The sequence below is a fragment of the Chelonia mydas genome, chromosome 6 (assembly GCF_015237465.2).
Source record: "Chelonia mydas isolate rCheMyd1 chromosome 6, rCheMyd1.pri.v2, whole genome shotgun sequence".
Taxonomy (NCBI): Eukaryota; Metazoa; Chordata; order Testudines; family Cheloniidae; genus Chelonia; species Chelonia mydas.
This window is the reverse complement of record NC_051246.2, coordinates 18,230,805-18,343,331: the sequence shown is the minus strand read 5'-3', so window position 1 is coordinate 18,343,331 and position 112,527 is coordinate 18,230,805. Positions and strand designations below refer to the sequence as shown.

Below are 112,527 nucleotides of genomic sequence, written 5' to 3'. Positions count from 1 at the left end.
GTCACGAGTGTAGACTGAGTGTCTATGGAGCACCAGGGAAAGGTCCCACAATAAGGGGCTGGGCTCCCATTGGAGAGGAGCAGGGCAGAACACAGCCCAGGGCTGAATAAACCTAGGGGCAGAATCCCCCTCCTACTCTAGGAGATGGGGACTCCCTCCCAGGTCAGGGACTGGAGTCCCACTGGGGTGATCAGTGTAGGAGCCCTGAGCCCCCAAGACTGAATCACCATGGAGATTGAATTCCTCTCAGAACTGAGGGCTAGTGGTGAGATCCCACTGAGCAGGGAATTCAGGGGGTGACCCTGATATGGGGGTGAGGAAGGGGCTGTGGGTGCCAGGGGAGACTAAAGATTTAGAAGTGCCAGATCCCCAGCTGGCGTAAATCAGCTATAGCTCCATTGGAGTCAAAGGGCCAGATCCCCATTGGGTGTAAATCAGTGTCTCTCTATCGGAGTCAGTAAGCCAGCTCCTCAGCTGGTGTAAATCAGCATTGCGCTATCAGAGTCAAAGGGGCCAGCTGGTGTAAATCAATGTCACCCTATTGGAGTCTATGCTCCACATCTTGCAAGGTGTAAATTGGCATCACCTCTGCTAAGGATCTGGCCCTTATTGTCAGTGGCAGAGCCATTGCTGAGGAGATACTGATGTGGTTGTTACGTAACGCCCAGCCCCGACAGAAATAACCTGATCCATTTCAATAATAACCTCCCCTTGTCCCTGAGGCAGTGTGTTTTTTTCTCCCTGCTATATTTATTCTCTTATCTCCGCCTGCGGTCGTCGTTTGAGGTGAGAAAGTTTTCTGCTCAGTGGCAGGAAATTTGCAGCCAAACGCGCAGTGCAGCAAAAGCCCCAGAGCGGGGCGTGAACGGCACCCCCACTGCTCAGCGCCGGCTCGCTGTTGTCTGCACAGCGGAGACACTCGGTGGGGACAGGACCCTGAAGGCACACGCATGAAAACCAGCACCGTTATCTGCACAGGGCCACTGCAGCAACCGACATACGGTGGCAGTTTAGCTTCATCTTGATGATTGCGCACCAGTCCCCTCCCCTGTGCACCGCCAAAGGTCACTGAGGCATTGCTCGCCTGCGCCGCCTCGACTGGCGCCAGGAACTGGCTTTCAAATGGCAGTTACTGAGAAACGGGCGCGCCAGAATTCCTGCCCTGCGTTAAACGAGAAGGTGAACCCCAGCCGGGCAAGTTGGGCAGTTACTGGAGACGCCTGAGACTCACACAGAATCCGGTTCATGTGCCCATGATTTCTATAGCCTGGGGCTAAACACAGGGGCCAGGTCCTCGCTGGTGTAAATCAGTATTGGCACAAATTGAGCAATGTTGATTTACACGAGCTGAGGCTCTGGCCGTGGACTCCAGTGGAGCTATGGTTGATTTACCCCATTGCAGGGAGCTGGGCCATTGACTCCAATGGAGCTGTGGCTGATTTACCCCAGCTGGGGATCTGGCCCATTGACTCCAATGGGGCTATGGCTGATTTACACCAGCTGGGATCTGGCCCATTGACACCAATGAGGCTATGGCTGATTTACACCAGCTGGCACCTGCTCTGCAGAGCCCAGGACTGAGATGGGAGCTCAGTCTCCACGGCCTGTTCAGCCCTCGGCTTCTCTGAGGAGGTTGCCAACAACTGGCTTTGGGCTTGATCAAAACTCACTGGGGCCAGTGGGATTCTGTCCATTGTCTCTGGCCCGTCCGGCCCGCCATGGACCTGTCCTGAGTCTCCTGGTTAATTTTGCATGGGGTCATTGGGAGAATGCACCCTGCAGGTACAAACCTCGGTCTCCCATTCACACTGTGATCCCAGGGGCAGCTGTTCTGACCCGAGGTGTGACGGGGCAGCTGGACCGATCCATTCTCCCCCAGACTCCCCATGGCACAGCTCACCCCAGAGACACCCCCCTGAACTCCCAGAAGGGCATAGCCTGCTATTGCCTGTAAGGGAGTGGTGGAGGGGTGGGGAAGGGCGATCAATCATCCCCTAATTAATTTTCTGGAATTCAGTTGAAGTATGTTAATAAAGGAGGTCATTTCCCATCGACCGGCCAGCACTTCCACCGCGGGGAGAATTGCCCATCTACTCCTGGGTGCTAAGGCCCCTGGGGTGTGTTCCAGGCTCTCAGACGGCGTCCCTCATTGACTGGCATGGGCACTGCGTGCTGGCTGGAGAGAGCAGGATTTGACCCCAGCATTGTCTGTTTTAATTGTCTACTCTTCCAGCTCCCTTTGCCTTCACACCCCGTCCCGCTTTTCTCCGCCCTGATCCTGCTTCCAGTGGAGTCAGCAGGAGCTTGGCCACTGGCTCCAATTCCTTCTCCCCCATGATACAGGGATCTAGACATGCTGAGCAGGGCTGAAGTCAGTGCCATTACCCCAGGGAAGGAGAGGGCCCGATAGGCCTGATTCTGATCTCTTGTGCACAGATGGGGCCTGATTCTGCTCGCATCGCAGCTTTTCTCATGTGCAGGGGGCTGGATTTTCACTGGTAAACATGGGATTAAGAATCAAGCATATGGGACCTGATCCTCATCTGGTATAAATGGGCATAACCCCCCCCCCCGCCAAGCTTCCATGGAGCAACACTGATTTACACCAGCCGCAGATCTGGCCTGTTGAGGGACACAGGGGTGTACCCACATCCCCCCACCCCGTGACATCCTGGTGGCAGTGCAGCAATACGTGTCCCTGGTGCCCTGCTCTCACCACATGCTCCATCCCTTTCGGGCATTTCCTGCACTCACAACTATTGACAGGCTAAAGATTTTCCATGACACAAGAGGAAATTTGCTTGCACGGGCTGGGTGTGTGGTACTTGCCTGTCAGCTGGCAAGGTCACGAGCTGGGGTTTGGAGGAGGGGGACAGAGAGAGCTTGGTATGGAGCTGCAGGCTACACAGCCCTGCTCAGTGCCTCCGGCTCCTGGGGCCAGAGCGGATGGGAAGTGGCATCTTGGAGAGGTTCCAACGAGGTAAATAACATTTTGAGCTTATGCCGCGGTGCTCCTTTCGCTTCTCTCCCCCACCCAGAGCTCATCAGCAAAGAAGAGCCAGTCCCTGCCACCCCACGGCCTGGGCAAAACTTGCAGGGGTGGGGACAAGGAGGAGATTGTCCGCCCAGCCTGGCAGCTGTGTAGGCCCAGAAACATCATGTTCCCAGGAATGGTAGGGAGTGCTGACCAGGCTCTCCAGCCCCCAGGTGTCAGAAGCGCCATGGGGGAAATCCCTCCTGGCTCGATTCTTGGGCCATCTGCATAGAGGGCAGGGATACCAGCACTGAGGGGCTGCCCCTGTCTAGCACTCCCCCTACCCTAGTCCCAGGTAGAATGGCTGCGGAGCACCTAAGCCGGATGTTGCTGACTACCTCTGCTGCTTCATGACTGCGAGTCAATTCCGGTCTCTCCACCCCACACGTCCTGCGGCTGGGTTGCTCCACTCCAGCATGGGAGGTGTGGCAGAGGTGCAGCTGTGCTCGGGCTATTCCCAGGGTTAGCAATGGCTCTGGGAGCTGTGGGCAGCTGGGCATACATTAAAGCAGCCACACTGAGGTGCCTGGCCAGCCACAGGGTCTACAAAAGGCTGAAATATAAAATCCGAGGGGTAATTTCACACATGGTGGAAGATCACAGAGAAAGGCCTGTTGCCTTTGTGTCTAGCTCTACACAGAAAGTAACTGTGCTCAGGTTGACATGGATGCTCCGAGTTTAGTCTGGGGAGCTAAAAAGTGTCACCGCTATGTGGATGGGAAGTGATTTCCTTTGGTCACGGACCTTCAGCCTCCAGTTTCAATGAGCAGCCCGCAGAGTGCAGCTGGACGGTTACAGGCAGGGACGGGGTTCTCGAGTGTTCACTGGTAGGAGATCAAGTCTGAAAGCACCAGCCGCCAGCCCAGCAGTCTGCTGCTGGAGCTAGCAGACAGGGGGCAGCTTTTCCAAGTGATTTAGGCCCCTAAAGATGCAGCTGGGTGCCCAGCGGGATTGCCAAAAGCCCCGAAGCAGGGTAGGCGCCTAAGTCCCAGTAAAACCCTTTGTGGGGTTCACCAGTCGTGTACTTTAAATCCACCTTTGGCCCCCAGGCTGGGCCTGGGCCGAGGGCAGCTGGGCCAGAGCAGAGAGTCTGGGCCTTATTGCCGTGCTACAGAAGCACGAGGCAGAAGGGCGAAGGTTAACGGTGCAGCCTGACCGTGCTCTGACTGCAGTTGTTATTGCTGCATGGGACGGCCTTTAAAAAAGAAACGAGATAAAAAGCAGGAGCTTCCTTCCCTAGGGCTCTGCAGACCGGGCCATCGCACGGGGCAATTCTACAGCCTAGACACGACGACCTGTGCCCATCCACCTTAGCAGGACCCCTCCCTCCTCCAAGCCTTAGGAGCTGCAGAGCTTCCTCCCTCCCTCGCTCCCTCCCGTGAAACCTCCTGGGTATATTGGGAGCAATCCCCGTCCCTTTCCGACCCTCCGTCAGCCTGCCCGTCTCGTCTGCGCACGGCTCGCACTGCATGGGCGTGTGCGACCTGGGCCTCTGGCGCTACCCACGCTGAGTGAAAACGCACTGGGTACGAGCAGCATGGAGAGAGAGGGGAGCAGTCGGGAGGTCTGATCCCAGGCTGGGAGCCAGGGGCTCCCTGCAGTATGAATGACGGGACAAGACAGATCTACCCCTGCTGCCCTCGGACAAGTCAGTTAGGGCTGGCGGTTAGCAGCTAACCCCCTGTCTAGGCAGAGGTTAAAGCGGACTGGAGCGGGAGGGAGAGCTTCTGCCCCACCAGCCCAAGGAGGAGGTGTTCCCCGTTAAGGATCTAAATAAGTGGCCACGTGGTCAGAGGTGCTGCAGCCCCAACCGCCCCCACCGGCTTCTGTAACTGATTGCGTTTGTTCCAGTTCATCCCTGCCAGAATAAAAGCCCACAGGCCACGGGCATGTGAGATGGGGTGAGGCAGACCCCCAGCACTTCGTGGTCTCCCCTCAGACCCAGTTGAGATTGTGTGTGAGGGCGCAGAGCTTCCGCGCCAAGGAAACAGACAAAAGTGCAACTGAAAGCAGGGAGGGGGCTGCTCGGCCTTGCCCCCACATGGGAGAGGCTTTCCCTGGGGCACTCTCTCCCAGCCCTTCAGCACCAGGGAGCCCCTGGACTGGGGGGTGGGGCAGATTGCGAGGTGATACTATGTCAGAGGGGGTGAATCTAAGTGGGATAGGACCAAATCCATCCCTCAGGGTAACTTCCCTGAAATGAGTGGAGTTACCCTGGGGAGGGTTTTGTCTCAGGGAGTCTAATAACAGGATTAGCGATTGTTATTGTTTCCTGTAGTGCCAAACACCCCATGAGAAATCCGGGGCCTGTTGTGCTAGGTGCTGTGCACACACACTAAGAGACGGTCCCTGCCCTGAAGCGCCGACTCTCTAACTGGACAAGACAAAGGGATCATTGTTATCCCCACATGGGAAATGGAGGCCTGGAGAGACTAAGTGATTTGCCCAGGGTCACACAGAGCCAGGAATTGAACCCCAAGTCTGAGGGGAAGGTGTGCATGTCATCCACTGTCGCACCTTCTCGGCTGACCTGAGACTTTCTTCAAATTTGCTCTGCTTTCAGCCCAGCGTCTGTATTTCAACGTGTGCTGAAATGGGACAGATCCTGCTCTCACTGCCGTGTGAACACAGAGTAAATCCAGATTAACTGCACTGACGTCAATGGGGTTACTCCTGGTTTACACTAGGGCAACCAAGAATATGATCCATTCCCTCCCGCTTCTGTGTCTAGCTCCCTGGGGCTCAGGGCCTTGTTTGAAGTTAAGAGAAAGTCTCAAAACACGTCTAACTCTGTGGAGTCCTACTAAGGTTTGTCTACACTAGAAGTGCTATGGCGGCACCGCTGTACTTGGAGACACTTGCTTGGAAGGGGATTTTCCATTGTTGTAGTAAATCCAGCCCCCTTGAGAGGCAGTAGCTAGACTGACAGAAGAATTCTTCCGTCAACCTCCCAGTGTCTACACAGGGACTACATCCGATGAAGTGAGCTGTAGCTCACGAAAGCTTATGCTCAAATAAATTGGTTAGTCTCTAAGATGCCACAAGTACTCCTTTTCTTTTTACGGGGACTTAGGTCGGCTTAACTACGTTGCTCAAAGTGTGAATTTTTCAGATCCCTGCGCAAAGTAGCTAGGTCGCCCTAAGTTTTAGGTGTAGTCCAGGCCCTAGAGATGGGAACAATCTGTTAGCTTCTCTGCCATTCAATCCCTTGGGGTCTGGTGGAGGCTTGTCTCCCACACTGCGCCAGATCCTTGGCGTCAATGGGTGAAGCTCCATGAAGCCACTGTAATGGGTCGTGGAGACCCAACTCCCCTCTGGCTCCTTATCTCTGGCCCTCCAGAATAGGGCTGAGACCTGCGCCTTACTCCCCGGGTGGCCTTGGACAATCATTTCACCTCCCTGCCTGTCTGTTTCCCATCATCGTATATGAAGACACAGGCCCTGCCCCTAAGAGTGTACATGCTAAATAGCCAGCAACAAATGAGGGGTGAGAGGAAGGGGATGTACCGTACAAGCAAAGTGTTCATGGTCTTGTGAAATCGAGCTATCTGTGTTTGTACGTATGCCCATCCATCACCATCATAGCTGTCTGGCAGATGTTATAATCCATCTTTCTTTCTTCCCTCCTAAGGGACAACACACACCAGAGTGGAAGAATGGTAAAACAATGACACAGCACCCACGGGCCAAACTCAGATCGGGTGGAAGCAGCTTCGGTGGGGTTTGCATGTAAAGGACAGCAGAATTTGCCTCTGTGAGACAGATACTGAGCTAGTGTAAATCAGTGTCACTCTACCGACGTCAGACAATTTGGATCAACTGGGGATCTGGCCCACTGACCCCAGCGGAGCTGCGGCCAATTTAAACCATTTGGGGATCCATCCATGTACAGTTAGTGCCACGTTCCAATGAGATGCAGCATTAGATCCTTAGAGGGAAGGCAGAGGCTGTTTTCTGCCTTAATGTTCTCACTGCATTGCTCCTATCTCTATCTGATCTGTTGCTGAATTGCCTTTTATGAAGAAATAGAAAACTGTCACAATTGGGCTCAAACCCTTTGATCTCTGCACTGCATGAAGCACCTTAGCCTGCCTGCTGTGTCATTCTCGTCCTTCTCACACACCCCTTTTCCTAATAAATGAAATAGTTAATGACAGCCACTGAAATCTCCAAACAAATCTTTCACTCCCACTTCTTTGGCTGGGTCTAAATTTAGCAGCAGCTGCAGCAGCTCTCATGAAATCCAGTGGGGTTGCTGGGGTGACGGCTGCTCATAAATCATCCTACCAACAAATCAAATCAGCAAAAATCCAAGACAGCAAAACACAGGGCTCGGTGCCACAGCCTGAAGCCCACTGACTTCAGTGGGAAAGGCTGCAGGATTGGGACTTTTACTCAGCTCTTCTGAAGTTGGGATCTGGCAGTTTCTACACAACCACAGCTCCAAATTTGGCCCTTAGACCTCTGCCTGGCTGCAAGGAGACTGGGGAGCACAGCTAAAACATGGGCTGGTCCCACTGGATGCACATCACGTTGTTAATTGTTGCCAGATCCCGTCACACGGTGGAAATGACCTTGTTAGGCTGGGCTTTAGCCTCAGTAAATGGGGTGGAGGTGAAAGTTCTAGCTCTGGGGAATATGAATGGGTTAATTATTCCATGGGGATAATTCCATGGGACATTAGTCCCTGAAAATCAGGGCCGAAGGAAACTCAAAGAGCTGATGCTAAAAACTGATCCCCAGCAGACATAGAGGAGATGCTTTTTTATTTGGGTCATAGAATCATGGAAGATTAGGGTTGGAAGACACCTCAGGAGGTCATCTAGTCCAAACCCCTGCTCAAAGCAGGACCAACACCAACTAAATCATCACAGCCAAGGCTTTGTCAAGCTGGGTTTTAAAAACCTCTAAGGAAGGAGATTCCGCCACCTCCCTAGGTAACGCATTCCAGTGCTCCACCACCCTCCTAGTGAAATAGGTTTTCCTAATATCCAACCTAGACGTCCCCCACTGCAACGTGAGACCATTGCTTCTTGGTCTGTCATCTGCCACCACTGAGAACAGCTGAGCTCCATCCTGACTTGTTTTTCATGTGATCAGTAGAGACAGATTCATGGGGCAGATCCCCAACTGGTGTAAATCAACACTGAAGTCAAGGGTTTGTACGCCAGACTGACCCATTAAAAGCGAAATGAGAGAAAAGCTCCCACCTTCGTAGCTGGATCATATAGAACACTGCGCTGAAGTTAGGGCCCGATCCTGAGAGAGTCAGACTTCCTTGACTTTAAAGGCAGGTGCCGGCGATTGACACATGTCGGGATCAGGCCCTTAGAGCATTAAACAGAGAGGGGTTGTTCTTGCACAGCTCTGGCTGCACAGTCATGCCTAAGCTATTCACCTAATGACTGATGGGTGTTAGTAACACCACTGACCCCAAAGGATTTTGCAGCAGCCGTGTGCATCAGGGATGCTGCTGTTTTTGCACGCCTGGGGGGTGGGCGTGCGGGTATTGATTCTTTGCAGCAACAACTGCTCTGCCGCAGGAAGTGGCTCATGACAAACCCAAGCTGCAAGAGGTTTTTAACAATGCAAAGCCTGCAGAATTGGGGACAGATTTCCCCCCACCCACGCTTGCTCCCCTTTCCCCTCAGCTCTTTCTTCAAGCACGGCTGAGTGACAGAGTCATGGAACTTAGAGAGACAGAGAATAGATCCTCTGGGGTGATTTGTCTACCCACCAGAGTCAACTGGTTTGTTGCCGCACTCGTCCAGTGCTTTGGCGGTTCTAGAGTCAAATTGCTCTGAAGGGGAAAGTATTTGCTGGAGAAAGAAAAAAAAATTAGATCCTCAGGAGGTGTAAACTGACACATCTCTGTGGAAATCCATAGGTGTTACGGGGTAGATGTATATACGGCCAGGCTGGTTTGATACTGTGTTACTTCAGTTGTACACCTGGTAACGCCACCGAAACCAGTAGAGCTGCACCCATTTATGCCAGCCAGGGATCTGGCCCACTGACTCCAATGGACTTATGACAATTTGCACCAGCCGAGGATCTGGCCCTAAATCTATCAAGGCTTTTGTAAGAAGGCAGTTTAGTTCCAAAAATGCTGATGTATCCAAGTGCTTCTCAGAGCCTGATCCAATAACAAAATGGACAGGCACCTAATCACAATGGCCCTAATTCTCCTCTTGCCTATTTTGGTGTAAAATGGGAGTAACTGGTGTAAATCCAGAGTAATTTGCACCAATGAGACGCTGGTGCAAGTGAGTGAACGTCGAGGGCCTGATTTTGCCCTGTGTTCCACCACTTTTACACTGGGGTAACACCATGGGATCCAGTGTAAAACTGGAGTCATACAATAGTGAGCCAGATTCACAATGTATCTAGCTGCTCTCTGAGAGGCTCAGCTGGCAGTCCTTACTCATGCGAGCAGGCTCAATAAGTTGGATTCTGCTCTCACTTATACCAGTGCAGGTCAGGAGGGCCTGATTCTGAGCTTAGTTGGTGTAAAGCCAGATTGGCGTGACTGGGTCAACTCCCCAGCTGGTGTAAAATGGCAGAGCCCCATTTAAGTCAACAGAGTGACATGCGACATACACCAGCTGGGGATCTGTCCCACTGATGCCAACAGCCTTACTCTAGATTTATACCAGTGTAACTGAGCTCACACATTGGACCCATTGACTTCAATTGGACTGAGTCAAGAATAAGGGTCCTTATTCTTATTTTGATAGCATTATTTCCTCCCCTCCCCCCATATGATTTTCAGGTGTGCTGGTCTGAGCTGCTAACAGGCTGCATGGGTGGTTGATTCACAAATGCTGTTCTCTGAATTTTTACTAGGTTTAGTAAAAGCCTAATCTCAAGCTTGGAAGCTTAAATTCATAATTTTGCTGGACACTAGAAATCACAGACACAATCAAGTTTCAGAGTAGCAGCCGTGTTAGTCTGTATTCGCAAAAAGAAAAGGAGTACTTGTGGCACCTTAGAGACTAACCAATTTATTTGAGCATAAGAAAGCTTATGCTCAAATAAATTGGTTAGTCTCTAAGGTGCCACAAGTACTCCTTTTCTTTTTGCAGACACAATCAAGACACTGGATTTATGGCTCATTATAACAATCTGTAACCCGCTAGCCCTGCTTTGTCCTAAAACTGCAGAGGTGTTAACTGCCCACTTCACCTTGAATGGTCTCTTACAAGGTGTTAACTACTTGTGCTAAACAATCTGTCCCACCTGGTATTTAGCTGTGACACTCTGAGTACCTTTCCCAGCCCTGAAGAAGAGCTCAGCATAAGCTCAAAAGTGTGTCTTTTTCACCAGTAAAATATATGAGCTCACTCTCCTTGTCTCTGTACTATGTTTAGATCATTTGATCATTTTATTCTGATAGAGCTGTTACCCTCAGAATTTTGTACTGATTTGCAGCCCATCAAAGCCAGTGGGAGTTTTGCCTGAGTAAGGACTACACAACTATGTCTTGTTTAAAATTCCTTTGCTTAGTTATGCATTAAGGCTATTGGTCCAGAATTGGATAAATAATTTGTAACAAATTCTTCAATGATTTTTGCCTATTTTCCTGTTCACAATTTTTCTGCAGATAAATGGTGAAATTCTCAGATGTGCTTGTTGGCTGGAATCTCATTCACAAGTGTATTCAGCAAACAAGTCTCAACCTGCAGATTGCAGATGAAATGTGCATTGTAAAGATTCAAAAGGCGTTTAATTTACGCCCCCCCCCCCCAAAGTGTAGGCATCACCTATGTGAGGGAAAATTAACCCTTTAGCACAAGGCTTATACATCGATGTCCCTCTTCAGCCTTGCATAAAGGTGAATTTCACACATTAGATGCTTACATAAACACCTGATCAAAAATTTTCAGCTGAATTTCTCCCTCTTCCCCCATCAGAAAATATGGTTATGTTGAAATTAATGTCTTCCATGGGAAGATGTCAGTTCAGATGTGATTTTTTTATTTTCTGATAGGGAAAATCAAAATGAAAGAATTCATTTGAATCATCCAAGATTAAATGAATTTTTCATTTTGATATGTTGATTCAAACTGAAAAAAAATTCATTTTGAAAGGCTGATTTGACTCAAATTTAGCTTCAACTTAATATGTAGTTTTGCTTCAGTTTTTGGAAACAGAAAATTTTGGGGGAGGGTTATTCTCAATTTGGGGGTTTTCAGGGTTATTCCCCCATTTGTCCCTCTATTTTATCCCAACCTCATTTCCACCACCACCCCCAACTATAATAAGGAGTAAAGGGTAAGAATGTGTGTGAAAATGGGGGAAAGTTAATTTTTCACACCTTTTCTTTTTTACTATTTTCCACCTGGAAAAAATTGGAAAACACTAAGAAAGTAGTTTTCCTGCTACTTTTCACGCTCTTACTATTTTCAAATTTTTCCAATGGAAAAAAGGATTAAAAATAAAAAAGGAAAAGAAAGCAGGAAAATATACCCCCAAATCCCCAAATTTGAAATGGAAATAAAAATCTTTCTATTTCCATAAACAGCAGTTTAAGTCAAAATTAAATGGAAATTTTCATTTTGATTCTAAATGTAAATTCCTGTGGAAAACCCAAAATGTTTTTATTTTAAATTTGAAATGTTTTTATTTTAAATAAATTTTAAATAAATTTGAAACTGTTTAGTTTTCTAGTTACATAGTCAAACCATGTTTATCCTTTCTGATCCCTTATTGGTTAGCTCAGGGTACATTATTAATGACAAAATCCTAAGTAATTCACAATTTGCTCTGTTATTGGATAGTTATATACACTTGGGGTGAATACTTGAAAATTCAAGTGAAATGCTCATTTTGTAACTATTGGAGCTAGCAAAGTTTTAACATTTTAATGTTTGATCATACTTCATAATAAGGGGACATTCATAAATAGTTTATAAAATTAAATAATTAATAGATCCCATAAGCATATTAGAGACATGAGTAGCATGTGTTAGAGATGGTTATAAGTACATCAGGTTTCAGAGAAACAGCCATGTTAGTCTGTATTCGCAAAAAGAAAAGGAGTACTTGTGGCACCCACAAGTACTCCTTTTCTTTATAAGTACATCAGTCACTCTTTATATTATAAGCAATCTACTGAGCTAGAGTGAGCAAATGTTTGTATTAAAAGGTGAAATCAAAATGTTCTTTCAAAGTCATAAATAATTTTCAGTGCTAGTCACGTGGAGCATGTCCAGACCAAAAGAATTGCTTGCTTTTTTTCTTGTGGTCCACTCTGCGTCAGTGATGCCTGCGTTATTGGTTTGCCCTAATTATCATCTAGAAATGCTGGAAACACACATTTTCGGTATTTATACCCTGTAGCTATGGCACTGCCTTTTTATGGACCGTCTGAAAGCTGGATCTGTTACAGTTTTCAAGTCAACACTGAAAAGGTTCGTGTTCAGTTGTGCAGTTCGAGTAGTTTAAGACCAAAATTCAGCTTTGGTTCAAAAGAAGTGTTTTGCAAACCCCTGTATTAATAGCCATGTTCTCACGAGGCAAAAAGAACCCAAAACAAACCACTTCATTGAAAACAGGATATTTTTGCCTTAACTTTCCCTGGCAGTGTTTGCAACCAACCTAAACAGTGTGGTGCTAGCTATGCCAAACGCACAGTGAAATCGATGAAAAACTGAGGTCCTCTTTTCGTTATACAAAAGAGTGAAAAGCAAAAATTAAACCAACAGACTAAAAGGTGAATAATGAACTGAATATTTTAAATTTCTGTAGTTAGAGTAATGCAAGATCCTAGTAAGGAAATGGGCCAGATATTCAGATGGTGTAACAATCCAGCTCCATTGATTTCCATAGAGTTATGTCAGTTTACACCAGCTGGGGCTCTGGCCCCAGAAGTATTTAAACAACTCATTCTGTAAATGTCTGAGGAGACCTCTGAAACCTGGAATATTTGGAGTTCTACAAACCACTGGAAGTTAGGAGCTTAAATACCTTTGTGGATTTGGGCCCAGGTGAACAAAATTCACTTTTGATATGAATTTCAGAATTGGAGAGTTAATACAAATGTTAGGTGCTCTGAAATCCAGTTAACCAGGGTTTGGATAAGGTTTTACTTTATATGCGTTTGAATGTTACAGTGTCCCTTTCAATTGGGTTTGAAATGCAGATCAGCTTGGCCTTTTATTTCTTCAGGTGAATGGTGTATTTATGCATTATGTGATATTATTATTATTATATCTTTATTGAGGCTGATTCTCATTTACACTAAGGCAACTTTACACTGCTCTTGCCGCATAAAGGGGCCTTAAAGTGAGTGAAGAGCAACCTTAGTGTAAATAGGAATGAGGCCCATTAGTTGTGATCACTACATTTCTTCTGGTGTCTGGGAGCAACTGTAAAAGAGACTGTTGTCTTGATGTCTCTCTTTCAGAACCTGAAACCAACATGGGCTTGAAGAGCTACCTAGACTGAGGGCGCTGGCAAGCTGATGCCAGTCACACCGGAATTTGGATTCCGTCTGCAAAAAGCAGTCTGAGACCAGATCCTCAGCCGGTATAAATTAGCACAGTTCTATTAAAGTCAATGGAGATATATGAGTTTACCCCAGCTGGGGATCTGGCCTGAGATTTAGGTTTGATGATGCTTTCAGTGCTTCTCTGAAATGGGGATGTAATAGATGTTGGTGCTAAAAGATGTGTGTGCAGTTTCTATGCTTGGAAGAATTTGATTTTTACTGGTAAATGTCAGTAAACATTGATTTCACCGAACACACACACACACCCACAAACACACACACATCCCGATGAAAAAATATTTTAATTGATAATAACAAACGGGCAGATAAGCAAAGTAAGAAAAATGCTGCTTGAAAACTTATTAAGGGCATATTTCATTTGTACATGGTGACAGAAAGACAAGGTGAGGAAGGTAATATTTTTTATTAGACCAACTTCTGTTGGTGAAAGAGACAAATATTTGCACTGTAAAAAAAGAAGAAATAGTATTTTTCAACTCACCTCATACAAGTACTGTAGTGCAATCTCCATTGTGAAAGTGCTACTTACAAATGTAGAATTATTTTTTGTTACATAACTGCACTCAAAAACAAAACAATGTAAAACTTCAGCGCCTACAAGTCCACTCAGTCCTACTTCTTGTTCAGCCAATCACTAAGAGAAACAAGTTTGTTTACATTTACAGGAGATAATGCTGCCCACTTCTTATTTACAATGTCACCTGAAAGTGAGAACAGGCATTCGCATGGCACTGTTGTAAAATAAATTCAGAAGTGTACACTTTGTATTCTGTGTTGTAATTGAACTCAATATATTTGAAAATGTAGAAAAACATTCAAAAATATTTATAATAAATTTGAATTGGTATTCTATTATTGTTTAACAGTGCAATTAATTGCGACTATTTTTTTAAGCTAGTTAATTTGTTTTGCATTAATCATGTGAGTTAACTGTGATTAATTGACAACCCTATTATAAACCGTTAGCTTTTTGAATCTCAGTATCTACTGTCATAAATAATTATTGTGTGACCCCACCATTATCTGACTGCCCCATCATTTTCTGCAAGTGTGAAAATGTTTAATTGACGTCAGAAAAAATGCTTAGAAATGAACATCGATGTTCTCTGTCAAAACTATAAACAAAAAATGGAATTCTGCCACAACTAAATATTGTGTGTTGTGAGTATTTTTTATTATTTGTAATATCCATCTGATTCAGCATTTAACTCCTGATTTACACCACTGCGAATGAGAGAAGAATCAGCCCCATGATCAAAGTTAGGATTGGGGTTAAGGTTAGGATTACAGTTAGATGACTGTTATGCAGATAGCAAGACAAATGTTACCTGACTGTGTCGATGTCTGTGTGGGATCAACAACGATTAAATCATCATCCAATAAAATGTACTTACAGGTACAGGTCAGAGCATGGCCCAGGGAGGGAGAGTTTGCCTCCTATGTTACCAATAAGGTCTCAGCCTCTTTCCTCCAAGCACCTGACAGACTGGGATCTTTCTAAATCTTTGCCACAAATAAGCGCCACAATTTCAAGGGTTTGGGAAAATTTTTGCCAACCATCCATCCTACCTCATCCACCCATCCCACCCCATCTCATCTATCCCATTTAATGAGACAAGGTGAGGGAGGTAGCTCTTCTTGTAAGCTCAAAAGCTTGTCTCTCTCAACTAGAAGTTGGTCCAATGAAAAGTATTACCTCACCCACCTTGGCTCTCTAATATCTTGGGACCAACATGGCTACAGCATCACTGCATATCCCATTTAATCTCATCCATCCTTCCACCCACCCTCAGCCTATCCAGCAATTCATCCACCCATTCATCCATTCCACCCCATTTCATTTCATCCACCCATCCCTTCCCAGTCCAGCTGATCATTCCATTTTATCTCATCTGTCCATCCATCCATCCTACCTATTCACCCCATCCACCCTTTCTTTCTTTCTTTCTTTCTTTCTTTCTTTCTTTCTTTCTTTCTTTCTTTCTTTCTTCACTGTTGGCTGCTTCGGCTTTGTTGCTATTCTGGTGCTTCCTCTAGCTTTGCGGTGTAGGGCAAAATCTCCTTTGTTCTGGGGCTGCCAGACCCTCTCCGAGTTGGTAAACAGCTGAAGGATGTGGCAGAGAGTGAATTTTCCACTAAGGCTGGTTTGAACTAGTCCCGTCAAGGTAGGTCTCCCTCACCCCCCCACCCCAACACCACGTCACCTCTCCCCTCCCCCCTCTCGCAGCCTGCAAAGCAACCCCAGTGAGTGTCAGTGCTTCAAAACAGCTTGACGGGGAGAAGGGTCTAAGCAAGAGGAAATGAACTCCTCCCCCAGCACACACAACAGGGGACTGGTACCACCAGGGCGGGAAATGGAAACCCACAGATGGAGCTGATAAAATTGCTGAGGGCATGGAGGGGGGAGATCCATATCAGGGCTTAGGTTTCCAGTGGAAACAGTTCCCCTGGCCTACTGCACTGTGATGTATTCTGCTGGGTGTGTAGTGTCATGTGCTCAGGTGCCATGGTGATGGGGCTGGTGGAGACTCGTGGACAGAGAGCGAGCTGGTCATTGATCCTAATGCGCTGCGTGGTGCTTTGCTGTATTGCACTTTAGCTGCAGTGCATGCACCGCCTCAAGGTGAATGCATGTTGCTATCACGGGGCATTGCGTGCCACCTGCCGTAGTTAAGGCTGCACAACAATTTCCGTTCTAACCCCTAATTGATCCTAACTACTCCTGTACAGTAGATGGCTTCACTGAGGGCCCCACTGGTGTCAAGGGGCGTTAGCTTATATGCTTATAAAGGGAGCAGCAAGTGACGCCCGTCCCCTTAACAGAAGGGCAGCAGAGAAAGGTAGGCCTTGAGCCAATGTCTGGAAGCCGAAGCTAGACAAATTCAGACTGCGATTAAGGAATACATTTTGAAGTGGGAGTAGTTAGCCACCGGAACAATTCGCCAAGGGTCGGGGTGGATTCTCCATCACTGACCATTTCTAAATGAAAATCGGATGTTTGTCTGAAAGATCTGCTCTAGGGATTATTTTGGGGAAGGTCTGTGTTATACGGGAAGTCAGACTAGATGATCACAACAGTCCCTTCTGGCCTTAGAATCTACGCAACTCCGCAGCTGTCTAGTGTCAGCTGCGTGGAACTTGATGGGAGAAGCACAAGTTGCGGGAGGGAAGAATTTTGGAGGAGACACCAGGAAGTTGTGTCTGTGTGCACATGGTTGGAATGCTCCCTGCAGTTGCAATGTTTCTGGAAATAGTTCTCTTAATAAAGAATCTCTTTAGTTTTAGAAACAATGAGTCCTCTCCTGTTATAATCCATTATACATGAAACACCTGGGATGGCTTTGCTCAGGAGATCACAGACCTGGGTTGGTGATCTTTCTCCATTCTTCCTCATAAGACCTAGTGCTGGGGTTCTGGGGATCGAGACCATCCCACTAGGGTTGTCAACTTTCTAGTCACACAAAACTGAACATCCTAGCCCTGCCCCTTCCCCCGAGGTTCTGCTGCTTCCCTGAGACACGGCCCCCGCTCACTACATTACCCCTCTCTCGGTGGCTTGCTCTCCCCCATCCTCATTCACTTTCACTGGGCTGGGGTAGAGGATGGGGTGTGGGAGGACGTGAAGGCTCTAACTGGGGCTTTGGGGTGGGGCCAGAAATGAGGGGTTAAGGGTGCTGGAGGGGGCTGTGGGCTGGGGCAGGGAGTTGGGGTGTGGGAGGGGCTGAGGGCTCTGGCTGAGTGCGCGGACGCTGGGGCGGGGCTGGGGATGAGGGATTTGGGGTGCAGGATGGGGCTACAGGCTGTGGGATGGAGCTGAGGGATTTGGAGTGCGGGCGGGGCTGTGGGTTGAGGCAGGAGGTTGGGGTGTGAGACGAGGTGAGGGCTCTGGGCTGGGGGTGCTGGCTCTGGGGTGGGGCTGGGGATGTGGGGTTTGGGGTGCAAGAGGGTGCTCCAGGTTTGGGGGGGGTCAGGGCTGGGGTAGGGGTTGGGATTCAGGGTTGGGGCATGAGCTTTCCTCAGGAGGCTCCCGGTCAGCAGTGCAGCATGGGGGATAAGGCGAGGCTGCCCGCCTGCCCTGGCACCGCACTGTGCGCACCCCGGAAGCAGCCAGCAGGTCCGGGTCCTAGGTGGAGGGGCCAGGAGGCTCCACATGCCGCTCTTGCCCGCGGGCACCCTAACAACACAAAATGTGAGAAATAATCTGTGATCCTGGAATACAGACCATGCTCTAATGTGGCAGATGCACGGGGAGCGGTCAGAGTTAAGGTTACGCACTCGACCTTAATGTTGGCATAGCTTTGCCATGTAATGCAGTTTTCTGTACTGGATGCTGTATTACAGGGCACTGTCTTGTAGATCAGTGCGTTTGATGGTGTATCTGAGAAAACATATACACCATCTGCCCTGGATTAGAACACTAGAATGCGGTGCAATAGAACACATTCCTGTGCAACGTATCTTTTCAGTGCATTGGCTTGCACTATGCTGCAGTGTATTGTGATGCTTTTGATCATAATCCATTATAATGCAGTACACTGGGTGGTGTTAACGTGTATTGTGGCAGGCACAATGCAGTATTGTGCACTGCATTGTATTGCAATTCTGCTTTCTTCCCCTGCTAGTAAAGGAATGAGATTAGGTTGCTACAGCAGGGCTGGAAGGATTTTAAACAACATAGCTACAAGCAGAGGGCTGAGGCTGTACTGGCATATTTCTTACAGCCTCCGCAAGTATCAGGTCAACTGCTGGTCTTTTTACCGCCATGTCCTTCAACCCTGCTTGCGAGAGAGACACCATGGGGTTAAAGCACCGACGGATGGGGGAGGGGGAACTGAGCTCATACCTAGCAGAGCAGCAGTAATAGGAGGTTAAGGTTATAATGCCAATCCAGGCTCAGCCTAGTGTGTGAAAGCATAAGAGGGATGTTGCTTTTTCTTAGCTTGGCCTGTAGATGGCAGGAATGGCCGAGGGAATTTCTGACTGTCATGCTTCTTCTGAGAGGCCTTGATCCTAATCCCTTTGAAGTTGATTGGACAGACTCCCATTGAGTTCAATGGGCTTTGGATCAGCCCCTAAATTGCTAACTCCAGGAATGTGCAGCAGGGTCACCTAGGAGCTGGGGAGGAGGGGACCCCTTCAGGGCAGGGTTAGTTCTTTAGAGTCATGGTAGAGCCAGAGCAATGCCAACCAGGGGGTTAACCCTTTGAAGCGCTGAGTGCCCTCAATTCCCACGGATCCCAGGGAGAGAAGAGAGGGCTCAGCAGCCCATGCACCATGTTAGTCTGGACCCTGGAGGTGCTAAGATGATCCATCCACTGGTCAACATGAGAGTCTGGGTCTCCTTATTGCCTCTAGTCGGGCACAGAATCGACCAAGCTTCTGCATGGCACAGCACAGCGCAGCTATTACACACGCTGGCCGGCGGGCAACAGTGAAAGGGGAAACCGCATCCTGTGACGGTTACACAATGACTGGGGAGAGAGGGGGGGCTTTGTGTGTTTATGTGGAGGGGGGTAGAGACAAGGTAAAAACCAGCAGTGCACATTTCATCGTCTCCTAAATTTTCAATGCATCGCTGGTAAAGGTGACTCTGCTGTCCGATGGCCTATGTTTTCACCTGTAATACCGCACCTATGCATTGCATTTAATCAAGGAAAAGGCTAGAAATGGATCTGTGTGTTGGCAATGAGTCCTTGTTTGTTGAATGGGACCCATCTTCTGGTTCCTTGCCATTTTACACTCATTTTGGTATTTCATTTCCGTGGGATGGGGGGATGGAATTTGAGGAAAAAGAAAACCATGGCTAAATGCTTGGGAACAACCTGAGTGCTACCAAATCAATTTAGCAACAGTCCACCCTGAACAGAGTCCTTCTGTCCTTAACCAGGGTATCCTTAACTCAGGCAACCTTTGCTGTGCACATCCTAGGCCAGCTCTCTGGTGATGGCTGAGCTATGCACAGCACTACTGGGTGGGGGGATGAGAAAAGGTGGCTCTAAGCCATCTTTCTGCTCCAGTGATCCTGGGATCAGCTGCTCATGGTGGGGGGTTGTTTAAGCCCCTTGTGTAGCTTGGAGCAGCCTAAGGGCTATTCTAAATGACACGAGTAAGCAGGGCTGTCCCTACGGGGGTGCGGGGCTGAGGACATAGGTGCTGAGTTTCTATCTGCTGGGGGGTGCTTTGAATTTAATATAATTTGTTGCGTTAGGCACTAGTTGCATTTCATCCTTATTCATCTTTATTTTTCTTTATTTTTCATTTTTATATTTCTGACTTTTATGCCTCATTACTTGTATTCACTTAAAATCTCTCTTTGTAGTTAATAAACTTGTTTTATCATTTTATCTAATCCAGTGTGTTTAAATTGAAGTGTTTGGGAAACTCCATTTGGTGTAAGGAGATGTGTGCATATTATTTCTATTAAAGCAATAATGAACCTTATCTAAACTTGTATTGTCCAGGAGAGGGTTGAGAAGTACAGGACATATAACTGGGGGGAAATCTAAGACTGGGAATGAGTTGGGGGTCGCCCTGCAGTATAACCCAGGCTGGTAAGAGCCAAGGTGTGACTGGCTGGCTGCAGCACACACACAGCCATAGCTGGAAGTGACTTGCATGAGGGAGGCTGTTTGTGAGCAGTCCAAGATGGGGGCTACTGTGGCAAAGCATTGTAAAGGGCACCCCAGGCTAGAGGGCAAGGGTGACACCACTACTTATTAGTCTGGATTGTATCCTGGTATGTCACACTGGTCAAAAGATCTAATGCGCTGGTTTTCTTGCTGCGCTCAGGTTGGCGTATGCTCAGTGGTCTTAACTATTGGCTGCGCATGTCACGGCTGGGGGCACGCCATGGCCCAGCCAGCACCTGGGTCTCACTCTGTGTGTGCGCAGCATGCCAGGTCTCTCGGCATTGGGGACTGGTTGGGAAATGGGACCCAGAGGGCGAGGCTCTCCCTGCTGGCGGAGAGGGTTATAGAACACAGGGACTCCTCAGAAGGGATGGTAGGGGGGCTTCCTCAAGGACTGAGGCTCTTGGGCGGGGTGGGTGGAGGGGTTCATGGGCCAGAAGGGTCAGACTGCTGGGGGGCAGAGCCTAAGAGGTCAGGCTGGGGAAGTGGGACAGAGCCAATGGCCAGTTTTTCTGTGCCTCAGAGGAGGCAACCCTGCCTTCCAAACACTACTTTCTCTCTATCACTATCTCCTAGGTGCTTGTCTATCTTAGACCTCCCAAAATCTTAAAGGGCCACTCCCTGTCATGGGAGTGGAGCAACCCCTAGTCCCCACTACCCATATCACAAGATGTTTGTCAGCCTTTTTGCATTTTATTTTTTTAAACGGGCTGGCTTTACACAGGAAATGCTGTTTCAACACAAAAAGAGTGAAACAAAACATTTCAACTCATTCAAAACAAAATTTCCGCAGTCGAAACTCTCCATTGAATTTGAAGAATAGTTTTGGACCCTGAAAAATACATGTTTTGGCAGAAAAAAACTATAAAAAACCCCCACCCCCAATGCTAGTTGTGTGGCTCATTTTTGCACACACATTGCTGTAGTTCATTCTGAACAGGAGAGAGTCAAGACCCTGCCCACACATCAGCTGAACATACTCAACTGGTGGATAGCCCCTTCGCTGACACTCAGCGTAAGTCCTACAAGCGAGAGACGTACTGTACAATATCAGTCTGCAGGGCCGTCCCAAGCTATTCTGGGGCCCTACACAGCCCCCCCATGGGGGGGCAGGCATCTGCGGAGGGGCGGGGCTGGCTTGGGAGGGTAGGGGGGCACCACCCCCCAGCACTCACTGGTGGTGGGAAGTGCAGCGACCCGGCCCCAGCCGCGCCGCCGGTGAGTGCAGGCTCGGCCCTGCTGCAGTCATCAGGGGAGTGGGGTTGGAGAAGGGGCGGGAAGGGGTGGGGTGGGGGCGGAGCAGGATGGGGGCTTTGGGGAAGGGGTGGAGTGGGAGCAGGGCTGGGGTGGAGCAGGGGTGGGAAGAGGCAGGGCTGGGGCTGGAGGAGCACGCAGCTGCGCAGGGCACCAAGAAATTTGGTGCCAAATTTCCTGGTGCCCTATGCAGCTGCATAATTTGCGTATGGGTAGGGACGGCCCTGTCAGTCTGGCCCCACGTGCGCACTCCGCTGGAGCCTGGGCTTTTTCTGATAGGTGACTTGACATGCAGTTCTGTTGAGAAGCGATGATGTATTGTCGAGATCTACACCCCATGTGGCAGTGTGACATTATTGACATAAACTGTGACCGTATAGATCATTGTTGCAACCAGGGTCCTGTGGTTGCACCAGTTCTTGTAGAGAGGAGGCCAAGTGGGGTGTCTATGGAAAAGTTGTAGTTTGCTGGTTATGATTATGCTGTCTGTATCATTTTTGAATTTGAAGTTATGAATATTGGCTATGTATTTGTTTGATTCTAAGTAGCCTCAGCGAAGCATTTGGTCAGCTTCTTGAGAAAGGACTGTTCTCAGTAAGTGCCCAATCAAGAAACACTTAACTGACAATGACAACTGACAATGGACTTTGGGAGACGCCAATCCACATCTGAGCTTTCCTCAGAACGTTCAAACTAACATGTAAACAATGGTGATGTGTCTTCTTACATTTATTTTGCAAAAAGAAAAGGAGTACTTGTGGCACCTTAGAGACTAACAAATTTATCTGAGCATAAGCTTTTGTGAGCTACAGCTCACTTCATCGGATGCATTTATTTGTTAGTCTCTAAGGTGCCACTAGTACTCCTTTTCTTTTTGCGAATACAGACTTAACATGGCTGCTACTCTGAAACCATTTATTTTGCAGAGACTCAACACTGAGAGGAAGGAAGACGGGAGTGAGCTCAGCAAACTGGGTTTGTATCTTGCTTGCAAACTTTCCCTGTTCTAGCAGATCTCCAAAGCTGCACATCCGGTAGTCTGGATATTGCCTGTGAAGGGATCATTCTTCCCTGAGGATGCTAAAGCAGTAGATCAAATCAGAGAACTTAGGAAAGGACTTGAGCATTTGGGCACCCAGGAGGAGTTCAACTGCTGTAGCTCAAACCACTGGGGAGAAATTAACAAGGCTCTTACTTAGAGGTGGACAGATGCCAGCTCAGGTAATTGCAGCTCAGCCTTGTCTGGAGCTAACCCCAAGTGAAGAACCCCCCATTGCATCACCAGCCTCCCATGGTGCTATTAACACAGCCTGCGCCCCGTTTAGCTGGCGAGAGCTGGCAGCCGTTCCCCCGTGGATATCTCTACAACGTGTATAATGATGAGCAGGACTATTTAATCCTTAACTTTGATAGGCTGAGATCTCCCTCTGGCAGAGATAGCATGGCCAACCCCAAGAGTTCAGCACATCATGAGGCAGGCTCCAAAAATAATCACAGCATTGGCTTAAAAATCATGAGATCTGAAAAGAAAATCTATGAAATGTTGGCTTCTTTTTCTTGGCCTTCTGCTTTCTGAGCCTTTGGGATTCCTCTAAGGTTTTCCCCACACCCATGAGGGCCAGAGACCTACTTTTATTTGTAAAGAAAAGCTGAGACGCTCCCCAAAATCACATGAGACCAGGAGCTTGAAGGAAAACCCCACATATTGTGAGACTGAGGCTGAAGTCCTGAGAGTTGGCGACACTAGTGGGACCGCCCTGGCCTCCATTAGCAGAGAGAAGCTGTGGGCTCTGGTGTTTATTCTAAGCTCAGTATTAACGGATGCACTTCAGAATTACCTTGTTGGTATCAGTCACTGCTGGATTCGCTGTCAGGCAGGGGGTGATAAGGGAATTGGTGCTTGGGTGAGCTGAGGAGCCTCTTTCAGGGTCTCTTTCAGGATAACAGTCCCTCCTTTCTGTTACTGCCTAAAAGCTATTTTTACGGATCAAGCCCTGTTCCCAATGGGAAGTGGGTTAGCCTGGATGGCAAACAAGAGCATCTTCCCTGAGGCAGAGCTTACCCGGGCCCAGCCCTCCTGAGCCACTGCGCAGCTCAGGAATGAGGGTTACATTCTGCGACCCCGATCCCTGGTGTAATGATCTGACAGCCCAACGCAAAGTGACACAGGCCTGGGGTTTGACCCAGAGTGAATCTGGGAGGAGCTCCAGGGCCTGGTGCTCGGTGAGGCTCCTGGGGTATCACAGGCTCACAGGCAGCCTGGCTACAAATTAGGCTTCTCTCTCTCACAAACACACTAAAGGCCAGATCCTCTGCTGGTGGCAACTAGCACTGCCCATGTGGGGATCTGGCCCCATTGATTCCAATGGGGAGACACCGGTTTACACCAGCTTGGATCTGGCCTGGAATTTTACTCTGCCCCAAAGCCACCATTCTTAAAAGTTTAAATAAAGAGATTCTCCTTCCAGCCCCTCTAGTTAAAGCCTTTTAATCTCACAACACGCCTTGCAATGGTGCTGCCACACGGGAGAGTGAGGGAGCAGCCGTATGCGGCAGCCACATGCTGCTCCACTATTTACACAGTGCTTGTGCTCCCAGATCCTGGAAGATACATTCATTATTGCCATCCTTCCATGCAGCTCTCCTCTCCCCCCACCCCCACCCCTACCCCTGCTCCAAGACTGGAGGGGAAGGTTTCAATTCAGGGTCCCAGGTCCATGTTGCAGGGAATTTTTAGCTAAATAAAATGCCCCCGGAGCAAACCACAGAGGAGTGTCCCGGGGGGTGGATGAACAAGCATAGGGCTAGGAGCTGCAACTGACTCGGTAGGTGGCCTTGATCAAGTCATTTCATCGAGCCGTGCCTCATTTTCCCCCCCATGTAGAATGGAGATCGGAATCCTCAGCCACCTGGCAGGGCCGTGGGGAGGATCAGTGAGTGACTGCAGGGAAACTTTACAGTTCCGGATGCTCGGGGTTCCCCAGTGAAAGCAGCCCAGAGCGTCTCATTCTCACTCTTACAGCTGCTCAGAAGTCTCCTGTCAACATGGTTCTTTTGGTGCAAAAAGGGCTTTCCCCCAGCAGAGGCCGGTTCTGTTGAAAGGTTTTGGGGTTTCGTGGGGGAAAGATAAAGATTCTGTTCAATGAAAACCCAGGAAGATCTCAGGGAAAAATGTCGATGAAATAATTTTTTTTCTATTTTCATCTACACTTGCCAAGGGAAAAAAATCCCTAAAAGCCTTAGCCCTCCATAGAAGGTTGGAGCCAGCCTCTTCTCTCCAGTGTCAGCTTTGGAGGCGGGTACACCATGGGCAGCAGCTGTGAATCCCCTGGCACTGCCAGCAGCCCCTTGCTTGGGGGAGAGGGAAGAACCATCCTCCATGGCCTCATTCATCACCCACAGTTCTTCAGAGGATATTTTGCCCATTGACAGCACCTTCTGTCTCAGGATCTAGCCAGAGACAGGGGGAGCTACCCCCTGTGCATTGAATCTGAGCACCCCAGTTCCTGTCTGCGGGCTAATCACTGGGGACTGGTTATTGCTGCAGGGAATCTACATACAGAGGATTGAACCCAGCCCCCTAAGTCACTGTCCCAAAGGGAGCCAAGCAGTCTGGCTGCTCCCCTAGGACATCTGACCTCCAGCTTATCATCCCTAGGGCTCCAGCTAGGTCTCTGTGCTGCGCCCATCACCGTGTGTCCAAGCACCTTTCCCGGCGGGGAATAGAGCCTCCGGCCCTGGCAGTCATCCTGGAGAGCTTGGCCTGTGTCCTGAGCACTGAGGATGGAGTCCCGGACACCCCGCAGACACCAGGGGTTCACTTATGGGCCTGAGTGGTCAGGGCTAGCTGGGCGTCAGCAGAGAATGTGGGCTGGGAAGGGGATGTTCTTGGGAAGGTCTCCGTGGATTTCTCAGGGTCAGAGCTGCCAGTGGGTAGAGGAGTGCAGCTCCTTCCAGACCCATGGGGGCTGCACTGGAAAATGCTGATCCATTCAGGGCTGGTTCTGGGACCTGCACAGAAACCTTCCCCCCATGGCTGAACTTGTGCTAATCAAACACACTCAGTGCAGGGATGTGAGGTTCAATTATCACCCACTGATTTGCTGTCCTCTGTGTTGAAGGCAGGAGGGAGGTCTGGAGGCACAGACTTGCAGTGACACCCCTGCTCTAGTACGCCAGGCCTTGGACATCATCGTAATCGCTGCCCTCTGAGTTGTCGCTCACAGGCTCACAGCTCCCCAATGGCTGGGAGACAGCCGGCCAGCCTGAAACAACGGATCCCATCAACTCCCTGCCTCCTTCCATCCCCACAGCCACCTCTCCTCCCTGCCTCCCTCCTTCCATCCCCACAGCCACCTCTCCTCCCTGCCTCCCTCCTTCCATCCCCACAGCCACCTCTCCTCCCTGCCTCCCTCCTTCCATCCCCACAGCCACCTCTCCTCCCTGCCTCCCTCCATCCCCACAGCCACCTCTCCTCCCTGCCTCCCTCCATCCCCACAGCCACCTCTCATCGCTCCCTCCCTCCATCCCCACAGCCACCTCTCATCCCTGCCTCCCTCCATTCATCCCCATGCTCACCTCTCCTCTCTCCCTCCCTCCCTTCCTCCCCAAAGCCACCTTTCCTCCCTGCCTCCCTCCATCCGCACAACCACCTCTCAAACCTCCCTCCATCCCCACAGCCACCTCTCATCCCTGCCTCCCTCCATTCATCCCCATGCTCACCTCTCCTCTCTCCCTCCCTCCCTTCCTCCCCAAAGCCACCTTTCCTCCCTGCCTCCCTCCATCCGCACAACCACCTCTCAAACCTCCCTCCATCCCCACAGTCATCTGTCTGTCCCTCCCTTGGTTACTCACTCTCTCTCTTTCTCCACCCCCTCCTTGCTGTTGATCTCTATCCATTTCCTTTCCTATTCCCCTTTTGCATTCTCTTTTTCTGTCTTTGTGAGTGGACTGTAACCTGATCTGAATCATGTTATCTCACATGAGCCCCCGGAATTAGGCTCAGCGCTGTTGGGAACACAGGGCCCCTGCCTGCTCCCCACTCAGTAGGTCTGCAATTCCCTCCCCATGCTCCCTCCATCCTCTGCTTTCCTCACCTGATGTGTTCCCTGGCTGGGCTCCCTGGTGCGCTGTGCTGTGGAAGTTTTCATACCATTCTCCGGACGAGGTGCTGGAGCTGTCGGCTCCGGAGGGCCCTGCTGGAGACAACCCCGGACATGCTCACCCTTCTGGTGCAGAGGGTGAGGAGCATTTCCAGGCTCCTGGTAGGGTAGTGAGAGTGACTATCCAGCAGGGAATCCAGCAGGAGTGACTATCCTGCTGGAAATCCAGCAGGAGGGGGACATCAGCTGTCTCAGTCCAGACCACGTCATCAGCCCTGATGTCCCCAGAAAAGAGATTCCCCGCACCGCAGGTCAGGGCATTGTCAGAGACTTAATGGCCCATGGGTGACCTTTCCCTGTCCCACCGATGCACAGAGAAGAGTCTGGAGGCTCTGTGGAGGCCTTTCTCCTGGAGATTGTGAGGGATGGCCGGGGCCCAGCACACACGGAGGCCCTGCTGGGCAGGTTGGGGCAGAATCATTGCTCCTGGGATGATTTTCTCTTCTACAAACAGAAGGGGTTGGATTTTCCAGTCTTGGATCTCGGGCCCAGCCCAGACTTCCCTCCCTTCCCCTTTCCTCTCCTGGGGCAGGAGAGGATGTGCTGGGATGTTGCTCCTCAAGGGCCAACGCTCAGAGGTGGTCCCACCGGCCGTCAGAGCCAGCGGGTGCTGGCCCATCTTGCTAACCTTGGAAGGAGAGCTGGGAGCCACTGTTGCCCTGGGCAGGAGGCACTGGCGTTAAGAGGTTGCCGGTGGGAGGAGGGGCTGGGTTGCCCCACTGTTGCTGCCTGGTGGTGCCGTTATTGTAGTAGTTGTCCTCAGAGGATGAGCTGGACTCAGCGGGGAGCTCTGCAAGAGAAGTGGCCTCTCCATCAGCCTTCCCACTGGCCAATGCCGGCAGTGCCCGAGCCTGCTCCACCCGGGGGGCTGCAGAGAGCCCCTTGGAGCTAGATGGAGGGTTTGCAGCACTGCCCTGCCCACCTAGCCCCAGTGCCCGGGATGTGGGGAGAGCTGGGAAATGGCCCACCCTTGCTCTGCCCCAGCAATGGCCCATCAGCCAAAACTCCACTCCACCCCATGTGCTGGCATAAGCCAGACAGATGGGGACTGAGGACAGACAGAGAGGCGAACACCAGGGGAGCTGATGCCCCAGCTCTAGCATTGCCCCTGCCCACCCCAGCTGGGGCTTTGGGGCCCCTTTCCTGGTACTGTGCTTCTCATCCTTATCACCCATCCAGTCAGCAGCACCAGCTCTTACCCTCGCAGGGCCTTTGCTCTGGCTGGCCCCAGGGCTCCGGGCCCTCATTCAGCACCTCCTGGCCAGGTGCCGGGGGGAAGCCGCTCGCAGGGAGGGTCTCGTCCGCTGCTCGGTGCCGAAGCGAATCTGCAACCAGAGGCAAAGGGTTCCAGCAAACCGCGTCTGGCCCAGCATCATAGCGGGGTGAGCCGGGAGATCACCACTAACAGTACTCCCTGACCTGACCCGCTCCCAGCTCCCCTTGACCCCAGCCAACCCCATACCCCCTGATCTCTGGATCCCCTCTGACCCCAACCAACCCCTGTGGCCCTACCCCCACCCCCGATCCCTCTGACCCCACCCCCATATATCCCTGTCCCCAATCCCTGTTGGTCAGGATTGAGGGGCACTGGGGGAGCTGTGGGGTGGAGAGCCCAGGGCTAAGATAGCAGTGGCTATGGGTTGGGATGGGGGGGCATTGGGGGAGCTGTGGGATGGGAAGCCCAGGGCTGGAGCAGCAGTGGCTGTGGGTCGGGATGGGGGGGCACTGGCAGAGCTGTGGGGTGGGGATCCCAGGGCTAGGATAGCAGTGGCTGTAGGTTGGAATGGGGGGGCATTGAGGGAGCTGTGGGGTGGGGATCCCAGGGCTAGGATAGCAGTGGCTGCAGCTCGGGATGGGGGGGCACTGGCAGAGCTGTGGGGTGGGGATCCCAGGGCTAGGATAGCAGTGGCTGTGGGTAGGGATGGGGGGGCATTGGGGGAACTGTGGGGTGGGGAGCCCAGGGCTGGAGCAGCAGTGGCTGTGGGTCAGGATGGGGAGGCACTGGCAGAGCTGTGTGTGTGGGGGCAGCCTAGTCTGGCACAGGACAGTGTGAGGGAAGGCAGGGCCCCATGGGGAGGCAGAAGCCCCAGGCTGCGAAGAGCCTGCATGGTGCAGGTGGGGGGTCGCTCACTGTAGAAGGTGGAGAGCGCCACGGGCGGCTTGCTGCTGAAATCATAGTGTTCGTAGTCGGAATCGGAGTCCTCGGAGCCAGGAGCGGGCACGGCCAGCGGCTCTGCTGGGGGGGCATGAAGGGAGCGGTTACCGGGGGACCTGCCTGGACCATGCCTTGCCAAGTGTGGGGCAGTGCCTGCCTGACCTCCCAGAACCCCCCAGGCTCCCAGCCATGGCTCCCAGCCCGGGGCCATCAGTACCTTCGGGTGAAATGGAGCAGCTGGGAACAGTGCTGGGGTGGGGCCGGTGCCATGTAAGCAGCTGGATCTCCTAGCCTACCAGCAGGCGCCCCATGGACCAAGGACCGGGGAGCCTCTGGACCGGATACTCAGCCAGGACGGGAGACGGCGACCAAGAAGTAGGGTGACCAAATGTCCGGTTTTTGACCAGGTGACCCTGGCGGCTCCGGTCAGCACCGCCAGCTGGGCCGGTAGAAGCCCGGTTGGCGCTGCTAAGGCGGGCTCGTCCCTACCTGTCCTGGGGCACTGCGCTGCGCCCCGGAAGCAGCCAGCAGGTCCGGCTGCTAAGCCCGGGGGCCACGGGGCTCCACACGCTGCCCGAGCACCGGCTCCACACTCCCATTGGCTGGGAACCAGCCAATAGGCGCTGGCATGTGGTGCCTGAGGGCAAGAGCAGCGTGTGCCGCAGAGCCTCCTGCCCTGCCCAGACCTGCTGGCTGCTCCCGGGGCTCAGCGCAGTGCCCCAGGACAGGTAGGGACGAGCCTGCTGGAGCCCCACTGTGCCGCTGATCAGGAGCCGCCCGAGGTAAGCCCGTGCCCCAACCCTGAGCCCCTCCCAAACTCGGAGCCCCCTTCTGCACCCCTAAGCCTGCACCCCCAGCCCAGAGCCTTCACCCCCCCTGACCCCCAACCCTCTGCCCCCGTGCAGAGCCCCCTCCCTCTCCCACACCCTGAACCCCTCATCCCTAGACCCACCCCAGAGCCCTCACCCCCTCCTGCACCACAACCCCCGCCTCAGCCCGCAGTCCCCTCCCACAGTCTGAATCCCTGGGCCCCACCCCCAGCCTGGACCCCCATCCTGCACCCCAAACCCCTCATCCCCTGCCCCACCTCGGAACCAGCACCCCCAGCCCTGAGCCCTCACCCCTTCCACACTCCAACTCTCTGCCGCAGCCCAGAGCCCCCTCCCGCACCCTGAATCCCTCATTTCTGGCCCCAGAGCCCACACCCCCATTTAGAGCCCTCACCCCCTCCTGCACCTCAACCCCTTGCCCGAGCCCAGTGAAAGTGAGCGAGGGTGGGGGAGATTGAGCCACAGAGGCAGGGGGAATGTAGTGGGGGGGGTGGGGCCTCGGGGAAGGGGCGGGGCTAGGGTGTTCAGTTTTGTGCGCTTAGAAAGTTGACAACCCTACCAGGAAGGGCTGAGAGGCAGGGAGCAGGGAGAGGTGTGGTGAAGGGGAGGGGCAGAGACAGGTTGAAAGGCAGCTTGTGGGGAAGAGTCAGGATGTGGGGCAGGCAGGGAGAGGTGTTGGGGGGAGGAGCAGGGAGTGTGGGAGGGGAAGGGGAGGCAGGCAGAGAAGAGGAGGGGGAGGGGCAAAGTTTATGGGAGGGGCTGCGAGGAGAGGGGAAGGTGGGGTGGGGACAGAGAGGTAGGGTATGGGGGAGGGGAAGGTGAGGTGGGGGCAAAGAGCTTGGGTGTGAGGGGGCAGAGTGTGGGAGGCTATGCGGGAGGAGCAGGTTGGTTGGTCAGAGAGGTGGGGTGTGGGGAAGGGGCAGTGGGGGCAGGCCGAGCAACAGCTGCTACCTTCTGCTTTGGGGGTCACTTTCCTGTAGTCATTGGCACCCCCTGCAGGCATCTCCGTGCCCTGCGCGCTATGATTCACCAGGACCGGGGCGGCTAATGAGGAAGAGGACACGGTGTGGGCTGCAAACAGAGAGGGCGAGAAAGGAGATGGGTTGCTCTGTGAGGCCGTACAGGGCCTGGCACAGCCAGGGCAGGGCTCCCCCCACCCCCATGCTGGGAGGGGGTCTGCACTAGCCCAGCATGCCCCACAGGTCCCATCTAGCCCTATGCTCTGGTGCTGGGCTGGCTCCCCCTTTCATGCTGCAGGCTGCCATTGCTCTGGGGAACTGCTCTGCTGAGCATGAGCGACACCCTGTGCGCTGCCTGGACGTTCGGGGACAGGACAGCAGCCACGGCGAAGCAATCCTGAGCCCCTGAGCGGGTAACCAGGGCCAGATCCTGGTGTAGATCAGAGCAGCTCCACTGAGATCGGGCCCATGGACTCCAATGGAGCTAAGGCCGATTGACACCAGCAGGGGATCTGGCCCCGTTCCATGTCACCCCATGGCTGGGTGCTGCCAATGGCCTCACCCTGGACCAGTGCTTTGGCCTGGTGCAGCCCCCATGATGTCACTCCCCCGTGCAGAAGGGCGTGTCTGACGGCTCTTCATGGCGGGCCATGGCTCTGCCTGGCCCTGCAAGTGCCCAATCTCACTCTGGCAAAGCCCCAGACAGCAAAGCTACCGTGTTTTCTCCTCATCCTCAGAAGGGCGGCGGTGAAGGCCAGCACGGTGACCAAGAAGAGAAGGCTCAGGACGGCACAGAGGAGGAGAGTCCAGTTCGAGAGGGCCTTGGCTTCCCAGCATAGTGGCTCAGCTGTGCCTGGCAATGGGGTGGGGGGAGAGAGGGAGGGGACAGACAGATGGACAGACAGACAGACAGCAAGTCAGAGAGGCACACTACACAGGGGAACTGTCACTAGGGCCTGGCACAGGGCCCCATCCCTGCTGATGTCAGGGGAGTTCCCAGCACCGTGCAGGACCCCAGCTCAGGAGCTCTCTGGGACAGGCTGTGGGCTGACCCTTGAGCCTCTTCCTGGCCCCCCAAACTTGGCATGGGGGAGGTCGCAGGAGGGGTGGCAGGGCCGACTCCCTGGTGCTCTCTGGGCTGTGCCGTAGCAGGGGGAAGCCTGGGAGTGCACGCAGTGTAGGGCTCTGCCAGGGGTGGGGGCACTGGGTACGGGCAGAACTCCTGGTGCGCTGACAGCAGGTACGCAGGAGGAACTCAAAGCCAAGTCCCCGGCTCTCGGGGGATCCTGCTGAGGGGAGGGGGGCCTCTTTGGCTGCCCACTCTGTGGAATGGGTGCTGCCAGAGGAGAGTTGCCCACGGTGCAGTCACCCCGGAGAGGTTTGCCCTACAGCAGGGCTGGCAAATTTCCCCTCCCGCTCCAGTGGAGGAGGGCTCGTCTGGGATCTGGAGAGAGGAACTGCAGGAGGGCAGGGAGGGTCTGCCCCCCAGACACTCACTTCTCCCGGTGTCTGGAGTCATCACCTCCAGGGGGGGCACGGCAGACGTGTTCAGCAAGCCCAGCGAGCCTGGGGGCACCACAGACAGAGGGAGAAGAACAGTCAGCGGGGCTGGAGGGACAGACCCATTCAGAGGTGGAGACCCTCCCCTCTCTCACTGCCCCCCCCATCCCCTGGATTGCCCCCCCCATCCGCTTCCTTCCCTCCCCTCTCCTGCCACCCTGCCCATGTCCCCTGGATCACCCCCCACATCCGCCTCTTTTGCCCCGTCCCACCTCCCCATCCATTCCCTCTGTCATCCCTCATGTTTGCCTTCTCCCCCCCGGTCCCTGGCACCGCTGGCATATGTATGGCCATGTCTCCCTCTTGGTCTCAAAGATTACAATGCGATGTTGCTGCCTTGTCCCTAGCTCAAGCCTTAGCAACGCGTGTTCTTTCTCCTGAGAGTGGCAGGAGTTCTTTCTCCTGCTCGGGTCTGTCGGGGGGGGGGGGGGGGGGGTTCAGTATGGGAGGAGGCAGCGTTACCGTTGCAGATCACGCCGGCAGCCTGGGACTGGTGGCACAGGTTCAAGTTGTTGTAGTGCCATTGGCACCAGGACAGCGAGGCCTCAGTCCCGGAGCACAGGTAGCTCATCCTGCCCTCCTGTGTGTGGTTGAAGTTCAGCTTCTGGACAGAGGGGCCACAACCCAGCCACTGGCACAGCACGTCCATCTCCTCCTTGTACCAGGTCCCGTCGCACACCATGTTCCACACGCCCTGGTAATAAGCTTCTACGCGGCCAGCGCAGGCGTCCCTGCCCCCCAACAGGCGCCACTCCTGGTGCTCTGTGCGGAAATCGGGGGGCAACAGGTCAGCAAAGAGGGAACAGCCTAGGGGTCCCCACTCTGATGCAACACAGACATTAAGGAGCTGCCCACGATGGAAGTTTAGACCCCTCTGCACCTGGAGCTAGCTGGAGGCAGGAGGGATTTACCCCTGCCCCAAGCTGCCAGAGTCTCATTTCACTGCCCATCCCAGAAAGACAGACAGAGACAGGAACAATCCATCAGACAGATGGACATGCAGGAGTGCTCTAGTGGACAGACAGAGAGGAGCTCTCCACTGGATGGACAGACACACAGGAGTACTCTGACAGACGGACAGGAGCTCTCCAATGGATGGACAGACAGACAGGAGCACTCCTTCAGATGGACAAGTGGACAGACAGATGCTCTCCGTCAGACAGCCAGGAATCCTCCACTGGACAGAGATGGACAGTAATGTTCCACCAGACAGACAGGTGGGGGGTGTTCCACCAGACAGAAGGACAAGTGCACTCTTCTGGATAGAGGAACAGACCTGAGCACACCACACCGGCATCTTCCTTATGGCCGCAGTCATGGCTCCTCTCAGCTGGACAGTCCCACAGGTAGGATTCGTTCCCAGCACAGCTCACCTCATCCAGGTGGATGGGGCCTGTCCCTTTACGGAAGAAGGAGGCCACTGGAGCCTGGATGGCCCAGCCGCACCTCAGCTGCTGACATACCACCCCAGCGTCATCCAGGTCCCAGGCGTCGTCGCACACTGTGCCCCAGACACCGTCCGCCTCAACCTCCACGCGGCCCTCACAGCAACTGCCCCCACCAACCAGGCGCACAGATTGGGAACCTGGCAGAGAGGGCAAAGGGGGAGTGAGCACGGCTCAGAGAGGGGCTCTGGGAATGGCAGAGAGAGAGATAGGCACAGGGAGGGAGAGAAAGGATGGATGAAGAGGTATGTATGGGGGATGGATCTGCTCTCAATGGATGGTAGGTTATGTATGGGGATGGATGGATCTAGTCTCAGTGGATAGATGGATGGATGATGGGTTATGTATGGGGATGGATGGATGGATGGATGGAGCTGGTATCAATGGATGGATAGGTGGATGGATGGATCCATGGAGCTGGTTTCAGTGGATGGGTGGATGGATCTGGTCTCAGCTCCATCAGTCATTTAATTATTTATCAGGAGCGTAGCATGCAGGGGCACTCACCTGGGATGCTGCAATGGAGTTCACAGGCAGAATGACCTGCTGGCCCTCTCAATTTTCTAACCTGCAAGGTGCGGAGGGGCAAGACTGCCTCATGGGCCAGAAACAGGCAGCTGGGAGGGCTGGGCTTTAGCCAATGGGCAGGGGCAGAGCTGGACTGGCCTCACCATGGAGTATGGATGGATGATGGGGATAGAGAAGCAGCAGCAAGAGGAGAGCTGCCAGCGTGCATGGATGGTTTCCCATTGGAAGCTGCTGATGGCTAACCCGGGCTCTACAAGACATGGGATGGATCTGTTTCTTACCTGTGCAGGTAACGCTGGCCGGCTTCTCACCACAGCACAGCTCTGACACATTGCACTGCTTCCATGTGCTCTCCAGACCCACGCAGTGGATGTGCAGGGAAGGGCAGAGGCTCTGAGAGGACAGGGTGGCTTTCTTTGTGGGTGTTGACCTGGGCGGGCACACAGGGCTGGGGATGGGTCTAGCTGCTGTCTCCTTTGCCTCCCCACAGTGCAGCTGTCTGCAGACCACATGGGAGGCCTCCTTGTCCCACATTTTCTGGCAGACTGGCATCCACTGCCCATGATGATGGACCTCCACGGCACCACTGCAGCGGCTGCTGCCATTCACCAAACGGATGGATCCCTCTCCTGAGAGGCCTGCAGGGCAGCACACATTATTTCAGAGATAATCCATGAGATGGGTCAGAGCCATATGGGATCCTGCGTAGCGGGGTGGCTGCCCATAAGGGGTGGGGCAGAGGGGTGGCTGCCCATAAAGGCATGGGGCAGGGCTCAGGTGGGCATAAAGCCTGAGCATGGGGCAGCATGGGGCGGGGGGGAGCCCATAAGGGCCTGGTGTGGGGCAGCGCTGTGGAAGCTGGTGCAGAAATCCCCAGCTCCGGCTAGTGGGAGCAAAGGGCGTTGGCTGGGCTCAGCCGCTTGACTAAGCCCACGCCCTTTGCAAGTGATGCTGAATTCTTTACAGGTGGGATAGGTGCACCACACGCTGCCGCCCACGCTGCTTCCTTCCTCTTCAACCCAAATGTCACAGACGAGCGCGTGAGCACCCCATGGTGACCTCAAAAAAACAGCTCTGAGCTACAGCTACAGGCTAGCTGGTCTCAGCAGTGAGGAGTCCCGCCGAGGCACAAGGAATGCTGGGCAGCTGTCATGCATAACCTGAGCACCCCCATCTCCCCACTCTCCTTAGTATTGGGGGTCACTGTGCTACTGCACGTCCTAACCTGGGCACCCCTCTGGGTACCCCCATCTCCCAGTGCTGCTGGAGCAGCTCACCCATCACAGCCTTTGCTCCATCTCCTCACTATGATGAAGTCAGCAATCCCTCCCTTGGCAGACCCAGCCTCAGTGCTAGAGATCCAGGAGGCTACAGAGTCTTTGTGTCCACCACCTTGAGTAATGACCCCCCCCCTTGGTGTCTGCTGCCCCAAGTCCTGTCCTTTCCATAGGGAGAGGGTCACACTGAGCACCAGGGGGCTTCCCCCAGCCTCCCCGCTGTGTCCTCACCTGGCTCTGCAGACGTGTTCCCGTGTCCACCATGTGTGATGTTCCAGGGGATGGCAGGGGACGTTGTATTTGCCTGGACTGGAACAAACATGGAAACTGTTAGAATGGGATGAGATCTCTGTCACCGGGGTGACTACTTAGATCCAGAAGAGGAAACCACCCTGAGCAAATGTCTAGGCCTGGGCTGAATGGCTCCATTCTGGAGAAGCATCCACAGACTCTGGAAGCTGATCTGAACCTGGGGCCAGTTATCCAGGTTACTCAGTGAGGCTGGCGATCTCAGGAGAACAGACAGTCTAGCTGAGAGATCTCGGGGACCTCTGGCCAATGTAAGATTCCTAGCCATGAAAATTGCTGAGGGATCTCTGGGCCATGAGCCATGCTAGAGCAATGAGTGAGGTACAAATGCCTGGATAGATGGCTGGACAGACAGAATCAAGTGCGATAGAGTAGATTGCTGCAAATGTGGAGCCAGTCGGAGGGTACACACCACCATAATGCTTTAGCGTAAACACTCACTATGCCGATGGGAGGGGTTCGCCTGTCGCTGTAGTTAATCCACCTACTGGAGAGGTGGTAGCTGAGTCAATGGGAGGAGGGATAGCTCAGTGGTTTGAGTATTGGCCTGCTAAACCCAGCATTGTGAGTTCAATCCTTGAGGGGGCCATTTAGGGATCTGGGGCAAAAATTGGGGATTGGTCCTGCTTTGAGCAGGGGGTTGGACTAGATGACATCCTGAGGTCCCTTCCAACCCTGATATTCTATGATTCTATTCTATGATGGAAGAATTCTTCCATCAATCTAGCACTGTCTTAGCTATGTTAATGTATGTTTTCAGAGGCGGGTCATTTCTTTCGTGTTCTGTGGGAAGGTCTCACGCAACCAAAATGCATCAAGATCCAATAATATTGTGGGGGAACCCATCAGTCTGATGAGCCCCACTTAGCTGAAGGTCTTGGAGGACATCTGAAGCCGTCAGATGATCAAGGGGATCAGATCACCTGAAGAGCTCCTAAACACCACAGAACTACAGACAAGCTCCCAAGCTCCACCAGAGCAGAGTGCTCTGAAGCTAATGAAGCCTAGGGTGACCAGATGTCCCGATTATACAGGGACAGCCCGATTTTTGGGTCTTTTTCTAATATAGGCTCCTATTACCCCCCACTCCCTGTCCTGATTTTTCACACTTGCTGTCTGGTCACCCTAATAAAGCCAGCCCTGGTAACAGGAGTTTGCTTGGTTAGGGCTCACCTCTGTGCATGTGTTATAGGGAGCTGGTGAAAAAAACAGCAAAGCCCAACTGGGGCTCTGAGCTGCTGGAAAAGTCATGGCAGTCGAATGGCATAGGCTGGGGTACAGGGGAAGTGACATGGCAACCAGTTCCCGGAAAAGACTCACCCAGGCAATGTCTGTCGATGTGGCTTCCCTGATCAATGCTACAGCGAGCCCTGTGCTGACACAGCCTGCACATCTACACCCCTGCCCTTGCGTTTCGACAGCACCACACTGAGTTCTGCTGGTGTAAATCAACGTAGTGCCATTGACTTCACTAGAGCAATGATGATTCATACCAGCTGAGGACTTGGCCTGGCATCCTTTTCCCCCTTTAGCTCCCTCCAGCTGGGACAGCCTCCTCCTCTCCAATGCAACCAGCAGCCGGGCTCTCCTTCAAATCCCACTTCCCAGTCCTCTCCCTTTGGCCCCATCCCCCACTCACCTCACTCCCCTCATCACCCTTCGACTGAGCTCCCAGTGCGATCTCACCATAAACAAGCCTGTTCATGTGAATGGAAAATGGGATTCCTCCCTATACCAACTCTAACAAGCCTCCTGCCAACCCCCACCACTTGGACCAGGCTGTGGTACCCTTTATTCCCACTGAGCCATACCTTGGATGGCCCACTGACAACGTGTAGAACCAAGAGTGACCCAGTGGGAGTAAGGGCATCAGGACCCAACCCTTTGCTTTGATATCCCATCCCTTCATTCCCCCATCCACTCCAACCATTTGAATTTTTTCCATTTCAGTTGTAAGCTTTCTGGAGACGGGATCATGCTGTGTCTGCAAAGGGCCTTGCACAGCAAGAGAGCAACGTGAGGAATAACAGCAACTGTCAACGTCTCATCATCATAACAGCCCATTTTACAACGACGCAATGACAGACAAGCTGGTAGAGTCTTTCCTTTTCAGACTATTTCCTGATCTGCAGAGCGTCTCCTTGTATCTGTTTTTGCTGCCCCGCCTCTAACAGTGTTCACCCGGCTCCTGTTCGTACTGTACCTACCACAATGGGCACCTGGTCTATGATAAGGGCCCCTGTGTGCTAGGGTAACATAAATAATAATCAAAATAATAATTATGGCATGGAGGGAGGGGCCTTCCTAACCAGATCTGGGCAAATAATGGATTTTTTTATTTGCTGGAAATTCTGAGTAATTGGTCCCCGGAGTGGGGGAGTGGGGGTGGAGGCAGGAAGGGATTTGATTCAGTTTGAACCAAAAATAAAAAAAATCTGCAAATCAAAATGTTCACACAGAACTATTTTTCATAGATTCCAAGGCCAGAGGAGACCACTATGATTATCTAGTCTGACCTCCTGTGTAACACAGGCGAGAGAACTGCCCCAAAATCATTCCTAGAGCTTTTTTTTTTTTTTTTTTAAACATCCAATCTTGATTTACACATTGCCAGTTTGGGGTAGAATGAAGTGTCTGGATCATTTAAAAATGGTTTTGATGTTTTTTTTAAAACATAAAATTAAAGGAAAGTTGGAAGAAAAGTCATTTTGAACCAAAAAATTGGAACATTTCAATTTTCTCTGAATTTTTAAAGTATATTTTTTTCCTGACTGAAAACAATTTGGTGAAAATAACATGAACTTATGAAAGGTTTTGGAGTTATCGAATTTTCGTTGTATGCCATAAAAAGTTGCCGATGAATAATTTCACCCAGTTGTGCTCCTGACCCCTGTTGGGTCACCAGTGTATGCCCTGGAGCATGAGAATGGAGATCCATTCCTCAGATCATTTCATCCTAGCAAGCAGTACGGCAGATGCTGTTCTGACGCAGACAGTGCTTCTGACAAACTGGGGTTAGACTTTAAAGGATGCAAAAGTACCTGGCAGAGACCAGGGAGATGAAGTAGTGGGTGAGCTCTGGGGTTTATGGGAAATAACCCATCTTCGCATTGACTGGAAATCCAATCCATGCCTTCCTGTTTGGCATCTATTGCTATGACCCTCAATCTCCTGTGAAGGACTTCTCCCTGATTTCTAGCATTTTAATTCTGTTCCTCGACCCCTTTCTCCCATCCCAATGCTCTGGCACCCTGTTTGTTTAAAGATTGGGGCCAAAGTTATCTTTCTTATTTCTAAATTGTATCCACATTGTGTAGCTCGATTTCCCTGCTTGTTCTCTCTGTTCCGGATGCCTCACTTTCTTTCCCACAATCTCAGAGTGAGAGCCTTCTCCTTTGCATCTGCTGCCAGCTTTCCTGTAACTCTCCACTGCATCATCTCTTAGCTGAAAGCGCTTCCTTCCCCCACCATACTAATGATAAAGGCTCTGGGAAACCAGCACTCAGGACACTGAAAACCATTCTATGAAACACTGTTATTCGAGAAGAAAGGATGGAATACAGGGATAAGAACCTTCCTTTCTCCATCTAGTCTGTCAGTTCTTCTGGGCAGGAAGTGTCTCTCACTATGGGTTTGTGCAGCACCTAGCACAATGGGGATACAGAACACAAATACTAACAATGTATCACACACCTTCCTGGCATCACATAGTGAGTTTCCTGGCAGCAAGGCATGAACCGCATGCAGTCAACAGCCCTGTATAGAACAAGAATCGTTCCTGCACAAATGCAGCCTGAGCCACCCAGGTGGAAATGATCATCTCTGAATCTTTGAGATTCCTGACCTCTCTGAGTTGACTCTGCAGCACGGAACAGAATCTGCTCCTGCAGCCACGGAAACACGCTGCATTCAACAGGGGGTTGCGTGCACACACGGTAAGGTAGCGTGAGCACGAATACACCTTTGAGGATTAAAACAAAGTCAGGGCTCTCCCAGAGCCTTGCCGCTTTGCCTCGCGGGGAAAGGAGGACAAAGACAGCAGTGACTCGGGAAATTGTTCTGATTCTGCTGATGAGGAACTGAGACCGCGCATTGACTTAGCCTATCTGTGTCCCTTTGGGCAGAATTTGGAAATAGAGCGCACAACTATTCCTGGCCTCATTTTCCTCCGCACGCCAGGCCTGATGATTTGCTAGTCAGACTTCATTGCACACACAAGAATTTCCTGAATCCTCATTGCTGGGAATGACTGATCTCTCTTTTCAGCTCCACTTAGCTTATTCTGGGGGTACTGTGTCTTTCATTTTCTTTCCCTCCTTGTTATTCCCACTCGTTACAAGACTTTCCCTTGCTAGGACTTTCGTCACCCAAAGATCTTTAAGAACACAAATGGATAAAGTCCTCCCACACGCTAGGATGAGTGTCATTATCCACAGGCAGGAGGCCAGGCACAAGAACATAAACTCACCAATTAATTAACTAATTAATAATTAAGAGGAGCCATGACTGAGTGGTTAAGGTGCTTGATTACAACCCTGAAGGACGTGGGTTCGAGTCTCGCTTGATCTCACAGTGAAAGGCCACCTCCAGTTCACTGAGCTGCAGAATGGGTAGCTGGCCCATTGGGTTAAGGCAGCCAAAGGCAATTGGATGTGATCACTCCTTTGTGCATGAAATTAACATGATTTAACTGCATCAGCCCAATGAGCCATTGGCTCAGGGGAACTTTGATTGTGCTGTGAAGACAAGCCTGGAGAGGTTAAAGGCCTGTTCCAAAGCTCTCTACAGTCAGTGGGAGCCTTTCCATTGACTCCAGCGAGCATTGGATCATCTCAGGTATTTTGCCCAAGACCTAACAGCAAGCGAGCTCCTGACTCCCAAGCCTGGGCTTTCATTCAGCCTCTTCAGACCATTCTGCTTCTCCTTCTGCTGAATGATATCCCGGTGGGCTCAGCAGAGTCCGAGGACTGAAGGGGAATTTGCACCAGCTGGGGATCTGGCCCATTGACTCCCATGGAGTGACACAGCTTTACATCAGCTGGGGATCTGGCCCACTGGGCTTACATGGGACTGCAGAAAGATGCTACTCAGCATGAGTAAGTCTTTGAGACGCTAACTGTTTTCTGTAGCTTAGCAGCATGGCCCAGAGTGGATCCTATTTCCTGCTGACTTCCCTGCCCTCCCCCATATCACCTCAGTTCTCCAAAGCCTTAGTCTCTTTGCACCTGCATCTCTGCATAACGGCCCCTCGAGCTCTGTGTGTCAGATCAGCTAGGCGCAGACAGAGGCTCCTTTTTGAGAGGAATCTAGAGGAGTTGGAGCAGGGCCAGGCTTAGAAAAACCACAGCTTGGCTTTGACCCATGATCAGAAGTGGGAGGCAGGATGTGGACTAAACCAAGGTCCATGGAATGGAAAAAAAGGGACCTTAATTCAGGAATGTTCATGATGTGCTTGGATATGATGAGTGCCAGAGAAAAGCCAGTGAAATATACACACACAGAGGAACATTCGCAGGGAGGATGTGTTTACGGCATATGCACCATGGAGATAATAGATCATTATCATCATTATCCGCACTTCTATAACCCTTTTCACTTAAGGCTGTTGTATTGCTTTAAGTTTTTTGTATTATTATCATGATTATTAATTATTATTATTGTTGACGATTGAAAAATTTCCACCAAAATGTTTTTCCAACGGAAAACTGGGTTTCTGACTGATTAATTTGTGAGTGTGTGTAAAGTCTCTGCTTTCCTTTTTTATCTTTTTTTTAAATATTTTTTCCTCAGAAAACTGAACATTTTTGGCTGAAACCCATTTTTTTCATTTTTGACAAAAATCAAAGTTTTCCATGGGAAAAGTTCATAGATTCGTAGACTCCAAGGCCAGAAGGGACCACTATGATGGCCTAGTCTGACCTCCTGTATAACACAGGCCATAGAACTTCCCCAAAATCATTCCTAGAGCTGAGTTTTTAGCAAAACAACCAACCTTGACTAAAAGAAAAGGAGTACTTGTGGCACCTTAGAGACTAACCAATTTATTTGAGCATAAGCTTTCGTGAGCTACAGCAATTGTCAGTGCTGGAGAACCACCACGACCCTTGGTAAATTGTTCCAGTGGTTAATTTCTCTCACTGTTAAAAATTTACACCTTAGTTCCAATCTCAATTTGCCTACCTTCAACTTTCAGCCATTGGACCATGTTCTACCATTCTCTGCTAGACTTAAGAGCCCGTTATTAAATATTTGTTCGTTATAGACTGTGATCAAGTCACCTGTTAACCTTCTCTTTGTTAAGCTAAATAGATTGAGTTCCTTGAATGTATCACTATAAGGCATGTTTTCTAATCCTTAAATCATTCTCATAGCTCTTCTCTGAACCCTCTCCAATTTATCAACATCCTTCTTGAATTGCGGATACATGAACTGGGCACAGCATTCCAGCGGTGGTCACACCAGTGCTAAATACAGAGGTGAAATAAACTCTCCACTCCTCCTCATGATTTTTGGCTTATGGTGGCATGATCATCTCAAGCAGTTTGAAATGCTGTGAGCCAGATCCCTGGCCTTTTCTCTGAGCTCTTCAGACAAGGCAAAGAAGCCAGAACTTGCCCTAAAGGAGAAGCTAGGAGATTTATCTAGTGTGCAGGAACCCCCAGGTGGCAAAGAACCACCGGCTTCCCAAATCAGGGGCAAATAGGGGTCTTGCTTAGGGTGGGAGGGAGTAGGGACAGAAGGGTCTATAGAAGTTGACTCTTGTTGGTGGGCACACAGAGGTTCAGAGATTAAATGACTTGCTCCAGGACTCATAGAGAATTAGTGGCAGAGCTCAGAATCAAGAACTCTGGATATCCAGTCCCTGTTCTATATGCCAGACCAGCAACTCTCAACTAATTTGGGGGGAGCGGGGGGGCGGGTCTGTGACCCACCAAACAGCTGAAAATTCATCCCATCACCAACTGTGTTTCAAAAGCGACTGTGACTTAGATTTTAACCAAACCATAGGTGCAGCATGGCCAATCCAAGTCTTCAAAAAATAACCACCACGCCCCATATAATGAAATTGGCTTAAAAATCATGAGATTCTTTTTTTTAAAAAATCCATTTTAGGTTCTTTAGATTTCCTTTCTCATTTATGAACTTTTTGGTCGCATTTTCAAGCTTTTCTCCTCAACTGTGAGCGTTAGCAACTTACTTTGCAATGAAAGCTGAGATTCTCCCCAAATAACATGACTCCAGGAGCTTGGAGTTGAAGAAAAACAACTACTTTTGCAAGACTGGCAATCAAATCATGAGAATTGACAACACTCACTAGAACCATAGAGTTTAAGGCCAGAAGGGACCACCAGGTTATCTGGTCTGGCCTCCTGCAGATCACAGGCCACCATCACCCCTTACCACCTGCACATTAAACCCAGCAATCGGAATTGGACCAAAGTCTTACAGCCCACAGGATACTAGACTGTTATGTGCCACAGGCAGAGAATAGGAAGGACCGAGGTGCCCCAGTCCCCAAGGCCCCTGCAGTGGCAGGGAAATGATTAAGTGAGATACACCCAGAAAATCCTGGCAAGTGACCCCACCCGCGTGCTGCAGAGGAAATTGAAATCCCCACGGTCACTGCCAATCTGACCTGGAGGAAGACTCCTTCCCATCCCCACAGGTGGTGAGCAGTCAGAGCCTGAGCACATGAACAAGCACGAGTCAGCCAAGCACCTGAGAGAGAGAATGGTAGGCACCACACCTCATAGCCCTCTGAACCCACTGTCCCACTTCCAGTCATGGCCATCCTTGATGCCTCAGAGGAAGGAGATACAAAACCTCCCAGAACACACTGCGGTGGGATCTCTTCCTGACCCCTGCAGGTGGCTCGCTGAAACCCTGAAGCATGAGTTTTAGGAGCAGAAGATGTAAACCGAAGTGAGACCCAAAGCTCTGGAGCCCAGCCCCCCACCACCACAGGCAACCCTGTCATACAATCACACTCATACATTAGGCCAGCTCTCTCTCAAAATAAATTAAGAGGTTTGCCCCCACAACTTCTATGGGGAGGCTGTTCCAGAACAACACCCCTCTGATATTTAGAAACCTTCTAATTTCTGGCCTGAATTTATTCATGTTGATGAGGCACATTGGGTCAGATCCTCTGCTGTGGTGTTGAACTGCATAACTCTGTTGAAGCTGGTGAAAACCAGCTGAGGATCTGACCTCGTATGTATTCACTAGGTTGTCAATTCCTTTCACTTAAACTCCACTAGAGATGTTGGAGAAGGGGGAATCCATGGATGACTTTCTTCTGTTTTTCATTGAAATGTTGCAATTTTCCAAGCAGGGACAGTGCTGGTAGGAAAATGGAAACATTTACCCATCTTTTGTCAAAATCAACATCAGAATTTTCCACCCAGTTCTAGCCACAAACCAGTTAGGATGGGTCATGACCCACTTCTGGAGGGTGTCTCACAGGCTGAGAACCTAGGCATCTGGTGGTAAGCTACTCCCTGGCATGCAGATAGCTACTCTTGGACCATCACTATATAGACTAGGTTTGGTGGGGTTCCTTGCATTTTCTTGGCTCTGCTGCCCTATGTAATCAAAGTGACCAAATAATTGACACGCCACAGGCCCTGATCCCACAAACACCTAGGTATGGGCTTCACATTAACCATGGGACAACTCACAAGCTTAAAGTTAAGCAGGTGCCTAAGTGTTTGCAGAATCGGCACCTGGTTCGTTGTGACTGAATTGTCCTTCATGTTCAGAGTGTGTTTGGCAGGGGGAGGACAAATAAAACAGATATTTAGGTTCCTAATTCCCATCAACCTAACTCCCAAGGTATTTGGGGGCCTGATCCTCAGCTGGTGTGAATCATCATTTTTTTGTTTACACCAGCTGCAGCTCTGACCCACGCAGGCAAAGCCACATGGAAGGGCTCCAATAACCCAGCATGTGGACTGCCTGGATTGTATCCACACAAGGCAATCTGTGCACCAGGCTGCAGACACGCTCTGGAACCGCACTGGAGCCGCTGCTGGGAAATGAAGTGAGACTCTCCAGTGTGTTCAGTTAAGTCCTCCTCCTCGGGGAATCACAAGCGCTAACCCAGTTAGTCACTCATCAGGGAGAGTGGCTACAATAACCCAGTGACACAAACATGTCAGCAAGTGGCGCAGACTCCTCGTGCCACTGCAGCCAGAGCTCAAGAGTGAACTGGGCAGCCAGGCACCCGTCATTTAAAGCGCCCTTGGGTGACAGTCCTGTGTAGCCTGGGCCCCCTGTTGAGGGACACTGTCATGTGTTAGATACGGGGTGATGACCTGATAAGAGTCTGGAAGGATGGACAAGGGATCCCATGGATGGCAGATGAGGGAGTGGGAGAGATTGCTTCCAGAAGTCAGCTGTGCTGAGACAAAGAGTTACGGCCTGCCACTGAGAAAGGAGACATTGCAGCTACAGATATAAAAGCAAACCTTAGAACGGTGAGGTCAGCTGGGCAGTGGAACTAACCAGCTGCCCAAGCCCGGCTGAGGTTATCCCAGTGGCCCATGCCAGTCAGAGACTGCCTAGGTTATCCACTCCCTCCTCCGACTCCTACCCAGCATCAGGCGCAAACACCCGGCTCTGTCTGCTGACGGGTTTCCAGGAGGAGAGGCATTTTGGAGGTGGATCCATGGGGGTATAAGCAGTGTCACATTCGCCCGTCACATAATGGACCAGAACTTGTGGCCGCAACCTCTGTGCCCTGCAGCAATATTAATGTAGTCGATCACCATGGACACCCGTGGTTCCCATTCCCAGCCCCCAGACAGACAGACCTACACTTCTGGCTGCCCCTCTCACTGACTACTCCTGGACTCTGGATCCCTGACCCCCTACTGCTTGGCTCCATGGATCCCTTCCTGTCACCCAGTTAACTCTCCCTTGTTGGAAGAGCTGCCGAGCAACAGGCAGCTGCTGGCAGGTCCCAGCTGGTCAGGGAGCCAGAAAACAAAATGCCGGGCGCGTGGCTGCAACAAAATGGCCGACTGCACAGCGGAAATGCTGAACTCCAGAATCCCTCAAGGCCTGGCTGAAGAGGATGGGGCAGTTCACACCTATTTTTTCAGGCTCTCGGCACACTCAGGTAAAGCCTTCACGTGCCGTTTCTTTTCTCCAGAGCCATCCAGTCTTTTGGGGTTTAGTTCTGATTATAAGCTGATTTAAGCTGTTGCCAGTAGCCTCAGGCGACAGAGCAGTGGGGGATCAATCATCAGCCATAGAGAATCCCACTGAGATACTGCCAAGCAAGGAAACTGACTGGCAAAAGCAGACTGACTAAAAGAACAAAAAAGATACCAGGTCATAATGTCCATCTCTGCAGTAACTGTAGTGAGTACGTCACACTGCAAAAAACCCACAGCAGCCGCAAGTCTCAGAGCTTGGGTCAACTCAGTTGGGCTCAAGCTAGGGGGCTAAAAATAGCAGCGTAGATGTTCCCCCTCAGGCTGCATCCCAGGCTTTGAGACGCTCCCTCCTCTCTGGGTTTCAGAGCCCGGATTCCAGCCTGAGCAGGAATGTCCACACACCTATTTTTAGCCTTAAAGCACAATTCCAAATCAATTGACCCTGTAGTGTTGAGCCCTGCGAGCCTGAGTCAGCTGCCTCAGGTCTTTTTTTGCAGTGTAGACGTACCCTCAGGCAGGAATTTCTGCACTGGTGATGCTTGGTTCCCATCGCTGGTATTATCCTCACGACCTGAAGGGTTAGAAACACTCTTCTTTTTAAATGACAGCCGTGACTCTGGAGCAATGGGGTGAATGCCGGGACAGCGGAACCCTGGGATGCAAGCAGGGGCTTTGGTTGTAACCAGGTGAGATGGGACCAAACACAGCAAAGCAAAAGCTAGGCTAGACAGCAGGAAATTGCCTGCTGCAGGAGAGAGCTGTACGACTTTGCAGTTACCTCTCAAGCAAAAGTTCAGTTCACACCAGCTGAGGATCTGGTCCATAGACACAAATTTTCAAAAGCAGCCACTGACACTGAGTGCCCAGTGTGAGGCTGCTACAGGGCCCCAGGTCTTAGCCACCACAGCTCCAACGGGCTGTGTCCAGTTGTGCGCCCAAAAACGGAGTACGTAGCGGCAACTTTTGCAGCTGTCAGAATCAGAGATGGAAGAGCCCGTGCGCGCCTCATTATTAAATCCACCGATGCCAACAGACTGTGCCCTTAGAAAATGGCAGGTGGATGCCCAGCTGCCTTTTGATTTGCAGGCAGCTGCTCTAATTCGTGCCCGCGCCTGATGGTGCGTGAAAAAAATGACAGCATCACCAGCAAGGCTGGTTTTAAAAAATCAGGTCACTTCATCCACTTCCAGACAGCACAGGTCTAGCCCCTGCTTCCCTGAGTGCTCTGTTCCTTCCAATTATTCCAAGCAACAGGACTTCCCCTGGGAGGCAATTCCATAGCTTAATAAATCTCATTGTTAACATTGCTTTATTTTAGGCTAAACACTCTTATCTCATTCCCTCTGGGTAAGCTATGCCCCTAGGGCCTTGTATCATTTTAGTTTTGTCTCCTTCACTCTAACCTTGCTGGCTTTCCCAGGATCTTTGTTGATATAACATATACCAACAAACCATTTTATGGAGGGTTTTTAGCAGGGAGTAGACAGTTTGGCTGAGCTAGAGACTCTCCGGCTGTGAATGCTTTGATGTTTATCACTAGAAATGCTATGCTGTCTGAATTAATTATTCTACTTCCTCACTGCAGGGGATGTAGGCTGATGGCTAAAGTCAGGGTATTTCCACTGCGATGGGAAGAAATGGTTTTCTTTGGCCGGGGAAAGGACACAACACAGAAAAATCGCTGGCCGGCGCCCGGTGTCTTAAAACGGACTGCACACAGCAAATCTGATCTGATCCTTATCCCCTTATTACCACCCCATGTTATCCACATCAGGATGGCCCAGTGCTTAGGCTACTAGCCTGTGACTCAGGAAACCCTGGTTCAATTTCTTATTCTGCCACAAGCTCCCTCAATGACCTGGAATAGGTCACTTTGACTCTCCATTCCCCCTCTGCAGAATGGGTACAATAGCACATCCCTACCTCCTGAGGTGTCTGTGGGGATAAATATATTAATGACTGTGAAGTATCCAGATGCTATGGTGATGGGGGCCGTATATACATATTTAATCCACCTTCGCGGTAACTGTCAGCCAGAGGAAGATATTCAGCATTTGGCACCTTCTGTACAATATGATGACATATTTCTGCTCTTGTGCTAAGATGGCGCCAATGGACAGATCAGAGTGAAGGTTTTCTTAACGCAATTGTAAAGAACAGCAAACTATTGTCTGTAAAGGTCAAAGGAAAAATGGATCCCCGGTATAACTGTTGACTTCAAGGGGTTTCTGTAACCTGCTGTTAATTTGAGAGATTGTGCAGAAAATGCGTTATGTACTTGCTATATTCCAGAATGCAAGATCCTTTCCATATGGACCAATATATATTGAAATATAGATACATAATATTGTTTTATAATATATTTATTATTCATTGTCTCTAAGCATATTGAAGAGGCTATAATAAGGCTAAGACCCATGGGAGTTAGGTGCTTAAACACCTTAAAAACCTAGCCCTACGTGTTACCATGAAAGCTATGTTATGTTGTTAGGGATATAAAATGCATTTAAAAGATAGAATTAATCCTTTTCTTGCCAAATATAATACCTAACTCAACAACACCAATTATACAGAAACAGGGGAGGGTAGGTGATTTTTCTACAAATGACTAAAATGGACATCACACCTGGCATTAATCTCACAGTGTGATGTTTAGTTTAATAATGATTTGAGGAAAGAGAGCAAGTATTATTGTTGTTAATCATTTCCACAGCGCTGGAGTTTTATACAACAGATTCCTGCCCCCAAAGCGCATATTAATCTGATTGTTGATGTATTGATTTTGTTAAATGAGTGATGCCATGTTTATATCGGGATACCTTCATCGAGTGCGCCAAAGTCAATAGGACAGACACGGCCAGTAGTTTCTTACTCTGAGATGATTTCATGGAAACGGATGATCAGAAGAAAATGTCGAGGAAAGCATTGCCAGAATTGAATCCTATTATTATTTCTTAAATATCCGATCGTGGCTTTGCTGATGCAGTATAATGAGCCTGATCCTTAGCAGGTGTAAATCAACACACTCAATGTAGCTAGATCAGTTTTACCATAAAAGGATTTGGTCCCTTGAGACTTCACTGCATCAATAAAGCCATTGCAGGATAGTTAAGAAATAACAATAGGACTGGATTCTAGCAACAATTGTTTTCTTCTGAATGGTCTCCAGTGATTAAGAATAAAGGACAGAACTCAACAGACACATGGTGATCTGGGGCAGGGGGGCGGGGGTTAAAGTCGGGCTATTAATAATAATTAATTCGTTGTGAATTTAGTGCTGGGAAAAGGCTCTAAATTTACAGCCCTGGAGACTGAATTCGTCTAGTTATGCAGGTTCAGTAAGGGACCAGCAATAGGGCTCAATGCTGATCTTTAGGGCTATGGAAGTGCAGGCTTCTTTCCATCTACTGAGCGAGGGGGACAACCAGCAGCAATTGTGATGGGGCAGGGGGGAAGAAGAGGTTGTGACATGGAAACTGTCTCACTGGGAAGTGGGATGAGACTCTCCCTCTCCCCCCGTCCAACAAAAATAATAAATTCATTTCCCATAAAATCCTCATCAGCATTCATTTCCCAGGGCCACGCCCGCAGATCACTTTAAGAGAAGACTGCTTTAAGAAAAGGTGCCATGCCCCCAGTTACACAGGGCTGCAGCGAGCAGCAAATAACCTGATTAAGAAATAAAACAGGCCGTGGCAGTTGGCACAGTTACACAGGAAACAAACAATACCACAATAATAGGTCAATCAATAGTAACAGTCTGAACAAGAGGATTTATATGCTGGCTGGGGCGGAGATCTGTTTTGTATAAATTGCCACACGCATTTCTGGGGCTGGGTGAATAATAAATAATGATGCTGATGCTATATGGTGCTTTGATTAATTTAATTAGGGGCCAGATCCCCGGCTAGTGTAAATGGCCATAGCGCCAGCTCTTGGGTAGCGCTATGCTGATTTACACCAGCTGTGCGCCTGGCCCTTCATCTGGAAAACGCTTGGTCCTCTCAGCCTGAAGGATGCCCAAAGGGACTGCGATGTGTGGGGAGCAGGAAGGGCCTCCCTGAAGCAATCAGTTCTGCACTGGGGACCCCGACAGAAATTGCTCGGGTGCCTTGTCCTCACTAGATCGCGCTACATGGGGCCCGGCTGTTCTACGCTTAGGTGGTATCCGGAGAAGAAAGGGCGATGGCTGCTCCTGGGGGTGCTCTGATATTGATAGCAAGACCCCCACAGCAGAGCATAACAGTAATGTAACACCTCTGCACCTCGCCCGCGTCCTCTGGAACATGCCCCTCTGTGTGAGAATGCCCATTTCTAGAGCCACATCTCTCTGGCAAGCCCACTGCGAGCCTGTCCCTCTGCCCGAGTAACCATCCCCTGGCCTCGCTGATACGGCTCCACCTTCAGTCTCACCTCCCTCTGTGCCAGACGGAGCCCCCCAGTTCCACCTCAGGACCCCATGGCCACCCTTCCCTATCCCAGCTCTGTCTCCAGGAGTGAGGGGGACAGGAGCTTATCTAGACTGGCTGCCGCACAAGGGTCAGGGTTAGGTGCCACGCTAAGCTGGACTGGACAGCATTTCTGCAGGCAGGAAAGAACAGGATATCCCCAGCCAGGTCTCTTCCCTCCCACCAGCCCTTGCTGGGGTATTTGCTGGGAAGGGATGAGGGGGCTGGCTCTGTGGGGTGCCATGTGTCCTGGGAGGGGGCGGAGGGAATGAGGAAGTGGGTGAAGAAGAGGGGATGGGGCCTCACATCTCGCCCACCTGACGGCAGCTTAGAGACCTTCCCCCCGCTGTGCCTATGATGTGGGAGAAGGGAAGACTTCAGTCCCCAGACCTACCCCAGCTGAGGGCCTGGCCCAGAGTGTGTGCAATGCAGAAGGCTGAGAGGAAGGGGCAGATCCTACAACAGTGCTTTGGCCGGAGAGCTCGGCCAAGAGGCTCAACCCATGGGGATCCTGGTCCAGAGAGAAGGTAACGAAGGGGGGGGTGGAGAGAGGGCTGGGTACCTTGTCTGGGCGCCATCAGGAAAAGAGCCACCAGAGATACCCACAGCACGTCCATCACTGTCACTGGCACAGGCTGCAGGGTGATCGCATTATAGGCTGGGAAGGGAGGGCCAAAACCAGGTTCTTTCGTTCGTTCTCTGTCTGGTGTGTGGCTCCCACACAAGACTCTCTCGCTCTTGTTTTCTGGCTTGTGGTTGCAGTCTCCAGGAAGCCAACTCAGCATCTCAGGGGTGGGGAGGGAGCCCCCAGCACGGTGCTGAAAGGCAGCAGGGGCGGCCGCCACCTCTGCAAAGTGCAGCAAGCCTGAAAGCAATTGGGCCGGGCGAAAGCAAAACTAGGTAATGGAAATGGGTTGCAGGCCACATGTCAGGAGCCGACCCCAAGATTCGCAGGGACCCCAGGCCCAGACCACATGTCAGGATTCATCCGGATCCCCAGGGATCCTCCACACAGGCCGTGTGTCAGGATTGCACCAGCATCCCCAAAGACCCATGCCCAGACTATACCTCAGAATTTGAACTAGGATCTCCAAGGACCCTGCACCCAGATTATGTGTCTGGATTGACCCCGGGATGCCCAGGGACCCCCTTACAGGCTGCATGTCAGGATTCACCCCCGGATGCCCAAGGACCCCGCATCCAGACCGCACCTCCAGATTAGTCTCGGGATGCCCAGGGACCCCGTGCTCAGGCCTCATGTCCAGATTCACCCCAGGATGCCCAGGGTCTCCATTCCCAGACCATGCATTAGGATTCACTCAAGGATCCCCAAGGACCCCACTTGCAGGCTGCGTGCCAGGATTCACCTCGGGATCCCTCGGAATCCTACGCCCAGGTTGTGCATCAGGATGGGCCCCACAATTCCCAGGGACCCCATGCACAGACCATGTGTCAGGAATTGCACCTGGATCCCCAGGGACCCCGCGACCAGACTGCATGTCCGGATTCACACTAGGATCCCCAGGGACAATGACTTTCTGGTCACATGCCCCATCTTGTCTCAAAGCAGTTCCTTCTGCCATGACCCATTCAGCCTCTAGGGGGATCCTTCCCCGGCACTTGTGTTTGCTGCTCCTGGTATTTCACCACATGAGTGGCTGGGTGGGCATATCGCTCATGCCGGCGGGGTTCTGGGCATCCCTCAAGAAGCAGAGCCAGTGCCCTCCTAGGATTGCTGGTCCTGTGGGACTGACAGGAAGGGGCGCTTCTGATGGCACTTTGGTGTGGACGGCACAGCAGTGAGCCTGTCAGGAGCCCTGTTTGAAACCTGACATTCTCCCACTGGCATTCCCGGCATAGCACTCCTCCTGTTCTAGCTTCGGGCATTCAGCACCATTATAGCCACTTCTCGGTCTTCCACCCACTAAGCCGGGTAGACATAGGCTCTAGGGCTTCTTCTGCCCTTCTGAGCCAACCATCCCAGTGGAGCATTGCTAGGTGCACTGTGCTATTTTGACGATGCTAAGCACGGCTCCTTCCACTCCCCCGGGGCTTTCTGCTATCGAGTTTGTTGCTATTCGCTCTGACGTTCCTGCTCACCCATCTGACTGTGGCTAGTCAGGGCTTGATGTGGGGCACGCGAAGCATCTGTCAAAGGGAACTGCTGAAATGTCACACGCAGGACACCTCGGGCATCGGCGCCCCCCTCCCCCGCCGTGCCTCAGATGGCATCAAAACACATGCTCCGTTGAGCTTTACCAGGCTGCCCTCTTGAGGAGGCTCACTGACATGGCATAGAGATGCCAGGGCGCCGGGGCTGCCATGCACAGCTGGGAGAGGCGTGGTGCTGGGGCCGGGGGTTCCCCCGTGGGCTATTTACCACCGCCCTGTGAAAGAAGGAACCGCACTGCAGAAGAGCGACTCACCAGCTGTCATGCCCCCGTGTGGCTGGGCACAGCCTAGCAGGCTCTCTTCCTCTGCCACCCTTTATCCACAGCTCTGCGGTGGTCTGCTTCTTGGGACTCGGCCCTGCAGCCAGAGCATGTATAATCCCACCCCTTCTGGGGTAACAGAGGGTCCAAGAAAACCATCGCCTGGCGGCCTCACGCCAGGTCTTCCACTCTAGGCTGGCCGGTGCTCCTGCCCCTTGTGTCAGGGGGTTTCACCCCAGCTTCACCGTAGCCAGTGGGAGAACCCAGGCCCTTCTTCTACTCCAGGTGCCAGCCCAGGGGCCCTAAAGCAAGCAGCTCATGTCTGCTCCCTCAGACCTGCTGCTTCCTCCCTGGGCTACTTCCTAGCTGAGTCTGTCTCAAGGTCTTTCCCAACTCTACTCCTCTGCACCCTCTTCCCAGGCTCTGCAACAGTCTCACCTGCTCTTGTAGTGAACGACACCTCCCGGGACTTTCTCCCTGGCGGCCCAGCTCCTGTCTGCCTCTCCCCAGGCTTGCTGTGCATCCATGTCTCTCTCCCCCACTGCCTTGGGCCTCTTTGCCTGCAATCAGCCACCCAGCTCCTCCCCAGCTGGACCTGAGAACAGAATTACCCCACCTTCCCTCCAGGTGCAGACAGGTTGGCTATCTGAGTACCCATGCTCCCATTAACCCTCTCTCTGCATGGAAGAGGGCGTACACCCCATCAAACCCACAAACTCAGCCCCTGCGCCAAAGCCCGGGGAAGTAACAGGAATCTGTCCGTTGAGCTCTGTGGACTTTGGATCCAGCCCTGAAAACCTAAAGGATGTGGGTTGCCATTGTGACAGCTGCCCTCCTGGCTGGCACACCAGGAATTGAACTGGGGAACCTCTAGAGCATTTGCAGTAGGAGCTAAAAAGCAAAGGCTCCCTAGCTGGGGCTGTAACAGACACACAGCGGCTATGGCTCAGGCACCGTGGGGGGGTGGGGGTGGGGGGTGGGGAGGGAGGAACATGTAAACCACACTCACCCGCGGGTTACATCATGTTTGGCTGAAAGTGACACTGTGTGAGTGGAGATGGGGATGGCTCCCACAGATGGGTGACATATTCCATCTAGTAAAGCTGCATTAAGCCCCTGATCCTGCTCCCATTGAGGTCAGCTGCTAAACTCCTACGACTCCAGTGACGAAGGATTTGGCCCTGAGAGAACGTTCAGGCTGAGCGCTCGAAAGGGAACACGGTACACATCTATCGAACAATGACTGGTCTAGAGAAGGGAGATCAGGCACTTCTGCTCTCCTTGCCTCCTTAACATAAGAACGAGGGGACACTAGATGAAAGGGGGAAAATTCAAAGCCAGTGAAAGGAAATACTTTCCACACAACATGCCATGAGCCTGTGTAACTCACTGCCACTAGAAGTTGTTGAGGTTCAGAATTGAACAAGCTTCCAAAGGGAATTGGATGTTTATATGGAGATCAAGAACTTCCAGCGTTACCATAATTAGTGATAACAAAAACATTGGCAGGGATATGTTTCAAGGTTTAAGCCAATCTCTATTAAAGACCAGGATGAACTCTGCTTGGGGGCAAATTATCCCACCTCTGCCTCCTGCAGGGTTCTTTCACCTTCCTCTGAAGGGACAGGACAGTGGATTAGATGGACCGTGGCTCTGATCCAGTCTGGCAATTCCTCTGTTCCTAGCTGTGGCAAGCTGCAGGAGAGTTTGCTGTCTGCCTTCATCTCTATAACTAGCATCAGTTCTTGCTGTTCCGTGGGCACCAAGCACTGGTTTTGGGACTGAGATCCCTGACAGAGGGGCTTGCCTGCATGTTGTTTGTGGCCACCTCTCTTCAGGGACTGGGGTATACAAGCTGTACTAATAGCCTGCACTCTGCCTCATTCGAATGAGCGGCTGAGCTGCAAGGCCCTGAAACCTAGGACTGCTCAGCAGAGGGACAACAAAATCTTTTTCACAGGGCATTCAATACTGGGCCCTCCTTGAAGCAAATTAGAGGAGACATCACAGGACAGATACTAAATAATTCCATGCTCCGTAAGAGGCAGCATCAAAAGGAGAAATCACAACATATATCAAACGGTAATAGAAACTCTGGGGGTGTATTTTTTATAGCAGCTGCTGCTGAAATACCAGTGCGAGAGATGACAGCTCCGAGGAAGAGCTGTCTGCCAGATGTCAATCCACATGACCATGTGGCCATACAAACCAACTGGGATTAATTTGCGGAGTTAACTTTACTGAGGCACACTGTCAAAAGGGAATGGATAACTTTGCTGGCGTTTTGCTGGCGAGAGGGGGCTCTGGCTGCACTAGTTACCCATGGCGGGAGGGGGAAATCAGGCAGGATGGGAGAGGTTAGAGTCTGAAGGACTTTAAAAAAATCACAAGGGCCTGATCCTCAACTGTTATCAATCAATGTTGCAGCACTGATTTCAGTGGAGCCATGCTGATGTGCAGCCATGGAAGGTCTGTTCCTAGGCTTGCTGCTTCAGGGCATAAACCAACCTCTAATGGGGGCTGGGAAGATGGTGATCCTACAACTATCAGCAGTCAGGGTCTTGGACCTTCTGAAACACTAGCCGGAGGCAGCACAGATGGCTCCCTGCCCTCATCCAGCGTGGCGATTCCGGTCCTCCTAGGGAGTCTCCTGTCCATTGGCAGGGGAGTTTGGAACGGTGGAGTGCACTGGACTTCCCTGAGAGGAAGGAGGTAGGAAAGGCCCTTCTGAAGAGCCAAAGCTAGGGGCACTGGAGAGAGAGACACAATCTGCAAACCCCATACGGGAAGAAAGGAGGAAAAGGCTTTTGGGGGAGTTGGAAGGCCATGCTACGCACAGCAAGGCTTTGGGTAATGACACCTATTGTGTGTTCTGACACCAGGATGGTGCTGTGCAGCATTCAGGGCAGAAGCCCCATGGCAAAAGGCTCATCTGCAGCTCCATCACCACCTAGGTGTGATGGAGCTGAGGATGGAGCTGAAGGTCCAGTCTGGGCTGAAAATCTATGGATCAGCTTGTCACCTATTTTCTGGCCCCTCCCGCAGGGCTCTCCAGAACGCCTCCGAGACAACTGGGAGTGACTCAGGGTGGTTATTAGTTAAATCCCTCTTGTTGGGAGCCCATTGTTTGCACCCATTCCCGTTTGGCTAGAACTGCTCTTGGGCAAGAGCTACTAGAATGAACTATTGCTTCCCGTTTGCCTCCATTTCCTTTGCTACAGGACGGTTTGTTTGGTGTTTTGTAATATCTCTGCCGCGCTGAGCTATTCATTTCATGTTTGGGATGGGAGATCCTGTCCTATGACAGTCTCCCACCAATGCTTCCGCCCCTCTTGGCTTTAAGCAGGCCAGCTGCTCTTGGGGGCAGTGGGGCCTAGTGGAAAGAGCACTGGACTGAGACTCATGAGAGATGGGGTTTATTCCCAGCTCTGCCACTGGCCTGCAGGGTGACCGTGGGCAAGTCACTTTGCCCCTCTGTGCCTCAGTTTCCCTGTCTGGTGCTAATGATAGTGAGTGCCTTTGTAAAGAATGTTGAGATCCCCTGATAAAAGGTGCTAGGTATGATTATTAGGCAGAGGGAATCATCTTGGGAGAAGACTGGAGCAGGGGAAAGGAGAGTAAAGGGAAAGTTTGGGGAAGGGCTGGAAAAGCATGAAGAAGGGTGTCACGCAGGGGGAAAGGGCACAGCAGCGATCCCCTGAGAAAGGGGAACCCATGGGATGGAAGTTTCATTTCTGGGAAGGGAGGTGTCACATGATGTCTCCGCTCAGCAGAGAAATGGGGAAGTGGGAGCTGGCCTGAGAGAGCGGAGAAAACACGCCCAGGAAGGGTGAGACAGAGCATCTGCGAGAGCAAGAGACAGAGCAGGGAAGGCAGAGGCAGCCAGAGCTACAGGCGGCCAGAGACTGAGAGGGGAGGACGGCCAGACAGAGCGTGGGAAGGGAAGGCTCAGGACAGGCAGAGCAGCGAGGGCAGACAGAGCACAGGCTGAGAAGGCCAGGGGGAGCAGGAAGACCCGTGCGGTGCCCAGGCAGGGCGGTACATGGCCCGGGATGGTGCCAGAGGGGAGCGCCGGCCCCTGCTGGGGCAGGAAGAGGCCCCGGCCGGGGGTTTATGGGACGCCTTCGAGGGCCGGAAGGCGGCCTGTGCGGCCGTGCTGCTGGTGGAAATCCTGGAGCGGGCAGCTTTCTTCGGCATCGTCTCCAATCTTGTCCTCTACCTCAATAGCAGCAACTTCAATTGGGGAGGGTCACAGGCCTCGCGGGCCTCCCTGCTCTTCCTGGGCGCCTCCTACCTGCTCTCGCCCGTCGGGGGCTGGCTGGCTGACGTCTACCTGGGCCGCTACTGGACCATCACGCTAAGCTTCCTGCTCTACCTGGTGTCGGCCTGCCTGCTGCCCGCCACGGCCTCATCGGACGGGCGACTCTTTCTGTGCGGGGACATGCCGGCCTACTCGCTGCAGAATACCTGTCATTACCAGAGTGGGGAGTGCCAGCAGTCGGCACCCAGCCACTACTGCGCCCCTCTGATGTACACCGGCCTGCTGCTGCTGGCACTGGGCATCAGCTCCGTCAAGGCCAACCTCACCCCCTTTGGCGCCGACCAGGTAACAGGCACGCCCTTCCCCTCCATCCCCCCAGGGTAAGCAACCTGGAGAGCAATACGTCCAGCACACAAAGGGCTACACACACACACACACACACACACGCCCTCCCAAAGAGATTCCCCTGGGCAGGACCCTCACCCCGGCTAGTGCCAAAGGGTTAACGTTGCACACACACACGAGCGTGCATGTGCGTAGACACAGGCAACGCATACAATGCATGCGCACAAACACACCCATAGGCAATGCATGCAATGCGCACGCACACACACCCAGAGGCAGAGACAATGCATGCAGCACGTGTGTGTGCGCGCACGCACACACACACACAGGCAATGCATGCAAACATAGACACACACAAGTTTGCACACATGAATATCCATGCGCAGGGGCACACACATGCAAATACATCTGGCACACCCCTGCGCAAAAGCACATCCACGCAAGCAGCCATGCAGACAATGGCACACGTTGATCCCCTCCCCCTGCAAACTTGCACACATGTGAGAACACGTTTACATGAACATTCACAAGCGCGCATGTGCTTACACACGCAGGCATCCAAAAGCACACACACACACACACACACACGGAAATACAGGCACACACAAGTCCACCTGTGTGCATCCACAGATTAATGCACATGGGGGGTGCAGGGGCTTTCCCTGTCAGGCTATGGGGTAGGGGGCTGTTTCTCTTCCCCCCCCTCCCCAGCAGATGATGGGTAAAGTCTCCTCTCTACCACCCCAGAAACAAGCCAGAGTTCCCAGGCGTGGCTGGGGGCAGGGAGAATGTCCCTCGAGATGATCTCCCCTCCCAGAGCGCAAGGAGTTAATCCTCTCTGTCTCCCCCGGGTGTGAGGGAGTTCTCCCCCACCAATCAGGGGAGGTAAGGGGTCTAACTGGGGGAAGGGGATTGTTTCTCTGGTTCATAGGAAATGGGGGTGGGGAGTTAACCTCTTACGGGCTGTAGGGGGAGGATGTCTAGACCCCTTTAGGGGGTTGCCTCCCGTCTCTCCTTCCCTTTGGGGAGCCAGGCAGAGCCTCGGCCAGGCAGGGGGGCCATCACCCGCCACACCCTCAGGGGGTGCTGTTGCAATGGGGAACCCTGATTGGGTGGGTAGGTGAGAGGATGGGAAGGGCTGGGGGACGGAGGGAGCAGGGGGCCGGGAAAGCGGGAAGAGAACAGGAAGGAGGGAGGCTGGGTCTAGGTTAAGGATGAGCCCCCAGCCTGTGTTTTTGGCTCAGTTTTGGCCATGCGCTCCCTGCAGGTGGAAGTCCCTGGGGTGGAGCGGTGGTGAAAGTCCCCGTGCCAGGCCTAGTATCTGCTGGGCTCCCCAAAGGGCGGGAGAGATGGGAGGCAGCCCCCGCCAGAGATCTAGAAATTCTCTCTCCACAGCCCATAAAGGGTTAATCCCCCCCCCCATTTCCTTTGGGACCCCCCCTTCCCACAGTGGGGACGGGGACGAGGTCCTCACTGGAAGAAGCAGAGCACAGCCTGGCTCACGCCGTCCTGCCTTGCGCTCCCTGCAGGTGACGGACCGTGGCCGCAACGCCACACGGCGCTTCTTCAACTGGTTCTACTGGAGCATTAACATCGGGGCCGTGATCTCGCTGCTCGTGGTGGCCTTCATCCAGCAGAATGTCAACTTCCTCATCGGCTACACCATCCCCGCGGCCTGCGTGGCCCTGGCCCTCCTCGTCTTCCTCCTGGCCGCCCCCACCTTCATCACCAAGCCCCCTGCGGGCAGCCAGGTCTCTGCCATGCTCAGGCTGGCCTTCCGGGGCAGCTGTGGCAGCCGAGCGCGCCGTATCAGGTAGGATGGGCGCTGGTGGCCCAGCTGCCCCCATCCCCTCTAGGGCCATGCCCATGCTGGCCTTCTCACGCCGTCTGTGCTCTCCCCTTTCTCTGCAGGCCAAGCTCTCTCCAATCAGAAGCCCAGGGCGCGGATCCTCTCCTTGACGGCAAATCGCAGCCCCGGGCTCCTTCATCCGAGGAGGATCTTGCCAACTTCCAGGTGATGGCCAAGATCCTGCCGGTGCTACTGACCTTCATTCCGTACTGGATGGTCTACTTCCAGGTAGGTAGCCAGCGGAGTGGCAGCACCAGGTGTGCTGATGCAGAGAGGGGGTTGGCAGCGGGGTTGGCATCGAGCCATCCTCACGGAGCTTGGAGTTGAGGATCAATACCATCAGTGCTTGTGAGACCCTCAGATCCTCGGGTAGTGGAGGCTTCAAACGGGGTGCTGCCTCCAGAGCGCCCCCTCGTGGCCAGGGGCAGCTCTTGCTCAATGTCCCTGAAATAATCCACAAAGGCTTCCTCCAAGCTTTTACCTCCACCCCTCCCCCAAGCCTGGTTTCATCACATGACCAGCACAGAACAATCCATCAAGTCCATCTCCACAAGAGCTCCTCAGCTCTGGCATCTGCTACCGATCCCATTGGTCTGAGTCTTCAGCCAGCAGCCGTTCCCACCCCTCCCTAGCCAGAGGCTGCCCTTCCCCCCAGAATCGGCACCAGGACTTTCCCTGAGTTGTCCTCTCTCGAGTTCCAAGAGGCCAGCAGCTCATTCCCCTATCTCAGGAGTGGGCAAACTATGGCCCGGGGGCCGCATCCAGCCCTTCAGATGTTTTAATCTGGTCCTCGAGCTCCCGCTGGGGAGCAGGGTCTGGGGCTCGCACCACTCTGGTGCTCCAGCCAGGGAGCAGGGTCAGGGGCTTGCCCTGCTCTGTGCATGCCGTGACTCCACACGGCTTCTGGAAGCAGCAGCATACCCGCCCTCCAGCTCCTACACATAGGGTCAGCCAGGGGGCTATGCATGCTGCCCCGCCTCAAGCGATGCCCCCACAGCTCCCATTGATTGGGAGCCAAGGCCAATAGGAGCTGCAGGGACGGTGCCTGCAGACAGGGCAGCATGCAGAGCCACTTGGCCGTGCCTCTGCATAGGAGCCGGGGGGGGGGAGGACACAGGGACATGCTGCTGCTTCCAGGAGCTGCTTGAGGTAAGTACTGCTCAGAGCCTGCACCCCTGACCCCCTCCCATGCCCCAACCACCTGCCCCAGCCCTGATCCACCTCCCACCCTCCGAACCCCTCGGTCCCAGCCCGGAGCACCCACCTGCATCCCCAACCCCTCATACTCAACCCCACCCCAGAGCCCACACCCCCAGCTGGAACCCACACTCTCTCCCACACCCCAACCCAACCCCCTGCCTCAGCCTTGAGCCCCCTCCTGCAGCCTAAACTCCTCATTTCTGGCCCCACCCCAGAGCCCAGACCCCCAGATGGAGCCCTCATCCCCTCCTGCACCCCAACCCCCAATTTCATGAGCATTCATGGCCCACCATACAATTTCCATACCCAGATATGGCCCTTGGGCCAAAAAGTTTGCCTGCCTGCCTGCCTGCCTCTCTCTCTGCCTCTCTCTCTCTCTTCTGCTCTCCTGGCCCACCCGTTAGCCCAGCAGCCTTCTCCCTCCCCAGCCCTCTGCCTTGTGACTCTCAGACGAGTCACATGGCCTAGCTTCACTCTCCGCACCTGGAGCAGGGAGTGAACCATGTCCCAGGTAGGGCTGAGACTCATTTTTCCTTAAAGGGCCAGCCACCTGGGACAGGGACCATGTCCATTCCTTCGAAAGATTTCCAACTCATTTCCTTCCTCTTTGGTTTGCCACCTCGGGGCAATGCTAAAGAACAATAGTCACTGGCTGCTGGTAGGACCCATTAACCCTCTCCGGGGGGCCACCCACACACTGCTCCCCTAGTCCTGGCTTGGCAGAGTTTCCTGGGGTAGGGTCGGGGTGGGGGGGTGTCAGCCCATGCCCTCCTGCTGGGTGTCTCTGCCCTACCTTAGTGGGGTAGGAGAGGGGTTCAGTTCCCATGAGGGCCAGGGCATGCAGTGGGGATGGCAGGCAATGACCCCAACTCAAGGGGGAAGAGGAGGCACAATGCCCCTGGCAGCAGGGGTAGGGGGAGGGCGCTAAGTGACATCACTGGGGATGATGAAGTCCCAAGAGGTGTGATGGGGGGAGGGATGTTCCATGAATCTGAGCCCCACAGTGACCTCCCTGTTACATTCCAGATGCAGTCGACTTACTATCTGCAAGGCCTGCACCTCTTCATCCCCAACATCTTCCAGCACAACAGGACAGGCAGCAGCGCGGGCAGCAGCTATGCGGTGAGGGGCTGGGGCAGGCAGTGGCGTCAGCTCAGGGGCTGAGTGATATCGCTGGGGCTGAGGATGACACCCCAAGAAGGGGTGACGGGGAGAGGGCTGGCTCCAGGCCAAGGGAAGAGACTACCTTGAGCCGCATGGGTGAATCCTGCTGCCCATTCGAGTCAGGTGACATGCCCAGCCTGGGCAGGGAGGCAGTCCAGGATATCACTTGCCCCTGGCAGCACAATCCCTCCTTTGTGAGAGGCCCAGCGTGAGCGGCATGTGATGCTGGTTGTGGTCACCGGCCGGGCTGGAGACAGAACAGAAACCATCCCAGTTGCTTCCGCTTCTCCTCAGGCCCCGGGCAGCTGGAGAGGAGCAGGGGACCAGGAACAATTTGTATAGCAGGGGTGCTGAAAGCCATTGAACCAAACTGTAAACCCTGTATCCGATGGACACCACTTCCAGCCAGAGGGTGCGGCAGCACCCCTAGTTCCAGCACCTATGGGCGGGAGGGGATGAGGAAGCAGGGGGAGTCAGGGCTGGGAGAGGTAGGAGATTCAGAATAAGGGTTTTCAGTTGCTGTAGAGTCATTTCTCAAGGAGATGCCTGGTTCTGTTAGCCCAGGTGCTGGTTGTGACCCAGTTCTCTCTCCTTAGATTGGGGTGGGCAAACTTTTTGGCCAGAGGGCCACATCGGGGTGCGAAACTGTGTGGAGGGCCAGGTAGGGAAGGCTGTGCCTCCCCAAACAGCCTGGCCCCCGCCCCCTATTTTCCCCCTCCCACTTCCCGCCCCCTGACTGTCCCCCTCAGAACCCCCGATCCCATGCTCCTTGTCCCCTGACTGCCCCCTCCTGGGACCCCCCGCCCTAAACCACCCCCCCCCATCCCCAGGATCCCACCCCCTATCCAACCCTCCCTGTGCCCTGACTTCCCCGACCTATTCACACCCCTGCCCCCTGACAGGCCCCCTGGGACTTCCATGCCCTATCCAACCCCCGCCCTGTTCCCCGACCCCTGACCACCCCAGAACCTCCTCCCCATCCAACCGCGCCCTGTCCCCTGACTGCCCCCCGGGACTCCCTACCCAACCCCCTTACCACCACGCGTGCGCCGCCACTGCCCCCTTACCATGCCGCTCAGAGCAAAAGGAGCTCGCAGCCCCGCTGCCCGCGCAGCGGCGTGGCTGCGTGGGAGGGGGAACAGCGGGGGAGGGGTTGGGGGTAGCCTCCCCGGCCAGGAGCTGAGGGGCTGGGCAGGACAGTCCCACGAGCCATAGTTTGCCCACCTTTGCCTTAGATCCCCAATGCCTGGTTCTGTTAGCCCAGGTGCTGGTTCTGACCCAGTTCTCTCTCCCTAGTTCCCTGATGCCTGGCTCCTGTTAGCCAATGTGGTGGTCCTGCTGATTCTGGTCCCGCTGAAGGATCGAGTCATTGACCCGTTCCTGGTGAGGCGGAAGCTGCTGCCCTCGGTGCTGAAGAGGATGGCCCTGGGCATGTTCTTTGGCCTCACCTCTATCATTGTGGCAGGTAATGCCTGGTGCCCGTGGCTAGGGAGGCCATGGCTGGTGGGTGGGAGGCTACTGCCCAATGCCAGGGCTGGAGCTGACCAGCATTGTTGGGGGATCCCAGAGGATGGCTGATAGACTCTCCCTGCCCTGAAATCAGGGGCCCATGGGGCCTTGCTCAGATGGGGCTGACCCCTTCTGAGCGTGTGTGGGGGAATGCCACATTGATCCATCCTGCCCCTCCTCGGCAGGCACCCTGGAGACCAAGAGGCTGCAGTATGTGAAGAACAACCAGACCATCTCACAGCGCATTGGAGAGGACATGTACACTGCCGCCACGCTGCCCATCTGGTGGCAGATTCCCCAGTACCTGCTCATCGGCATCAGCGAAATCTTCGCCAGCATTCCAGGTAACTGTGCTGGGTTTGTGCAGCGCCTAGCGTGATGGGGTCCAGTAACAATAAGGCAGCACGGGTGAGGTGTGAAGCGCCAGGTGCTGGGGCTGGACTGAGCATGTGCAACGGGTCTGACTAACAGCCCCTTGCAACGTGCTCTGGGGGGGGTGGGGGGGGCAGAGAGCTCTACTACAGCTGTATCTTGGCAGGAGGTGATGGCCTCTGATTTCATGAAGCTAAGCAATGCGAGGCTTGGTCTGTAGCTGGATGGGTGACTGATACATTCAAGGCTAGTGCTTGGGTTGGGGCTGCCAGCTCATCAATCAGCTGACATGGTAACAAACAGCCTGTTTGATCCCATCCCCTGGTGGCTAGAAGCAGTGTCCATTTGCCCTAGTATTACTGAGGTCCCTCAGAGCTCTCTGCTCTCCCCCAGGGCTGGAATTTGCCTACTCTGAGGCCCCCAAGTCCATGCAGGGAGCCATCATGGGGCTCTTTTTCTTCATTTCCGGCGTGGGCTCGCTCCTGGGCTCTGGGCTGTTGACTCTCCTCTCAATGTCGGAGCATGGCTGGATGGACTGCCCCAAGGACTACGGTGAGTGTAGGGTCCAGGGGCGAATACAGAGCCGAAGGGAGAGAGGCAGCCCCTCAGCAGAGTGGGGGGTGGGAAATGCATCCCTGGGGCCAACAGGGGGTGCTCGAGGCAGGTTGGGAGATAGGTCTGTTCTCCAGTCTCAGGCCTCATCATCCCACTGCCAGCAGGGGGAGCTCTCCATGGAGAGGGTTCTGCTGACAGTGCCAGGGGAGACGGGTCCCTGGGGCTGGGAATGTGGCAGAAGATGGTGTCTACTTGGTGCCAGGTTGCACTGACCGTGTAGGGAGAAATGTACCCTGGGCTAGGGGTGCTGCAGGGGCTAGAGGTGGAGGGGACTGTCTGGTACCAGGAGGGGGTGTTCTGACGTCTCGCCCCTTGTTTCCCCAGGGAACATTAACAATTGCCACATGGACTATTACTTCTTCCTCCTGGCTGGGATCCAGACTGTGACCTGCATGCTCTTCTTCTGGATCTCTGGCCGCTACGAGAGGCAACAGCAGCCCAACTGCCACTCCTGCGTTGGCCACGAAGGGAACTGAGGGGACCCTGCCCCCCTCCAGCTGCCCCTTTCTGCTCAGTGACTTGCCCGGCTTGGGCTGGTGGATGGAACTGCTCCCAAGCAGTGCAGCTGGGTCAGCAAACCTCCCTGGGGAAGGGGGAGGAGGGATGCCCCTAGTAGGACACCAGGGACTCTCACCCATAAGGCACCCACGGGAGGCAGGGACAGCCCCAAGGGGGAGGGGGATGCCCTAAAGGGCAGAGCCCCCTCATGGCTCACTTGGGGGCTTGCTCTTTCTCCTTGTCGGAGACCCTTGGGAAACGTTGTCCTGCCTCCTTGGCTACCCCCAGGCCCAGAATTCCTAAGGATTCCCTCTCTTGCCTGGGTTTTGCCATCCAGCAGGGTCCTGACATGGCCGATCTCCTGGGACGGGCACCAGTAAGGGGTTAAATCAACAGGCAGAAGGAACTTGAATTGCCCAGGAGAGGGTGGAAGATTTGCCCCATCCTACACAAGGGAAAAATCTCCTTCTCAGCCCGTACTAATATCAGGGCTCAACTGGGCAAAGGCTGGATACAATCTCATAGAGTGGCAAACCTGCTGGCACCATTGGTGGATAGGACCTCAGAACTGCCATGATCCGTGTTACTCTGTGTAATGCTAAATGGGCTCTAATGGGGAGAGGGCAGCGGTGGTGGGTTGTGCCTGGCTGTTCTCTGGGGGTTGGTCCAAGTGGAGGTGTTTGTAAAGATGGAATTTTAGAGCGTGGGGGCTTTAATTTATTCTGGGGGGAGAGGGAGTTAGATAAAGGTGCTCCAAGCCACCAGCACCCGGTGGAAAAGACAGAGGGGTGAATGCAATGGCCCTTAAGTGCCCAGCCAGCATCTATTTACGATTTTATGACGCGTGAAAATAATGCAGGGAAAAGCACAGCAGAATTCAAAGCAAAAAAGTGTTCCTGTAAAAAAACAACACTCCACTGGAAAGAGATTTCTGTAAACGAACAAGACTTGCCCCTGGAGCCTTTGCAACCCAAACACTGCGGGAGATTCTGAAACGGAATGCACTGTTATCAAGGATGGGGATTGCAGTTCATGGCAAGGATCCACTTCCGAACAGTCTATAAGGGGTTGATACGTGATGGCTGGCTGTTCTAAGCAGCTTAAAAATATGACCAGTGTGTGCCAGAGCTGCTCATGAGCACATCAGCAGAAGGTACTAGAGCTGGTTAAGTGGCTAGTCAGATTATTATGAGTATTGCCGTGTGCCGTTGCAGATGCAGAACAAGGTGCTGGTCCCTCCTCACCTCACCTAAGTCAAAGACAACAGACAGCTGGAGGAGCACCAGGAAACAATGAGGCAATATTGCTCAGTGGTCTCAGTGCACCAGTTGGCAAGTTTGTGGTAGGCATCCCGGCAGAGCAGAGTTTGAAAGGAGGATAATGCAGATAGTTATGATGAGTAGCAGCCTGGGAGAGAGCACAAAGGTGCTTGTTTGAAAATTGACCAAGTGGGCAATTGCTGCTGGCACCACTGGCAGAGCGGCATGGGACAGAATGGACTAATGATCTATAACAAATTAATAGGGCTGTCAATTAATTGCAGTTAACTCAAGCAATTAACTCAAAACAATTAACTCAATTTAAAAAATGTGATTCATCACAATTTTAATCACACTGTTAATTGAATACCCGTTGAAATTATATTTTTGCATGTTCTTCTACATTTTCAAATCTATTGATTTCAATTACAACACAGAATACAAAGTGTACAGTGCTCTCTTTAGATTATTTTTGATTATCTTTTTTACAGTGCAAATATTTTTAAACAATAAGTAATATTTTTCAATTCACCTCATACAAGTACTGTCGTGCAATCTCTTCATGGTGAAAGTGCAGTTTTCAAATATAGATTTTTTGTTACATAACTGCACTCAAAACAGCTTAAAACTTTAGCGCCTGCAAGTCCACTCAGTCCTACTTCTTGTTCAGCCAATCGCTAAGACAAACAAGTTTGTTTACATTTATGGGCAATAATGCTGCCCACTTCTTATTTACAATTAAAATGAGAACAGATGTTTGCATGGCATTTTTGTAGCCGGCATTGCAAGGTATTTATGTGCCAGATGTGCAAAACCAGTGGTTGGCAACCTATGGCACATGTGCCAAAGGCGGCATGCAAGCTGATTTTCAGTGGCACTCACACTGCTCGGGTCCTAACCACCGGTCCGGGGGGCTTTGCATTTTAATTTAATTTTAAATGAAGCTTTTTAAACATTTTAAAAACCTTATTTACTTTACATAAAATAATAGTTTAATTATATATTATAGACTTATAGAAAGAGACCTTCTAAAAACGTTAAAATGTATTCCTGGCATACGAAACCTTAAATTAGAGTGAATAAATGAAGACTCAGCACACCACTTCTGAAAGGTTGCCGACCCCTGTGCTAAACATTTGTATGCCCCTTTGTGCTTTAGCCACCATTCCAGAGGACATGCTTCCAAGACTGATTGGACTTGTAGGCTCTAAAGTGTTACATTTTTTTATTTTTGAGTGCAGTTATGTAAAAAAAATAAATAACTCTACATTTGTAAGTTGCACTTGCAAAGAGATGGCACTACAGTACTTGTATGAGGTGAATTGAAATACAATTTCTTTTCTTTTTACTATGCAGATATATGTAACCAAAAATAATAATCTAAAGTGAACATTGTACACTTTGTATTCTGTGTCTGGTGGCACCTTAAAGACTAACAGATTTATTTCAGCATAAGCTTTCGTGGGTAAAAAACCCACTTCTTCGATGCATGGAGTAAAAATGCATCACACCATGCATTTGAAGAAGTGGGTTTTTTACCCACGAAAGCTTATGCCCAAATAAATCTGTTAGTCTTTAAGGTGCCATCAGACTCCTTGTTTTTGTGGATACAGACTAACAGGGCTTCCCCCCGATATTTGTATTCTGTGTTGTAATTGAAATCAATATATTTGAAAATGTAGAAAACATCCAAAAATATTTAAATAAACGTGATTTAAAACTGTGATTAATCGTGATTTTTTTATCTCACAATAAATTTTTTTATTCATTTGCCAGCCCTACAAATTAACCATTTATCCAAGTGTCTCAGCACTCAGCTCCATTTGTAAATGGAAACTTCAGAGCAAGGTTTATAAATCTCTCCCATTTGGGATCCCCCCATAGAGGAAGGCCCAGGGAGGGAACCATGCTGCTACTTTTCTTGACAATGGAAAATCTAATTATAATCGATCTGATTGGCTGGGCTGTTAAAAAGGCTGAAGCTGCTGGCAGTGGGGAGGGGAGGCTGGGACAGCAGGGAGAGGGGAGCCCTGTGGCCTGGCCCGGGCCCTGAAGGAAACTTTCCCTTTTCGATGAAGGCTGCTTTTAAAAAGGTCTGTTCTCACTGTGCGGCTGTGAATCGAGTGCACGCATATTCCTGCTGACCTCACACGCAGCACGTTACTCTGTTCATGGAGACACCTCTCACCTCTTCGAGCCTCCAGCATGGGGCTGGTGTTAAGCCACCGTCATGCTCCCTGCATTCTTGGGCTGTGCCTGGCCCAGGGATAGCTTAGAGCAGCCCCAGGGCTGCTCTGATTTATGAGCTGTTTCCTATGGCAAGCAGGTAACAGTCACAGAGAATGCAATCCAGTCACGCCCCTGATCCACCTCGTTTGCTGGGGGCTGGTAGCTAGGCTCTTCTCCCAATTCTTTACCAGCTGGGAAGGCCCCTCAGTGCAGTGGGTATTCTCAAGAGGCCATCCCCCATTCCCCTCTACAGTCCATTGGAAGAATGGCCTACACTGGCAGATGGGGCCAGAGAATGAGGCCGAGAGACTGGAGAAGTTTGATAGCAGAGGGAGCCTGCAGCTGGTCATCTCCTCCTTCCACCCAGGGGGTGCTCTGAGTACAAAGGCAGGGAGGGATGGAACAGGTCCCCCCATTCGCCCAGGGGCTGGGTATTTGTTTTTAAATACTTTATTTTTGTAACAACATAAGAATTAAAAATCTTCCATAAATAAAGGACCCGTCGTGGCAGCCTCCCGACGCTACAGGTATAAAATGCCAGAGATCGTACAAAACGAACGCACGGCCAGGGTGAAGGGGGCTGGCCGGCGCCCCCTGGGAGGGGGCCCACCCCTGAATGGTGGGCAGGTTGCGGGGGATATCCCAAGGGTCAGACCACAGGAAGGACACTCGCCATGAAAACCATCACAATCAACACAACATTGCAATGAGAGCCAAAGCAAAATTGGAATCCGGCCCTGGCTCGCCCCTCAATGGGTTGGAGATCAGCAGGGAAAGCACCCCCAGAACCTGGGCGATAACCAGGACACCTGGGTTCCAAATTTGGGAGGTCAAACTCCCTCCAGTGAGAGGGAAAGAGGGGCCTCAGCTGGGATCAAGATAGAAACTGACGGAGCGCAGGCTGGATCCCCAGGACAGAGACAAAGAGTCAGAGACAATTCTATAGGATGCAGCCCTGCATCTCAGTGATCCAGGGGCCTACGACTCATCCCCAGTGGGTAGAGCCCTGACCCCTGGCAGCAACCCCAGGGGACAGTGCTCTCCTCCTAACACTGACTGGGAGGGAACAGGTTTGGACAGAGAATGCCCAGTGGATCCCAGGGCAGATCCCTGGGAGGGTGGCCAATGGGAGCGGGGGCTGGTCCCTTACTGCTTTGCCCTGCACGGTATCAGTGGGGTGCAGGAGCCCCGAGGTCAGGAGCTGCCCCGGATCCTCTCCATGTAGCTCCTCAGCTCGTCAGGGTCCCGCAGCCCCATGTCCTCGCATACCCAGCGGATGTCGTCCTCGCTGGCCACCAGGATGGACTGGACGGTGGGGGCAGAGGAGGGCGGGGGGGACGTGGCACCCTCAGGGGCCCGGGGTGAAGCAAAGGTCACAAACTCCACCCGCTTACGCCTGCCCCCTGGCGCAGCCACCTCCTTCCGGGACAAGGTGCTGGGGGGAGCTGGGCTCCCCAGAGCCGCAGGGAGGAAAGTGCAGGAGGAGACTCCCCCGTCGGGCCCTGTGATCTCAGGGGCACCAGCCTCCCCTTTGCCCCCCTCTGTGCCCGGGGGAGTCCCGCAGCAGCAGCAGCTGCCATCTTTGGCAGCAGCGGAGGGGTCGGGAGAGGGATTGGGGCTGAGCTCTTGGTGTTGGCTGCGGCGATCCAGCTGGCGGCTCAGCTCCTCCTGGTCGGTGCCCAGCCACACCCAGTTGTGGGGCTGCTGGGTGGAGGGGGCCGGGCCGGGCCCGGCGTCGGGGGGCTCCTTGCGCTGGTAGCGCAGCACAAAGACAATGCAGTTGACGAGGAAGATGAAGATGGCCAAGCAGAAGACGCCCAGGAGAACGTACATCCCGATCTCCAGGTCCGTCACCCGCTCCGGGGCCTTCACCATCTCATCCTCCTCCTCCTCCTCCTCCTCCTCAGGCCAGCCATCCTCAGAAAAGGTGCCACCCTCGGGCCTCTCAGACTTGGTCAGGTTGGGTCCCACCCTGGCTGGGGCCCGCTTCCGGGGCCCCACCATGGTCTCCGTAGCTGCCGCCGTCACCGCCTCCCCCGACATGGCCCCCTCGGCCCGTTGGAAGGGGGACTCAGGGTGGGGATTGCGGGGCCGTGGGCTACCAGGGGTTGGGAACCGTCGGCTGATGCCAACCTCCAGCCAGGCAGTGCCAGTGGCCAGCGGCGCCCGGTGCTTGCCTTTGCGGCAGGAGTCCGCGGTGTGCAGGCCCAGCTGCAGGAGGGGTCCCCGGCCCGGCCCCTCAGCCACGATCAGCGGGCGAGCTAGCTCCTCGTCCGGCCGCACCCAGGCCACACCAGGGTCCAGGGAGGAGACAGAGAGCGCCACGTCCCGCCAGCCATAGAGCTCCACGGGGGCCAGGGTGTGGTCGGTGAATGCCAGCCAGACACTGAGTGCTGCTTCCTGGAGGGGGGACATCCGGGGCCACAGGGATCAGGCAACAAGCGTGTAGTGTTGGGGGGGGGCGGGGAGAGGGGGGACGGGACACAGACAGGCAGGGGGGTGGGTGTAAACGGAGGGTGCAAGAAGAGACACACCCGTGATCCCGATGCTGCTGCCCTCCCCGCTTTGTGTGGGGGCCACAGCTGCAGCAGGCCCCACTTCCCAACTCCCCCAAGCAATGTGTGCTTGACTCCCTCCTCCCACCCATGCTGCAGCAAGGAGAGACACTGGGCAAGGCCCAACCCCATGGGTTCTAGGGCTCTGCCAAAAGCGAGGGTCCCCACCCTCATCTGCCACCAGAGAGGTCTGGATCGCATGCCAAGGCCCAGCACTGGAGGGGCAGAAGCTGCAGCTTTAAAGGCCCGGTAAAGCCAGGCTTGCTCAGCTCCAGGAGCCTGGGATGTCCCCAGGAATCACCTGGCTACACCCCGTGTCCCCAGCCCTGCGCTCTGCCTCCCAGGCCCCACGGACCTCCCCTCTCACCTGCTTTGGGGAGTGCAGGGCTGAGAGTGCCTGGCAGGTGGCGGTGAGGACGTCGGGGTGTCGTGGCTCCGTGCTCAGTGCCAGCGAGAGGCCTGACACCAGCTGGGCCTGCAGCTCCGACACGGCCACCTTCTCATCCGACACCACCAGGGTCTGCTCGCCCAGGATGGAATCCGAGACAGGGGAGCGCACCTGCACCGGCGGGAGAGCAGGGGATACAGGCACTAGCAGCAGCTCTGGTCTGGACAGAAAACCTCCACAAAGCCTCCCCCAATCTCCCATGTCCCCCATCTCCCATGCTTCCCCCTCTCCCAGCCACCCCTCATCTCCCATGCTACCCCCGTGCCCCCGCAGCCACCGCCACTCACCTCTTGTGCCTCCCCCAGCCTCAGCCACTCTTCCCCAGCCACCCCTCCCATCTCCCACGCTTCCCCCGCCCCCCCAGCCAACCCCACACCCATCCTCTGTTCCTCCCTCTCAACCTCCCTGGTGCCCCCCACTCCATCCCTCTGCTCGGCTGTCCCCCCACACCATCCCCCTGCACCTCTCCCACACCATTCCCTGCTACTACATGCATCCCCCAGCTCACCCCACACCATCCCTCGTGCCCCTCCCCCAGCTCACCCCCCCAGCTCCCACCTCCCTGGGCACCCTCCAGTTACCCCAGTCCCTACCTCCACTGACGTCACTCCCGGCTCGCGGCCTATCACCACGCTCCCGCCCTCCAGAGTGGCCACGCGGGGGTCCTGCACCTTGGCTTGCCCGCCCACCAGGTGGGAGACGTCCAGGAGCCAGTCAGAGCTTGGCATGTAGGTCAGGTGCCGTCCGCCGTCCAGTGGGTGAGCCACGAAGTGCGCCAGGAAGCGGACACCAGCACGCTGGTACTGGAGCCGACAGCTGCGAGCTCGCTTCTCTGCCTCCTCCCCAGCCTCCTCGGGCTCCGCCAGGCCACTGCTCGCAGAGGAGAGCGCCACGGTCTCAGCAGGGAGTGCCCAGGCATGGGGCTCTAACCCCACATGGTGCAGGTGGCCGAGAGCCACCCCATCCCGGTGCCATGGCTTCCAGGACCCCACGCTGCCAGCCTCTGCACTGACATGGAGAGCCTGCTCTCTGTTCATCTGCCCCATCAGAGACACTGGGACCCCCCCTCGGCCTCTGCCCAGTCAGCAACTCTGGGACTCCCTGTTATGAAGTGGGAATTTTTTGTATGAAGACTAGGTGTGCCTCAATTTCCCCCGTGTTACCTAGGGAGTGGAAAAGGGCTGTTTGCTCTCAGGGCAGGTGAAGAGATGTAGACATGAGTGTCGCCTAGCTGTCTGGATCTTGGTCCCCATATCAGTGGAGCCTCTGAGGGTATGCCCACACTGCAATTAGATGCCTGTGTCTGGCCCATGCCAGCTGACTCAGGTTTGTGGGGCTGGTTAATTGGCTCAGGCTGCTGCCCAGGCTCTGGGACCCTCCCACCTCGCAGGGTCCTAGTGCCCAGGCTCCAGCCGAAGGAGGCCAGACGGACAGAGACACACAGCTTGAACCCTGGAGGTCACTACAGCTTAGCTCGGCTACTTCATTCCTCTGTGCTAACCTAAGGCCTTTCTATGCCGCGTTCCCACTGACTAATAAACCCAGCTGTTCTGACAACACCGTTTGGTGTCACTGCTCATGCTGGGTGAGGTGCATTAATCCCTGAAGGGTGGACAGGTCTCTGCCAGGAGTCTGTCTGCATGGGACTCGCTGAACAGAGCTCATGGTGTGACGCAGGAGTGCGGAAAGCCCAGAGGTTCAGGCTGAGGACACGGTGACACCATGTGGCTTGCCCTGGAGGAAAAGCGAGACCCCTCGGGGGTCTGGCCCACTGAGAGGCTCCTCCTAGAGACTGTTCCAAAGCTGGGGCACAGCACCAATCCTGTGGATCTGTGACACCGCTCCGCAGGTCCCCCTTCCCCATCACAGAGACTCCGGCTCCTCCCCGCCAGCTTCGGGCCCCCACCCCTAACTGCCTGCGCCCCGAGTGCAGAGCCTTTCACTCAACCAGCCAGTAGAGACTCTGGGCTCCTCACTCAACCGACCTGCCCGCTCCAAGGGGAAGTCTCCCCTGGGCCCCCTCTCCGTTCTAGTCCGGCCAGGTTCTTAGACTGCGCCCATCACTGTGGCATCTGAGCTGCCCCAAAGCGTACACTGGAGTCTGGACATGGCCCCGGTGCCAGTCCTGCCTGCTTCCTTCATGTCCCCACCTCCCCTATCTCCAACACATCCTTCCCATGCACCAGGCCCCAATGCCCTCTCTGCCTGCCAGGCCCTGCCCACCCTCCCCCTGCACAGGCCCTGGTGTCCTCCCAACACACCATGTCCTGGCACTCTCCCTGCCCATCCACAAGGCCCCGGCACCCTTCCGGCAGCCCCAATCCCTGCTCCAGGTTGGGAGCCAGAGGGACTGACCTGTCTGGAGTGGCGCCGGGCACCCTCCAGCCGCGCACCTGCTCCAGCGTGGTGTCGGTCAGCTCGATGCGCAGAGGCAGCAGTGGCACCCAGACGGTGAAGAGCAGCGAGGCGTGGAGCCGCCGGAACCAGAAATCCACTCGCGCCCCGCGGGCGCCCCGGTTCTCCTTGCCCCCCACATAGACGGAGTTGCATGTGTCCGTCACCTGGGGGCCAGGAGGGCATGAAGAACAGCACATATGTGGACAAACGTCCAGACACCTTCACCCCTGTCCCGCCCCCGAAACCTCCAAGCCTGCCACTCGGGACACTCCACGGAACCAGGGAAAGGGTGTGGGGAGTAGCTTGCAAAGAGGAAACAGAGCAGAAGGGAACCAGCGACCCCTGGCCTCAGGGTGAGAGGCGGTGGGGATGGGAACCACATAGGGGCTGAGCCCCAAGCAGTAGGAGGGGGCCAAGGACATGTGGCTATGGAGCTGAAGGTGGAGAGGGCAGGGGCTGGGCCATTGGGGAGGGAACAGGAGGCGCCTGGCAGAGATGTTGAGTTGTGGAATGGGGGTGAGGGGAACCTGGGGGGCTGAAAGCCTGAAGGGGGAGCAGTGGGGAAGCCCAGACCTTCCAGATGGAAGAGGCGGTCCCACTACCGACCGGGCTGAACTATGACCTGGGGAGTGGTCACACCGGACTCCCGTGTAACCTCTGCTCCTGCCCTAGCCTGAGGGGTCAGGGGAGATCTGGCATTGCAGAGGGTGAGGACGGGGATGATGGCCCAAGAGGGCACCTGAGGATGGTGAGAGGGGATCTGGTGTCTCAGAGGGCGAGGAGGGCACTTGAGGGTGATGGTGGGGGATCTCGCATTGCAGAGGGCAAGGACAAGGTATGATGGCCCAGGAGGGCACCTGAGGATGGTGAGCGGGAGCTGGTGTCTCAGAGGGCAGAGCTAGGGAATGATGCTCTGGGAGGCAACTGACAGTGAGAGGGGAGAGATCTGGGTCTCAGAGGGCCAGGATGGGGGATGATGGCCCAGGAGGGCACTTCCCTATGGGTCAGTGGGTAGTTCATTTGTTTCTCACCTTCAGGACCTGCTTGTTAGCAGACTCACACCCCATCTGCTCGGTGACCTCGAACACAGCTCCCCCCATCTCCACAGCGACCAGCTTCACCGGCACTGCCAGGGGGATCCCCGTCAGGGGGGCGGTGTTCACAATCTCTTGCTCCTGGGCAGACCAAGAGGGTACACAGATTGAGACCCTGCCTCTGGGGGGCTGCCTGGCGCAGGAACAGAACCACAAGGCCTTACCTTCACTAACGGGACCAGCGCCCTGACGTCGCGCTCCGACACCTGGATCTCCCACACCATCTTGTCCTTCTCGGCTTCAGGGTCCTGGCCAGGGTACTCCACCTGCCAGGTGACAGGGCGCGTGGAGGCCAGGCCGCTCGTGCCGTTCTCCACCGCCAAGTCCAGGTAGAGGAACTCGGGGAAATCCGCTGCCCTAGATGGAGGCAGGAGGGAAGTGAGGGGGCAGTGAAGCAGAGGACGGATACAGCGCCCCCAGGGCTCCATCCCTGCTCCATCCCTGCTCCATCACGAGCCACACAAATTTCACCTCCAAGCACAACCGGGAGGTGACCAGAGAGTGGGACTGTCCTGTTCAGCGGCCCATGGTTCCCTCCGTCCGATCTGATTGGTCAGTATGTGGTGGAGTAGCAACAGCCATCCCATCCCCAGGCCAACGGCATCAGACCTACAGTCGGATTGGCTGGGTCCTGGGAGAACAGCTACATTATCACTGCTCCCCCGCGTCACATGGCCTCCTGTCTCCACTGGCTGATGCCCAGGAGAATACAGGTATCAGCCCAGCCCCTCGCAGGAGTCACATGGTTCCCTACATCCTGCCCAATTGGCCAATACCCAGGAGAATAAGCGTGTCAGCCCTGTCCCCTCCAGGAGTCATGTGGTTACTACCTCCAGGCCAACTGGCGACCGTCCAGCCGGCGACAGGTGACCACAGCGGTGTGGTGCTTTGAACCCTTGAACTTGTCCAGCTTGGCCGTCCATGCCTCGGGGACGGCAGGGCGGGCAGCTAGGACCTGCAGCCCCTTCTTCACCTTGATCCTGAAAGAAGCACGGCTCAGAGTCAGAGCATGGACTCCTGAGGAGACGTCACCCAAAGCAGAGACCCTCTGAACCCTACAGAGTCCTTGGCTGGATTCCTGGATCCCCTTGGATCTCACCTGAGGGTCAGCAGGCCAGGGTAGGGTCCCTGTGTATCAGGGTAGGTTCCTGGGTCCCCCGGATCTCACCTGAAGGTCAGGTAGGGTCCCCCATATCTCAGGGTGGGCCCCTCGATCTCACCTGAGGGACAGCAGGTTATGGTAGGGTCCCCGTGCCTTAGGCTGTGTCCCTGGTTCCCCCTGGATCTCACCTCAGGGTCAGCAGGTTGGCGGTGAAGTTCTGCTGGAGGATCAGGGTGGCCGTGAAGAGCTGCCCTGGCCGGAGTGCCATGTCGGGGACCCGGATGAGCACATTGTCGTCCAGCCGCACCTCCTGGCGCCGAGGCGGGTCCGTGCCTCGCAGCTCCACAGCGCCGACATAGTGCAGTCTCTCCTTGGTGCCCTCAGCTCCCGGCCGGGGCCTCTCCTGGGGCCCCGCATAGCTGCACTCTGCAGACGTTTCCACGGTCCCCAGGCTGTAGTACAGCTCAGCTCGCTCGGGGGGCCGGGCGGGCTCTGCAGCTCTGCGCCGGCTGTGTGCGGAGGGGTGTGTGGCAGAGAACCAGCGTGGGGGGAACTCCAGCTCCACCACGCACACTCCCAGGGGTGCCTGAGTGGGAAAAGCAGGGAGCGGGCTCAGAGAGCACAGGTCTACCCCAACTTCACTGACCACCCACCTCTAGGGTGGGCCCTGAAGTCTCCATCACCTACCCCAGGGGGAAACCAACTCCTGCTCTAGCCCGACCTACACTGCACTGCTGTCCCCAGCACAGAGCACCCCTCTTTCCCCAAGTCTAAGATCACTTAGACCCCAAGCTCAACCCTTGGAGAAGAGCTAGCCTTGTCCAGGGAGCCCCCCAACCCCAGCTGCCCCTGCAGCCTTGCTATGGGGGACACGCAACCTTCATCTTCTCCATGGTGACCCCGACACACCACGATCTGGTGCCAGAAAGGGGCGCAACGTACCCAACCACAGGGACTTTCAGCTCCCACTGCCCCTCCCCCTCCCCCCACTCCTCCAAGGATGTCTGGGTGCTGGACCCTCTATCTCCTGGGAGGGCAGATGTTGGTGGGTCACGTACTGACCTGGAGGCGGCAGGCTCCATGCACAGCCCGTGTCTGGTGGAAAGCGTGCAGGGAGACACAGGGCAGGTCATGCCGTCCCGGCAGCCAGTCCTGCCCCTTGAGGTGGAAGAGGACCCTGGCATATGGCTCAGCTGGAGACACTGTGCCCTCAATGGACACGGCTCGGACGTCCCAGGCCGCGGAGCCGTACCTGTGGTGGTGATCGGCTGCTGGCACCACCTGGAGAAAGAGACACAGGTTGAGACCGGGAGAGATGGGTCAGATGGGACACCGAGATACCCAGCTGAGCCCAGAGTGGAGGCACTGCTGGATGGGCAGGGTTACCTGTTGGGCAGTGAAGGGCAGGTAGGTGGCTTGGATGACAGGCTTTGCTGTGGGCCGGCGATGGAGGAGGAGGTAAGTCTCAGAGCGGGAGCCCAGGGAAGCGTTTCCCGGCAGGTACCGATCCACCCGCTGCAGCCGGAAATGGTCTGGAACGTCCAGCACCTTGAGTTCGGCCGGCAGGTACACCAGGTCGTGGGGGTCCGATTCTCCACTCGCTGCGGGGAGAAGAAAAACCAGGTCTGCGGCCAGCAGTCATGTGCCCCCTACCCTACACACTTACCAGAGCACGTGTCCTCCCCCTCACCCAACCCCTCCTGAGAGAAGGAGATGCCAGGACGTCAGCTGGAGTGGAGCGTCACTGTTCCTGAGCTATTCAAGGGGGTGGACCAAGCCTGCCTCCTGCTGGAGAAAAGGGAGCTAAATTATTTGTATTACAGCAGCATCTAGAGGTCCTGGCTGAGATCAGGGCCCTGTTGTGCCAGGCGCTGCCCAGACACATAGGGAGAGACAGACCCTGCCCTGGCTGAGATCAGGGCCCCGTTGTGCCAGGTGCTGCACGGACACACAGGGAGAAAGGCCCAGCCCCAAAGAGTTCACATCTACATAAAATTATTATTTCTCCCATGTTACAGGTGGGAAACTGAGGCACAGATTTTTTTAAGTGACTCCCCCAGGGAGTCTGTGGCATAAATGGGGTTGAACCCAAACCTCCAGAGTCCCTGTCCAGTGATTTAAACAAAAGACCAGCCTTTCTCACAACCAAGGCTCCATGGCCTGTGTGATGCAGATCAGACAAGACAAGAACAGTACAGTCTGGGTGAAATCCTGGCCGCACTGAAATCAGTGGGAAATTTGACATGGGCTTCAACAGGGTCAGGATTTCACTTTCTGAATCTACGCAAACCTTTGGCAAGCCACTTATGGCCAGATTGTCTACGGCTCAGCAACGAAGCTTACGTTCAATCTGCCAGAGTTCAGCTCTCATTCAGCATCCAAATTAGAGTCGGGTTATCAAAAGTGCTCAGCAGAGGGCTGAGCTCTTGAAAACACTGGCCTAAGCTCCCTCTACCTCAGTTCTCCATTTGGCAAATGATCCCTCTCCCCCTCCCCACAGCTTTCTCTATTGAGCTTGCTAGCTCGGCCGGGCAGGGACTGTTTCTTCCGTGAACACGTGCAGCACCTAGCAAAACGGAGTCCCACTATCTCCGTTGCGGGGAGTAGGTGCAATTGTAACACAAACAGGCTTGTGCTCGCCTGCTTCTTTGTGATGTACAGAGCCAGTGGAAATTCAGATGTTGTTTCCCCAGGGTTTCCACAGACACTTGGAGATTCAATGAGACTTTGACATGATGAGGCAGGAAGGCCAAAGCTGAGTGACAGAGAGGAAGGGGCCGTTAGTCTGACTGCTAATCATGTGCTGGTCTTTGCTTCTGTTAACATCTGAACTTAGTGGGTTCAAAAGCGTCTGAGATTGTTGCTCTCTGGGGCACGGGCTGTGTCTTTGTTCTGGGTCTGTACAGAACCTAAGCACACAAATGACACAACTGAACACACAACAACATGGCATTCTGGTGGAGCTGATTCACTTTTTCTTTTTATAAAAAAAAAAAAGACACCCCCCCCATACCCCTCCAAACCCCACAAAAATGATGAAAATCATTGAGATTTTTCACCCACTGGGTTTCCGATAACAAAAAAAGGTCGATACCATTTTCAGTAAAAACCCCCCACCAATATCCCCCCCGACTAATTAAAAAACAATACAAAAATGATTTCAACATGGTTTGCAAAAATGGTTATTTTATTCTTCACCCAGCCCTAGAGTTGACACAATTTGTCAAAGAGTCAATACTTCGATGGCAACGGAGCCAGCCATTTGGGAGATCTCAGAAATCAGTTGATTTCAGTGTTTTTTAAGAGTCTTGGGTGTGCTTTACTCTGGAATTTCCCTGCCTCTCAAAGAGAGGGCAGTTCCAAAAATAATAACCCAACCTGCTCTGATGGTCAGAAATGGGCTGATCTTTACTTAACAGCCGCAACTCAATGTTAGCACCATCTCGACCTGCAGATAGGATGCAGAGCGGGTCACTGCATGGAGCTTGAAAGCCACTTCCCTTACTGGGCCAGGACTAGCAGGAATCTCGCCTGGGCTAGCACCTTTCAGCTTGCACAGGAGCCATTTTCAAAAATGAGGAGTCTTCAGTCTTTAGCAAGTTCCCCAACTGTGCCCGATCTACAGAGGATTTGCGTCTGTTACAACCCTGGTAGTAGCAGCTCCTGCTTTTTAGCTCTGGAGGTCCCAGGTTCAATCCCCAGCATCAGCGAAGATAGGAGCCGGGGCCTAAGCAGACTAAACAATTGCTTAAGGCCCCAAGCAGCTCAAGGGGGCCCCCATTAATTATTAATATGTGCTATTCCTGTTTAGGGCCCTAATGGGCTACCATCAGCACTGGACAAGATGGTACCTGTCACAAACCGTGGGACTGGGGAGGTCACACATATGGGGTAAGAGGCTCTATGACGGTTCTGCCAGACAAGCCAGCTCCTCCCACACAGAGGGATGGAGATCACCAAACCTTCCTCCCCAGCATGTCCAGGGCTATGATCCCCCTGCCCCACCAGCCAGCCCATTAAATGTTGATTTCCCCACCGTTGTGATCCCTTATCACGCCTGCCCCAGTCCCTGACCCCCGGGGAGGGAGCAGGTGGCTGACAGATACTGTGACATCCCCCTCTGGGTCACTACCTCCCAAGATCCAGGGGGTGGGAGCTGGGGGTTGGGGGGAAGAAACAGGTGGGTTCTTTACAAGCCTGGTATCTGCCTCCCACAGGCAGTGACCTCTGCCATCTCCCCTCCCCCTGCTTGATTGGCCTGCTAATTACATTGCACTCTCATCTATTTCCCCTCATCATCCTGACAGCTCCAGCCTACCTCCTGCCTCCCATATCACCCCCTCTCTTGCTGGGGGTCTGGCTCCCTACCTCTCTTCCCAGACCCCTCTCCAAACCCTCCTACTCAGCCCAGGGACCCTTCTCTCTCCTATGGCCCAAGCCCCTTCTCCATTTGTCCCTGCCGAGGTCAGGATTCACCATGAAATGTCACAATCCCACCACAGGCACCAGCCCCGTGGGACAGAACAAACCCCGCAGAGATGGCTTGCTCTGAACCACAGCTCCGGTGGTGCCTTGAGATCCCAGAAGTTCCCCATCATGCTTGGGATCTAGAGGATCAGGAATGGACCCTGCAGAATCACAAGCAGGTGATTTTGCTACCAATGCAACACAGAATCGATTGGGTTTGGTGACCCCGTGGACCACAGATGGTGAAACTGACACACCTGCTCCATCAGGTCCAACCCATCCCGTCCCAGCATGGGGGGCCACCAAGCCCTGCACAGTTCTGCTCCCATTGCCCCTAGAGCACTGGGGGCTAAACATCTCAGAGCAGAAAAGATTTTGGGGGGGAAGTGGCAGAAAGGATGTGGGGGGGCACGGCAGGAGGGAGTAACTAGAGCTGAGGACAGTCAACATACCCAGGAGGAAGGAGGCCCCTTCAGGCTAACAGACAGTGGCTGGTACAGAAGAGGTAAGGACTGGCTAAGCTAGGAGCGTTTGCTAACAGAGAGATGCATTAACCTGGGGAGCAGCCTCCCAAGGGATGGGGGTCAGCCCCATGGCTTGAGACCTTCACAATTAGACTGCCTTGGGGAGCGCCCGCAAGGGCCCGACCTGCCCTGCCGTCAGGGCTAGCCACATCAGAAGCATTGCGTGCCCCAGGGAAGATTGATTGGCCTCTTTCTAGGGGGAGTCCTGCTGTCACGGGGGCTCCAGCCTGGCTGTATCATGAGCAGGGGATGCAGGGAGGTGCGGATACGGCGGCTCAGGAACAGATCAGAGGAGCTGGGGAGAACTCTGGGGACCTTGTTAGCGCCTGAGGCGGACCTGGGGTTCCACCAGGACCAGACCATAAAGGGAATGTGGGGAAGCCTGTGGGGTTCCCTGCTGTGACCTAAGAGGAAAGACAAGGGGCCCTGCTGGCTCTGGACCACAGAGCATGAGGGAAACCACAGGAGTGAGATGTTGGTTCTTATGGATATTAGGAGAGGGCACAAGTTCTGTGGGGTCCAATGGGGCTCAGAGCCAGGTCCCAGTAGCAGGAGTCACCACTAGATCCCATGGGGGTCTGGGAAGTATATGAGTCCTGCAGGATCCAATGGGGCTCAGAGTTGGGTCATTGGGGCCAGGGTACCCATTGGATCCTGGGGGGAGCCCATGGGTTCAATGGAGCTCAGAGCCAGGTACTGCAACTAGGGTCCCCACTGGATCCCATGGGGGGCGTTGCACGGGTCCTTTGGGGCTCAGAACTGAGTCACTGGGACGGGGTCCCCACTGGATACCACGGCGGGGGGCGGGGGGGGGGGGGGCTCAAGGGTCCAATGGGGCTCAGACTTAGGTGATTGGGGCCGGGGCCGCACAGGTCTTATGCGGCTCAGAACCGGGTCACTGGGGCAGGGTCCCCCCTGCATCCCACGGGGGCGGGACGCGCAGGGCGCACGGCTCCTGCGGGCTCCGACGGAGCCCGGCGGGAGGGGGAAGCCCGATGGGGGGGGGGTCCCAGCGGCGCTGCCGGGGTGTCCGTGGGGCGCCAAGCGAGGGGCGCACCCCGAGCCCGCACACTCACCTCTCGCCGTCTCCAGGGCCAGCAATGCGGCCAGCAGGACAAGCCAGCCGCGTCCGGAGGCCAGGGGGGCAGCGAGCCGCGGGGGGCCCATCCCTGCCCGCCCTGGGGCCATGGGGCTGGCGCGGGGCTCAGATCCCCCCGCCCGCGCCCTGCACCCGCAGCATGCCCCGGCCCCCGAGCGTCGCGCCCTCTCTGTCCCTGCGCCCCGGCCGCGCCTCCGTCTGCAGCCGGCAGCTCGGGGCTGCCGCTCCCAGACAATAGAGGGATGGGGAGGGAGGGAGCACATGGGCTGCTCGCCTGGCGCCCCGGCCGGGTCCTAAACCCCTCCTTTTCCAGCCGGCATCCTAGTGCCGCCCCCGGTACAGCGCCTAGCACTGCAGGGGGCCTGGAAAAGCGGGTAAAATAATGCGAATCCCAGAGTAACAGCAATACACGGGGCCTAGGTGGAGCCAGAGGCAGGAGGGAAGGAGCCAGAGAGGGAGAGAAAGAGGCCCAGATGGAAAGAACAAGGCAGGGAGCTGTAGAGAGGGACAGAGGGTGAGGGAGAGATGGGAGAATGGAGAGAGCGAGATAATGGCAGAAAATGAACAAGAGAAGGTGTGAGCAAGGAAATGAAGGAGGGGAAAGAAGAAGGGGATGAGTGAGAAGCTATCGAAGGAGGAAGAGACAAATGGAATGACTGCGAGCGCTGGAGACAGCCAAGCAAGGCGCAGAAGGAGCCAAGGATGGACAGGGTAAGCCAGTGAGGGGGGAGGGGACAGGGTGTGTCAGCTGGAGGCAGGATTGGTGCTTCCCTGTGCATGGGAGATTGGAAGCTGCTTGGGGCTGGGGCTGGCTCCCATGCTGTGTGTACAGAGCCTGGTGCCATGGCTCCTGAAACACTGATTCGGGCTCGGGGCTCCAGTAACATACAGGCTATAACAGGGACGGGACGGATCAAGGGAGCAACAGGAGAGGAAGTGCAAAGGAGAGAGAACGTGAGCAGGAGGTAAAAACAGGCAGAAGGAGAAAGAGCAAAAGAGAGCAAGAGGCAGCAAGGAAGAGTGGTAGGAGAGAGAGTGAGGGAAGGTGAAAGGGACAGACAGGCAGACAGCAAGAGACCCACAGGGACAGATAGGCAGGCAGACACAGGGCTGGATTTCCAATTAGGCACAGTAGACATGTGCCTGGGGCACCAGCATTCTAGGGGTGCCCTTCTCTCTCTAAAATTGTGTGCAACACAAAGATCAGCTGCGGGGGGAGCGCTGAAGATGTAAATCTGGCCCTGGGCAGACAGCTAGAGAGAGCCACAGGGACAGACAGAGGTGGGGACAGCTCAGCCCCCTGGTGACTGGTGCTTTGTAAATAACCAGACAGCCGGGACAGAGCAAGTGGATTCTTGAGAGTGCCATAAGCCTGTTGCCCTGCGGCTCCCCCAGCCCAGCTGCAGCAGGGCCTGTGCCGAGGCCTGCAGTCTGCCAGAGCCCCCGGGCACCGGAGGAGTGCTGGGAGCCACTGAGAGCTCACACCCAGTGCTCTTGCTCTGACATGCCTCCCCCCCACCGAGAGGAGCCAGCCAGCAGCAAGGAGCTGCAGCTGGTTGGCTCTGCCCTCAGGCTCTGGGAGAGCACAGGCTGCCATGGACCCTACTTCACCCGCACCATGCCAAGGCAGAAATAAACCTGCCCAGGCACTGAAGGGTTAAAAAGGCCAAAAAGCAAGAGCTTGGAGTCTTCAGCCTGTATCATATAACAGCTGGATGATCATGGGGGAGACCCAGACACGGGCATGGGGAGCAATTGGAAGCTTCAGATACAGGGATAGAGAGGATAAGCAAACAAGGGACATGGGAGAGAGGTGGGGTGAGGGTGATACTGAGCCCACACAGCCTAGCCAGACGCAGCCCCCAGGACCCCACCCCTTTCCGCTCTGTGACTGTACAGTGGCTAGTGTAACGGGGCCCTGGGCCACAAGTGGGGCTGCGAGAGTCCTAGAGTTTAAGGCCACAAAGATACATCAGGTCAGCTAGCCTGACCTCCTGCAAGCCACAGGCCTGCACACCACACCACCACCACCCAGCACCCACCTGCTAAACCCAACCAGCAAAGTATTACAGCCTGCAGGAGACCTGGCCAGTGTGTGCCAGAGGCAGAGACCAGGAGAGAACAAGGTGCACCAATGCCCGAGACCCCTGGAGCAGCAGGGAATTGAGAGGCACCGATCAGCCTGCAGGGGCGAGGGGATGGGACCCCACCCAGCTGCTGGGCTATCCCAGCGCTCCATTCACATCCAAAGAGGGGGAGAGCTCTTGGGCTCCAGACCCTTCTTGCTCCTACCCTGCTGGATGGTATCCCCACTCCCCCCTGGAATGTCCTGAACTCCCAGCCACTGGGGGACTGTAACCCAGCAGGGGAACCGGCCCTTCTCCTACCGAGCGCAGTGAGGGATGGCAGCACAACTCCTCTCCCCTGTCCCGCTACACACCCCTGTTCATCCCTGGGGTTTCTGGGGGCTCCAGGTGGTGAGGGATGAGCACAGACAGCTTCATGGACTTTAATCCTCCCTCCCTAAGACACCAGAGCTTGTTGCCTAAAACCCGACTGTAATATGAGAAGCTCTGGGAATCCCTATCCTGACAGCTGGGCACAGAGAGGAGAGGAAAGGGCTTAGCCAGGGTGTTGGCAAAGACTCCCTCCCACAAGGCTTGCAGCAGCTGTCCTTGCCTAGCAGCACCTCCCACACCATCCATCTCCCAGCAGCCAGGGCACCACTCTCTACAGCTCTACTTCCCCTCAGCGCTCCTGCCCCACTCCTTGCTGGCAGAGGCTGGGACCAGAGTAGCACATTGTTCACCCCACAGCCAGTACTCCTGTGCGCTAGTCCCCCCGCTGGGAAAGACTGGGACTGGGGTGCTGTCATTCCCTGCAGCGCCACCTGCTGGGAGTGGCAGAAGAAAGAAACCCAAACTTGCCCATGGGCTGGACAGAGTGTGGTTAAATAGATTTTATTTCGAACCTGGTAACAAAATGGCCTGTTTGTTTAAAATAGACAGAACTTTCAAAACACAGACTGGCAACTATCAGCCAACAACACATGCCCAGTCCAAGCCCCGGCCGCAATGGCCTCCTCTCCAGCCCCTAGCTGGCGGGGCAGGGGAGACAACAGCTGAGCTCATTGTGGTCATGACAGGATGGGGCTACGAATTCCTGCAGCTCAGAGATGCTCGCCCTAGTTCTCATGGAGTTAGCACAGTAAAAACAGCAGCGTAGCTGGGGTAGCAGGAGCTGCAGAGAGTGGTGGAAGGGGCTAGCCGGGCCGAGTCTGCACCCATGGGGTTCAGGAGGGTTTGTACTTGGCCAGGCTGTGTACACTACTGTTTTCAGCACGCTAGCGGAATGAGAGCTAGCGCAAGTGTCTACACGAGCTGGGAATCACACCCCTTGCTCCAAGTGTAGACGTTCCCTAGGGGCACATAGGAGGATGAACAGGAATTGCTATGTACCCCTCCTTTCTGATCAGTCGTGGCCCGCTCCACCACGATCCTGGGGCAGATTAACACGAAGGCCACCTGCCATGCTTGAGGTGGCACCAAAAGACAACTCCCACCCCAGCTGTGAGAAATGTAGGAGGAACTTCCATGTGCCCACTTCCATGTGCTGTGTGTCTTTGGCTTGGATGGTGTTGGAGGGTTCTTAAAAAGGACCTGTAAACATCTTCCCATATCCACATATCCCAGTTTCCCCTCCCGCCCCACAACAAACACCATCCACTCTTAACATAAGAAGGCACCATTGGCTTGGATTAAGGCACTTGGGGAAACCCTTCCCCTGTACACACCCTCCCTGATCAGAGATCCCCCAGGGGTACACTACCCCCTCCTGCAATGGGATACAATGCCCCTGCTCCCAGTTTATCTACCCAGCATCTGATTTCTAAAACCACTGAGCAACCCCCAGCTCCAGCTGAAGTCAATGGGAGCGGCAAGAGGTCATAACCTCTGTGCATCAAGCCCTTAGGACCCAGCCTTCTTAGTGAGACTGGTCTGGGGCTAGGTGAGGGGGTGGAGAAATGAGGATGGGGTGGTGGTGGGGAAAGGATCAGGCAGAGGTAGAGGGTGGAGGGAAAGGCCAGGAACCCCGGCGGCAGCTGTAGGGCAGCATGGGAAGGGGAGAAGAGGGAGACAGCAGGGAAATAAGAAGGGGCGGAATTCAGCATCTTAGCACCCAAGACCAAATGTCACTTCGTCCCAGACTTCACCAACATCAAAGCAGCCCTTTTAAGCCCCAGCACAATGAGCTCCATGGCAGCAAATCTATGGGAGTTGGCAGGGGTGGGGGCAGGCAGCTGAGGGAGCACCTCCCATCCCCAGTCCATGGGACCAGGGCAGGCTGGGGAAAAATCACACCTCCCCCCACTGGTTCATTCCTCCACTCCAGAGAGCTCCCTTTTGGCTTTGCTTGTCTCTGGGGTGGGTGTAGGGGACAGAATGCAAGTGCCCTGGGGAATAGAGGTGTGGGTAAATTAATGCATGGGGGTGGGGCCTGCGAGTCCCTGACGTGGGTAGTGTCTGTCAGTTTGTACAATGGGGAGGCACCTCAGGAGGACCATAGGGCAGGTGGGGCCTGTGAGTGTGCACAGAGGGGAGGGGCTGTGAGTACCCGAGGGTGGAGATGCCCCCATGAGCACGTGCAGAGGACCAGGGTAGCTGTGAATTGTGGAGTGAGAGTCCGTAGTGTGCTGGGAGGGGCCACCTCCTGCCCCTCACTCGTCCTGCTCCAGGTTCCTGGGGGATACCCGCCTCTGCCGGCGCCGCAGCTCCTCCACCTGCCACTCCAGGTTGCGCACCTTGGCCTCCAGTTGGCTCCCGGAGTGGCGCGCCCCACTCAGCCTCCCCAGCAGGGCATACAGGGTGAGCAGGCACAGCAGCAGCAAGGCCTGCACCGAGGGGTTGGGCGCCGCCGAGACGATCAGCAGGAAGCAGCCCAGGAAGACCACCACCTTCAGCCCCCACAGGACACGTCCCAGGATGGACAGCAACAGGCCCAGCAGCTGCGAGAGCAGCCAATAGCCCACCACAGCAGCCAGGCCCCACAGCAGCAGGGTCTGTACCTGGGCAGGGCCCAGCTTAAGGGGCTGGACCACGTGATCACCTGGAAGGGGAAGGAGGAGGAAAGTGGTTAGACACATTTGAGACGTGATGCTGTGCTGACCTTTTGTGGGGCTGGGATAACCCCCATGTGCAGGCAGGAGGATCCCCACCCTAGTGGGGCTGGGACAGGCTGGGGGGGCTGGGGGGGTTAATCCCTGTGCTGGAAGGAGGATCCCCACCCCTGTAGGGCTGGGACAGGCTGCTCCTGGAGAGAAGAGCATGATGGGGAAGGAGGTGATGGTTGCAGGAGTAACCCCTCCTGTCCTGGAAGGAGAAACCATGTTGTCTCCTGATCTCTCCACACAGGCTCAGGCATCCTGAGGTGGGGTACTAGGGGCTGCATGTGTGAAGTAACCCTCCTGCACTGGAAGGAGAGATCCCCTTGAGAGACACAAACCTTCACCATCAGACTGGGAGGCCCCTCTTTCCTTAGGGGAAGGACCATTTTTAACCCATCAAGTGCTGGAAGGGAAGAAGCACCATACAGTGATACAGGCACCAAGTGCAGGTTGGACAAACCCCTCTTTGCTGTGGAGGGTGGGACTGGGTCCCTCGTGCTCCGTGTAGAGACAATGATGAAATGGATCCTCCCTGCCAGGTAGGTGAATGAGAAACACACGCTCTCCTCCATCACATGCAGGTGAGGAATATGTCCCAATGGCTCACAAAGGCAGTGTCAAACAGGGGATCAGACACTGAACCGGGACTCAGGAGAACTGGGTTTTATTCCCAGCTCTATCACTGGCCTGCTGGGCCAGCTTCCTCACACTCTTTGTGCCTCAGTTTCCCCTCCCACCCTGTGCCTATTTGATCTGTTTACACTGTAAACTCTTTGGGGCAGGGGCTGTCTCTCACTGTGTGTCTGTGCAGTGCTTGGCACAATGGGACCCTGACCTCAGCAGAGGCAGGGACTATCTCTCACTATCTGTGCAGCGCCTGGCACAACAGGGCCCTGATATCAGCTGGGGCAGGGACGGGGTCTCCCTGTGTGTCTGTGCAGCGCCTGGCACAATGAGGACCTGATCTCAGCTGGGGTCTCTAGGTGACACTGGTAAATAACAAACAACTTACCATTCACTCCGAAGGTGCTTAGGATCTGCCCTGCGATTCCGGACAGGATGATCAGACCTGCCGAGATGCCGGAGGACACAATCCCGAACCCGGCAGAGACGTTCTGCAGGGAAGAGAGCGTGAGAACGCTTTTCTCAGTCGGCTTGGAGGTACCCAAGAGAGTGAGAGGAGACAGGGCCACGGAGGAAAATAAGGGGAGAATGGGGGAGCACCCCACTCCTTCGTGTCTGCTAAAGGCACCGGGACAGAGCCTCGTCCCTGACTTGAGCCAAGCTCCAATTTTCTGGCTGGGCAGGTAAATTCACATGGGATTCCCAACAGGAGCTGCTGCCTGGCTGGGTGAGTACAGCCTTCCCTGCCAGTAAGGGGAGCAGCACCTGGCATGGGAGATTTGTCCAAGCTGCCTCCTACAGGGAGCCCTGTGCCCCTGCTGTGCCCCCCTCTGCTCCAGGGTGAAAGGGAGACCTTGCCATTGCTTGCCCTGTGTAGAAGCCAGGGCAAGCAGAAAAGCCCTAGCAGGTCCCTCTCCCCAGCTGCAAAGGAAGGAGAGATGGCTGGGCTGTGCTTAAAGTGCTGGCTTAGGACTCATTCTTGGCTCCAAGTTAGACCCCCCGTGTGACCTGCAAGTCACTGCATCTCTGCAGAGCTCTACTGCCCAGCTGTAAGATGGAGAGAACAAAGGCTATTTCTCCACACTGGCTTTGGGCCTGTCTGGAGACATGGCTGCCTTTCAGATCTACCACTCCCTTGCCTTCAAGATCATAGAAATGTAGGGCTGGAAGAGTCTGGGGAATTCGCCTGGCATAGGGAGAGTCTCTGGAGAGCCTAAAGCGAGCTCTAACTACATTGGGAGCTGTTGGTGGACAGTGCTACGGTCTTCTTTGGGGAAGGGGTGGCATGGCCTGAGTGTCATTGTGCTCTGGCTATTCCTGACTGCAAGGGTAGCCTCTTGGGGCCTTGGGCAGCCTCTGAAGCTGTCCTAACTTTACCAGGGGCTGAGACAGCCTCATCATAGGAAAACCACAAAGGTGGTGTGGAGTCCGTTTTCCCACAACCCCTGAGGCCTGGTGCCAAGCTCAGCTGGGCTGCAATCAGGGTGGATTGATTTAAATCAAGGCGATTTACATCAGTGATTTAAATCACCAAGTGGAAAGCCTCAATTTTAATTAATGGTTCCATCTGTACTTCAGTTATTTTCTAAAGAAAAGTGTTCTCATTGGTTGATCTAATCTTAGAACATGCTGATCTACAGCTAAATAGAGCCTTGACACTAGATTTGGTACATCTTTTTGCTCCCTAGTGATAAGACACATGGTAGCGGCTCCTAGAGTCAGAGGCCAGATCCCAATGCCCATGATGACTAGATCAGTCTCGTGCGTGCAGTAGTCCAGCCCCCATGTCCCCTCTTAATACAGGACATGACCTGTTGTGCCATATGTAGAAAGCATGACCTCAAAAGTGAGATGTTTTACCCCTTATTCTTTATCTAGTAAAGCAGCCTTTAACTCACAGTTTTTGATAGAGGCTCAGGGATTTTTTTATTTAAATGTTCTAAGAGATTACAATAAATGCAGGCCTTGACATATTTTGATTACATTCAGGATTTCATTTTAGACAGGTTTATTTTTTAAAAGAAACTGATTTAAATAATTTTAAAAAATCCAATTTAAAAACAAAAGAAAAATACCCACAAATTTTTATCCATCCTGGCTGCAATCCAGCCCAGAGCAAACAGACTCCACTCAGCTCTTGCATCCAAGCGAATGCATACAAGAGGCACAAGTATTTAGGGAACGTATCCCAAACCTTCAGCTAATCGGGTGCCAATGCTGCTATTTTCAAAGCCGGCTGGCTGGTTTCCCCGGTGACAGAGACACAGCCAGTTTCCCCAACACACAAGTCAGCCTGGGTGCTGGAATCTCACTCACTTAATAAGCCTTAATGCTCTGAAGTGCTGCTGAACCAGCCAGCTCGCTCCACCACCCCGGACGAAAAACACAGGGGCTCCTTCTCTCTAACACACTTTTACAGCCCCCTTTACAGCCCCTTTATCTGAGCACCTCACAATCTTTAATGTATTTATCCTCACAGCACAGACAGGAAAGGGCTGTTGTCCCCCTTTTACAGATGGGAAGCTGAGACACAGAGAGGCTAACGGACTTGACCAGGAAAGCTGGGGAAGAGGAGGAAATTCAACCCAGGTCCCCCAGTCTCAGGCTACTGCCCTAACCATGGACCATCCTTCTGCGATAACCATTTCTGTGCACTTAACGATCCTTAATAAACCAAGGCCTAACACCCCCTACCTTGGGAGGCAACTGTCACTTGACAGATCAGGTAAGAGATTGCAGGGGGTTGCCACCAGAGGAGCTAGGAATAGAACCGATTGAGAGTCCCAAGACTTTGGCACACCCTGCCTTCTGCCAGAGCAAATGGCTGAGTTGATCTAAACTTCCCTGCTCTGAAATCCCTGGGGGGACATACCAAGCTTCTGGAAAGGGGTAAGCTGGGTTTTGGCCAATAGAGGCTGCACTGGAAATGTATTGTACCAGACTTCCTAGCCTATCGCAATGTGCTTCAGGTGGCACATGAATAGGATTTACCACCAAATTTGGTTCGCTGGTTGGATCATTAGCTTCCCCAGCTCAGGCCGGGTTCTGACGGGGGAGTGTGACGTGAGCACTGATCCATGCCCCCTTGTACCAGTTATTTTGCCTAATGTAGATAATAAAATAATACTACCACCACCTAGCTCATATCTATCACTTGTCATCACTAGATCTCAAAATACCTTACAGTAGCTTTTGCTTCATTTTATAGATGGGGAAATTGAGGCAAACCCAAGGTCACCTTGCCCAGCTGGGAATGGAACCCTGATCTGCTGAGTCCCAGTGGCTGCTCAATCCACTAGACTATGCTGCCTCCCTCCATAGGCCTCTTTTTACAGCTCTGGCAATGCTTATAAAGTTATTTCAATGGAACTGACAGAGGAGGTGAACCTTGATCCTAGAGAGCAGTCAAGCACACCGCACAAATACATGGAGCCCCAACCCCTTTTCCTGACTCAGCTAGGATTCCTCTGTATTTTCCACTGAATGCATCCGATGAAGTGAGCTGTAGCTCACGAAAGCTTATGCTCAAATAAATTGGTTAGTCTCTAAGGTGCCACAAGTACTCCTTTTCTTTTTGTGAATACAGACTAACAGGGGTGCTACTCTGAAACCTGCCTTACCTCTGTCACTAGCTGAAGTGTGTCCCGGCCAATCCACTCCTCCAGGGTCTCCCTCATGCCCTGAGCCAGCTGGGACAGGAAGTCAGCCTGGACAGCCGCCTCTCTCCAAGCTTCCCTGTGATAGTGCTGAGTGCTCGCCGCGGCTACATGAAGGAAAGCGACTGACATCAGGATAGCCACAGCAGGTTGGAGCAAGGCTTGGCGGCAGCACCAGACCGTAGGATCCCACCCAGTCATCTCTCCAGCTCTCCTCTCAGCCCCAGGAATCTCTGCCGAGAAAAACGAGAGAGAGGGCTAAAGGCACAGATCATAATGAAGTTATAGGATCCATGTAATTTTGCTGGCCCCAGGCCAGAACTGCAATGTCAGGAATGCCGAGTAGGCAAATAACATCCTAGCAACCACAGGGCAATTGCAATCTCTCCTTTTAGTTGAGAATCAGCCACTTACCAGTCCTCACTTATAGGCTTTGTGACCTCTCCCCAGCCCCCCCCCTACTCATTTCCCTGTGAGCTGCATAGCCCCATGGAAAAGGAAAAGGTGACTCATGTTTCAGCCTGTGAGCTGTGATGATGCAGACTGACAGGGCACCAAGCCAGTCAGAGGGAGTCATTTGACACCCAAGTCCCACCCTCTGGACCCCAAGCATTCACAGCACATGGGAATGAGGTCAAAGGTCAAACCTGCACCCATCTTAGGCAGTGATTGCATCACACAGCCCCTGCTGAGCAAGTTCACAGTAGCTCAGTACTTCGATGGGAGAGATTGAAAGAACAGCTGGGTGTTGCAGGCGGGCTGACTCAAAAGGAGGCGCTCTCTCTGCACTGGGACCAGCAATGACTCAGCAGCCAGAGGTGCCATCTTTGGGAAGGTTTCAGAGTAGCAGCCGTGTTAGTCTGTATCCGCAAAAAGAAAAGGAGGACTTGTGGCACCTTAGAGACTAACCAATTTATTTGAGCATAAGCTTTCGTGAGCTACAGCTCACTTCATCGTGTAGCTCACGAAAGCTCATGCTCAAATAAATTGGTTAGTCTCTAAGATGCCACAAGTCCTCCTCTTCTTTGGGAAGAATCATCTAAGCCAGGTCCAGGACCACTCCTGACCTGACGCCAAGGCCCCACGTAGCAGCATGTTGCAAAGCCGCAGCGTGGCACACAAGAGGGAATCAGCGAGGGCAGCGCAGGCACCGCTCGCTGGCTCCAATCACGGCGTGCCGGTGGCCCAAGCTCCCCTGTGTCATTGTGAGCTCCCCGCTCCTGTCCCCTATTAGGTCAGCTGCCAGCCCGGAGCAGGTGCCGCGGCGCTGCCCCAGGGCTGGCTGCCCTCCGGGCGATGGCGGAGCCAGCACAGCGTGACACGGGGGGCGCGTCGCCCCGGCGGGAGCAACGACCGTCGTGGGGGCTGCAGGCTTCGCACGTCAGCGCCAGGCCCGTGACTCCCAGGAAACGCCCCTGGCCCAGCCGCGCGTCTCACCCTCGGAGGGCGGGGCAGCCTGGGCCTGTCCGGCTCCTGGCAGGGCGGGCCCGAGCGGAGGCTGCCCGGCTGGGGCTGCTGCTGGGCGTGAAAGTCAAATCCGGCACCGGGCCCGGGCCCGCTGGGAACTGTAGTCATAGGGGCTGGGGGGCGGGCCGGGAGGCGTCCGCCCAGTGCATTCTGGGAATCGCGGTCTCCTGGAAGAGGTGCATGCCGGGAGCGGCAGTTCCAGCCAGGCTCGTTCCCCCCTCCGGAAACGCCCGAGCGGTAGCCGGAAGGTCCCGATCTATGCGGCGAGCCGGCCCGGGGCATGCCGGGAAGAGTAAAGTTCCGTTTCCGGTGAGGGCGGGACTCCAGGTCTCCCGCGCGCGCTGGGGCCCCGCGTGAGCGAGTGGACGCGGAACGGGGCCGCCCTCGGTTGGGGCACGGAGAGGGGACACCCTGCCCCGGAAGCGGAGCCCGTGACCCGGAAGCAGGACCGGGACCCGTCGGGGAGACGCCGCTATGTCCCTCATCTGCTCGAGTGAGTGACGGGCTGGGGGCTTGCGGGGGGGCTTCCCGAGTCGGCGCCAGTTACGGGCCGAGCCGCGCGCCCCGTGGAGCTGACACTCCCCCCCCACCCGCCGGCCCTGGTGTCTCCCCAGCTCAAGGAGCCCCACGAGGAGACTCTAAAAACTGTCCCCCCCCCCAACGTGCCGCCCGCTCGGGGGGGCCTCGAACTCGGCTCCTCTGCAAAGCCAGTGACCCCACCCCGTCCCCCCCGCAGGGCCCCGAGTCTGCGCCTGCACCCATCCCTCTGCATGGCCGCTTCTGCCTGGCGCGCTGGGGCCAGTCGCTCCCCCGCCGGCGCCGTGTGGTTCTTGAGAAAGGAGCCGTGTCTGGGTTGGGAAGGGTCAAGGACAGACAAACAGATTCCCGCCCCCCTACCTCAAGGTGTTAGGGCAAGGGAATTTCATAGCCAACATAGTGATGGGGCCGGCATCACCCGCCTTTGCCTGTCCAAGGGATCAGGTACTAATTTTGCAGCTTGGGTGAATTGAAGGTGGCCTTCCAGAGTGAGATCGAGTGGGACTCGAACTCACAACCTTCAGTATTGTGGTAGAGCACCGTAACCCCTTGGCCACTGTGCTGCGAAATAAATAAAGGTGGGGAGAATCAGTGGAGCTAAAATATCAGTAAAAACATGTTAGATGTTTGGGTCGAAATCTGCATGTGCAGTTTTCAATGGTGCCAAGCTCCTACCAGTTCATGCGGAAATGAGCTCAGAAAGCTTTCCATGGTAGCTCCTTCTCCTTATGCATGTGCACCATAACAATTAAACCTCTGAGTATTTGTCACATTTTATACCTGTACAAATGTTGCATGTAGCATTGGTCTGTACACATCTGAAAGCTTGTGATGTATAAAAGCAAGCCAAGGTTTTGCAGCCTACGCTATGGATTACATGTAACAGCACAGAAGAATAGCCATGGTGTTTGTAGTTATGTTAGATTCATCATTAACTGCCTGATCTGCCCCTGAGGAAGACTGAGCTGCTGGTTGAAAGGGAAATGTGTAGCACAAAGGAACTAACAGCATTATTGGAATGCAGACCTTGGGGAGAAGGACTGAGCACAGAAGAAGTGTAAGTCGCTAAAAATAAACTAGGCCGTGGTGTCAGTTGCGTACATAGAAAACCTGGTGACAATGCTGCACATGTAGAGGCTGTAGGAAAGATTGATCTGTGTCTTGGGGCTTCTCTGTCCTCTGGTAAGTATGGGGTATGGGTGGGGATTTAGGCTCTGTTTGTCCACTTGTCACCCCTGCAGTCTCTGTCTCTTTGCAGTCTCAAATGAAGTGCCAGAGCACCCCTGCGTGTCTCCGGTCTCAAACCACGTCTATGAGCGAAGACTGATTGAAAAATACATCGCGGAAAATGGGACTGACCCAGTGAACAACCAGCCGCTGTCTGAAGAGCAACTGATTGACATCAAAGGTATCAAGCAGAGGGGAGCAGAGCTAGAGGTGTGACCTGGTAGATTCTCACCAGCTCCAAGGAGCAGGGCAGACCATCGCTACCCTGATTGCCTGAGCTCCCACAGCTCACCAAGCAATTGCCAGGTGGGCCTGACCATCACAGAAAGGGTTGGGGAAGGAAGGACACCAAGAGAATGTAGGAACCCTTATAAAAGGGGTGAATCAGTATTCATTTTATCATCACTGACACCCAAAATCTTTAGGATTTCCCCATAGTCCTTTTACTTGCCAGGCAAATCCAAAGTTTCCTGGGGAGGCAGGCCCACTCTCACCGAACTCTGTACCTTTTCCCCAAGGAGTCTGGCTCTCCTCTGGCTCCTTTCTGGAGATGTTTTTTCTCTTGACATGCCTTCAGCCTTTTTGAAGGCTGCCTCTTCTTCCTCTCCCCTGTTGGAATGAGCTGGGTTTGGCTTGTATAGGCCAGAGTCCTCCCACTCCCAGCAGCCTCTGAGAGGACTGGTTAAATGGAGTCAGCTGCTTGGGGATTTCTGTTCCTCTCCCTCCCATTGACAGTTCACAGTATCACAAGAATTGCATCACTGGGGTTTGGGGGGGTCTCTGCTGTACCTGATACTGGCCACCATCCTAGGCAGACTATTGGGCTAGCTGGGCTACTAGCCTGATCTGGTGTGGTAGTAGTTGAGACACCAGCTTAGCTGCTGTGAGCCAGTATGATGACTGCAGAGATATGTTAACAGCCTCATTTTGCAATGGGATTCTTCCACCAACAACTGATGTAGGCATAAAGTAGAGAATGAAGTGAGGGTGCAAATGGATCTGAATAAAGGGGTGAGTGAGCGGGTGTGTTTGAGGGTGGGCGGTGGGGATGGAGAAGTATGGATGCAGGAGACAGGGAAAGGGATTAATCCTCGCTGCTGAGGCTAACACCCCTATGTGTCTCATTCACAGTTGCCCACCCGATCCGGCCCAAGCCACCCTCGGCCACCAGCATCCCGGCCATTCTGAAAGCCCTTCAGGATGAGTGGGTAAGAGCTGTCATGGGGACAGTTTTGGGGGCCATTGAAGTGGGCAGCTGATGGGATGGATGCTGGGGCAACGGAAAGAACAGGGTTGTGCTCCGATTGGGTGGAGGGACCCGCCCTCTTTTGTTGCTGAGGTTGGGTGGAGCCATTCACTCTACTTACCCAGGTGGGCAGAGCATTGAACCCTGGCTGTTTCCCTCACATTGCGGGTCCTTCCATAGGACGCTGTCATGCTGCACAGCTTCACACTCCGCCAGCAGCTGCAGACCACCCGCCAGGAGCTGTCGCACGCACTGTACCAGCATGACGCTGCCTGCCGCGTCATCGCCCGTCTCACCAAAGAGGTCACTGCTGCCAGAGAAGGTGAATCGGTGGGGGCAGGGGGTCTGACTGAGGAAAAGGCTGCAGCACCATGGGGACAGTCAGTCCAGGGAGGGATTCTGACTCTAATGCCCTGGGAGCAGGAGGGGGAGGAGCAGCTTGCGCCTCTGGAGCAGGCAGGGGTCGGTACTGATGGGAAAAGGTAGCTGTAACAAAACCTCTGTGGCACTCTGGTGAGCCTGCAGTTGGCTCCCATTTTAACCCATCAAGCTGCTGTTTGTGTCTCCGCAGCGTTGGCGACTCTGAAACCCCAGGCTGGCCTCATAGTCCCCCAGGCCATGCCGTCTTCCCAGCCCAACATCACGGTGAGTCCTCCCTGCACAGCTCTCTCTGTGTGTCTCCTGACTGTGCTCTATCTTCTCCTACTGGACTCACGGGCCTCTTCTTTCCCTGATCCAGGGTGCTGGCGAGCCGATGGATCTGGGAGAGCTGGCAGGCATGACCCCCGAGATCATCCAGAAGGTAAGGAGTCATCCGTCCCAGATTCACCCTTTGCTCTGCTGCAGGAGTGACTCTCATTCCTGCTTCCCATGAGGTCACTCCTTTTCCGTCTCCCTGACCCATCTGTTGTGCCCTGGTGCTTGCATGGCACAGGCAGTCAGATAGTTGCCCTCCTGTGCTAGCCTTTCGGCTATTAGCGTCACATTTCCTGAGTTCACTTTCCTGTTTTCCAGCTTCAAGACAAAGCCACGGTGCTGACCACGGAGCGTAAGAAGGTGAGAGCCTGCTCCCTGAATCCCCTTCCTTCCCTGTGATGGGGGGCAGGATCTGGGGGGGCCTGAGTTGGGAGGGGACTCTCCATTGGAGCAGGGGTAAAGAAGCAGGGAGGTGAGCTCAGCGGTTTTGGAGGTCTCTATGGAGGGAATCTGTCCTGTGAGGAGGAGGATCTCTCCGCTCCCTGGGTGGGGGAAGCTGGGTGGGGGAAAGGCAGGGGGCTGGGTGCTCTCCCAGAAGCATAGTCATTTCTCTTTGGGTGCTCTTCCTTCTGCAGAGAGGCAAGACGGTTCCAGAGGAGTTGGTGAAGCCAGAGGAGCTCAGCAAGTATCGACAGGTGGCCTCACATGTGGTGAGTTTGCTGATGCAGAGGGTTGAAGGTTAACTTGGGGTCTCAAACCTTGCTGCTGGCAGCGAATGCCTTCCCTGGATGGCACAGTCCCTTATGCAACTACACTGGGCTGTGCTGCCCCCCCCTTCAGAACCTGGGCACACTTTGTCACCACCCTGACATTGCAGCAGGGGGCGCTGTGCTGCTAGGGGATGGTCGCTGCTTCTCCCTCTTGGTCCACTGAGGCTCTGGAGTCTCCTCTCAGTAGGTGGGCCGTTAGCGCTGGTGCATCTCTTGGCACCTGGACCCTGAGCTGTCTCCTGCTTGCTTCTCCCATCATTGTTGGCCATTAACGCTGCTGCTAATGATCGGAGCCGAACAGGTGCTGGCTCGCAAGCACTGCAGGGGGAATATAGCAGGGTGCGGAACAGATCTGGGTGGGAACAAAGAGCCCTGGTTATGGAGTCTGTTTCCAGAGCTCTTTGTTAGGGTCCCTCCCTGTCTTGAGGGGCTCTTCCTGCTTGGCAGTGGTTCTGTCTGATCCCCTTCTCTTTGTACAGGGCTTGCACAGCGCCAGCATCCCAGGGATCCTTGCTCTGGACCTTTGTCCTTCCGACACCAACAAGATCCTTACAGGTAAGGCAACCGTCTCGGCACCAGCTTCTCCCACTGGGCTGCCGGGGATTGTGGCCTCTGGGACCTACTGCTGATGTTCGCCAGAGGGCGGGGATATGGGTTAAAAGTCTCCCTGTTTCCTGGGGACACCCCTCTTCCGGCTGCGGGCTGGTGGGGATGAGGTAGAGGGCAGTAAGGACCTCTCTACTCACAGCTGCCGGGGATTGTGGGTCTCGTTCAGTTCCAAGGCGGTGGATGTTGAGGGGAGACAGATCTGCACAGCTCTGGGCCCCACCCCCTCTGTTTGTGTTCCAGGCGGGGCGGATAAAAACGTCATTGTCTTTGACAAGAGCTCGGAGCAGATCCTGGCGACTCTCAAAGGGCACGCCAAGAAGGTCACCAGCGTAGTGTTCCATCCATCCCAGGTAAGGGCCAGGGCCAACTCCCCATCTCCGTTATGGCCATGCCATGCCAGGGGAGGGATTGTGGGGCCACCTCTTGGGGGTCTCCAGGCCCATATCGCAGTCTGGTCCCCTCCTACAATGTGCCTTGGTATTAACCCCTTCTCGCCCCTCCCAATGCTGGTGCTCTAACCCCCAGGCATGTTCTCTCCCCACACATCTAGGAGCTGGTGTTCTCTGCTTCTCCCGATGCCACTATCCGGATCTGGTCGGTCCCAAGCGCCACTTGCGTGCAGGTTGTCCGGGCCCATGAAAGCGCCGTGACGGGGCTGAGTTTGCATGCCACTGGCGACTATCTCCTGAGCTCCTCTGATGACCAGGTGAGACTCAGGTCGCCCCGACCCCTCCTTCCCCCCATGTCGATCAGCAGGTGTGGGCAGGAGGCAGCCGAGGGCTGGCAACTGTGGGATGCACTCACGCCTTGTTCCTCTCTTTCAGTACTGGGCTTTCTCTGATATCCAGACAGGCCGTGTGCTCACCAAGGTCACAGATGAGACCTCTGGCTGCGGTAAGGATTGGGTATTGAGGACCCCTGGCTCGCAGGATCATTGTGCTCCATTTTATTTTAGCTGGGTGATTTTCTAGAGCATAAGATGAGGAGCTTGTTAAGAACATCTGTTTCAGAAATAGACTGTAGAACATGGTCACTATTAACCTTGGATTACATGTTCTCACTTCTTGCATGTTAATCTAGTGTACAGTTTAAGTGGAGTCCAACATCAAAATCAGATAAAGTTGCTTTCTGTAACATTTTTAGCAGGACCTTTTAAAGAAACTATTTTATATGTTAAAAAAATATTTTCTCCTAGATAATTTTTCCATACTCTTGCTGGGGAAGAGGCTGCAGGAAGGGCTGTATTATGTGTCACGCGAGTCCTTCAGAACCCTGTCATGGGGAAGGCTGGGAGAGGGCCTTGCTTTCTGCTGTCTCCTTTTGTTATCCAAGTGAGACGTCCCCTCTGGCAGTGTCCCTGAATCTTTCTGTCTCTCTCTGTCTCTGCAGCTCTCACCTGTGCTCAGTTCCACCCTGATGGGCTCATTTTTGGGACGGGGACTATGGACTCTCAAATCAAGATCTGGGACTTGAAGGTAGGGCTGGCTGACTGGGTGTGCCCAATGGCTGCGGAGCCTGGTGCTGGAGGATGCTGGCATTTTGGCACCTCCAGCCTCATGGCTAGGAGTGCATTCACACTAAGGCCTGGTCTCTGTATACTTTCTAGAGCATGGGGCCATCAGGCCAGCTAGGGCCTCCTCCCTGGCATACTAGGATCTCTGCTTTCATTTAAAGAAAGATGTTTCTAGCTCTTACCTTGTTGTCACAACCATTCTCCACGTGACTGGTGTGTGAGTGAGGCAGCAGTGGCTTCCTGAGTTTGCAGACAGCCTGAACCAGTGGGGGCAAAGTGCTCCATTCAGCTCAGTGATGTTAGCTCTGCAATGTAACGATGCTGTACATTAACAGTGACTGTGTTCAGTGCTGTTTGAAGCATGCAGGAAAAGAGAGAGATGGTCTTACTATGGAGAGCTGGCCATGAGTAGGCAGAGCTTGGGTGGTGGGTGGAGCTTGGCTATCACACATGTCTTCCACTCTGACTCCTGTTGGATAGTGTGCACAGATGTCCTAGCTGGGTGTTTTCCCCAGGGAAGAGTCGCTCTGTAGCCGGAGTCTGGTTGTGGGGGATGAGAATCTATCACAGCAGAAAGGGGTGCGGAGAAGGCTCCTGTCCCCTGGACCAAGCTCTCTTTGTGGGAAGAGAAGATCCAGCCTACCTGCTGCCCCCATCTTTTCCCAGCTGGCCCAGGCTCGACTCAGCGCCTGCCTTTCAGCGACAGGCGACTAACTGTCTGTCTGTCTCAGGAACGCACCAACGTGGCGAACTTCCCAGGGCACTCCGGTCCCATCACCAGCATCGCGTTCTCAGAGAATGGCTACTACCTGGCCACGGCCGCTGATGACTCCTCCGTCAAACTCTGGGATCTGCGCAAGCTCAAGAACTTCAAGACGCTGCAGCTGGACAATAACTTTGAGGTGCGTGCGACCCTCCTGCTCTGTCGAGCCCCGTCCCTGCTCTCCCACCCTCTCCCTGATATGATGAGCCAGCTAAGCGGTGTGACCTGGGGGCTTTTCCTCCACGTCCTTGTGCATCCTAGTTTGACTGGGCTTCTCCCTGCATCAGGGAGCCAGTGCCTAGTATGGGGTCTGTGCGTGTGTGTGTGTGTTGGGGGTTCTCCCTCTCCCCAGGTACCCAGGGTGGGTATATGGGGAGAGGTGTCCCTCTGGGAGCCAGGTGTATGGTAGCAGTAGGTGAGTGTGTGGGGGAGGGGGTTGCCCAGTATGTGTGTGTGTGGGGGAGTACCTGGCAGCCTGGAACAGCTCTCCACACCCCACCCCCGCTCCAGGTCTGTCTCAGAGTTGTGCCTGGGGCTCAGGTCTCTCTCTTCTCTGTAGGTGAAGTCCCTCATATTTGACCAGAGTGGTACCTATTTGGCCCTGGGTGGCACGGACGTCCAGATCTACATCTGCAAGCAGTGGACGGAAATCCTCCACTTCACAGGTGAGGTGCTCAGCTGGGAGAGTCATGTGCCTGTGCTGGGCTCATCGAGTGGATGAGCGAGCTGCTCCTCTCCCTGTGTTCCTGAGATCCCATTCCCATGTGTGAGGTGGCCTTGGGGTGGAGGGCAAGGTCTAGTAGGATGAGTTCCAAATTAACCATGTGGTGTCTCTCCCCACAGAGCACAGTGGCCTGACTACGGGTGTGGCCTTTGGCCACCATGCTAAATTCATCGCTTCCACAGGCATGGACAGGAGCCTGAAGTTCTACAGTCTGTAGCCTCTTTTCCTAGGATCTGGGGGGATGGGCTGTGTCCTTCACTGTAGTGTTGGGGTTATTGGAGGGAGGTAACATGGGTGGGTGGGGTTATCATTGCTTTACTTTGAGGTATCAGGGGCAGGCCAACCTAGCGCGCCCCCTTCCCTGTGCTCAAAGGCTTTGTTTTTCCAGTTTTGTGTTTGTCTTTCCAGCTTAATTCTGTTCTGTGATTGTAACAAACAAAATGGAACCAAACCCATCCACTGACAGACAGCTGTGAATGAGAGGCTGGGTGGGGGAAGGAAGCGGGTGGTATAGGAATGGGAGAGAAGGGGGGGATGGGGAAATGTGCTTTTTTTTTTTTTTTTTTTTTTTGTAAGCAGCTACTTTCATTAAAAAAAAATAAAGAATGTTGAACCCTCTCAGGCTGTAGGAGTTGTATGTACCTTTTCCCAGATGAGCTGTGGGGTAGAGCAAGGAGGGAAAAGAGCCCCTAGGCCTTGGGCAAGGGGATCTAAGGGTAAGAGGTACTATCCACATCATCTGAATCCCTTCTTAAGTGCTCCCAGTGCTGTTTGTGTAGTGATGACAGGAAGAGAGGTTGGGGCCTGCATAAGGTCAGTATGCCCTGGCTCCATCTCCTTGCAGTTCTCAGCTGATGAGTAAAGTCCTGGTACCTGGATGAGTTGTAAAATTATCCACCTCCTTTGAGTTTGTGGGATAGCACTGGACTTGCTGTAGTTACTTGAACAAACAGGCTCTTGCTATTTCTCCTGTGCCCCTCAGCTAGTGATCTCCAAACCCTTTAAGAATATGAATCCTCCCCAGTCCTCTGCAAAATAGGTATGGAACGTATCACAATCCCATGTTACAGCAAGGGCAGTGAACGTGGCAGAGGTCACATAGCAGGGCAGGGAATACCAGGCTGCAGGCCTGAAGCCCTAATCCTTGGTCTAACCACCAGATCAGGCCTCCCACAGCAATTCACAGATCCACAGAATTTAGTTTTGTTGCAGTTTGAATCACTAAAGATGAAATGGGTCATTTTAGTGGCGTTTGAAAGGGATTTGTCAAAGGGTGGCCCTGCTTGGAGGCCAGGACTAGTATGCCTGCCTCAGTTTCCCCTTCAGATTTCCCCAGAAATAGTCCTTAAAGACTTTCCAAATGTGCATAACCCTTGCAGGGTTAATTTATTACAAGAAACCACCCCAGGAAGCCAGAATTCCCCCAGCACAGTCCAAATTGTATCTGCAACACACCAAGTATAGTGCTGGCCTCTCCATGCTCAGACTCTCCAGGACAGCTCTTGTGTCTCATCATACCTCATGCCCAGCCTTGAGCCCTGTCTGGCTCTGAGTGAGCCAGCTTATCCTGTTGCTGCCTTCAGCCTTCTCCAGTGCAGGAAGGGCAGCAGGCCCAGCCCCTCCACTGGCTTCTTGACACTTCCTTCCCCCTCTCCAAGGAGGGTCTGTTGTGAGCATTTCCTGATTGGTTGCTCACAATGCATGTAACCAGGTGCACTGTATTTTGAAGGTTATACTGAAATGGCTGAACTGCAAGTCTTCTGCTGAGGAGAAGTCAAGCTGTGCTTGTGTTAGATCTTCAGTTGGTATCTAGAATGTGCTCGCTTCTGGTATTTAGGTCCTTAGAGAGAGTGATCTGGTGCTGGTAAAACAGTGCCTCACATCCTGCCTGCTCTACAGATAAAATAGATCAGATTTGCTTGTAGCAGGCCTCCAGCTGGTCCTGCAGGCCTCCAGCTGAGAGGGGTAACAGGCAGATGCACTACAGGAAATGTACACCTGAAAGCCACAAGGTAGGAGCTAGTTAGATCTGGCCAGGGCTGCCTAATGCACTGAGCCAGGTGCTGTGAGGTCCTACTTCCTAGGGGAAGCCTCATGTGTAGCATGGTTGGGGAAGGAGATAAGGAGAGTTTACTCTGCGGATAATGGTCCTAGGTTAGACAGGCCCCTAGCACTGAGCTTGAGGAGTTACCATTACTGTGGTGATCAGTGTTTAGGAGATCCTTCCCATGGACCTCCAGCCACTGTAGGATGGAACAAGTATGCTAGTGGACACCAGATCTACTCCACTAGAGGCCAGAGAGGTTTGAGAGTTACCCACAATGTTTCTGTTCAGAGGAACCAGCCTCAGTGGTGACAGAAGAAGAGCCATGCTGCACTGAGAGGGCACAAGGAGACCCTTACTCAGGTTACCACCTATGCCTCAGGTTAGCTATTTGCTGGGCATCCAACAGCCAGGTGCCGCACTAGAGCATGCAGCAGGGGTGTGGGGGAAGAAATGTCTCATTGACTCAGGTAGCTAGTTTACCTTCCCCTCCTGCAGGGAAACCAGGGGTCTCCCCCTGATAGAGGAGGAAGGGGTTCCATCCCATCACCACCCCACAAACAAGTTCCAGCAGAGTAGATAGTGCCTAGAGCCAGGGCTGCTCAGGAAGTCAATTCCAGCCTGGAGCATGGTAGGAATGACTCCTTTAGTTAGATTTCCAGCCGCTCCCTTACCAGTCCATCAAGTGCCACCTGGGAGGCAGAGTCCACAAAGCAGCTGCTGGCTCCAGCCTCCCTCCAGACACAAAGTGCACCACAAGCCACTAGTGCAGTTCAGCAGTTTTTATTTTCCACCCTTGTTTGACAGTGAGCCACTAGAGAGCCTTTGGGATCTTGTCATCCAGCTCTTTCTCCTGCAGAGCAGGGTCACAACAATGAGGGAGGCCACAGCCACCAGAGACAGTACAGCCAGAAGCACAGGAGTCAGGTCCGGTCTGGAGACAGGGTCCGGAGGAAGAGGGTGTTAAGGCAATATTGGGTGTGTGACCTGCATTTGCACACTGAGACTAGCACCCCTGCCCGTGTGATGCTTTTGCTACCCATTAACAGTGGGTTGGCCTTCACCACATCCATTTGAGGTTACACCTGATCAACTCAGTGTACCAGGCAAGCATCTGCATTAAGTCATCACCCATCTCTTCCTAGCAGGGGAGACTGATTCTTTGCAGGCTCCAGTCAGTCAATAAAGAAAGTTCATGGGGATAAATTCCATCCAGCAGAGGTCAGTGCTGATACCAGCCCAGTGCATTGTAGGCACAGTCTCCCTGGCTTGCAAGTCACCATCAAGGGGTTATTCACGCCCCACTGAGGTCTGCCTTGCTTTGAATGATGGGTTGGTTGTCCCTCACCACAGCAGGGAGGTAGTGTTCTTCTACTCCTGGGAATCATACTATAGCAATCAACATAAGCTTAGATATTAAGATGATCACTTCTTGCTCATCCATGTGTGGCCCCAGGAACATTTAGCACACATGGAGTAGTACCCACATTAGAGGCAGCATTGACTTGCAGGTCTCAGGCTACTATGCAAGACACCAGTTAACCATAATGGCAGGACAACTCACCTGTGTTCTCATAGACTTGCTCTCTGCGTGGCCCAGGACTCTCCTGGAAGATCACAGGTCCGCGAGAACTCACTAGGTCCTGGGGCTCTCCTGTCCCATTTCCAATATACAGAAACCGGCAGCCTCCTGGAAGATGGAAAGGGGAGAGTTGGAGAGCTCTCTGGAGACAACTCCCTAATGCTGTCCAAGGTTAGGTGGAGAGTGCAGTATTTGATGAGGCAGAGGCCACTGTAGACCCACCTGCCCAGATAAGTGGCTTCTGCTCAGTATGCCCAAAGAGGTCCTCCTGAGTTGGTCATTGAGGGGTTTGGATCAGGTGGGAAGAGGCAATTTTAGCAGTAGCAGCCCACATTAGAAATCTGCTCTGGGGATCCCAGTGGCCCATTACAGTTCCTACATAGGAAGGGTGTAGTTACAGAGTAGACCATAGTACCATCTAGCCCGGGTACTTGCCTCCAAATCCACAATACACCTAGCTAGTTTGGCAGGTCACATGTAGGAGATCTGGCTGAGTTCACATTGCAGTGACTATATAATCGGACAATTAGAGCTCTAGCTGTTATGCCCCAGGATATCCTCATATATTTGTTTGAAGCAGTGGGTCTGGGTGCTCTCAAACCCACATGGATGGTAGACCTTGCCACTGGTACACACTGGAAGCTATGGAGACTTACCTATAGCAGCCCCTGATGGGCACATGGTCCTGCAGAGCTCCAGCTGGGGGGGACAGCAGGCAGAGGTACTACAGAAGAGGCACACCTGAAATCCACACAAATGGAAATGGAGTTAATGAGTAGCTCTGACCCAGCAGGTAGCAATTCTATTGTGACCAGCTTCCCTGCACTTAGACAGCACCAAGGGAGGGAATTTGGTCCCTTCAGCTCCAGAACAACTAGCTGCTATCACATGGCCTAAATGGAGGACCCATTTAGCTGCAGTAGGGCTTTCTTCTTTGCTGGACTCTGGTCATTGGAAAGATGCTTACCTGAACAGCAGGGGGCAGTACCAGCCCCAGTGCATTACACAACAAGGAAGTTCTGTTGGACTAAGCCCCATGAGAACTTTGGTTTGGTACCTTCACTGTGTACATGAAGTGTGTCTTGAGGTGTAGCAATGCCATGGAGGCTGTTGACACCTGATGTTGGTAAGTGAATATTCTCTCCAACGCAAGAGAAATCCTGGGGAGCATTATCCACTAGCCAGCTGGAGTTAGGACATTAAATAGCGGAGATGCAGAGACTCCCAGCTGGTCACTGTTCTTATACAACCTGGATCACATGTAATTCAGGGGACTATGTCTCTAAAGCAGCTATCATTTTGGGAGTAATGGCTGTAAGTGCCAGACTCAAGCAAGGTGTTAATTTAGGAGCATCATAGGCCAGTAGGGTGACCAGATGTCCCAATTTTATAGGGACAGTCCTGATTTTGGGGTCTTTTTCTTATATGGGCTTACATTACCCCCCCCCCCCCCCCCCCCCGTCCTGATTTTTCACACTTGCTGTCTGGTCACCCTATAGGCCAGTGAGATCAAGGGAACCAATTCCTCCAGCTTGGGGTGGGGGAGGGGGGAGGAGGGAGAGAAGAGGTTTTTTTAAAGCCACACCCTCCCACTTGGCTATGGCCTCATCTAGAAGCAAGCTTCACAAAAGGTGGGGACATTGCTCTTTGTGAGAGGAGCGCAGAGGGCACAGGTCCCTGCCTGACCAAGAAAGGACCCTTTCCACCCCTGAGTAGATTCAGGCCGTCCTTACCTCTCCATCAAGTGCTATCTGGGAGGCTGAGTCCACAAAGGCAAAGGTGGAGAGGACAAAGCGCTGGTGGTGAGTTGGGAAGTGCAGCTCAGAGCCCACGGGCACAAGCTGGGTTCTGTAGTTGTCTCCCAAGAATGGACACCTGAGAGCAAAAGGGACACTGTTCAGTTTTGACCAAGTACTATTCATTTCTCCACTAATAGCCACTAGGATGCCTGCACCTCACTCACCCGTCCACCAGGATGGGCCACTGCGGCTGCTGCAGGGGGTTAGCGCTTGGGTGGCCCAGCACTGGTGCAGAACCAGAACCAGGGACAGGTCTGTTCTCTGCAGGATGCGAACCTCCATGTAGACAGGGTCCCTGAGCACCTTCACCACAGGGTAGTCTCCCTCTGTGAGATAGGATCTGTAGCTCAGGTCTGTGGGGGAGAGAGCAGGAGGAGAGCAGAGCTGAGATGCCTGTGGCCCTTCAGGGGGATGGGATCTCTGTGCTGGAGTCAAAGGGGCTGCCTACCTGTGGTGATGTGCAGCTCAAGCCGGAGGGGTCCTGCCTGGGTGACTGGAGCAGGTGTGGGGGGCAAGACGACCTGGACTGGCAGGAAGTCACTGGCATTGTAGATGCAGAGAGCATGGAGGCTGCAAAGGAGAGAGCAGAGGGAGGAGACCGGGGTGGAGGTTGGGGGGGGGGGGGGGCGTGCTCAATGAATTCAGATTGAGCTAATACTGCTTCTGGCAGTGACCTTATTAGTGCTTGAGACAAGCAGGGTCAGGCCCTATCAGTACTTGGATGGGAGACATCCAAGGATGCCAGCGCATCAACCCTTCCAGCAACTCGTATGTTCTTCCTTACAACTCAGGGGCTCAGCAGGAGTGTCCGAGCACGGCCACATGGGGGCCTTCTCAGACAGGCTAGAAGCACCTGCTCACCTGTAGTCAAATCTCATTCCTGGCATACCGAGTGCCATGAACAGAGGGTCCTTCTGGTCTGCCTCCCTAGATGAGCCCATTACAGCAGTTGTTTCTATATGCTGTTAGGTAGGTGGTGCACTGCACCTCAGAAAAGGGTTAGCTCACTTCAGAAGATGGCTTCGACTGCAAGATGCTTGGGAAACCTTCTGGACAGGAGAGGCTGTTGAAGTGGGGAATGGTGGGATCACAGTATCTCACTAGTCAGTGAGGCAGCCTATTCCCTTCCCCTTGGGGTATGGGAAGGTTGGAGTTATTTCTCCAACACCATCCCTTCAAGCAGGGAGCAGGCCAACTTACACGAAGATGCTGTCCCAGATGATGGAGCCATCTGGCCCAGTCTGAATGTCAATGCCTGAGATCAGCTCGTTCTCATAGATCAGTTTGTCCCCAATCACCTGGCAGAGTTCAGACATAAGGTGGGTTAGTCCCCGAAGACCCTGAGCAGAGCACTCACCCTGGCTTCCACAGAGAGTGTCTTCACCGGGACTGTGGTGCCACACTGCATGAGGGGGAAGTGGAAGATCACAAAAGCCTCTGTCATCCTGATGGGATCACACCTCGTCTGGGCATAGGCTAGCCGGACACTGTCTAGGATGATGGGGTGATCAGACATGTCCCTGGAGACCACCAGAACGAAGTGACCATCCACAAGGCACTGAACAGTGACTAACACAAGGGAGCAGGTTAAGTACAGAGGCCTTAGAGAAATAGATTTGGAACACGATGGGGCAGGAGTCCTGGATCCCACCCTGGTTTATATAGTGATTGTTGTTAAGCATCAGTATTTTATATTCCTTGTAGGGCAGCAGCTTGTATCTGTCAAGAATCAGCAGAGCTCTCGAAACAGGTTCCAGGCCATACTAACGCACAATGCATGGAGCTAGAAAATGGGGTTCCTCTGCTAGTAAGGTAGCAGCAGAATGTGTGTTGTGTAGGATCTATATACACACTGGCTATTTCTCAGCCTCAACTCTGTGGATGCCAGGCTGTGCTCCCTGGCTGCTCTCTTCTGCCACACACATTTGGTGGTGTTAGTCTTGCTTTACTCAAGACAGATCTGAAGAGCAGATAAGCGAGACCATGGTCTGGGAAGTAACTCATTCTGCATGTGACTGGCACTCACTGCAACCCTCAGTAAGAGGTACATGACAGTAGTTTCCACTTGGGACAGCAGTCCTAGAGCAGCAGCTAAATCCCAGCCTAGTTCATCACATTAATAGGTGGTGACCAATCAAATCTGAGAGTGTATTGCCAGGCTTCTCAGGACAGAGAAGGGCTCCATGAGTCAACACAAGGCCAGGTCTCCTACCTGTGTTGCCATAGTAGCAGGGAGTAGTGTGGTCAGTCTCATCATAACAGCAGCCAGCCTGGAAGCAAGCAGCTTGGCCTGGGGCATCCGCACAAGGAATCTTCCCAGCCACCACACGGCACTGCTCCTCTGTGAGATGGGCCCCTAGAACAGCAGGGTTTGGATTAAGGAGAGCTGGAGATCCTCTGAAGGGATTGCAGTTGGGGAGCTTCTGCTGCTGGGGAGGGGCCGGGTGAAAAGTGCAAAGCTCAGGATGAAAAGTCCCATGGTAACTGATGTTTTATTTCAAGCCCCATCTCCTGGAAAAAAGGAACTAGCTGAGAACCTCAGTGTGCATTCAAAAGAAAAGTAAGTTTCTTACCCTCACAGTTGCAGAGAAAAGCTTGAAAACAGGGCTCAAGCACACCCCAAGTACCCCAAAAATCAGAAGGCCAAGTTGCCTGGATAACAGCTGGTGAAACAGAGACACTTGTTCTCAGGGGATAGGTCTGAGACCCCGCATTGAGGGGATGGATGTCCCAGGCACGTGAATAGATCACCTGGGAGAGTATCAGTCCTGGAATCGAGGGGTCTAGTCAGTGTATCCTTCTGGGATCGGATGATTTAGTTGGGGATTGGTCCTGCTCTGAGCAGGGGGTTGGACTTGATGACCTCCTGAGGTCCCTTCCAAGCCTGATATTCTATGATTCGAAGTGGGCGGGCAGGCACAAGGTCGAGTCAGTGTGTAGGTGGCCATGGTATTGAATGAGGCCTTTTTCTTTCTTGTTCTGTGTGATTAGGTTATTGAAAAACTGGAATGGATACAGAGAAGAGTCACAAATGCAATTTGCCGGCTGGAAGAAGTGCCGGCTAGCAAGAGACTTACAGAGCTCAGTCAGTTTAGCTTATCGAAAAGGAGATCAAGAAGTGGCTCAAGTACAGTGCCCAAGCACATTCATAGGGAGAAAAGACTGGCTATTAAAGGGCTCTTTAATCGAGTGGAGAAGGGTAGAACAAGATCCAGCGGTTGGAAGTTGGAGCCAGACAAATCCCTGGACGGTGCGTACAATAGCCTGGGGAGGCTGTACCTCCGCAAAGAGCCCCTCTCCGCCCAAGGACCCTCCTTCTGCTGCTGGTATTTGGCCCCAGCCCAGGCAAGCAGGCTGCTCCTCTTCCGGGAAGCCTGCTGGGCTGGGGCTGGGGCTAGGGCGGCTAGGACTTGGGGTGGCTGGGGCCGCACCATCCAGTTCTCCAGGGCTGGGGGGAAAGGGAGGGCTGCCCGACGCCCATCCGTGGTCTGGTGCTGGGGGGCAGCCCACCCACCCAGTGCTGCGGGGCTGGGGGGGCAGCCTGCCTGGTGCTCTGGAGCTTCAAGAAAAGCACAAAGTACTGCGTCACTCACAATAGCATGATGAGAGTTGGTAACTCTGTCTCTGCTTCTTCCCCACTTCCCTGTTGTGTTGTGAACACTGGGGTGGAGGGGCATCGGGGGAGGAATGTAAAACTCATTCAAAGATGCTTTATCTTTGCGGCAGGGCAAGCAAGGTGTGTAGAGAAACTGCTCCTGTGACTGGGGAATGGAGAACGGGCCCCTGAGCCTGATGCTAACAGCTGCCAAATACGCCTCCTCCACAGCTCTGCTAGTACTCTTAACTCTGACCTACACACATGCTGCTAGTCTGGTCTTCTGTCCCACTGCTCTGCATCCCCTTGCCCTGTATGTCAATCTCTGGTTTGCAATTTTAACTGCTCCTGCTCGGGCCCACACTGAGATTTAAACTCCATGATCTTCAGAGCAAAAACCAGGCGTTTCTGAGCTAAAAGGACGAACCATCTCTAGGGAGTGGCTGTAGCACACTCATTAACATCCATGTGAACCAGCCACTAGAGAGCAACAGATCCCCAAGCTCCCCTCATGAGAGTGACATCATCATCTCTGTACAGGTGTAGTCCTGGCCCCTAGTCACCCTGGTGCTTTATCCCATCACCAACCCCATAAGGGACACCAGCTGAGACCTATCATTACATGTCATACCTTTGGAAGGATCAGGCCCGCTCAGTGCTGAGTAGGGGGATCTGTGGGCAAAACCCAGGAGGTCCGAAAACAGTGGTGTTAATTCACTAGGAGTCACTGCGTTCTGTCTGAGTCAGTGTTGGAACAGGGCTCTGGCGTGGTGCCAGGGGCTGATGGAGGTGCCATTGTTCTGATGAGGTGTGGAACTGAGGCCCATGATTGTTAATGATTTTATAGCTCTTTTAAAATAAGATTAAGGGGGTTAGCCCTGGTGGCCTGTGCAGAGTCAAAGTTAGGAGTGAAACTAGTCAAAAAGCAGGGAGGCCTCATACCAGGCCTTTAAGAAACCTAACCTGGCCGGGAGCGCTACAGAACGAGGCAGGCCACAGCCTGAGCTGTGTGAAAGCTGAGGATGGGCTGCAAGGACACCTCAATAGGCTGAGGCCTCTTGAGTGTCTCTTGGCTGTTGATTTTCCTCGGCACCCTCTGTCTTTTTCTCATGACTCTGCTGACCCTCAGTACATCGGCAGTACGAAATTATTTCGAAATTATTCTATTCGAATTTTCGGAAGCTATTTTATACGTTCGGTCTTCTGTGTCCCCACTAAAGCGCGTGAATTTGGCAGATTGCGTCCACAGTACCAAGGCTAGCATCAAATGTCAGAGCGGTGCACTGTGAGTAGCTATCCCACAGTTCCCACAGTCCCCGCCGCCCCTTGGAATTCTGGGTTAAGCTCCCAGCGCATGATGGGGCAAAAACATTCTGGCGGGTGTTTCTGGGTGTGTGTCGTCAGAAAGCTACGACAGACAATCGTTTCGCCCCTTTTTGGCATGCAGACGCCATACTGCTTTCAGCAGATGGTGCACTACTGCTCTCCTGCTACGATGAAACCACCTCTCCAACTCAACTCTGCTCGGCCATCGTGAATCAAGCAGCACAGCTTCTGCCGCCAACTCTGCTCTCCCGCTATTGCCACGCTTGCGATGTTCTCCATGTTGTGTGCTTCTCTGTGAAAGCCACAGAAGACAAACATTTTCAGTCTTTGTTCGGCTACCGTGAACCAAACAGCACAGCTTCCGCTGCCACTCTGCTCTCCTGCGTTTCGCACCCCTTTTCCAGGATTACCTGTGCAAGCGCCATAGCCATGGAGCCCGATCAGATCTCCGCTGCAATTTTGACCATTGTAAATACCTTGTGCATTATCCAGCAGTATGTGCAGTACCTGCAAGACTGGGCGAGGAAGTGATGACAGCGCGATTACTATACTGATGAGGACATGAACACAGACAGCACGGCATGTGGCGATTGGGTGATCATGGTGCTGTTGGGCCAGGTTCATGCTGTGGAACGCCGATTCTGGGCCCAGGAAAAAAGCACAGACTGGTGGGACCGCGTAGTCTTTCAGGTACAGGATGATTCCCAGTGGCTGCGAAACTTTGGTATCCGTAAGGCCACTTTCATGGAACTTTGTGACTTGCTGTCCCCTGCCCTGAAGCGGAAAGACACCAGAATGAGAGCAGCCCTCACAGTTGACAAGCGAGTGGCCATAGCCCTCTGGAAGCTTGCAACGCCCAACAGCTACCGGTCAGTCGGGAATCAGTTTGGAGTGGGGAAGTCTGCTGTGGGGGCTGCTGTACTGCAAGTAGCCAACGCAATCATTGACCACCTGCCACTCCCACTCATCAAGGGGAGTGATTTTGGGAAACGTGCAGACCATTGTGGATGGCTTTAATGCACTGGGATTCCCTAAGTGCAGCTGGCAATAGATGGAACACATATCCCCATCTTGGCCCTGGAACACCGGGGCAGCCAGTACATAAACCGCAAGGGGTATTTTTCCATGGTGCTGCAAGCACTGGTGGATCACAAGGGACTTTTCACCGACATCAACGTGGGACGATCTGGAAAGGTGCATGACGCTCACATCTTCAGGAACTCTGGTCTGTTTGAACAGCTGCAGGAAGGAACTTAGTTCCCAGACCAGAAAATTACTGTTGGGGATGTTGAAATGCCTATAGTTATCCTGGGGGACCCAGACTACCCCTAAATGCCATGGCTCATGAAGCCATACGTAGGCACCCTGGACAGTAGTAAGGAGCAGTTCAACTCTAGGCTGAGCAAATGCAGAAAGGTGGTAGAATGTGCATTTGGACGTTTGAAAGCGCACTGGTGCAGTTTACTGACTCGGTTAGATCTCAGCACAACCAATATTCCA

General features: G+C 53.6%; 6 protein-coding genes across 16 annotated transcripts; 2 read left to right on the top strand and 4 right to left on the bottom strand.

Annotated features, from left to right (window-relative positions):
• Positions 1 to 23,902: 23,902 nt before the first annotated feature.
• CD6 (CD6 molecule) lies at positions 23,903 to 52,625 on the bottom strand. Of its 4 annotated transcripts, none has more exons than XM_037899408.2 (13): positions 50,829 to 52,625; positions 35,578 to 35,655; positions 34,351 to 34,707; positions 33,373 to 33,681; positions 32,559 to 32,858; positions 32,034 to 32,102; positions 31,252 to 31,389; positions 30,529 to 30,648; positions 28,724 to 28,828; positions 27,792 to 27,917; positions 27,221 to 27,382; positions 26,527 to 26,625; positions 23,903 to 25,695 (listed from the first exon to the last, which is right to left on the bottom strand). In XM_037899408.2, the coding sequence occupies exons 1-13, from the start codon at positions 51,049 to 51,051 to the stop codon at positions 25,598 to 25,600; spliced, it is 2,184 nt and encodes a 727-aa protein (XP_037755336.1). In that variant the 5' UTR covers positions 51,052 to 52,625; the 3' UTR covers positions 23,903 to 25,597. The 4 variants fall into 4 exon arrangements, with proteins under 4 accessions (XP_037755336.1, XP_037755337.1, XP_037755335.1 ...); XM_037899409.2 differs by having other exon boundaries at positions 26,527 to 26,628; positions 28,724 to 28,825; positions 50,829 to 51,219; XM_037899407.2 differs by having other exon boundaries at positions 26,527 to 26,628; positions 50,829 to 51,218.
• Positions 52,626 to 56,524: 3,899 nt separating this feature from the next.
• Positions 56,525 to 68,490, top strand: SLC15A3 (solute carrier family 15 member 3). The gene is made up of 8 exons (XM_027833950.3): positions 56,525 to 57,304; positions 58,834 to 59,117; positions 59,216 to 59,381; positions 61,380 to 61,475; positions 62,814 to 62,982; positions 63,212 to 63,370; positions 63,792 to 63,950; positions 64,338 to 68,490. The coding sequence occupies exons 1-8, from the start codon at positions 56,741 to 56,743 to the stop codon at positions 64,487 to 64,489; spliced, it is 1,749 nt and encodes a 582-aa protein (XP_027689751.2). The 5' UTR covers positions 56,525 to 56,740; the 3' UTR covers positions 64,490 to 68,490.
• On the bottom strand, positions 68,434 to 81,930 carry TMEM132A (transmembrane protein 132A). Its single transcript, XM_037899399.2, has 11 exons — positions 81,663 to 81,930; positions 76,982 to 77,196; positions 76,658 to 76,876; positions 75,784 to 76,181; positions 75,324 to 75,473; positions 74,658 to 74,850; positions 74,431 to 74,574; positions 73,358 to 73,563; positions 71,596 to 71,872; positions 70,922 to 71,113; positions 68,434 to 70,399 (listed from the first exon to the last, which is right to left on the bottom strand). Exons 1-11 carry the CDS (start codon positions 81,772 to 81,774, stop codon positions 69,194 to 69,196), a joined length of 3,312 nt encoding a protein of 1,103 aa, XP_037755327.2. The 5' UTR covers positions 81,775 to 81,930; the 3' UTR covers positions 68,434 to 69,193.
• A 2,699-nt stretch (positions 81,931 to 84,629) lies between these two features.
• On the bottom strand, positions 84,630 to 92,710 carry TMEM109 (transmembrane protein 109). 6 transcript variants are annotated; one of them, XM_037899402.2, is made up of 5 exons: positions 92,567 to 92,700; positions 91,777 to 91,989; positions 91,094 to 91,362; positions 87,862 to 87,964; positions 84,630 to 86,791 (listed from the first exon to the last, which is right to left on the bottom strand). In XM_037899402.2, the coding sequence occupies exons 2-5, from the start codon at positions 91,802 to 91,804 to the stop codon at positions 86,403 to 86,405; spliced, it is 789 nt and encodes a 262-aa protein (XP_037755330.1). In that variant the 5' UTR covers positions 91,805 to 91,989; positions 92,567 to 92,700; the 3' UTR covers positions 84,630 to 86,402. The 6 variants fall into 6 exon arrangements, with proteins under 6 accessions (XP_037755330.1, XP_037755334.1, XP_037755331.1 ...); XM_037899406.2 differs by lacking the exon at positions 91,777 to 91,989 and having other exon boundaries at positions 92,567 to 92,710; XM_037899403.2 differs by having other exon boundaries at positions 91,777 to 92,608.
• Positions 92,711 to 92,912: 202 nt separating this feature from the next.
• PRPF19 (pre-mRNA processing factor 19) lies at positions 92,913 to 101,127 on the top strand. 3 transcript variants are annotated; one of them, XM_043549596.1, is made up of 16 exons: positions 92,913 to 93,089; positions 94,375 to 94,541; positions 95,492 to 95,568; positions 95,787 to 95,928; positions 96,178 to 96,251; positions 96,346 to 96,408; positions 96,621 to 96,662; positions 96,938 to 97,012; positions 97,552 to 97,627; positions 97,922 to 98,031; positions 98,232 to 98,387; positions 98,506 to 98,575; positions 99,071 to 99,156; positions 99,926 to 100,096; positions 100,517 to 100,622; positions 100,801 to 101,127. In XM_043549596.1, the coding sequence occupies exons 4-16, from the start codon at positions 95,796 to 95,798 to the stop codon at positions 100,896 to 100,898; spliced, it is 1,260 nt and encodes a 419-aa protein (XP_043405531.1). In that variant the 5' UTR covers positions 92,913 to 93,089; positions 94,375 to 94,541; positions 95,492 to 95,568; positions 95,787 to 95,795; the 3' UTR covers positions 100,899 to 101,127. The 3 variants fall into 3 exon arrangements, with proteins under 3 accessions (XP_043405531.1, XP_037755329.1, XP_037755328.1); XM_037899401.2 differs by having other exon boundaries at positions 92,950 to 93,089; positions 94,392 to 94,541; XM_037899400.2 differs by lacking the exon at positions 92,913 to 93,089 and adding an exon at positions 93,441 to 94,171 and having other exon boundaries at positions 94,392 to 94,541.
• Positions 101,128 to 103,508: 2,381 nt separating this feature from the next.
• On the bottom strand, positions 103,509 to 107,637 carry LOC102939028 (zona pellucida sperm-binding protein 1). The gene is given in 9 exon segments (XM_043549609.1): positions 103,509 to 103,675; positions 104,293 to 104,415; positions 104,964 to 105,048; positions 106,041 to 106,182; positions 106,271 to 106,322; positions 106,325 to 106,459; positions 106,555 to 106,676; positions 107,307 to 107,404; positions 107,491 to 107,637. Coding segments are annotated over 9 exon segments (1,056 nt in total). The 5' UTR covers positions 107,623 to 107,637.
• Between the last annotated feature and the right edge of the window lie 4,890 nt (positions 107,638 to 112,527).

Bases quoted from the DNA above. Each gene is read 5' to 3' on its own strand.
- CD6 (XM_037899407.2), bottom strand. From the start codon at position 51,051: ATGCTGAGTTGGCTTCCTGGAGACTGCAACCACAAGCCAGAAAACAAG. The intron at 32,859-33,372 runs GTCTGTTCCTCT...ATTTCCGCACAG, and splicing joins TGCCGGTGTGGTGTGCTCAG to AGCACCAGGAGTGGCGCCTG. The intron at 26,629-27,220 runs GTTAGCAAGATG...GGTTGTCTCCAG, and splicing joins CTCCCAGCTCTCCTTCCAAG to CAGGGCCCTCCGGAGCCGAC.
- SLC15A3 (XM_027833950.3), top strand. From the start codon at position 56,741: ATGGCCCGGGATGGTGCCAGAGGGGAGCGCCGGCCCCTGCTGGGGCAG. The intron at 59,118-59,215 runs GTAGGATGGGCG...CTTTCTCTGCAG, and splicing joins AGCCGAGCGCGCCGTATCAG to GCCAAGCTCTCTCCAATCAG. The intron at 63,371-63,791 runs GTAACTGTGCTG...GCTCTCCCCCAG, and splicing joins AATCTTCGCCAGCATTCCAG to GGCTGGAATTTGCCTACTCT.
- TMEM132A (XM_037899399.2), bottom strand. From the start codon at position 81,774: ATGGCCCCAGGGCGGGCAGGGATGGGCCCCCCGCGGCTCGCTGCCCCC. The intron at 74,851-75,323 runs GTAGTAACCACA...GCCTCCATCTAG, and splicing joins GGTCGCCAGTTGGCCTGGAG to GGCAGCGGATTTCCCCGAGT. The intron at 74,575-74,657 runs GTAAGGCCTTGT...TGGTCTGCCCAG, and splicing joins CGCTGGTCCCGTTAGTGAAG to GAGCAAGAGATTGTGAACAC.
- TMEM109 (XM_037899402.2), bottom strand. From the start codon at position 91,804: ATGCAATCACTGCCTAAGATGGGTGCAG. The intron at 87,965-91,093 runs GTAAGGCAGGTT...TCTTCCCTGCAG, and splicing joins CACTTCAGCTAGTGACAGAG to AACGTCTCTGCCGGGTTCGG. The intron at 86,792-87,861 runs GTAAGTTGTTTG...TTCCCCTTCCAG, and splicing joins AAGCACCTTCGGAGTGAATG to GTGATCACGTGGTCCAGCCC.
- PRPF19 (XM_037899400.2), top strand. From the start codon at position 94,117: ATGTGTAGCACAAAGGAACTAACAGCATTATTGGAATGCAGACCTTGG. The intron at 95,929-96,177 runs GTGAATCGGTGG...GTGTCTCCGCAG, and splicing joins GGTCACTGCTGCCAGAGAAG to CGTTGGCGACTCTGAAACCC. The intron at 97,628-97,921 runs GTAAGGCAACCG...TTTGTGTTCCAG, and splicing joins CACCAACAAGATCCTTACAG to GCGGGGCGGATAAAAACGTC.